Genomic DNA, 114684 nt, shown 5'->3' with positions numbered 1-114684 from the left:
GACATTCTCCATATTCTCCTCAGTTAGATCTTGTAGATGTACTTAAAGGTCTACCACCTTTCAGAAAGGTATGATCGCCCTTCTGATGCCCGAAATGCCACTTTTGGCAGTACCCTCTGTTTAAGCCTTTTTAGCATTTTGCGCAGAAGCCTGGCGCCGGGGTTTGCCCCAAAGTCTCTGTGTTGCATAAGTTGCTTTCGTCAATTGAAAAATACAAATTTGCCAGGGGGGTGGGGAGGGGGAGGAAATCTAAAAAAAAACTCGTGCAAAAAGTTTAAAAAGACAGAGTGCTTTGAGCTGTTAAGATCTGTTTTACCCGAGTATGAGGGCGTTTCCCTGGTTCTTTCTTAGGAGTAGGTTTTGTTAAGGGGAATAGAGCATGAGGTCTCTGGATTGGCTATGCCCCCTCATTCCCCCTCATTCCCATTCAGCAGGACCAGGCTCCCAGAGCAGCCCTGGAGAGCTGGGTAAACACGGGCATGACAGCAGGTTGGTTTTGTACCCACTAGGCAGTTTTCCAACCTGATTCCTTATCCCTGCAGAGCCGCCTCCAACCCCCCACCCCTACCCCATCCCATGTGAGTAGGATGTATCTTGCCTCCAAACAAGTCACCTCACTCAAGGATGTGGAGGACTCAGGAGAAGTCTTCATCCTAACCTTGGCCTTTGCCACCAGATCACAAGATTGCAGAATGTCACGATACAGAAAGAAATAGCTTCGTCATGGAGCTCGAGACCAGAGAGGGAAAGCTCATGGCCCGAGGTCATGACTCTGTTTTGCCAAAAGTTTTACTATCCTTTTAGGTTCAAAGTGTTCATTAATAAAAGAAACTACTTGTCACACACAATAAGTAATATCAATATTTTATAAAAGACTATTTGACTTAATTTCAGTATCCAGTCATTAAAAGAAATAGAAACAATAGAGCCACAGCTCGTTCATCACCAAATGGGGCCAACCAACATCCAGACTTGGTGCTGGCAGGTCCTTATTAATAGCAATCTGGAGTCCTAGCTGGAAAAAGGTCTTGGGTGGTGCGTCCACCCCCAGGAGAGACTTCAAACTGAAGTTTCAGGGGTTCCCCCTTATAATCCCAGGCTGCAAACTGATAGCATCATCCATTTGTGTAGAAAAATGCGACTCTGGTTTTATTTTAACCTTTTTTACAATGCCGTTTGTTTCACCTTGTGAGTCATAGGATTTTGTTAGACCCCAGGGTGATTGTCCAGACCTCCAGGGGCTCAATTGACAGACCCACTCCTTTTCTGATCTAAAGTCCCGCCTGACCTGCTCTGCTTGCAGGCAGGCATGGAATCCGAGCAGGGTCCAGGCAGGTCAGAAGCAGGTCAGAGGCCTGCTCTCTAACTTCTGAAGCCTGAACAAGACTTCCTCCATTTTAATTTTCCTAACAGACTCCTTGAAACAACGTATCAGAATTCTTCCATTGCAAACACAAAGAAACCAGTCTGGTTTTCTGACTACCAATCAAGAATTGTTCTCACCAGAACATGCAGTGTGTAGTTACCGCCTCAGCTTTGATGGGATGATTTCTAGAAGCAGTGATGGGGCTCTGGGTCAGGACATTCAAGTAGACTGTTGAGAAAAATGCTGAGGAGAGGAGCCAAGAGGAAAAGAAGAGGGAAAGCACTTTCCTTGTGCATCTGACTCAAGCCAGGCATTGCATGTGTGCTTTGCTGCATCACAGTACCTTAAAGAAGCTGGGGTTGCTCTAGTCTTCTTGTAGAGAGGAGGAAGCTGAAGCTCAGAGAGGGAAAGTGACTTGTCCGAGGTCATACAGCCTAGAGGATAGAACTGGCATATGGGTGCAGGTCTCTCTGATTCCAAAGCCCCAAGCAATTTAGGTACCATATGAGGTATGACAAAGCTATGACAAACCTAGACAGCGTATTTAAAAGCAGAGACATTACTTTGCCAACAAAGGTCCGTATAGTCAAAGTGATGGTTTTTCCAGTAGTCATGTATGGATGTGAGAGTTGGACCATAAAGAAGGCTGAGCACCGAAAAATTGATGCTTTTGAACTGTGGTGTTGGAAAAGACTTTGAGAGTCCATTGGACTGCAAGGATATCAAACCAGTCAATCCTAAAGGAAATCAACCCTGAATATCCACTGGAAGGACTGGATGCTGAAGCTGAAGCTCCAATACTTTGGTCACCTGATGAGAAGAACTGACTCATTGGAAAAGACCCTGATGCTGGGAAAGATTGAAGGCAGGAGGAGAAGGGGACGACAGAGGACGCGAGATGGTTGGATGGCATCACTGACTCAATGAGCATGAGTTTGAGCAAGCTCCAGGAGATGGTGAAGGACAGGGAGGCCTGGCATGCTGCAGTTCATGGAGTGTGAGAGAGTCAGACACGACTGAGCAACTGAACTGAACTGAACTGATGAAGTACAGCTTGAGAAACTCAGTGCCAGTGATTGTATTAAGTGCTTTACCTGTATGTATTTAATCATCACAACTACTCTATGAAGTAGTTGCCATCATTATTTCCATTTTAGATATGAGGACAATAGAGGAGTAGAAGTAAGGGTGGAACTGGGATTGAGAATCAGGCAATCTGGCTCTAACCTCTGTACTTTTTTTGGGCACCACTGCTTTTGGGGTCTAACCCAGGCACCCTACAGTGGAAGCATGCACTCCTAACCATTGGACCACCAGGGAATTTCCTACCTGGTTCTTAGACGATCCTTGAACTCTCTTTTCTTGAGCCAGGCAGTGTAGTTACTATTTTCCTGTTTTACAGAGGAAAAAACTGAAGCCCAGAGAGCAAATAACTTGCTCAGGATCAATCACACGGTACGTTTCCTGGTCTAATGGAGAGAGCTGGGATTCTAGGCCAGACCTCCTGCAGCAAATAACAATCATATTAGCAAATGTTTACTGAGCACGTACCAAATACCAAGTGCTTCATATGCATTTTAAACCTGTAATCATCACAACCAGAGATCCTCAGTACTCTCAGCTTTCCCAGGTTGCAGAGGAGGACACTGAGGCTTGGGAGCTGTCAGACGACTGGTCCAAGGTCATGCACTTGATGGTCAGTAGAGCTGGAGTTCAAAGCCTGGTCTCCTGACTCCCAGCCCAGTCCAGGGTTCCTGCCACTGTGCTGGGTGCCCCAGGAGGGCAGCACAGCTATGGGCAGGCAGCCAGCAGGGGAGTGCTCTGGGGCACCTCTCTACCTTCTCTCTCTGTGTCATTGCTGTCTATGGGTTTAGTGAAACCTGTTCTTGAAAGATCTGTTTATAGCTTAAAACTGTACCACCACTTGGGATAGTAAGTCCCTTAAGTTGACTCCCCATGGTGTAGATTAAGAATTCACTTTACTTGTCCTAAATCTTTCTCTGTCAGGATTAGAGGCGGGGAGGAGGAAGTGGGAAAAGGCCCCAGGCCCAGAACACTTAGAAAACAGGCTCTAGTCCAAATAGTGTTTACCTGAGCCTGGCAATTCCTGAGACCCAGGCAGCAGGTGCATTTATGCACACAGCTCATCTGATCAGTACAGAGACATGAGGGGTAGGCAGTGCCTGGGTTTTCATGTCTTTAAATCTGCCTTGTTTCCTGTGAGCTTCCCAACACTTAGCACAGTTTTGTAGTTACCAGGGATCTACTAGATACTCATTTGTGAAATGATCGAATGAACCTCCATTTTATGGACAAGGAGACAGAATATCAGAAGTCTGGCTAGGAAAACAAGACGGGAGCCAGACAATTCTAAAGAGGAAATCTGTGACTTCTTGGTGATCCAGTGGCTGGGACTTCACGCTCCCAATGCAGGGAGGCTAGGTTCAATCCATGACTGGGGAACTAAACTAGATCCCACGTGCCGCAACTAAGAGTTCACATATGACGACCAAAAAGAACCCAGTTAAGACCCGGTGCAGGCCTTCCCTGGTGGCTCAGTGGTAAAGAATCCGCCTGCCAATGCAGGAGACGTGGATTCGATCTCTGATCTGGGAAGGTCCTACATACTTGAGAGCAACTAAACCCATGAGCCACAACTATTGAGCCTGTGCTCTACAACCCGGGAGCCGAATCTCCTGAGCCCACGTAGCACGACTGCTGAAGCCTGTGTGCCCTAGAGCCCATGTTCTGCAGCGAGAGAAGCCACCACGATGAGAAGCCCGCACACTGCAGCTACAGAGGAGCCATTGCTTGCTGCAGCTAGAGGAAAGCCTGCACAGCAACAAAGACCCAGCACAGCCAGAGATAAAATTTTTAAAAAGAGACCTGGTGCAGTCAAATAAATACATTTTTAAAAGTAAATATTTTTTAAAAGAGGGACTCTAATTTGGAGGATTAGAAACAAAATTGTTAGAAGGGCTGAAGGAGTGACTAAGGGAAATTCAAAACCTGAGATTAGCAACAGAGGAAGGCCATGCCCTCCCCGAGGGCCGGCATTATAAAGACAGGAGCTGGCACCACCTGGACCAGGAACTGAGGGCCACCCAGAGAAGAGCTGGGACCACAGGGCTTTCTAGCAGGTTCTGCAAATGTGGAGGAGAGACTCTGGCTACTAAAGTCATCCCCTCCCTTCCCTCGAGGCTGAGAGAGATGGGGTTAGAAACTCTAGCTTTTCCCTTAATCTTGTGGCTCAGACGGTAAACATCTGCCTGCAATGCAAGAGACCCGGGTTCTATCGCTGGGGCAGGAAGATCCTCTGGAGAAGGAAATGGCAACCCACTCCAGTACTCTTGCCTGGAAAATCCCATGGACAGAAGAGCCTGGTAGGTTACGGTCCATGGGGTCGCAAAGAGTTGGACACGACTTCACTTTCACTTTCACTTTATTCTCTGATCTCTTGCCAAAGTTTCCCATTGGCTGAACGGAGCCAGAAGCTAATTAGCAAGGGAGACCAGGAAACATGGTTTGCCATATGAAGTGGAACAGGAGAAGGGCAGAAAATGAATTTGAAATAAACAGAAAAATTGGACTCAATAGTCCCATACCTAGGAGAAAGCCATGATGTATGTGTTGTCAGACAACCTCCCTCCCTCCCAACAACTCCAAATGATTCTCCTCCGTTCTTCATCTTTCCATTTCCAGCTTAAGTATCACCACCTCCAGGAAGCCTTCCAGGACTCCTCCTCTGTAGTTACTGTCACCCTAGAGTCAGTTCCCCTAGCACACTCCAAGTGTCACTGTCATAACATATACTGCAGTGCAAAGTGGTCAGTTACCCACTGGCTTCCTCAATAGATTGAGCCTCTCAAGGCTGACCTGAATCTGATTTCTTTATTGGGAAGAAAATGGTTATCAAATGAGTCAGCTGTCTGTAGGGGTGAAGTGGGATCTGGAGTCAGGCCAAACCTAGGCTCCAAATATCCTAGAACCTGCATTTATATGTTCTATGACCTTGGACAGCATTCATTCCCTCTGAGTCTCAGTTTCCTCATCTGTAAAATGGGAACAACATTAGAAACTTGGAGGAAGGAGTAAGAGGTAGACTCTATGGCAGCCCAGTGAAGCTCAGGCTCTGGGATCAGACTGTCTACAGTCAGCCCCGTCTCCTCTTTTTTTTTTTTATTAATTTATTTTTAATTGGGGGATAATTGCTTTACAATATTGTGTTGGTTTCTGCCATACATCAACATGGATCAGCCGTAGGTATACATATGTCCTCTCCCTCTTGAACCCCCTCCCACTTCCCAGCCCATCCCAGCCCTCTAGGTTGTCACAGAGCACCGAGTTGGGCTCCCTGTATCATACAGCCAATCCCACCGAGTATCTGTTTCACATATGGCAATGTATATCCCCTGCTCCTCTTTATATTACTTAACTTTCCACATCTCTGTTCCCTCATGTCTAAGTTAGAGATGACATTCATACTTCAGGTGGAATCTTTGAGGATTACATGAAGCCGTGAGTGCGAAAGAGTGCTCAGAAAGTGGGCATAGTGCATCAGGGTTGGCCCATGGCCCAGGGGCTGAACACTGACTAGGTAAGTTCTCAGTGATACACTTCAAACTGGGCTCTTGTGAACCACTGCTGCCCCATTCCCAAGAACAGTTTCTGGGAACCTTCCCTGGCAGTCCAGTGGTTAAGACTCTGTCTTAAAAAAAGAAAAAAAAAGACTCTGTCTTGCAATGCAGGGTACACAGGTTCAATCCCTGGTCAGGGAACTAAGATCCCACCTGCTGTGGGGCAAGCCCTTGCACCACAACGAAAGATCCTTGCATGAGGCAATGAAGATCCCATGTTCCTCAACTAAGACCCAATACAACCAAAGAAATCAATATAGTTGTGTGTGTTTTTTTTTTAAAGAACAGTTCCTGGCACATGTGCGTGTTAAGTTGCTTCAGTTATGTCCAACTCTGCGACTAGAGATGCCTCTGTCCATGGGATTCTCCAGGCAAGAGTACTGGAGTGGGCTGTCAGTATTCTCCAGGGGATCTTCCTGACCCAGGGATCGAACCCCGAACCCGAGTCTCTTAGGACTCCCGCATTGGCAGTGGGTTCTTCACCACTAGCACACCACATAGTAGGTGCTCAATCCATCTCTGATGGACCACTGAACAGTGGCTGAGTTACATATGGTGATGTTATTCTGTCTGTGAGCCAGCACCCCAGGAAACACAAAGGATGTGGCTTCTACACCAGCCCAACCCTGGCTCAGAGACATCTTGGAAAAGAAGGTGGGGACTTCTGGGACTGTGAGGTGGGGACATAAACAGCAGGGGACAAAGGTCTGGAGCAAAGGAATCTAATATTTCTTGAGCACCTACTGTGCACCAGATGCTGTACACACATTATTGCATTTCATCCTCACAGGAGCCTGCAAAGCACTGATCGTTACCCCATTTTAGAGGTGATGAAATAGGAATGCAGGGAGGTTATGAAACTCACCCAAGGTCACGCAGAAAGGAAGGGGCACAGCTGGATTAGAACCCTGGACTATCTGGCTCCAAACTCCTGTTCCTTCTACGGTACCAGCTGCTTCCCAGAAGCCAAGGAGATGGAATCTGACCCTCTAGCCCTACAGGAAGCCCCAGGAGCCAACACTGAGGCCAGGCTCAGGCTGAGTGACAGCTTAAGAGCACAACTTTGACAGCTGTGCTGAGGCTGGCCTGGAAGCAAGTGGTGCTAAACCCGGGTGCCTGGGAAGAAGAGCGGTGATTATAAAGACAAGAGCTGTTCAGGGGCTGCAGCAGGGAGCCACAGAGCTGCTGAGCCCCTAAATAGAATCCCCTTGAGTCCCAGCCCCCAACAGAAAAAGCTCCCTACTAACTGACTCTGTGACCTTGAGCGAGGCACTCGGCTGTCTTAGTTCAGCATCCTCATTTGGCACACAGGGTCACTACACCTGCTGGGGTGCCCCGGAGCCACATAAGACAATGCAAAGAGACAGGACCCGGGACGTCCAGGCCAGCTGTGTGATGTGCAGCAAGCCGCTTCACTCCCTGAGCCTCAGTGTCCCCAGCTGTATAATGGGCATACTACATGCCTCCCCAGATTGCCATGCATTCGTGCTAAGTCGCCTCAGTCATGTCCAACTCTTTGCAACCCCATCGGACTGTAACCCTTCAGGCTCCTTTGTCCATGGGACTCTCCAGGAAAGAATACTGGAGTGGGGTTACCATGTCCTCCTCCAGGGGAATCTTCCCAACCCAGGGATCGAACCTGCACCTCTTATGTCTCCTGCATTGTAGGTGGGTTCTTTACCACTAGCACCACCTGGGAAACTCGCCCCGCCCCCAGTTGTAGACTACAGCTGCCTGTGTTCCAATAACACTCCACCAACAGCAAGCTGTGAGCCTTCAGGCAAGTTGCTTGATTTCTCCATGCCTCAGTTTCCTCCCCCGTAAAGTGGAGGTGAATATAAGTGCACTCACCACATGGAGTTGTGATGATTAAAGGATATAATCAACGGAAAGAACACAGAGCAGCTGCTGATACAAGTAAGCTCTGTGTCTCCGTGAGAAACCATCAGCCTTGGGTCTGGCATCTAATAGTAAGGAGTCCTTGCTGCATGTCAGGCACCACTTTAATCCTCAAAGCAATCCTATGAGGTAGGTGACATTCCTGTCCCATTTTATTCATAGGGAATCTCAGAGCTTTTCAGAGGCCCAATGGCTTGACAGAGGTCACACAGAGATCAGAGGATAAACCAGGATTTGAGCCCAACAGATTCTCAAAGGTATTGCTTGATCGCTAATAAAGGCTCCACGAAAGGGAGCTATTAGAATGTCTGTTTTATGTGTGAACGTTTTTGGAAAGCAAAGAGATGGCTGTTATTTGTATCCCAGCGGCGCTGGCCTTAAATGAGCGCTAGAGGTTGGGGGGAAAGGCTGGGGAAGGGGCGAGGGGCGTGGAGGGATGGGGAACAGATTGTCTCAGCTTTCGTTTGTTTCCAGCAGGGGGCGCCCGCTACCTCCCTCACGGCTCCCAGCCCAAAACCAGGCCCTTGGGCTGGTGGCTTGTGCAGCAGCCGGTCCAGGCCGACCTTGGGGACCACAAGAAAGGGCAGCAGCAAGTGACAGTGTTAGCCTGTGCAAAGCCAGGGACATGCCAAGAGTGGCTTGCCTCCCCTTGGTCCCCAAACCGGACTGCCAAGCGGCGACGCCCAGAGCTTCTGAAAAATGCTTTAGCTTGTGAAGCAGCTCTCCTCCGTCAGAATCTTCTCCGTTAAGGGCCAGGGGACTGAAACTTTTAAAACTTCAAAGAAATACTGTGTGAGAGTGAAAATCAATAAGCTGGAGCTATACATATTAACACAGATAACGCTCATAAAACGTAATGTTGAGTGGCAAAGCAAGTTGCCAAAGGCACAGTTTCATGAGGGACGTGGGAGAGTCCAAGGCAAGAATACTAACCCCCACCTCACCTCCTCTTTCGTGTGTGGGCATGCTGGCTCCGGTTCAGCTCCATTTGCTCCCTACCCCATCCCTCACCAACAGCGGGTTCTTGGTCACTCTGGCCTAGGGGTACCAGCCTAGGTAGATGGCCCACCCTCAGGAGGCTGGACCTTGGAAAGAGTCCCGCAAGGGCGCTGGAGGCAGGCTCATTGCTGTGGGGCTGGAAGTTCTGGGGTCCCCAGTACCCTGAATGTGACCTCGAAGAGGCTCACAGGCCCCAGGTGTGCAAATTCCCTTGAACTCCTTACCCCATGGAAAGAAGCACAGACAGAGAAGGGTCAGAAGGAGACCCCTCCTCTAAAGCCTGGGGACCAAGACTGGACTTGCTGGGTCTAAGAGCCTTACTACATAAATTAACACTATTTTTATATAAAGGCAAAACATGCAAACCAAGATGTTGCTTATCCGTAGATGTGGAAGTTATAAAAGATTTTTTTTAATGGAATAAAAACATGTCTGATATCATCACATTTAGAATGGTGTTATCTCTAAGGGAGGGAGGAGGGAGTGGATCATAGAAAGGTACACGGAGGTCTTCAAATTGCATCCATCATGTTAAATTACTAAATCTAGGTGGTGGGCACCTGAGTTTGTTTCATTATTTTCTATAATCTGCCTATGCCTCAATGATTTCATAATTTAAAAATTAACCTTAAAAAAGTAATATATACAATAATTAATCTATGTTCATTGTTAAAAAAATTTGAGAAGTACAGAAAGATACGAAGTTTAGGTAGAACTCTCCCTCCATGTCAACCCATCTCAGTGTGACTACCTAGAGGTAACTGCTGTCTTCGGGTCCCTTTGTACCATCCAGAAATGTTTTAAAAATCTGCACAGGGACTTCCCTGGTGGTCCAGTGGTTAAGACTCCAAACTTCCACTGCGGGGAGCATGGGTTCTATGCTTGGTCAGGGAACTAAGATCCTGCATGCTGCATGGTGCAGAAATAAAAAAATTAAGAAAAAAAGGCTCTAGACACACTGTATATATAATACTCATTGCAGGCATTGCTCCCCCACCCCAACACACACAATAATTCTTGTCTTGGATAGTTTTCCATAAGCACATCTAGGCATATCGCATTCTTTTTTAATGACTGGGTAGGATTCCACTTTTTCAAAATACCATATATAATCAATTCCCTATTAATGGGCGCTTCTGAACTTTGCTATTATAAACAGTTTGGCAATAAACACTTTTGACCTATATTTGCTTGAGCTGCAAAATACAATGTATACATGTGTAAAGTACAATGAATACACGTGTAAGTACACTTGTAAGAAAAAAATCTTAGCAGTAAAATTGCTGAGTCAAAAGGTATGTGCATTTAAATTATTTCCAAATTACATTCTCAAAAGTTCCCATTCTACTTACATTCTTAGCATTGATATAGGAGAAGGAAATGGCAACCTACTCCAGTATTCCTGCCTAGAGAATCCCATGGACAGAGGAGCCTGGTGGGCTGCTGTCTGTGGGGTCGCACAGAGTCGGACACGAATGAAGCGACTTCGCAGCAGCAGCAGCAGCAGCAGCATTGATATAAGATGTTGTCTGTTGCTCCATGCCCCCATTGATTTGTAGATACTGTTTGTATATGAATTATTTGTCTCCTCTTTGTGTTGCAAATTTTTCCCATTCAAGGATTTGGTGGGTTTTTTTTAGTTGACTTTAAAAATTATATTCTTATTTATCTTTATGGAAGTAAAATTCACATAAAATGAATCATTTTAAAATTTACAATTCAGTAGCATTTCATACATTCATAACATTGTGCAACCACCATATCTACCTAGTTTAGAAACATTTTTTTATCACCTCAAAAGAAAAGCTCGTATTTATTGAGCAATCTGGCTCCATTCTCCCCGCCCATTAGGACCATTTTGAGTTTTGGCTATTTATTTTTCTGTATTAAAATCCATTATTTTTTTTTGTGTGTGTGACCATACCATATGGCTTGCAGGACCTTAGTTCCCTAAACAGGGATCAAATCCTTGCCCCCTGTAGTGGAAGGGCAGAGTCCTAACCACTGGACCACCAGGGAATTCCCAAAATTTATTAGTTTTTTTTCTGTAATAGCTTTGTGATTTTCTCTCACGCATAGAAATAAATGCTTTCCCCACTAGAAGATTATTAAACAGCAAATAATTTAAAATTTACTGTGAATGGTTAGTGAAATCTGAGGACCTGGAAACCACTGGTTTGAACCACCCTCTTTAGTGTGAGTTCCCTGAGATCGGGGGTCTCCCCGGTCCCCATCTCTAGCACCAAGCACAAAGTGAGAGAATAAGTATTCAGCAAATGTTTGTTAAAGGCAATTCCTACCTCAAGATTATAAAAAGAAAATGCCTCACATTCTCTTGTAGTCCTTTTAGAGTGTTTTTTTCTTAATTAAAATTTTTATCCATCTGGAATTTATTTTGGTGATTGGAAGGAGGTAGAGATACAGCTTTATTTTTTTTCCAAATGGCTAGCCAGTTGAACCAACACCATACTGAATAATCTGTCTTCCTCCACTAATTTGAAATATCACCTTTAGCAGGTACTACATTCCCACAAGTCTTCAGCTCTATTTCTGGCCTCCCTCTCCCATCCCGGTGACCTCTCTGTCTGGGATGCTGTCTTTCAAAGCTCCCTGGGTGTTTCGGGTCCAACCCATCCGCAGTTGGAGCTTATCTACCGTGAGATGTGTTTTCAGATTCCCAGTGAAATGAAGGGTCATTAAGTTAAATGTTATTTGATGGGCCCATCTTCTATTCTGAGATTGTCTTTATGAAACTGTTTCTTTAACATTTTTCAAACAAACGAATGCCAAGGGAATTCCCTGGCGGCCCAGTGGTTCGGCCTCCGCACTGCCACTGCAGGGGCACAGTAGAGAGTCATCCTGGTTTCTTTATTTTTAAGTGCCTTTTAAAGGAGTTTAATGTACATAGAGAAGCACACACAAATCTTAAGTGTGCAGCTGGATAAATCTTCTGTAAGTAAAACACACCTCTGTGTGTGTCTTAGGGCTACTGTAACAAATGACCCCAAACCTAGTGGCTTAAAACAACAGACATTTATTTTCTCAGTTCTGGAGGCTAGAAGTCTGAGATCAAGGTGTTCCCAGGTGGGCTTAGCTCTGAGGGCTCCAGGGGAGAATCCTTCCTTTTGCCTCTTCCAGCTTCTGGTGGTTCCGAGAGTTATCAGCTGTGGCAGCATTGCTCTGATCCCTCCGCCTCTAGCTTCACGTGGCCTTCTTACCTGGGTCTCTGGTTCCCAAATTTCCCTCTGCTTTTCTCTCACAAGGACAGCAGTCATTGGATTTAGTGCCCACTCTGATCCAGAATGATCTCATTTCTAACTCACTTAGTTAACCTGGAAAGACCTTTCCAAATAAGGTTGCATTTACAGATGCCAGAATACTGGAGTGGGTAGTCTATCCCTTCTCCAGGGGATCTTCCCAACCCAGGAATCGAACTGGGGTCTCCTGCATTGCAGGAGGATTCTTTACTGTCTGGGCTATCAGGGAAACCCCACAGGTGCCGGGAGGATGTATCTCTTTGGCAGGGGGTGGGGGTGATGGAAGGGGATGAGGAACAAGGCAACCCACTCTACCATCATGTTACCAACATCCCATATCAAGAACTAGAACATCAGCACAGCCCCCCAACACCCATTGTCTCTGCCTGGCAGGGGGGTAAACCGCCATCATGACTTATTTTCCCCTCAACTTTTTATTTTGAAAAATTCTCAAACTTTCAGAAAAGTTACAGGAATAGTACATCGAACAATCCTCTAAGCTTTAGCTAGAGTCACACATTCAACTGTTAACACATCAACACACTTGCTTTCCCTTTGTCTCTCTCTCACGCACGCTCTCTCTCTCTCTATCTCTCTCTCTATATATATATATACATATTTATATAATAACATTTTTTTCTGAGCCACAAGGAAGTTAGTTGCAGATGTCATCATAGTTTATCCTTAAATCCTCCACTCCCTAATCTCCAAAAAACAAGGACAGTCTCCTACCCGAAGTGAAGTGAAGTGTTAGTTGCTCAGTCATATCCGACTCTTTGGGACCCCGTGGACTGCAGCCCACCAAGCTCCTCTGTCCATGGAATTCTCCAGGCAAGAATACTGGAGTGAGTTGCTATCTCATTCTCCAGAGGTTCTTCCTGACCCAGGGATCAAACCTGTCTCCTGCATTGCAGGCAGATTCTTTACCATCTGAGACACCAGGGAAGCCCAGTCTCCTACATACAACTAGCCAATATGTAATCTATTTTCAAATTTTTCCAGTTGTCCCACGCATATCCCTTAATGTGGATTTTTAATTTTATTTTATTTTTCCTTTTGCTTATTTGGCTGCACTGGGTCTTCCATATTCATCGCAGTACACAGGATCTTCAGTTATGGCCTGCAAACTTAGTCACAGCATGCAGGATCTAGTTCCTCCAGCCAAAATCGAATCTGGGCCCCCTGCATTGGGAGCACAGAGCCCCAACCACTAGACTGCCAGGGAAGTCCATTTAATGTGGGCTTTTTTAAAACTGAGAATCCAATCAAGAATTTCACATCACTGTCAGCGTTCATGTTCTGTTTTTAAAATCATTGTTATTGCTTTTGTAATTTTCTGGCAAGACGGAGAGTTGGCAATCTTATGTCAATTCCCAAACACTTTGGGAAAAGTACTGGCCCTGGGAGTCCCTGCTCTTGGCCAGCAGCACAGTCCAGAGGACATTTGTGGTGATGATCCATGGTTTGTGCTGTTCAGTATGGTTGCAAACAGCCACATGTGGCTTTTGAGCATTAGAAATGTGGCTAATGAAACCAGGGAATGGATTTTCAAATTTTACTTAATTTTAGTTAAAACAGCCACACGAGCCCTACGGCCATCAGTTCGGATGGCTTGGGTCTAGACCAACTAGAGCACAAAGCTCAGGCAGGGTGTGGGTCTGAGTTCTCTTGTCCACCCCCACGGAGGTGCTGAATGATGGGAGGAGAGGAGAGGGAGGGGCCCTGAGGTCTAAGGTGGCTTTCCCATCTTGCTAGCCCAGCATCCTCATGTCATTCCTTCCTCAGTGCTCCATGCATATTTATTGAGGACCTACTATGTGCTAGGCCTGAGAATAAGGCTTGAACAGTCTCTGATGTGGTTTTGTCAGAAAGTGAAAGTGTTAGTCACTCAGTTGTGTCCAGCTCTTTGTGACCCCAGGGACTGTAACCCACCAGGCTCCTTTGTTCCTGGAATTCTCCAGGCAAGAATACTGGAGTGGGTTGCCATTTCCTTCTGCAGGGGATCTTCCCAACCCAGGGATTGAACCTGGGTCTCCCTCATGGCAGGCAGACTCTTTATCAGTTGAACCATCAGGGAAGAATTGGTTTTGTCAGAACGGATGATAAAAGTCTGGGGACATGTTTGTCTCACACACCCACTTGCCTCTTCCTGAGGTCAGGGGCCTGGCTTGGCTCAGTGACTAGTTAAATAGTTTTTGGAATGAATGAATGAATGGGATGAATGAAAGTGGGGGGTAGAGTTTGGGGTGGTAGAGGCTTCCAGATTTCATCTGAGAGACCAGAACAGGATGGACAGGAGAGATAATGTTGTTTATTGAGAAAGGGCTGGCTCAGCTCAGGAGACCATACTTCCTGTCCAGGTGCTGGCCCTGACTTGCTCTGTATTCTTGGCAAATCTCTCCAGGCCTCAGTTTTCTCAGCAGTAAAAAAGAGGTGGTTGGGCTAAGATGAGAGCTCAGGACTCCTCTCGGGGTCAAGGTCAGGATCAGCAAAGATGGGGAACTGCCCAGCACTTCCTCTCAACCTTTGGTTAGGCTGAGGTGCCTTTGAAATCAGTTCCTTGAAAGGGTTCAGGAGCTTTAAAAGTTGGGGAACCCCTGAGCCAGAAGAGGCTCCCAGAGTTTGTAAGGTCAGACTCAGGACAGCTTGAGTGGGGTTTTGGGGAAACTCTGCTTTGGCTCTCTGCTCTGGGGCTGCACCTGCCGGAAGGTGTGCTTGCCAGGACCTTTCCTCTGAGATGACGATAGTCTCTGCAAAGCATGAGGGTGTGGTTTGGGAAGTGAGCCTTGAATCTGGGGGTAAAAGGGGAGGGGTGTGTACATCTCACCCACACAGGGACTGAAGAACTGGAGCCTCAGGGTTTGTGCAACTTGCCTCGCCCACCCATGGTGACTCAGGCTGAAACTGGATGCCGTGTAAGGCACACACACCGTCTAAGCCTCCTTGGACAGTATCTAGAGAGTTCTTAATTGCCTTCCACTAATGCTGCCACTCTGACAGGTGGGCCCAAACTGGAGGTTGTCAAAGCTGCAAAACCCTGCTCCATTTTCACATGGCAAACTCCTATTCACTCCTCAAAACCCAGCTTGGGTGTTGTTCCCTCTGAAGACCTCCCTGACCTCTGTCCTCTCTCCCATACAGTTAATCACACCGTTTTCCAGTGTGCACACTCTGGACCCAGACTGCCTGGCTTTGAATCCCTACTCTGCCACCTAATAGCTGTGATATCTTAGAAAAGTTACTTAAGTTTTCTGTGTCTCTATTTCTTCCTCTGTGAAATGGGAAAAATAATAGTACTCACCATATTGTATAGTCATAGGATTAAATGAATTCATTCATAGACATATTTAGGACAGTACCTGAACTCAATAAAAAGCCGACCACTATTACTATTTTTTTTTTTTTAATGTTTAAGAAATACCTGTGAATATAGTGAACACAGCAGATAAGGGTCCTGCCCTCATAATGATCTCAGCCTGTGGGGGAGAGATAGATGAATAAACAGGAAATTCACTCTGAATTATGAAAAATGCCACAATAAGGGAAGTGGTGAGTTGAGAGGAATCATGGGAGCACGGAAGAGCCCCCCTTCCCGGGTCTGGGTGGTCAGCAGCATTTTTTTCTGGAAGAAATGACATCTCAGCTGAAATCTAAAGGATGAATAAGAGTTGGCCAGCATAGGGGGAGGGTAGAGACAGGAGACGTGGGAAGGGTTTGAGGTGGGGGGCGGGTGGAAAGCGCAAACGCCCAGAAGCCAGAGGATGAGTTTGGAGGGCTAGAGCAATACAGTGGTGGGCGAGTGCCCTTGGCATGTACTCTGGTTATTGAATTATTGAACGCAGGTCTTTGTGGCCTGTCTCCGTCCTTGTTCGTGAGCTCCTTCAGAGCAAAGCTCATGTCCTCTTTCATTCCATCTGCCCAACTCCCAGCACCCAGCCTGGCACTCAGCAGGGCCTCCATAAATGTTTGCCAAATGGAAATGAGAGATGAGAACCTTGCCTTTCCCATCAGGGAGCCATCTCTGGCAACCTTTTCCTTTGTTTATACTTGTGAGTTAGGCATTCTTAATAGCCTTGCAGCGTCAAGCTCATTTGTGTCTTCAGAATTGTCATCTGCTGTGCACCCCAGACTCCTGTGAGCAGGATGGTTCTGTCAGGACAAAGTCAAGTTTCTGACCCAACAAGGTGACCACAGCTCCCACTCCTATGAGGCCCTCTCCTACACGTTTGGTGTCTGTAAGCTATCAAGCTTCAGTGTGAATGCAGATGGCCTGGGGTCCACCCCGGTGGTGCAGGTTCTGACTCAGCAGGTCTGGGGCCCAGCCTGAGAGTCTGCATTTCTGACAAGCTCCCAGCTGATGTAGATGCTGTAGGTCCATGAATTATACTTTGAATAGCATGATGCTAGACAACAACTGGGGCTTCCAAGGTGGCTCAGTGGTAAAGAATCCGCCTGCCTAGCAGAAGAGATGGGTTCGATCCCTGAATCAGGAAGATCTCTTGAAGAAAGAAATGGCAACCCAGTCCAGTATTCTTGCCTGGGAAATCCCATGGACAGAGGAGTCTGGCGGGTCACTGTCCACGCGGTCACGGAGTTGGACAAGACGACAAGTGCTGTATTTTCCTGGCCTTGATGACTGTGAGAGCAGACTGGAGCCAGGTTCTGAAGGGGACTAGCTGCAGCCGGGTTCTGAAGGGGACTAGCTGCCAGGCTGAGTTCAGTCTTTATTCCTGAGACCCTAGGGAGCTATGGAAGCTTTCTGATCAAGGTCAGGGAAAGCTGATCCACCAGAAGAATCTGGAGTGTCGGCGCTGGTACAAGAGAGGCTGAGCTACTGTACTACCAGGTGGGGCGTGGCAGGGCTGCAGCTGGAGCAGCTGCAGTGAGAAGGCTGTCACCAGGTGAACTGTGCACCCTTCCCCCATTCACATCTTCAAGTTCTAACCCACAGCACCTCAACTGTAACTGTGTTTGGAGAGAGGGTCTTTAAAGAGGTGATTAAGTTAAATCAAGGTCATCAGGGCAGATACGAATCCAATATAACCGGTGCCCTTGTAAGAAGAAATTAGGACACACGGACGCACAGAGGGAAGACTATATGAAGACCCAAGGAGAAGGCCATCTACAAGCCAGAGGCCTCAGAAAAAAACAACCCTGTCGACACTTTGATCTTGAACTTCCAGCCTCTGGGACTGTGAGAAAATAAATCTCTGTTATTTAAGCCCCCCAGTCTGTGATACTTTGTTTTGGCAGCCCCCGCAGACTGATACAGAGGGAATGGATTTAAGAGGATTACACAGGTTGTCAACTGTTTGGATGGCATGGGCGTGGGAGAGCACCCTAGGATTACACGCAGATGGTTTAGAAACTGGGAGGCTCAGGGAGGAGAGAGTGCTGCGGACAGAAGCAGGAAGGGGAGCCCACAGGGAGGAGCAGGGCTGCAGAGAATTGGATTTGTACCACGTTGCACTAGAAGAGGCTCCTGGAAATGAGGCGGGTGGTGCTTGCTGCTGAAGACGCTCAGGAGGTTGAAGCGAAGGAAGACAACAGTCCTTGTGTCAATTGGGGCCCTTGGTTGTGAACAATCGAACCTGGTTCAGGCTAACATAAGCAAAAACAAAAGGCATCGAAAAGGTTTCTGGAGCCTCCCAGCGGTAATGGGAGGCCAGACTAGGAGAGTGAGCTGGAGGTAAGGGGAGCTGGTCCGCTGTGGGCAGGGATAGCCATGGAGAATTCTCAGGGCTGCTGGGCTAGCAATGGCACTTGCAGTCAGCAGATTCCATCTCAGCCTCAGATGGGGCCTAAGAAAGACTGTCCATCACTGGAAAATCAAATAAAGACGTGACTCCCATCATCACGTAATGAACTCGTTGTTTAGTCGCCAAGTCATCCTGACTCTCTTAGACCCCGTGGACTGTAGCCCACCAGGCTCTTCTGTCCATGGGATTCTCCAGGCAAGAACACTGGAGTGAGTAGCCATTCCCTTCTCCAGGGGATCTTCCCAACCTAATGATCCAACTTGCTTCTCCTGCATTGGAAGGCAGATTCTTTTTTTCTAATCCCTGAGTCTCCTGTCTCCATAGAAGAATGCTAGAGAAGGATACTGGATTAGGTTTGCTGGAAGGCAGATTCTTTACTACTGAGCCACCAGGGAAGCCCCCGATGAGCTTACTACTCCCATTCTAAAGATGTGGAAACTGAAGCTCAGGGAGGGAAAGGTCGTTTAAACCCAATTCAAGTCCAGAGCTGTCAGATTCCAGCCCCTTCCACTGCACCAGTTGTCACATGGCAGGCTTTTCATGGAGCGTGTGGTTGGAGCTGGAAGGGCCTTGGTGGTGGTCTCCAAGCCAGGTCCCTTCTGAAGCCAGGAAGGAGTCTCACCAACCCTCTGAAAAGCGGAGCTCTCTCGCCCGGTCTACTGGGCTCCCCGTCTTTTCCCGCTGGAGATATGCGGCATCGCCTCTCCTCAGGGGCTAGGCTGTGGTTCCAGATCTCAGGAGGCTTCCAACGCTTGCTCTCCGCCGGCCTTCCCGCTGCATCCGCGCCGAGCCAGGGCCATCCCAGCGCCCGGGCTTCAGGCGTAACCAAGTCCCAGCGCTGCGTGAGGCTCGAACACATCTCAGCGGGCTTTGTGAATACATTAGTTTTATTTTACCCTAACATGCCACGGGAGGGTGGGGCAGGGGGCAGGGGGTGCAGCACTGGAGCTCAATATGCAAATATATGCAGATCGCATCTAAATGAGGGTGTTTCTAAATCCCGGGATTAATGGGATTGGAAGGCACTCAGCTGGCCCAGGGCACTGCAGCGGAGCAGCCAGAAAACGGCTCTCCCGGGAGGGCGTCTCGGGCTCCGTTTCAGAGCGTGTGCTTTGAAGCAACGTCTCTGCAGCACAGGGGAAGGAAGAGCTGCGGAAATCGGTTCTGGATACTTCCTGGCAAAATGTTCTCCATTGCTTCAACGATGTTGGGGGTGGGCCAGGGGTGGGGAGGGGTGGAATCTCTGAGCCTCTCTCAGTTACCACAGCCTGCGGGGGTCACTGGTTTAGAAACCTGGGGAGCTTGCTAACATCCAATTCCGGGCCCCACTGATTACTGAATCAGAGTCTCTTGAGAATCTGTTTTTTGTTTTTGTTTTTTTCTTAAGTCCTCAGCCTTGGGAAATACTGATGCAAATTACAGGCTCTTAATCTGGAGTCTCTTACAGGTTTCAGGGGCTCTGTAGGGGTTGCTCTAATTCCTAGCTGCATATGAGAATCGTGGGGGGCTTAAAAAAAAATTCCAGTGCCCAGGCCGCATCCCAGACCAATTAAATCAGAATCTCTGGAGGTAAAACCCAAGCATCGCTGTTCAAAAGAAAATCCCGAGAGACTCCAATATGCAGCCAAATTTAAGAAGCACTGCTGAATGGATATTCTCAGGAGACATTAGTTATACCTGTGTTCTCTTCCGGGCTAAATTTAGCTCTAGGCCCTCTGCCCTGGTGGTAAAGAAGGAGCCTCTCCTTCTAGGAAGGGAACTGTAGTTAGGGCTGAGGTTCAGCAGGTAAGCACCTGTTGTTAAAATATTGAAATATTTCCCTACTCGTTGGTAACAGATGTTACATGGACTCCTTTAAGTGCCCCAGAGCCCTTAGCCCTCTCCTCCAGACCCCAAGGCCTACAGATCCAGGAATGAAAAGGTTCAGAATGGTCACACATGCATACCCACTCTCTGTGGGGCCTCCTGGAGTTCCTTGGCTGGAGTCACTTCTGACTGGTGCGGGGTGGTAGTGGTAGTGGTTGTTAAACATTTGAACATTGATCCTAGCTGTCATACTGGGGTGAGGATTATCAGTTTTGCAGTCATAAAGGGCTAGATTCCTACCTAATTTGGGTGTGACCTTGGGCAAGCAGCTTCATCTCTCTGAGCCTCAGTTTCCTCATCTGCAAATAGGGTCAAAAGCTCTCCCTCTCACCCTTGATACACTTGGCTGTGCTGGGTCTTCCCTGCTGTGTGGGTTTTCTCTAGTTGTGGCCAATGGGTCTACTCTAGCTGGGGTGCAAGCGCTTCTCATTGAGGAGGCTTCTCTGGTTGCTGAGCACTCAGGCTTCAGTGGTTGCAGTTCCTGGGCTCTAGAGCGTAGGCTCAATAATTGTGGATCACGGGCTTAGTTGCTCCAAAGTGTGTGGGATCTTCCCAGATCAGGGATTGAACTCACGTCTCCTGCGTTGGCAGACAGATCCTTTACCACTGAGCCTCCAGGGAAGCCCGTCCCCTTCCCACTTCGGGTGAAGCTCAAGTAAAGCCGGGGTCTCAAACTTGAGCACACCTTGGAATCGCTTGGCAGATTTGTTAAAACAGAAATTGCTGGGCCCCGCCCAGAGGTGCTGATTCAATAGTCCTGGGGGTGGGGGGTAGCAGGTGAGGGTCTGCATTTCTAACCAGTTCCCAGATTGTGCTGATGCTGCTGGTCCCATGACTACTTTGAGAACCAGGGAACTAAAAGACACATGAGAAAGTGTGCCCAGCTAAGAGGGGCCAAAGAGGCTGCCAGTTGCCCTCTGTGCTGTCTGGGTTTTTCTCTCCTGCTCTGTTCCCCAGCGTTCTGCATGTATCTGGCCAGGACAGCTTAGTGACCCCTGAATGTTTAACCAGGGGTTTCCTGAGAGCTAGCCGCGCCCCCGCCGCCCCACAACACATAAACACATTGTGAACAGCACCAGATTTAGACCTTTCGAGGCTGTGAACACTAAGAGTATGGCTCCCCTCCTCCATGTCATCCAAAGAAAAACAACACTAAAGCCTAAAATGACTATATAAGGAAGTCCACCAAAGATCTGCCTTTTCCCATGCTGGCTACTTTAAGGGTTTTTTTTCCTTCAAATATCAAAAACAATCTTTGTGGCAGGAAGGGATGAATAAGTGGAGCGCAAAGGATTTTTAGGGTAGTGAAACCACTCTGTCTGATAGCATAATGATGGATGCATGTCATTGCATCTTTGACCAGACCCATAGAATGAGCACCACCAAGAGTGAGCCGGAAGCTATGGACTTTGGGTGACAGTGATGTGTCAATGAAGTTTCATTGATTGTAACAAAGATACCCCTCCAGTAGTGGATGTTGACAACAGGGGAGGCTGTAAGGGTAGGGGTATACAGTAAAATGTCTGTACTGCCCCTTCAAGGTTCCTGTGAACCTGAAGTTGCTTGTGCCCGGTCACTCAGTCGTGTCCACTCTTTGTGACTCTATGGACGATAGCCTGCCAGGCTCCTCAGTCCATGGGATTCTCCAGGCAAGAATACTGGAATGGGTTGCCATGCCCTCCTCCAGGGGAATCTTCTCGACCCAGGGATTGAACCCCAGTCTGCTCTAAAAAAAATTAGTCTTAATTAAACAAATACAAAAAAATTTTTTAAAAAAGCAACCTTTTAAATGGGTATTTAGGGGCTGCACCTGCTCTGCTGGGACCCCAAGCAAAGTGTTACTTGCCAGTGGGTAATCCCATGCCAGAGGAACTGGTCCCAGGTGTGTCCTATTTCCCCCTCAATTAGCACACCGCTCTCTCCATAGTATCATCACTTCTCAAGGTCATGAACTCACCTTAAAGGAACTCCACTTGACTCTTCCTCTGCCTCCTCTGGCTACCTTGATTTTTTCTTTACCCTCTTTTATTCACCCCACCCCACTCCATTTTGTTTTTTCCTACAGAGCCCAAATAACCCACACTTGTCCTCTCTGTTGGTTCCTAGGCTTTAAGCCCCTTCAGCCTGACTCCTGGGCATCTTCCACCCCCCCAGGTTGCTTCCCCCATTGACTTCCTTCTTGCCAGATCCAGTGACCGGTTCTTAGCACGAGATGTGGAGTCAGAAGGCCTAGGCAGGATCTCCGCCACTCATCAGCTTTGTGACGGTGAGCAACATGAAGCCCTTCTCTGAGCCTTGGGTCCATCACCTTAAAAATGGCTTCCAATCTGTGCCTCCCACGAATACCAAGGGGTTCTGCAAGCCCAAACTCAAATAGGATGTTAAGAAGGTCAGCCATGAGGCACTTGGATAAGCTTTCAAGTGTCCCCACTCCAGCGTCGACAGAACCATGGGGCTGAGGTGGCTGGGGGGTGCATGCACAGCAAGGTGGAAAGAAAAGGGTGCTGGTGTCAGATGTGGGTTGAGTCCCAGGCCAGCTCCTTGCTAACTGTGCAGGCAACTAACTCCTTGAGTCTCACAGATTCTTTGCCTGTAAAATGGGCTCGTGAATCCTAATTTGTGAAGTTAACTGGGATCATGACTCCTCATTGTACAGGGGAGAGCACTGGAGTGACAGAATCCTAAGAGCTAATATTCTTCCCACCTCCATACCCACCATGTGCTGAAAACTTACAGTGTCTAATCTTGCTTAATCCCTCCACAACACTTTGAAGTAAGGACTGTTCTCTTTCCCATTTTACAGATGAGGAAATGGAAGCAGAGAGAGACAAAGTAACTTGCTTAAGGCTGCACAGCCTGAAGGAGTAGAAGCTGGAACTTGAGTCCAGGAGGGCTGATCGCAAAGTCTATACTCTGTGACTTCCTATGTTGTTGTTGCTCAGTTGCTCAGTCCTGTCCGACTCGTTTCGATCCCATGAACTGCAGCACACCAGGCTTCCCTGTCCTTCACTATCTCCCTGAGCTTGCTCAAACTCATGTCCATTGAGTGGGTGACGCCATCCAACCATCCCATACTCTATCGCCCCTTTCTCCTCCTGCCCTCAATCTTTCCTAGAATCAGGATCTTTTTCAATGAGCTGGCTCTTCACATCAGGTGGCCAAAGTATTGGAGCTTCAGCTCTAGCATCCAGGACTAGCTAGCATCAGTCTAGCTTCAGGACTAGCATCTAGTCCTTCCAATGAATACTCAGGGTTGATTTCCTTTAGAATTGACTGGTTTGATCTCCTTGCAGTACAAAGGACTCTCAGCGTCTTCTCTGGCACCACAGTTTGAAAGCATCTATTCTTCGGCACTCAGCCTTCTTTATGGTCCAACTTTCACATCCATACGTGACTACTGGAAAAACCATAGCCTTGACTAGATGGACCTTTGTCGGCAAAGGGATGTCTCTGCTTTTTTAACATGCTGTCTAGGTTTGACTTCCTATAGAAGGAGCTCAATACGGATACGTGGTAAGCACAATGGTATTGTAATTATTATTAGCATCTCTGCCAGTCAGCATGGGAATTGCCAACACCCTGGAGCTAGAATGGTGGGTGTGTTTGTTGTGGGGGCGGGGCGGGCACGGGAATGATGCTGTCCCCTCGGGCAGGTGGCGTCTTGCAGTCCACACACCTTCCCGCTTGGTCCCAGACACCAATGTCTTCCTCACATCCTGCCAGGGCCTCTCAGGGCTGCCCCTCCCCTCTTGGGCATGTTTGGGAGAAACAGGCTTGGAGTTCCCCCTGCCTGGAAGTGGGGAGCGAAGCCTCATCTCGTGAGGCTGACCTCGGTCTGGGGGCCTGGAGTTATTAATAGCAGTCTGCAGGGCTGTGTCATCTAGCTGGTGACTCAGGGCTCCAGGATCAGCCCCCTCCCCAGCCTGATGGGGCCTCCTCCTGGGTGAGGGGCTTTGAGTCCAAGTTCTGACTCCAGACAGGGTTGGGGGGCTGCTCACCTGGGGGTGGATCCTGCTCTCCCAGGGCCTTGGCTAAATTCTGTTGTGGTGTTGGGGAAGGAGGGGCTGGGGGAAGTGGGGAAGGGATGTGGTGACAGAACCGCTTCCTGCCATTGCTGTGTTGAAGGCCAAGCTCCCCCAAGTTCCCCTTGGTGGGGGTTGGGGAGCCCAGAGGTAGAGGAGGAAGTTGGGAGGAGTGAGGAAAGGAGGGTTGGATTGACTCCAGGAATCAAGTTCTGGGGTTCCTGGCGGGGTTCCCTCTGTCTGTTCCCCAGTTGGTAAAAACAGCCAGCTGGCCCGGAGGGAATCATAATTAGAACAGCAGCAAGCACTTGTTACCATGGGTTAGGCACTTTATCTCTGTGAACTCATTAGATTCTCACAGCCCCACGAGGTAAGCGCTGTTATTGCCCTCATTTTACAGACTGGAAAACCGAGGCACTAGCAGCTTATGTCAATGACTTACAGTAAATTGGTGCTAGAGCAGAGACTTGAACTTCTCAGCTGATTTCCAGAGCAAGCCTCTTAGCTACCAGTCGTTTTTGCTCCCTCCCCACTCTGTCTATGGGGTCACACAGTCGGACACGACTGAAGCGACTTAGCAGCAGCAGCAGCTCTCTGTCCCTGGCTTGCTCTGTGACCTAAGCGAGGTGAAGTCCCCACTCTGGGCCTCAGTTTCCTCGTCTGTATGATATTGGAGTCGATAAATATGCCTCCTTCTTGGGATATATGTCTCTCCAGTACTAATTACTCATTCAGTTTTTCCCCTACTGGACTTTCAGCTCCATGAGCTTGGGGACAAAGCCTATTTTGGCCACTGCTATATTCCCCAATCTTAGCACGATGCCTGGCCCATAAAAACTCAACAAATATTTCTTGAGTAAATGGTCCTTAAAGGTTTGAGGATCATCATCAATGGCTTGAGTATGTGATAAAAGTTCTGGACCCTTTACATTAAAAAAAATCAACATATATCAGTAGTTCTCAGCTGGGGTTGTTTGTGCCCCTCCCAGCCATCCAGAGGGCATTTGGTAATGTTTGACAACATTTCTGGTTGTCACAACTGGCAGGGGGAGGTGCTACCAGCATGGCGTAGAAGCAGGGGGTGCTACTCAACATCTTCCACTGCATCGCAGAGATTCTCCAAACAAAGAATGATCTAACCTCAAACATCAATACCATCAAATCTGAGAATATAACATATATTCTCATATATAAATCTGAGTATGTGATATATATGCACAGATCTGGCATTTTGTACAACTGATGGCAAGTTGGGAGTGGCTCATGGATTCTCTTAAAGTCTGTCTCTGCTACCAGCTGAAGATCCCCTCGAATGGAGGGTCTCGATGTTTCCGTCTCTAAAGCCAGTCATTCTGCTGAACTTCCCTGGTGACCAGTGGTTAAGATTCTACCTGCCAATGCAGGGGATACAGCTTTGATCCCTGGTCTGGAAGATCCCACAAGCTGTGGAGCCACTAAACCCATGTGTCGTAACTACCGAGCCCACGTGCTGCCACTACTGAAGCCGGTGTCCCTAGAGACTGTGCTGCATAACAAGAGGAGCCACTGCAATGGGAAGCCTGCTCGTTGTAACTGGAGAAAGCCCGCGAGCAGACACAAAGACCCAGCGCAGCCAAAAATAAATTAATTAATAAAAATAAAATCAAACTATAGTGCTGGACGATTCCATACTCTCAAGTCTGGAATATAGTTCCCCTGAGCCCTCTGTTGCAACCTCTGATCCCCAAAGACCTGAGCCTCCTCTCTGATCTTCATTGGGCAGCAAGGATTAGGGAAGAAGGGTCCTGGTTTTGTCTCCCATCTCCCACAATTCCCCTCTAACCCCTGGTCATCTCAGTTCCTGTAAATGGTAATAAAGATGAAAAGCTTCAGAACCAAATAGCCCCTAGGCTTGAGTCCCAATTTTGTGTATTAACTCACTGTGTAGTCATAGCCAAGTTCCTTAACTACTCTGAACCTCAGTGTCCTCCTCTAGAAATGGGAGGGGTACTCATTAAACCTACCTCATAGAGTGGTAGGGATGAAACAAGATGCTTATGGGGAACTTAACAGAGTACTCAACACGGTAAATCTCTAAAAACTGCATTATTATTATAGTTCGGAAGTGAAATGACTTGCCCAAGGTCACGCAGCCTGGAGATGGCAGAGCCGGGACTGAAAACCAGAACAGTGTGACTCCCAAGCAGCTGCTCATTCATTGTGAACTCCAGGGCTTCCAGTTTCCTATAGAGGAAGTTAACTGTCTCCATCTCAGAGGCTGATTTTTGAGATAAGCATGTAAAATGCCTAGCACATAGTAAGTCCTTTAAATACAGCTTGTCAGATTGTGGCTGTCGTCCTTCCCAAATAATGCTTTGAAGAAGGCAAATATAGATCTCGCCGCACACTGGCTGGCTGGGAAGCAGGGAGGGAAGGAGTTTGCTGGTTATTGGCATAAGGGGTGATAACTGGGGCTGGAGTTTGTGCCAACTTCCCTCTACTGACAAAAAACTTTTACAGGCTGAGGGAGGGGGCTACATGCAGAAACAGCACAGTCAACTCTGACAGTCATCTTGACGTTGGTCACTGGTGGTCTGACCGGCATCACCTTGACTGTTTTGAGGTACAGTTAATCTCCAGTTACAGGGTCGATTTGCTTCCATTTCTTGAGGCCAGTTTTCGGAACTGTGGCAGCTGAGGTCATGGCTACGTCATGTAGTTAACTCTTCACCTGGTGGAGGTTTCAGTACCTATAAGACAGCTCATAGGATATGGCTCAGAATATTATCTATAGCCCTTGAGAAGAAACTAGAAGTCCTCGACATGTTTAATAACTAAACTACGATCATTTGGTCTCCTTGGGCTGCTTTCCTTTGTTTCTGCATATTCTCACTTTTCTGATTAAACTTATTCTTTGGCTAAAGTTTTTCCACAGACAAAAGGCAGGCTGAAGATATGGGGGCAGGGGGCGGGCAGCAGCAAGGATCATAGGGTCCTGCTCTGTTTCAAGATCACACAGCAGATTAGAGTCCAAGACCCCTCTTCTTCCGATTCCCAGATTCCTGGTTTTGGCCCAAATCATGAAAAGCGATCACAGCCATTTCTTGAATATTTGCAACATACACAGTCCAAGGTATTTTATGTGTTTGATCTCATCCTCACATCAATGTAGGGACAAAGAACCCTTTTAAATGTATTTTTATTTATTTTTCGAACTTCACATACATTTATTCAGTTGACACTGATGGGCAGTGTGGGGATGCAGATTTTTCTTTTCTTTCACACAAACCATCAGACAATTTCACACCATCTCCCCAAGTGGAGAAGTCTATATCAGTGCATACCCAGTGGGCAGAGAGTGTAGTCAGCAGCCTGCTGTACAGATATTTACACATAATTACAGGGCCCCTGGGCTTCTTTGGTGGCTTAGTGGTAAAGAATCCGCCTGCCAGTGTAGGAGATGCAGGTTCGATCCCTGGGCAGGGAAGATCCCCTGGAGAAGGAAATGGCAACCCACTCCAGTACTCTTGCCTGGCAAATCTCACGGACAGAGGAGCCTGGTGGGCTGCAGTCCATGGGGTTGCAAAAGAGTTGGACATGACTGAGCGACTAAACAACAGGACCCCTGCCACAGGATGTGCCAGGCTTGGCCCACCTCACCCCACCTCTCCAGTCTCTGCCCAAACCCTCCTCTCCCATCCCAACCTCACTGCCTTTAGCTACAATAAGTATCCCGGGGTCTGGGACAGCAGACCACTGAGAGGGCTGCCAGCCCTGAATGGTAGGACCCAGCCGGCTATGGGAAAGGGGTAAAGTTCAAAAGGGCCCCTTTTTACAGCTGAAGAAACAGACTCACAGTGGTGAAGACATTTGCCCAAGGCACTGAAGGAATGAGGCCATGTCTGCTGGCTTCCAGACACCGCAACACTCCCACTGTCTCCACCTGCCCCTCCCCCCAACCGCTGTGCAATTCTCAAGGATCCAGCCTGTTGAAGACCAGGAATTGTCTCCATGGAATTCCCCGATTTCCACCAAGCGGAGCTCACTCCTTCTGCCCCCAGGTGGAGCAGGGAGAGGAAGCTGAGTCAAAGCAGACTTCAGGGAGAAGAGGGAAGAGCCTGGGAGTGTGAGGAGGGTCCACGGAGGGCGTCTGATCAGGAAGTGGGATCGTCTGGCTCAGAGAGAAGTCTCGGGAACTTTCCATCCTTCTTCCTTAGGTTGATCTCTCAGGGGTCTTCCGATGAGGGCTCAGGGAGTCCTCCAACCAGCCCTGCCTCCTCCCTCCCTCTCACGCAGTTCTCACAAGCTCTGCAGTTTGCAAAACCCAATCCTTCCCTTGTGGGCCTGTGGTTTCCTGTTGGGTCTGGGGTCCTGCCTGACTCGGCAATGGGGGCTGTGGGCAGGAGGGAGAGGGGGGAGGTGGTGTAAGCCCTTTCCTTGCCTTCTCATGCTGGGACTGCCCAACACACACACACACACACACACACACACACACACACAGACACGCCATGCCCTGAGTCAGCTCTTGCCAGTGGCCTGTCAGAGAGGGGCGGGGTCACTGATTCAGTTGACAGCCTCTTTAAAGCCCCCAGGAGGGCAGCTGCAGCCAGACCAAGTGCTATCCTCACCATGAACCCCCGGCAGCCCTTGGTCCTGGCACTCCTGGTGCTAGCCTGCTGCTCTGCCGCCCCCAGCCCACGCCAGCCCACTGTTGTGGTCTTCCCAGGAGAACGACGAACCAGCCTCACCAACAGGCAGCTGGCAGAGGTAGGCACACTCCCCCATCTAGAGCTGAGAAGGGCTGGCCTGGAGTCCCAGGAAGGGCGCGGGGTCTCAGACGAGATACTCTGGGGCTTGTTGTGTGTGTATCGGGGGCTGGTGATGGGCACCTCTGGAGAACAGAGCACTCAGAATGGGCTCTGGGAGATTCTGGACAGGGACTGGTGGAAACAGGCTAATGAGGGTCTCCTAGATGGCCATGGGCACTGGGAAATGGTGAAGGGGCACTGGGGGGTTCTGGAGCGGCAATGGGCTGAGGGCGAACAGGGGGAAACCCTAGGGGGCCCTGAGGTAGGCACTGCACGGGGGCATCCTGGAGTGGAATGGAGCTGAGGATGTCCACATGGAGGGGAGATTCTTGGGGTGGGCACAAGCCCTGGTATCCAGGGTACCAAGTACTGGATATAGTGTCTCGTTGCTAGTCCCCGAGAGTGGAGAGGGATGGAGTCCTGGCTCAGTAGGGCAGAGAAAGAGCATCGGGGCTCTGCCACATCTCTGCCCTTCCTTCCTCAGGAATACCTGTACCGCTATGGCTACACTCCTGCGGCAGAGCTGAGCGAGGACGGCCAGTCCCTGCGGCGAGCTCTGCTGAGCTTCCAGCGGCGCCTGTCCCTGCCCGAGACTGGCGAGCTGGACAGCACCACCCTGGACGCCATGCGAGCCCCGCGCTGCGGCGTCCCAGACCTGGGCGGATTCCAGACCTTTGAGGGCGAACTCAAGTGGCACCATCACAACATCACCTACTGGTGCGCGGCTGGGCCCCGCGGGGGCGAGCGGGGCGCAGAGGGTGGCGAGAGGCGGGTTCCCCAGCGCCGCCCGTTGGCAAACATCCCGTCTTAGGCCAGTCCATGGCTTTCACTGAATGTGCCCGCCTTGAGGCAAGTGGCACCCCCTCGGAGCCTCCGTCTCCCCTGTCGGGGGAAATGGACCTCGCCAACTGACTCCATAGAGAAAAATGCGTCTGAAAGTGCTTTCGAGCTGAAAGCGTGGAGCGCAGGCAGCGCTGTGTATCTGAAGTCGCGGAGACACCGGGTGGCGCTGCTGGCCCGGCTCCCGCCTCTCACTTCGGCCCTTTATCCTCCTGCCCTTTCCCTCCAGGATCCAAAATTACTCGGAAGACCTGCCGCGCGACGTGATCGACGACGCCTTTGCCCGCGCTTTCGCGCTCTGGAGCGCGGTGACGCCGCTCACCTTCACTCGAGTGTACGGCCGCGAAGCCGACATCGTCATCCAGTTTGGTGTTAGAGGTGAGAACACGAAGAAAGGGGAAACCGGGAGAATCTGAGATGGAGACAGAGGTGGGAGGATCAAAGAGAGACGAGAGGAGGGCCTGGACCTGGATTTCTCTTACCTGTCCCCGACGCCCTGGCGGCCGCTCGCCCTTATGTCGCCCCCTCCTGACCGACACCTCACTGCACTGGGACAGCAAATGTTGGACAGCGGCTCTCAGACCGGATTTTAGCTCGCAGTTAGGCCAGCGTCCTTGGGCAGTGCACAACCTGCGCAACCGTACGCGGCTCACTCTCTTCTCCACCCGCTTCTTCAGAGCACGGAGATGGGTATCCCTTCGATGGAAAGAACGGGCTCCTGGCACACGCCTTTCCTCCTGGCTCAGGCATTCAGGGAGATGCCCACTTCGACGATGAAGAGTTATGGTCTCTGGGCAAAGGCGTCGGTGAGATCCCGAGCTGCCCCGGCCCCCACTCCCTTCTCCTCTCACGCGCATCACCAGTCCCCCTGACTCCAGTCCCCCTTTCCCGCAGTGATCCCGACCTACTTCGGAAACGCGAAGGGCGCCGCCTGCCACTTCCCCTTCACCTTCGAGGGCCGCTCCTACTCCGCCTGCACCACGGACGGCCGTTCCGACGACATGCTCTGGTGCAGCACCACCGCCGACTACGACGCCGACCGCCAGTTCGGCTTCTGCCCCAGCGAGAGTGAGTCCCCACCCTCCCGAGGGTCCAGAGCGCTGGCTCTTAATCCCAGCTCTGCCACTGATGCCGAGGGTGGCCTGCGAACCCCTCTCCTGTTCTCTGGGCCCAGTTCCCTCATCTGTGAGACGAGGCGAGAAAGGGGAGGAGGAAACAGGTGGCTCGTGGGTCAGTAAACTGGCGGCACCTTCAGTTAATCGTGTGGGCCTCCCAGGACTCTACACCCAGGACGGCAATGCGGACGGCAAGCCCTGCGTCTTCCCGTTCACCTTCGAGGGCCGCACCTACTCCGCCTGTACCTCCGATGGTCGCTCCGACGGCTACCGCTGGTGTGCCACCACCGCCAACTACGACCAGGACAAGCTCTACGGCTTCTGCCCGACCCGAGGTACCTCTGACCCACCTACCTGATTCAGCCTCGCGTCCTCATTCCGCATTGGTTCCCGAGCGTGGCCCTTCCACCCGCCCTTTGTCTTCCCGCTCCTGTCGGTGCTCAGGACGGCCTTGACTCGGCCTGCAGTCGTCGCAGCTCCTCCCCCAGCCTTCCAGATGCCGCCGCTGCATCTGCGGAGGCTTGGCCTTTCAGCCAGGCTTGCAGCCTCCTCCTAGGTCTGCGATCCCCAGGCCCCGCCCATTATTCTAGCCAGATGTCGGCGGTGCCCCACAACTCCCCCTGGGCTTTTAAAATAAGCCTCCCAGTTTTTCTAGCTCCTCGATTGGCCCGCGCCTGGCTCTTCATTGCCCCCCACACCCCGCCTCCACTTGGCTCACCCGAGGCTCTGGTCTCTCCAGTCGATGCGACGGTGACCGGGGGCAACGCGGCGGGAGAGCTGTGCGTCTTCCCCTTCACCTTCCTGGGCAAGGAATACTCGGCCTGCACCAGAGAGGGTCGCAATGATGGGCACCTCTGGTGCGCCACCACCTCCAACTTCGACAAAGACAAGAAGTGGGGCTTCTGCCCGGATCAAGGTGGGCGGGGTGCCGAGGTTCCGTGGCTGGGGCCTCAGCCAGGGCAGTGGTGACCGGAAGGGATGCCCGGGGCTGGGAGCTCGGCCCAGGGCTCCGAGCTCAGGCTCCCTTCTTTCGTCCAGGATACAGCCTGTTCCTTGTGGCCGCACACGAGTTTGGCCACGCGCTGGGCTTAGATCACTCCTCCGTGCCAGAGGCGCTCATGTACCCCATGTACAGATTCACCGAGGAGCACCCCCTGCACAGGGACGATGTTCAGGGCATCCAGCATCTGTATGGTGAGGGCATGGGGCAGGGATAGAGGGAGGAGAGGGAAGGGCTAGGTTCTGCCGGCTCGGAACACCCCGAGAATAGGGAGGAGGGGAGAGTTAGGACTCTGATATCTATCTTTGAGAGCCCTTGAGGCTGGTGGGTACAACTGCTGCCAGGTCAGTGCTTGGAGATGATAATAAAGAGCCCGGACTCTAGAGTGAGACCGACATAGGTTCAAAAGCCGGTCCAGCCACCATCCGGCTAGATGGCGTTGGATAGGTTACTTCACACCTCAACTTCCTCATCTGTTAAGTGGGGCTAACACCTGCCTCATGGGGTTGTTAGGAGGCTTAAGTGAGTTAGAATAATGCCTGGAATATAGCAAGCACTATATAAATGTTTGAAAGTTTTATTATTATCACCACTTATCATTAGTATGTTTCCACATCAAAAAAATGAAAATATTAAAGAATCTGCTCCATAGTTTTTTTTTTTCCCCTTCTGAAGATCAAAGGAGCTAATGTGCATTTATAAAGCTCCCAGCACTGTTTGGCACCCAGTTTGAGAGCTCAAAAAAGGCTTCTCTCCCACCAGCCTGGGGGTAGGGGTGGGTATGTGAAAGGAAGCTGCCAGGCCGGGGTTGGGGGAAGGCAGGATCCAACATCTGAAGTGGGGAGAGCGCCAGGGACCTCCAGGTAGGCACCAGGGAGCAGATACCCAAAGGCACAGAGATGCAAGAACAGCGATTGTCTTAACGCGGTATCTCTTTTCAGGTCCTCCTCGCCCTAAGCCTGAACCACGGCCTCCGGCCACCACCACCGCTGAACCCCAGCCCACCGCTCCCCCCACGGTCTGCGTCACGGGGCCTCCCACCGCCCGCCCCTCAGAGGGCCCCACTACTGGCCCCACAGGGCCCCCGGCAGCTGGCCCCACGGGTCCTCCCACGGCTGGCCCTTCTGCGGCCCCGACAGAGTCCCCGGATCCAGCGGAGGACGTCTGCAACGTGGACATCTTCGACGCCATCGCGGAGATTGGGAACCGCCTGCATTTCTTCAAGGCTGGGTGAGGGGCGGGGCTGCGCTGTCGTGGGCGGGGGCTTGGAGGCGGGACCTGCCTGTGTCTCCCTGCCCACTGGCCGTCGGTTCCAGGCTCAGTGCCCCCACCCCCTCTTTTCGCGTCCCCAGGAAGTACTGGAAACTCTCCGAGGGAGGGGGCCGCCGGGTGCAGGGTCCTTTTCTTGTCAAGAGCACGTGGCCTGCGCTGCCCGGCAAGCTGGACTCCGCCTTCGAGGATCCGCTCACCAAGAAGATTTTTTTCTTCTCTGGTTAGTTTCCGTCTTTCTCCCTCCCCTGTGCTGTGCTTGGTCGCTCAGTCGTGTCCGACTCTTTGCGACCCTGTGGACTGTAGCCCAACAGGTTCCTCTGTCCATGGGGATTCTCCAGGCAAGAAGACTGGGGTGGGTTGCCATTTCTTTCTCCAGGGGATCTTCCCCACCCAGGGATCGAACCTGGGTATCCCGCATTGCAGGCAGATTCTTTACCGTCTGAGCCACCAGGGAAGCCCTAAACAAATTTAGCAGGGCTGAATTTCAGCCCTCCTCACAGCACCCTGGCACAGTCCTACCGAGGGGCTCTGCTCCTTAGGCACAGAGACTGCGGGCACGCCTGGAGCGGAAAGGCCGGCCTCCCTGCGTTTTTCCTCTTGACATTCAAGGGGGGTGTGTACCCCACTCCCTGCCCCCAGACCGATGTGAGCCTCTCTCCGGCAGGGCGCCAAGTGTGGGTGTACACCGGCGCGTCGGTGCTAGGCCCGAGGCGTCTGGACAAGTTGGGCCTGGGCCCGGAAGTGGCCCAGGTCACAGGGGCCCTCCCGCGCCCTGGGGGTAAGGTGCTGCTGTTCAGCGGGCAGAGCTTCTGGAGGTGAGATTCCCGGGGACGGCCAGCAGGGGGAGCCCGGGCGCCATCCGCCTGCCTGTTGGCTCAGCGCCTGTCTCCTCGGTGCCGTCCTGCAGGTTCGACGTGAAGACACAGAAGGTGGATCCCCAGAGCGTCACCCCCGTGGACCAGATGTTCCCCGGGGTGCCCATTAATACGCACGACATCTTTCAGTACCAAGGTGAGGGCTGAGAGCCAGGGTCAGGGGGGAGGATCCCTCCCAGAGATACCTCCCACGGTAGGTTCCCCTACCCTGTGTTGTTAGTCGCTCAGTCGTGTCTGACTCTTTGTGACCCCATAGATTGTAGCCCGCCAGGCTCCTCTGTCCATGGAATTCTCCAGGCAAGAATACTGGAGTGGGTAGCCATTCTCTTCTCCAGGGGATCTTCCCCATCCAGGGATCAAACCCGGGTCTTCCACATTGCAGGCAGATTCTTTACCATCTGAGCCACCAGGAAAGCCCCTGCCTTAGGGATTGTTCAAGTTCCCAGCCAGAAAGAAAAAGCCGGTGGAGACTGAGGCAAATGCCCCGCATTGATGAGTTCCCTGCAGAGTCAGGGATCTTCCCAGACCATTTGAGGACACAGGGCCACAGCCAGAACTAGAACCCAGATTTCCTGCCTCTCAGCTGGAAGCTCTTTTCCCTATAGCACAGGACACCTGGTTTGCATGGAGGTTTTATTAGACCATATTTATCAAGTGTCTGTAATATGCTAGGCACCATGCTGCCAGTGGGAATACAGTGATAAATAAGACATTTCATAGATGTGTATGTGTGTGACTTTGGGCAAGTCACTGCTATTCAGAGCCTCAGTTTCCCCATCTGTAAAATGGGGATGGTAGCTGGAGTTAACCCTTTTCTTCTCTTTCCCACTGCTCACCCCCGGTCAGCGGACAACTGCTGTTGGCTCAGCCTCCGAAATATTTACAACCTCCTTTGCAGACACCCTAGTCCAAGCCATGCTGGTTGTCCAATACCTTCAAACATATTTTCTGAGAGTAGGGAGGGGCTAGGAGGGGGAGGGCATGCAAGGTCGAAGGCAAACTGATCTGACCCCTCCCCACCCCCTCCCACTACTCCTGTCATCCCCTTTGCTCTGCTCCAGTCACACCAGCCTCTGGCTGTTCTTTGAACACACCAAGGTCATTCCCAGCTTAGGGCCTTTGTGCCAGTTGTTCCCTCTGCCTGGAAGGTTTTTTTCCCGATTGTCACTGGGATGCCTCCCTCTCAGCCTTCAGGTCTCAGCACTCAGGCCACCTCTTCAGAGAGGCCTTCTCTGGCCCTCATTATCTGTTCACTCGACTGCTCACTTACATTTCCTTCATCGCTTTCCCTGTTGTCAAAACCAACCTTTACTTATGCATTTGCTTGTTAATCATATGTCTTACCCCACCAGCATGTAAGCACCCAAAGAACTGAGATCATGCCTGCATTTTCCCTCTGCTGTATCCCCAGTGTCTCTAACAGTGCTTGGCATGACAAATGTTGGATGGATGAATGGGACTTGTTGAATGAATTGTTCTGAGTATCAACTGTGTGCCAGGCCCTGTGCCAGTGCTGGACCTGGAGGTCTGTGCCCTCCAGCATCTCCGGGGTGGGGTGGGGAACACACATGTCCTATGGAAACCTTGGAAAGATTTTGAAAGGGCAGGAAGCATGATTGTAAAGACCATACTCCTGTTTGTGTCTGTGTGTGGGGAGAACTGGAATCACCGCTCTTGGTCCACTTTCTCCCTTGCAGAGAAAGCTTACTTCTGCCAGGATCACTTCTTCTGGCGCGTGAGTTCCCGGAATGAGGTGAATCAGGTGGACTATGTGGGCTACGTGACCTTCGACCTCCTGAAGTGCCCTGAGGACTAGGGGTCCCGAGCCTGCTTCAGCACTGCAGTGGGGGCCCTCTCGGGGACCCTGCCAATAGGGAATGAGCCAGTCTGCCGGATCCCAACTAGTGGATCTGTTCTGAAGGACGAGGAAGAGGGGAGGTGGGCTGGGCCCTCTCTTCCCACCTTCCTTTCTTGTTAGAATGTTTTTAATAAATGTGGATTCTTTAACCTTGAGGAGCAGATTTATGTATGGTATGCATGCCTGCATGTATGTATGTAACCAGCAGAGAGCTTACTATGCGCCAGGCGGTGTTCTAAAACACTTCATAAATATTAACGTTCAATCCTTCCTATTAGGAAGGTATAATGTAATTATTCCTATTTTATAGCTGAGGAAATGGCCAGCCTAATATTCATTCATCAAACATTTATTGAGCTCTGACATGGAGCCGGGCCTTGTGCTGGGCCCTGGGGATAGAGAAATGAGCTGAACGACGTTTCTCTTCTCAAGGACCGCTCAGTGGCCCTCAGATTCTCAGGTGCACGAGAGCCCTCAAAACTTGCTTAAAATGCAGGCTCCAAACTCCATCTCCATTCTCAGAAAGTCCACCTTAGTTACAAGGGTGATGATGTGGGGAATCACACTTGCAGGTGTGACCCTTTATTCTAGAATAATGGCGTGTGTGTGTGAGTCTGCATGTTGTGGTTGAAGTCAGGAAACATTTCTCAGCCAAGAGGACATCTGAGCTTGATCTGAATCTGGAAGGGTGAGCAAGAGTTCCTTCCTGTGCCAGGAGGACTGTCCTAACCATTAAGCCTAAATATGTTCCTACTCTCTAGCCCTCACCCATGTGTGCACAAAGCAACACCTAGATGAATGTAAACTGCAGCACTGTTCAGAGACTGAGAAACTGGCAACAACCTAAGTAAGCAGATGTAAGGCAGTGGATAAGGAAAATCTGGGTGACATACATGATGATAGGAATTACTCCTAGGACAGCACTGACTATATGCCAGGCACTGTTTCACATGCTTTAGTGCATTAACACGGCCAGTCCTTAAAACAGCCCTATGAGAGAATGGCTACACATATATGTATGGTTGAGTCTCTTTGCTGTTCACCTGAAACTATCACAACATTGTTAACCAGCTATACTCCAATATAAAATAAAAAGTTTAAAAAAACCCCACAACTCTATGAGACAGGCACTGCTCTTAACCTTACAGGTATTATTACCATTGCCATCACTCCCTCCCCCGCTTTATAAATGGGGTAACTGCTGGCACAGAGCTACATAGCTCACCTACACTCTCTGAGCTGGTAAGTGATGACCCTGGGATTGGAATGTGAGCTCTAGGGGCAAAAGCTGGGAGGACAGAAAAAGCAAGATGGCATTTCAGTTCAGTTCATTTCAGTTGCTCAGTCGTGTCCGACTCTTTGCGACCCCATGGACTGCAGCACGCCAGGCTTCCCTGTCCATCACCAACTCCTGGAGCTTGCTCAAACTCATGTCCATTGAGTCGGTGATGCTATCCAACCATCTCACTCTTTGTCATCACCTTCTCCCTCCGCCTTCAAGCTTTCCCAGAATCTGGGTCTTTTCCAATGAGTCAGTTCTTCGCATCAGGTGGCTAAAGTATTGGAGTTTCAGCTTCAGCATGAGTCCTTCCAATGAAGGGGGCATTTGGGGCAACTAGAAATAGCTCCGAACTCTAACGTGTGGTTTGAGCAGAGAGGGTTCTGGAATGGGGTTCTGGAATGGTTGAAATAGGGATGGGTGGTCTGGGCTAGATGAGAGAAGGTCTAAGTGGCAGGCTGAGGAGGATGGATTTGATCTTCCAGGAAAGCTGAGGAACTTGACTGAAGGGTTGTCGCAGGTGAGTGGAGGTGATGGCCTTGGTCAGCTTTGATCATCATCCACACCCGGGGTCAAGTGGGAGTTTAAAGAGAGCTTTAGAGAACTCTCTCCTAAGATTCCTGTGGGTGGGGCCCTCTCTCCTAACTCACCCATTTCTCACTCAGGAATGATCCACTCCCACTGGAATACAAATGTTCCTTAATATCACTTGTTTAAAATCTCTCTGGGCCTCTCTCTCTCTCAGTTCTGTTCCATTTCTCTAGTCCCCACCCCCAACTACAGGAAAGCTTCCCCAAAGTACAGTCTAGACTCACCGTCTCCCATTCTCGCCTCAGTTGTTTGCAGCCTAGTTCCCACTCCACTCCTCCACTGAAATCACTCTCTTTAACACCTGTGATCTTCCTTAGCCAGATCCAGTGGGTACTTCTCTGGGCTCATTTCATACTATCTCTTGACTTATTTGACTCAGTGGATAATGCCTTTTCTTCCTGAAATTTTTCTTCACTTGGTCTCCTGGTCAACCCTTTCTCTGGGTTCTCTTCCTCTCTCATTGGCTAGATCTTCTGCTTTCCAATCTCTAAATGATGGCATGCCCTTGTGTTCAATCCCATGACGTCTTCTCTGTGTATGCTCATTCCTTGTGATCTCGTCTAGTCCCACAGCTTTAAATAGCATCTCTCTGCTAAAGACTCTGTAACGCACACCCTCAGCGTTGTCCTCTCCCCTGAACTTGACTCAGATGTTTCTTGGGAGCCAAAGAAGCACCTCAACCTACCTGTTCCAACTGAGTTCTTGGGCTCCACCTTCCAAACATACTCATCCATGGGTAGTCACCATGTTAATAAAAGACAACATCATCTGCCCTCAGTCAGATGTAACTAGGGACCTGTTCAGCTTCTAATCCGGTCACACAGCTTCTCACCCTTGGCACTATTGACAATTTGAACTGAATTATTCTTTGTTGTGAGGGATGGTACATACATTCCGGGAGGCTTGATGTCTTCCTCCAGGAGGTAGTGCGATCCATGGACAGATGCTAGGCCCATTCAGGGTCAGTCTCCCTCCCTCCCTCTGTCTTGGGCTGTAACATACAGGTGAGTGAACGGACATGATGGTGAATCTGTGGCTCAAGGCCACGCAGTCTCTACCCACTGGATGCCAGTACCACCCTCCTCCAGTTGTGACAACCAAAAATGTCTCTGGATATTGCCAACTGTTCCTTGGTGGGCAACAATGCCCCAAGTTGAGAACTATTGTTCTAACGTAACAAACATACAGACAGGTAGACCCTTCATAAGTGTACATTTCAATACATTTTCATAAACTGAACATGACTGTCTCATTAACATCCAAATCAAGAAATAAAATATTCTGAGCACCCTAAAAGCTTCCTTATGCCCCTTTTTAATCACTACCCCCTTAACCCTTTTGAATTGTGGTGTTGGAGAAGACTCTTGAGAGGAAATTCTGGGAGATGGTGAAGGACAGGGAAGCCTGGCGTGCTGTAGTCCATGGGGTCGCAAAGAGTTGAACATGACCTAGTGAAAGAACAACAAATACACTCTTTTGTGTTTGGCTTTTGTTCCATATGATATTTGTCAGCTTTATCCATATTGTTTGTGAATTATAAGACTGTTCATTCCCACTGTGGTACTCACTCTATGAACGTACCACTACTTATTTGTCCATTTTACTGCTGATGGGCACTTGGGTAACTTTCAGTTTGAGGCTCTCATGAATAATGCTGCTATGAACAATCCTGTCAATGTCTTTTGGTCAACAGGAGCTGTCACTTCTTTGGGGCACAAACCTTGGAGTGGAATTGCTGAGCAGACAAGCATGTCTAATTAGGCTCAGCTTTAGCTGACTGAACAATTATCCAAAGTGATTTTGCCCAACTATACTCCCACCAGCAGTGCATGAGAGTCCAGGAGCCCTCCTTGACTCCTCTTTCCTTTACATGCAATGTACCATCCAGCAGCGGGTCGTGTAGGTTTCTACTTCCAAAATATATCCGAAATTGGACTGCCACCACCCCAGCCTGGCGATCATCGCCTCTAACCTGGTTGTTGCAGGAGCCTCCTAATTAGACTCTCAGCTTCCACTCCTGCCCTTAGCTGAGTCCTCACCCAGCAGCCAGAGTGATCCTGTTAACATGTAAGTCACAGCACATTGCTCCCCTACTCAGAAACTTCCCATGGCTTCTCTTGTAGATAAGAATCCAGACTCTTTGACAAAGCCTTCAAGTCACAGTATGATCTGCTCTCCTCTCCCCCACCTCATCTCTGCCCCATCACTCACCTCTCCACTCATTCTGCTCCAGACACACTGGCCCTCTTGTTGCTCCCTGAACTGTTCTAGATCCCTTGCACTTGCTATTTTCTCAGCTAGAGGGCTCTTCCCTCAGATCTTTGCTTAGCTGGCTCCTTCTCATCTGTGAGGGCTCAAGTCAAATACCACATCTTCTGAGAGGTCCTCTTACTCCATCCCTTAAAGTAGTCCTTTCCCTTAGTCATTATTCCTTGACCCCACCTTTTCTTCTTAACATATACTACAATCTCAAATTGTCCTGTCGATGCATTTGCTCACTTGTAATCTTTCTCCTCTCACTCATTAGAATGTAAGCCCCACGAGGACAGGAAGCCAGTCCATCTCATCCTGCTATATCCCCAGTGCCCCAACCAGTGCCGCAAACGCAGGGGCGCTATCAAGATGTGTTGAGTGAATGCAATCCAGTTTAGGAGACCTGAAAGTGAAGTCGCTCAGTCCTGTCGGACTCTTTGCAACCTCATGGACTGTAGCCTACCAGGCTCCTCCGTCCATGGGATTTTCCAGGCAAGAGTACTGGAGTGGGTAGCGCCATTCCCTTCTCTAGGAGATCTTCCTGACCCAGGGATTGAACCCGAGTCTCTTGCATTGCAGGTAGATGCTTTACTGTCTGAGCCAGCAGGGAAGCCCTGACCTAGACGAGAACCCGAGCTCCAGGAGCCACACACGGGGACACCTGGTGCCGGGGTGTCTCTTACCAGCGGGTTGGACCCTCAAGAGCTTCCAGCGGAATTGAGAGCCCAAGGCCCCAGAGCCACGTGGCCAGACACGGAGGCACACAGCCCGGCGGGCACTAGGACCCTGCGCGGCGCCTCGGCCGGCGGGGGGCGGCCGGCGGGGAGGGGGAATCCGCTCCATCTGTCTCCCGGAGCCGGGTTGCGGCCACTTGTGCGATCCGGGCCGGTTCCGCAGCCCCCGGCGCCTCTCCGCACCATGAGCCGCAGGTTCACCGTCACGTCGCTTCCCCCGGCGGGGCCCGCCGGGCCTTCTGACCCGGGGCCCCACGGGCCTTCAGCCTCAGACCGCGGCCGCCGCCTCTCTGGGGGAGACGCCAAAGGTAGAGGCCTCGGGGGGCGGGGCTTGTATGGTGGGCGGGGCGATGAAGGAGGCGTGGTCACGGCGAGCGGGCCTTTGGTTGGGAGGGGAGGGACCGGGACCGGTGGGGAGAGGGTCCGTCCCCTCGGAAGGCCGGAGAAGGGAGAGGAGCTGGGCGCTAGGGGACCGGGGAGGGCTGCAGGGGCAATGGTGAGGGGAGGGGCCAGATTCGAGGTGGGCGGGGACACACGGAAGAAGGTGGAGCTAGAGGCGAGGGGGCGGGTCTTATGATACGAAGGCTAGGGCCTCGGAAGCTGGGCTGGGGCGCAGTCAGGGGGCGGGATCATCTCGGTAGGGGCGGGGCTAGAGGCGAGGGGCGTGTCTTATGATACGGAGGCTAGGACCTCGGGGGCTGGGCCATCTCGGGTAGGGGGCGGGGCTATAGCGAGGGAGAAGGCGGGGCTAGAGGGAGGGAGAGGGCGGGCCGTGTGGGTCCAGAGCCAATAGGAGGAGGCAAGACCATCCTGGTTGGCTGACAGAAAAGGGCGGGACCAGAGACGAAAGGGTTCGGGCCAGTAGTGTACGGGAGGAGTCGACGGAGGGAAGAAACAAGGGCCTGGGTCGCTAGGTCTCCAGTCCTTAGTGCCTCCAGAGGCGTCGCGGACAGCGCCTTGGGGATCCCGCGAAGAAGACAGGAGAGAGAAGTTTGGGACCCCGGGCAGCTAAGATCCTGGGCGCAATCCGTGGGGACACTAGACCTGTCCCTGCGGGGATTCACTTAGCTCCCTCTTCTCCAGTTCCACAAACGGTGGGTGGAGCCAGCTCTGGCGGGAGCAGGGGCATCTTCCTGGAGGACCCATCGCGGTGGTCTTATAATGGAAGTTACATGCAGGGTACAGACGAGAGAGGAGGGGAGGGATCCTTCTAGGCTTCGGTGAAGAATTAGCATCCTGGATGCACACGCAGTCTTCTCCGCAGGGGGCCCCTTATGCCCCTCGGGTCTGGAAGGAAGGTGGAGAATTCGCTTGAGGTGGCCCCAAGTGGGGAGGAGGAGCCTCCTCTGGCCACCAGGGGTCGCTGCTGAGCCGCAGGTGAGCTCACCCTGACCCCAGCAAACTTAAGCACCAAAAACCCTTTTAGAGGTTTTATCTGGCGAACCTATACATTGAATAAATGACCAAACTGAGGCCTAAATTTCCTCAGGGCTCCAGTCTCGTGAACCAACCGCATACTGAACGTGATCACTCGGATTATAGGGGGCTCTTTCCTGTCTTCATCTTTCCCATAATGTCTGTCCCTTTTCTCGTTTTCAGTGATGGTCTTACCATTCTTACAGATTTAAAAGTCAGAACTCTAGGAGCCATCAACGCCTCCTTTTCTTTTCCCACCAGATCCGAGTGGTCGTCATGTCTTGGTCACTTCCTTCAAAACTTACCCTGAATCTGGCCACATCTCTCCTTCTGACATCATCACCTTGCTCCAAACATCCATCATCTCTCATGTGACCATGACCCCTGCCTCCTCACTGGTCTGCCTGCTTCCTGTTCATAAGCATCCGCATCATTTATAAGATAAACGGCAAACCCTTTAGTCAGTCATTCAAAATCTGCCCTCATCTGCTCCTGGTATACCTGTCCCTGTTTTCCCCACCTCCATTAGTCAGGGAAACTCCTACTCACTCTGTAAGTTATAGCTCATTTAACCTTTTCTGAAACTCTTTTTCACTTTCTCTCACTTCCAGGCAGAGGCAGACATTCCTCTTCTGCCCACCCAGTGCGCCATTATAGCACATGTCCAGTGAATGGAAGTTACTCACTTGTGGGTCTCCCACATCTCCAGGGCAGGGACCTCATCCTTTTACCTTTGTGTTCTGACTGCCAAGTGCTCAGCTGGGCACTTAGTACGCGCTTACTGCTCACTCATCAGGTGAGGGGGGAGGGGCTGTAGGCTCCTAATTCCCCTACCTTTGCCTTCTCTCCTGCCATTCCCCATCCACTGGCCTGAAAATAAGATGGCTCTGTCTCTTATCTCAAGGCGACTGTTCAATCTTCCTGTTCCTATTTCCAAGCTCCTGCATACTGAAGTAAAATACAGCTCCCAGTGTTGGGTGTGCAGGTATGTGTGCAAATTGGATGTGAATCTGGAATGCCGTGGGCTTATGGCAGAGGCGGTGTGTGTGTATCTTTGCATGTCTTGAGGGAGAAGCATCCCACGTTAGCTCTGTTGACCCGTGGGACAGTCGGTGAGTCAGTGCTTATGTGTGTTACTGTGTGCCAGTGTGCTGATTGGCATGCTGATGTGTGTATTTCTGTGTCTGCCTGTGGGGTGGGTACCTGTGTGCTTGAGCTTGCACATGCACATGCTTCCATCTTGAGAGTAATTTGGGGATTTTTCCCCCCCAAACTTTAAACTTGTTATTTTGTATTGGGGTATAGCCGATTAACAATGTTGTGGTAGTTTTAGGTGAACAGGGAAGGAACTCAGCCATACATATACATGTATCCATTCTCCCCCAAACTCCCTCCCATCGAGGCTGGCACATAACACTGAGCAAAGTTAAGTTCCCTTAATTCTAAAATGATTATCCATTGTAAACATAACAGTGTGTACATGACCTTGCCAAATTCCCTAACTATTCCTTCCCCTACTTTGTGGATTTTTAACCTCTTAGGCCCTGAGACAGCCTCCAGCATCTCTCCTTGGTAGGCCAGTACGTGGGGAAGTAGATAAGAGCTCACTAGGAGAACTTAAAATCTGGTGGTATCTTTCCCCCAGCTGTTCTTGAGCCAGTGCTCTGGCCCCAGCAGGATGCTCTCCCCACCAGCTGTCCTCACCCAGATCCTAGGGGAGAAATGGCAGCATGTGGAAGGTGGGGGAAGGTTGGGGGAGGTTTTGTAGCTCATTTACATACAAACATTGTCTTTCCTTCTGGACCCAGGGAGTGGAGTTTGTTGTCCCTGAGGGTGCTTCCTGCAGCCAGAGGATAGGAGGGGATATGACTTATGGGGGAGGAATGAAGCAATTCAAAAGCTGATCCTTGAATCTACCATTAATCCTGGGCTGCAGCCCACATGCCTCAGTTGCCTCATCTGTACCATGGGAAGATCGATGATTACTTGGCTGGACCTGGGATCAATTGTTACAACTCTGAGCTACTCCTCCATCCTTTGTATTGCTCCTTGCTATGTCTGTTTCTCATGGAGAAAGACAGAGGCTTGGGAAGAGTGATGGGCCTGGTTAAGACTAACAGGAGTTGAGATGTGTCCCCACGGAGTGAGAGGGAGCCAACTTGTGCTAGGGGGATGGAGCAAGACCGCAGTGTAGCCCATCCACACTCTAGCCCAGGCTCTGTGGTGTGGCCTTGGGCACATTGCTTCCCCTCTCTGGGCCTCAATTTCCCCAGCTGTATATAAAGAAGTTGAACAGGAAGCTATCTGAGGGTCCTTCTAGTCATAAAAATGCTTAGATTCTTTGATGATCTAGAAAGGTGATGTTCTCTACCTCCTCCATACCCAAACCTCATGTCTCAGTCTCAATCTGTAAACTGGGAAGAACAACACTGAATTATTGGTATAAATATCTGATCTGGAGATCTCCAGCCTAACCAAGGAGTTCTCCAGTCACTCACTCCTCAAGCCAGGACTCTGAACCTCACTGCCCACTACCTCAGCCCAAGGTGAGCCTTGGGAATTACCATGGCAACAAACTGGTTATGAACAGGGCTGTAGTTGCCATGGTGATGGGCTGCTCTCTCTCTCTCTCTCTCTCTCATCCCCCTCACCTCCCCTCCCCTCTTCTCAATGAACCAGAGTGATCTGTGGGCTCCAGCTTCTCCAGGTGGGGTGGGGATGGGGGTGGGTACAGTGAGAAGGGGGTCCTGATTGAGAAAGAGGGAAGATAGACTGAATCTATAGAGGAATGGGGGGCTGTCGGGGTGCCATTGCCATGGTGACAGGGCTGCAGCCTGTTAATTAAGCCCCCGGTTACCACGGAGATGATGGTGGTTGACGTGTCTGCAGCAGGCCCTGTGTGTGTGTGTGGGGGGGGTTGTGTGCTCTGCCCCAGACTCATCAATTCATGGCGAGGGCTTGGGTTCTAGAGGAGGGGCCTTCCCAGTGGGGGAGAGAAGAGTGAAGAACGGAGTTCAGGGCCTTAGCTCCATGAGGCCAGAGCTGGGGGTGGGTGGGTTAGGCCCTGGGGATAATGATACAGAGACAGGGTGGATAGGGACTGAGCCAGAAAGAGGAACACTACGCCTACCTTCCATAGAAAGAGGACCCTGTCAAGCGGCTCCAGTTTCTTCCAAACAGCTCCTTGTCCTGATTCAGTGGCTGGGACCCTGTGTTGGAGTTCAGGGAGCCAGATTCTAGTCCCTAGTCTGCCACAGGTTCATCCCATGAAGCAAATTCATAGCTTTCCATTTCTATTTTCTTTCCATTTCTTCCAATTTCCCTAGATAGGAGGACTGGTTAAAAAATAACTTACAAAATTCCTTCCAGTGTCCAAATCCTGATATTAGGAGGCAGTTTCCCTAACCTTTTTTTTTTTTTCCCCTCTCTCTCTGAGAAGCATAAGTGGAAGGGGAGATGAATTTTAGAGACTCAGAGTTGAGAAATAAGACCTGTGCCAGGCTCTGCACCTCGTGATAATGTAATGAGAGGAAGCCCCTGGCCCTAGATCCTCCGAGGGCTCTCGGCGGGGATGGGGCACTGAGCCTGCAGCCATGTTCCTGGGGCTCAGAGCTAAGGGTCACCCTTACTGGCTAAGGCCAGGCTGCCAGTGGAGGAGGGCCTGTGATATGTTTTCTGAAAGCCTCACAGCAGAGGCTTGGCCTGAGACCAGAATGGGGATCAGTCTTCTTGAGAGGTGGGGGCGGTGAACCAAGGGACTGGGGTCTCCCCTTGTGGCTGTCTCCTCAGTTGGTCTTGGCTCCTCGTGAAGTGCTCCATGGATTTGGTCTGAGATAAATGGACAATTTTCAGGGTGGGAAGAAGGCCCAGGGATTATGCAGCCTCACTCTTTCATTCTATAGATGGAGATACTCAGGGCCTGAGAGGAACCCAGCTTTGCCCAAGGGAATGCAGAGTTTCGGGGCAGAGGACAGGACAGCACCACTATCCCCTGAATCCTGGATGCCTTGTGAGATAGGAGGTCTGGTGAGGGTGCCCAGATGGGACACCCAGGGGAAGAGGATCATGCCTGCCTTCATCTACTCCCTTGCGATCTGGATTTTCTCTGTGGGTGGGCTCAGTCCCTCCCTGAGTGGCCAGGGCTCTGGACCACAAATGGGAAATACCCACAGGGGAACATCCCAGACCCAGGATTGCTGAAAAACCTCAGCATTTATTTCTCAGCACTTCTCAAACATACTACACATTTTACTGTATTACTTGTCTCTACAGAGTAGTAGAAAAGCATAATGGTGGTGGTGGTGGTTTGTGAAATGCAGTGCTTAAAAATTCTTGAACACTGGCCTACCCACCTGCAATCCCTTTAACCCCTGTCACCAATTTAAACTCATTGCAATTTTTGTGTGTGGGTGGGTGGTTTTCTCTCTGGGAAAGCCAAGAAGGCCAATTCTCACACCTTGTCTGAATAGCTAGCTCTCCACCCTAAAGGGTCCTTCCAGTGTCCATAAAATCCAGTGAAGGGGTTATCTTACTGGAGGATGCCTCAGAGTCCCACTTCAGTTAGCTGCTGAAGACTCGGTGGTTGATCCAATCTGAAGTCAGCGACATGTGTGACAACAGAATCTGAGCGCGGGCCCTGTCCATGGTCCTGAAAAACTCATGTCCTAGAACCGGATCGCTAGTGGTGAAGATTTATTTTTTTCTAGGACCCTTGAAGATCTCTGGGCCTACCTCCAATTGCAAGCTGAGAGGCCACTCTGGCCCTGCACTTCTAAAGCCTGAGCACAAGAAAAGGGAGAGAGTTCATCTCCAACCCAGTCCCTGTTCGTTTGTTAGTAGCCAAGGATGAGAGGCACTGAGCAGTTTGGATATGACTGCATTTTTGCCTCTTCTATTGGAGGCAGGACCCATTTCAAAAGAGGTTATGTTGAGGAAAAGAGTCCTAAACTGGAATAAAGGAAACTGGATTCTAGGCCAAGTTCTGCCATTCACTGGTATTGTGTTCATAGGCAGTGATTTCCCCCGATCCCCATCAACAGTGAGTCTTAGCTTTTTCACCTGTAAAATGAAAGCTATGCATTAGCTAAGATGATTGAAGCCATCCTCTCCAGGCCTGGAACTCCCCTGAAACTTAGAGGGCTACTGCTGGGAGCTTGAGTGAGTCTCAAAGTCATTTGCCCCAACTCTGCTCTCCTCATTGGATGTTTCCATCTTGCTGGGGCTCAAAGGGTCCACAGTGCTGATGCTGCTTCCTGAGATCTTTCCCCATGAGATCGTGTCCGGAGTCGGGGTGCTGAGAGGGTCCCAGGACAATCAAAGGGAGGAGGGGGAACGCAGAAAGCATGTCAGCTCTGGAATCCTCAGAAAGCAATCCTGGATTAGGGGATTAGACACTCCCGCCCCAGGACAAAATCTGGTCCCAAACCGACAGGCGGCCTCATTCTCCCCTCCCCCACTCCACTCCTGGCTAGCCTGCGACCGGCCTGCCCTCCCCAGAGGCTGCACCATCCCCAGTGGGGAATCAGCTCTCCAGAACCTCACTGCCACCTTCTCTCCTCCTCACCACCTCTCCTTCCCAGGTTCCTTTCATGGGGGTAGGGGTGGGGTCCCTTGTTTTGGGACTCCAGTAATTTGCCTTTGAGGTGAGACGCTGAGACCTCTATCGGTCTAAACAGAAAGAAAGGGTTCGCTGCAACTCCTCAGACTCATGCCTCCCATTTTAAGCCAGGATGAGCCAGACAGTTCAGCCCCTGACCCTGACCCCCCGGGGGCCAGCACGGTGCTTGAGTTAAAGGCTCTGGCCTTCACACATCCCTAGCTCCGGCCTCTTGAGCAGCGACTGTGGGCGAGGGCACGATTCCACAGCGTTCTTCAGGGCCGGCCTCCCCAGCTTTGCAGGCAAGCTCTCCAGGGACCCATATTCCACGGCGCGCTCCCCCTGCCGCCTCAGATCCCCGCATCTTCCCTGTAGGGGTCAGCCCAGACCCCTGGCCAGGCAGCCGCTGCGGGGCCGCCTCCCCGCGGCCGCGACCTAGTTCCCTGCCGTTATTTTTAGGGCGCGGGATGGCACCTGCCCACGTGCCGGCCCCGCCTGCGCCGGAGAGTGGGGGGCGGGCGGAGCTGCGTCTGCTCCCGGGAGGCGAGGCCCCCGTCCCCCGCAGCACCCTCTCCATCCCACTGGTGCAAGCCCCCAGGTTCCGTGAGAGGGGGCCTCCGGGAGCGCACTGCCCGCCCCTCGTCCCCTCTTCTTCCTCCCTCCCTCGCTCCCCCCCTCCCAAAACCCCGCCAGTGGCTCACGCCTCCTGCATACGGGATGAGGTGAGCCGCGCCGCCGCTGAGAGGGGGCGCGCGCGGGTGTGAGCGTGTGTCCGTGTGCGAGTGTGTGTGCGCCGGGCGGGCGGGCACTGCAGCTTCTTCCTCCGTGGAGCGGAGAGCGAGAGAGCTAGAGCGAGCGAGAGAGCGGCGAAGGCAGGCAGAGGGACGCGGGCAAGGCGGCGCAGCCATCCCCGGCCCGGCGCCGCGCCGCCACCATGCTAAACAACCTGACGGACTGCGAGGACGGCGATGGGGGCGCCAACCCTGGTAAGCGATCGGGGGCGGCAAGGAGAGGAAGCAGCTCTGGGGTTAGAGACAGAGAGGGGGGCCGCCTCCTTCGGAGGCGAGGCTGGGATTGACCCGGGCGGTGGGCGCCCAAGTCGGCCTGGAGCCTAGCTCCATTGGAATGCGCCAGGCGCCGTGAGAGGTGCTGGAATGTGCCGCGCCCGGGGCCAGGACCGGGGGCCGAGGGCTTGCCACTGCCCACGGCCCGGGTACAGCCGTGGGCTAGCAAAGCGGGGGAGTCGGTGGGAAGGGGTTGGAAGAGCTAGAATGGGCTGACGTGGAGCTCGACGGGCGGGAGGAGGGCTTCTTTTCCCGAGAAGGGACCCTGGCGTCCTGGCGCAGAGCGCGGGGGTTGGGGGGGCGCAGTCTGCTGCAGTCCCTCGCTTTGAGACTTCCAGCTGAAAGGTGGGGGGAAGGTGCCTATGGGGGGGTTGGAGCCATATGACAGCCCCTGTCCGGCTGCGGTGTCTCCTTAAGGGGTCACTTGATGCAGTCCGGGCCCCCTCCCCCAAAGCTGCCCAAGATCCGACCTCCGACTAAAGCGAGCCTCCTCCGGGGATTTTCAGCTCTACTTTGCGGAATCTCTTTCTCCCTCTCGCGTTCCCATGGGTTCCTTTTCAGGACGGGAAGCAAGATCACCCTCTTTTCTTTCCCCTTTCCCTTTCCTCTGGGTACTCTGGGATAGCTGTGAGATTTCCAGGGTGGGGCAGAGGGGAGTCTCTCTAGCCAGCTCTGCTAGCTTCCCCAGTGAGGCCTCAGGAATGGGGTCCCAGCGGCCGAATCCCCGGCTCCGTGGCGCGGACACTGCGGACGCGCTGCGGTGGGTGCGGAGACTCGCCAGGAGCAGAGGGGCTTGGAGCGAGTCCGTTGGCGGCTCCCGCTCTCCCCCGCCCTCCTCCGCGGTTTCTCTGCTCCGAGGTCTTCGAGGCCAGCCACCCCCTCGGGCTCCCAGGCCCCCCGCCGCCCCCCAGCGGTCTCAGCCATCCATCACGGCTGTCAGCCGCCCCCACCCCCCACCCTCCACCGGCGCTGCGTCCCTTGCGCACTAGCGCACCTCCTGCTCTGGCTGTCTGCGCTCAGCGCCTTCAAACGCTCCCCTGGGCATTGCTTGACCCTCTGGGCCAAGACTCCTGCAGACCTCCCCCCAGGGAAGGCCCAAGGTCCTAAAGACTCAAAGCGCAGGGTCTTTCAGGGACGGGCAGCCTGGACTTGAAGTCCTCCGGATCCTGGGTCCAAGTCAGAGCCAAGTGGTCGATTGGAAGGCTGTGGACACCAGGGTCCCTCATCCTCTGACACCCCTTCTTCCTCCCTGAAGCTGAGCAGGGGCAGGAACTACTGACTGGCTAACTCATCCATCTCCCCAGTGACCCTGGGGTCAATCCGCAGGCGCCCTCCTCCATAGCAGTTTCAGGCTTCGGGAGGCGGGTGGTTTGGCAAAGTCGAGTCTGCAGCAGAGCCGGGCATCCCGTCGCTGCTCCTAGGGAACGAAGGTGGGGGCAGTCATTCCCACATGGGAACCCCTTCAGATGTCTCCACTCTGAGGAGGGGGCTCTGCTCCCCCAGACACAGGGTTTGGTCCAGTCCCCCAGGCCCTGCTTGTCCTACCCCTGACGATGGCGCCTTCCTGGGCCACGGGATTTCTGCAGGGTCTCAGGTGGCCTAGAAAAGAGTGTGCAGCAGGACTCCAACTAGGAACTCCCTTCAGTTCTACCCTCTCCCCACAAGTTTTCCAGACTCTGAGTGTAGCAGACTCATCTGCAGACTTTCTATCTCTCTCTCTCTCTCTCTGAGTGGCCAGGACCTGGGTCAGGCCCTTTTGGCCCCAGAGTGAGAAAGAAGGCCTCCCAGTGCTGCCTGGAGACAGTGATGGGATGGGGGGGAGGGGGCGGTGGCTTGAGGGAAGACCATCAAACCGAGAAAATCCGGCATCTCTGAACTTGGGTTCTTGGAAATGTAGGAGACCTGGGTCCTGACCTCGGGAAGGTGGGAATGACCAAAGAAGGCTCCTCTGGACTAAGGAACACAAGGATATTGTCTCTGCACCCCAGGTCTCCTTTCCTCTTGGGGTCTGACGCCGTCCCCTACTCCCCTAGTCTAGCTTGGGGATTCCCCGAGGCCTGGCCCCAGGCCCCCAGGGGAGGCTCCTAAGCCGCGCCGCTAGCCTGTTTCCTCCCTGGGAGCTCTGGCGGCCGCAGCTTAATTGAAAGCCGATTCGGGCTGAGAGCTCCCAGGAGGCGGGGGCGAGGGCGGGGGCGGAGAGGGCTCAGCCTCCGTCTGGCCCGGCCTCTCGCGCGCGCGCCGCACGGCGCTATCCCAGCCTTCTGACTCCCGGCTACGGGAATGGGGGCAAGATCCCCCCTCGCGGTCCTGCCCAACTGAGGGCTCATGAAGCTCACCCCTCCCCCTCAACCGGGGTTCCAGGGAGGGGTCGAAATCAGCCCTGGCAGACCAGGCTGGGGGCCTGGCGTCCCGTCCAGACGGCGGGTGGAAAAGCGCGACTCAGGGCAAGCCTACGAGCTGCCCCCTCCTCTGCCCTCATCTCCTGGCTGGGCTCCGGCCCGGAGTCTGGCTCCGCGCTGCGCGCCGCGTTACATAAGCCGCTGCGGGCGCGTGGCCGGCTCTGCTCCGCGCTGCGCTCTCTGCCCGCGCGGTCGCCATGGAGACCGGCGCGGGGCTGCTTCGATGCCGGGTCTCCGGCCAGGACGCCCTCTTTCTTGCCCTGCATGTTCCCCGCGCCCCCACAAAGGAGGAGGGGAGGGGTGTGAAAGGAATGGGGGGCTCTCGTGCCTGACAGTCCTAACCCCGAAGAGCCGCGGGGAGGAGAACCCACAGGAGACGAGGCCCCTAAATCTTGCCGTTGGGGAAGGGATGTGGGACAGGGCGCCCAGGGTGGGTGGGGTACCCCGTATATTAGTAATAATCGTGATTGTAATAGTAACAGTAGTAAGTACACTTATGCGCCCAATACACACATGCCCAACAGGCATTATTTTACTTAATCCCCACCACAGCCTGAGTTAAACACGATTATTATCCCTTTGCAAAGTAGAAAACCGAGGCGTAGTTTAAATGACTTGCCCAAGGGGTGGACACAGCCAACGAATTTGGGACTGGAACCTAAATCTTCTTGACTCCAGCCTGTTTTCCTAACCATTAAGAAATTTCTTCTCATCTCATCCCCAACCCCCTAGTTCCCACTATAATGTGGTGAAAACACAAGGCCTCTTGTCAGCATCTTAAAAATGAAGAGGGACCCACCTCACTTTTACTTCTCCTGTTCTCTAGCCCCAAAGAGCTCTTCCGAGACCTTGAGGGTCAGGAAGGGAGCCCGGGGGAATTCACCTCAACAGACTTTTTGCTGAGCACCTAGTATGTGCCAGGCTCCCACTGGCAGTACCAGTCTGCTAGTCCCAGGAACTCCTGGACATGAGGAGAAGAGTGAGCTGGTGGAGGCCCTATCTCGGGGTCAGGAGTTCTCCGCCTGATGAGTGAAGTGGAAGTGGAGGCAGGAGACAGCAGGTGGTGGGTTTCCCTTGAGGATGTGAGGCATCACTTCCACAGTTTAGAGTCAGGATGAGACTGGATTTATAGCAGGTCATGCTTTGGGGATGGACCCTGGCTGAGAGACTAAGGGAGGTTTCCAGGAGGAGAGGATGGGGAGGATTTGGGCAGAATGGAGATGGAGAGAGAGAGAGGTCAGGAGATGAGGGGATAGGAAATTCAGAATATGTAGGGCCTCCACTTCACTTCTGTTTTGGTCATTGGAGAGTTTCCCCGGAGTCCAAAGAGATATCTACCACTGGGATTCAGCCCTGAAAACTGAGAAAGTGTGATGGCTGGAACCAAGGGAGTGTGCCTGTGTGCAGGGGTGGGGGTGGGGGAGTGGGGGGTGCTTATGTCTCTTTGAAAGAACCCTCTCCTTAATGCCCTGGAGACTTCCTCCTTGCATGATCTCATCCAGGCACATGGTTTCACACACTTGCTACACAACTTTTCGTGGGCTACCACTGATTCTCATGCCCAGCGTCTCTCCTGGGTCCTGGGCTGATCCGTATATCCAAGAGCTTCTGGACAAGTTCTCTTGAGTGTCCTACAGCGCCTCACCGTCAGTCAAATTCAGCCTCTTCCCCACCCCCAGTCTCCCTCTTTTCCCTCCGTTTATTAAATAGCACCATCATCCACCCATTTACCTCTGCTAGAAACCCAGGCATTATCCTAGATCCCTCCTTCCCACATCCACACACATCTGGCATAGAAATGTGTGCCAATAATTCTGGAGTCTGTTCACTTTTCCACACTGCTCTGGTCTGGAGTATCACCAGTCGTTGCCCAGATTTCTGAAAGTCCTTAGCTTCTGCGTTTTTTCTTTTTCTGGTTTTTGGCCACACGTGGCATGCGGGATCTTAGTTCCCCAATCAGGGATTGAACCCACCACCCCCTGCAGTGGAAGCATGGTGTCGTAACCACTGGACCATCAGGAAAGTCCCCGCTAACTAACTTCTTTATTCTTTGTCAAAAGGCCAGAGTGATTTCTCTAAAACACAGATTTGTCCATGATACTTTTTCGCCTGAAACTCTTCAGTGATTTCCCATTGTCCTCTGGATGAAGTCCAAAATCCTTAATGTGGTTGGCTAGTCATGTAAGGACCCGGCCCACACCTACCTTCCTAGCCTCATTTTCTTCATATGCTTCTCCTCTATCCTCCAGCACCCCTCCCCCCATTCCCCTTCCTTAGACTCCTCCAGATCAAACTTCTTTCAGGCCCTCTGACCCAGTCTAGCTCCCTCTCACCTCTGGGCCATCGAACACGCTGTTCTGCTCTTCCATCTGCCTGGAACACCCTCCCGGCTCCCTCCCAGTCTGGCTGTTACTCATCCTTCGGTTCTCAGCAACATGTCACTTCCTCTGGGAAGCCTTCCGTGACCTCCCGGGCTGGGCTGGGTGCTTCTCCCGCATTCCCACAGTCCTTCGTTCATATTCTGCCACACAACTTACCACTCTGGGTTGGAAACTTCTGGCTATGGGTTTATCGCCTCTGCCTTTGTGTTCCCCGAGGGCAGGGCTGGCCTTAGGCTGTGTTTTATTCCCTCACCCCCATACCCACAGCGGCATGCAGGAGACATCTAGTAACTACTCACTGACTGAAGATGAACCAGGGACACAGGACATGCCAAAGGGGTCACTTTTCCAAGAGGTGGAGTATCCTGGGGGCCTCTGGCTGAAGTGGTCTCTGCCTCCCCTCTAGGAAAGAGCGTGCTTCCACCTCCCAAACACCAGGATGGGCCAGTTATGGTCAAGGAGGGAACTCTGGAGAGTCTAGGGTGCCCTGATGAATGAAGTAGGACCACCACCCCCCCGACCAGAGCGAGGAAGCACTTCCACATTCATTAAATATCCTGCACATGCCAGGGAGTGCGTTAGGTTTGTTATACAGAACTAAAATTCTGCAGGGGAGGTAGCATTAGCTCCTTTTCTCAATGTGTGGACTGAGGTTCAGTGAGTTAAAGTAGCCACACAGCTGGGTGCCCAGGCAGATTGATGCCAAGTTTCTCACTCCTCTGCCTTCTCAGGTGATGGCAACCCCAAGGAGAGCAGCCCTTTCATCAACAGCACCGACACAGAGAAGGGGAAGGAGTATGATGGCAAGAACATGGCCCTGTTTGAGGTGGGTTGCTTGGGGTCCTGGGACTCCCCTCAGGATTCATCTCCACCTTCATCAGCTGTTCCCTCCCTCCTTCCCTGGGGCACTGTCCCCTCCTCTCCATTGCTCCCTCAGGTCCGCCTTCTTCCTTTCCACCTGCTCCTCCACTTCTTATCCTGACCCCCTCTCTCCCTGCCCATCTCATCCCAGTCTCAATGGCTTGCCTCCTGGTCCCCATCTATCTCTGCCTCCTGGCTCACCCTCCTCTAGACCCTGGTGCCCCAACACTGACAAATTCCCTCCACAGGAGGAGATGGACACCAGCCCCATGGTGTCCTCCCTGCTTAGTGGCCTGGCCAACTACACCAACCTGCCCCAGGGAAGCAGGGAGCACGAGGAGGCAGAAAACAATGAGGGTGGAAAAAAGAAGCCTGTGCAGGTGAGGTCCTTGGGGAAGAAGGGCTAGAGGGGAGAGCAGGCGGGGGAGGAAAAGGGATTCAGGTGAAGGGATAGATGATGGAGATGGAAGGATAGGAGGTGGAGGCGGAGGGAGGGGAAGGAATGGGAGATGAGGGGTCGAGATGGGGGGGCCGAGAGGGGGATGAAAGTTTGGGGAAGAGGAGAGGGCCTGGGGTGCTGGTAGGGATGGGGGGGCTGCAGAAACTGATGCCAGCCTCCCTGGCAGGCCCCCCGCATGGGCACCTTCATGGGCGTGTACCTGCCGTGCCTGCAGAACATCTTTGGGGTCATCCTCTTCCTGCGGCTCACGTGGGTGGTGGGCATCGCGGGCATCATAGAGGCCTTCTGCATGGTCTTCATCTGCTGCTCCTGTGTGAGTGACTCCCTCCCCTCGCCCGTTCCCTGACAGCTGGGGCTTGAGCAGGGACCTGCGGGTGGGAGGGGAAGGGAAGGGGGGCATGAGACTTGAGCTTTTTATAGGAACCACTGTGTATAATCTTGGAGAGGAAATTAGGTCTGACTGGGCTTTCCAGCCTCTCCCAGGCTCATCCCTGATGGCCATCAACCAGGTGTCACCTGGATCTTTGTGTGGGGGTGGGTGCTGCAGACTCATTGATAAAAAAGATAGGTGTACATTAATAAATCAGACCCACCTACAGCCCTACGACAGTTAACAATTTGGTAGGTCTTGACTCACAAGAAAACGGGATGATGGGTCCCAAATGGGTCTGGCTGAATTCTTCCCATCTTCTCAAAAAACCCACATGTTCACTAAACACCTACTTCCCATGACATTTGTGCTTCCTCGCATGTGACCTGTGATTCCCCCCTCAACATGTGTGGTAGCCAGTGCCGAAGCTGGTCCACCTGCCTATTGAATAAACGAAGAAACGGAGGCTTAGAGAACTGAAGTGACGGGTCTCCTCCGGTCAGACAGCTGGCCAGAGGCCAAGCTGGGGTTTCCAGAGCTCTCTGATGTGAGAGCTCGAGTTCCTTCCGTGTGCTGGGTGAAGAAGAGGGTTTTCTGGACAAGAAGGGCTTGGCAGGAGTAGGACCTGGACCTGTGCCGAGGAGCAGCTCAGTGGAAGAGGCCGCGGGTTTGACGGCTGTTTACGGGGTGGCCGCCACACTGATGGTGGTCTCTGTTCTCACAGACGATGCTCACGGCCATTTCCATGAGTGCAATCGCAACCAACGGTGTGGTGCCTGGTGCGTGACTGGGGCCGCTTGGAGGGGGCGGGGGCGGGGGCCTGGCGGGGTGGGAGGGAGACCTGGACGGTTGGAAGGAAGGAAGGGCAGTGCCCAGAGCTTTGGGCGCCCTCAGGAACTCTGAAAGGCAATACTGCAGGTCTGAGGCTGGGCTGTGATGTTTGTGGAGTTGGTGAGGGCAGCCCTCTTAAGGGGAGGGGAAGGAGGCTGTTGATGGTGTTGAACGGGGCAATGAAAGATCTCTTCCTTTTGCCTGAGACCCTCTTTGCCATCATCCTATTTTCTGAGCCATGACCTCCTTAGAGGGGTAATTAGCAACATGGTAATTAGTGCTGTAAAAGCCACTCAGAGTGTTTGGCTGGGTCTCCCACTACAGCCTGTAAGGCTTGTGAGGCTCTGCCCACCACTGTCTCTGATCCCTCCTCACCCCTATAGCAGCCCAGGGTCCCTCGAACCTCTTGCCAATACTGGATTCTTTCTGCAGCTGGCGGCTCCTACTACATGATTTCCAGGTCTCTGGGTCCAGAGTTTGGGGGCGCTGTGGGCCTCTGCTTCTACCTGGGCACAACTTTTGCTGGGGCCATGTATATCCTGGGCACCATCGAAATCCTGCTGGTAAGAGGGGCCAGGAAGGAGGTGTGGGTCCTGGGCTGTCAGTCAGTTAACAGATGCTCCCTGGACACCTCTTGTAGGCTGGGTCACTCAGTAAGGCCAGAGGGATATCAGATGTGGTTCTGTTTTTAAAGAGTTCACAGTCTAGTTGGGGAGACAGGATACACTAATTATGTAACATGAACAGCTGTCGTTTATCAGGCACCCACTGTGCTCTCAGCAGAGTTCCAAGTGCTTTACAGTCATTAGCCTCACGAGGTTTAAGTATTATTATGCCCATTTTACAAATGAGAAGCTCAGAGAGGTGAAACGACTTGCTCAAGGTCACTCAGCAACTGACTGTCAGAGGTGGGTTGGGAAGAGTACAGTCATGGTAGAAATGATAACAGTCATGTCCCTCAGTGATTGCCTACTACGTGCCAGGGGGCAGTGTGCTAGGCACTCTGGATGTTAATGGTAGAGGGCAGATGGCTGGCGGGTTGCAGAGAAGAAGGAGCTGAGAAAGAGATCCGTCAGAAGCAGTGACTGATGAGCAGTCAGGGCCCTGGGCAGTGTCTGAAGTGGACAGCTGCTGACTTGGGTCTCAGTTCTTCCTGCCCCTGCAGGAGGAAGTGGGAGCTGAAGGTTCTTTGGTATACAGAGAGCTGGGCTGACATTTCCCAAACACTGATTCTACCCAGGCCCCGTGGCTGGCCATGTATCATTTTATTTTATTCTCACGACTCTTGCATGAGTTAGATATCTTTATTTTACAGATGAGGAAGGCAAGGCTCAGAGAGTTAAAGGGACATGAAACTGTGTCTTTCTGACTCTGAAGCCTGTGCACGTCCCCCCAACTGCACTCCTTTAGAGAACTAGAACTAACAGATGTTTCAGCTTCTGGCTTGGGGGCAGATTGGAGAGGTCCAGGGTCAGGAAGGATAGATGGGGAATAAAAGACCCAAGAAGCCAAATTTTGAGAGAATAATAATAGACCTCTATGGCTTTTACAAAATTAAAAAATTATTATAAAAGCAATTCTACCCATTGAATTGTAAAAAAAAAATAATAAATTGGAAAAAATTAAAGAATGTAAAAAGGGAAATAACAATCTCCTGAAGAGTCATCATTAACATTTTGGTGTATCCTTCTAGTTTTTGTTTTTCTTTATGATATTGTATTTTGTCTTTATAAAACTCTATAGATTTCTCTAATAGTTCAAAACTCTCTTTGCAAATATCACTTACAACTGAAAATAACTTTTGTAACAATATAAATATATTAATATTTCATATAGAAATTATAGAAAATACAGATGTGCAAAAAGAATAAAGATTATTCACATTTTTACCATTCAGGGGAAACGACTGTTAACATTTTGATGTATCTACACACAGACAGACATATATACACACGTATGTGTGTATATATTCACATGTAAGTACACATATATATATTTACAAAAATGAGATGACACATTTTCTTTAAAAATAGATTGTTTTTACCCAGTCTAACAGGGATAGCTTTTTTAAGTTGGTTCATATAAATCTTTGTTGTCCTTTTTAGTAGCTACATAATCTATTTGAAAATACCATGATTAATTTACCTAATCCTCTAGGGATGAATGTCTAATTTATATCAGCCTTCTAATTAAATAATAAAGACAATAAATAATCATTAATACTTATACTTGATAACAAAAATGATAGAAATTAATCATTGCTCCTAACATTTTTGCAGTATCATCTTTTAATGACTGTATAATGACTAGTCTTTGTAGGACAGACCCTATCGTTGGATGTCCTTCCCAGTCTCGGATTACTGTAAATATGCTGTGAAGAGTTATCTTTTTCTCCAAAGCCCTGTCTGCGCCTCAGGTTATTTCCTTGGGGTGGTTCTTTGTTGGTCCCCACTGGGTTACCTGCTTGACCGCCTCCCCCCTTTCCCACAGGCTTATCTCTTCCCAGCCATGGCCATTTTTAAGGCAGAAGACGCCAGCGGGGAGGCGGCAGCCATGCTGAACAATATGCGTGTGTACGGCACCTGTGTGCTCACCTGCATGGCCACCGTGGTGTTTGTGGGCGTCAAGTACGTCAACAAGTTTGCCCTTGTCTTCCTGGGTTGTGTCATCCTCTCCATCCTGGCCATCTATGCTGGGGTCATCAAGTCTGCCTTCGACCCACCCAACTTCCCGTAAGTGCTGCTGCCCTGCGCCTCGGGCACCCTCCCCCTCCTCCCTGGCTGGTTTCAGGGTCTTCACTCTAGTCTCTGCCACCCCCCGCCCGCCCCTATCTCTCAGAATTGGAGTTGTTGTGGATTCAGAGTAAACTCTCTTGGGAGGGAAAACCTCTCCTGGTTTCAGGTAAATCTCTTTAGGGTGGGATAAGTTTTTTTGGAGGTGGGCACAGTGTCCTTTGTAAGGGTCAACTGCTTGCTAGTGAACTGGGCTTCCTCTGGGTGGCTCAGAGGTAAAAAATTCACCTGCCAAGCAGAAGACATGGGTTCAACCCCTGGGTTGGGAAGATCTCCTGGAGTAGGAAATGGCAACCCACTCTGGTATTCTTGCCTGGGAAGTCCCATGGGCTGAGCAGCCTGGTAGGCTACAGTCCATGGGGTCACAGAGTTGGACATGGCTGAGCACGCTCACTCAGGTGGAGTTAGGAAGAGTCAAGTGGAAAGATTTCTGAAGGGATGACCAGTCTGTGTGAGGGAAAGCTTTCTTGGGTGGGGAACAACCTTCTGGAATGAGACAACCTCTTAGTATTAAACACCTTCTCTATCGTAGGACAGGGCACAGAAGAGAGGGTCTAGGGGCTCAGGTCCCTCTTGGTTCAGCCTCTCTCCCTAGGATACATTCCCCTACATACATAACACAGCTCAGAAGGATGGCACATTGGGACTGCTGTCCATGGTGCTGAAATAGCATCGCGGGAAAGCAGTAGTTCTCTGCCCTGGCTCATACTAGAGTAACTTGGGAGGGAGGAGATTCCCCAGCGGGCCAGTGGTTAGGAGCTTTGAAAAAATGCTGATCCTGGGCTCCATCCCAATTAAATAGAAATCTCTGGATATGGGGCCCTGGCATCTGTGTTTCTTCGTGCTCCCCTGCTGGTTCTACCATAAAACCAGGGCAAGGTTACATCCCTCCCCACCTTCCTCCCTTGTTTCTCTCCCTAGGATCTGCCTCCTGGGGAACCGCACACTGTCTCGCCATGGCTTTGATGTCTGTGCCAAGCTGGCATGGGAAGGAAATGAGACAGTGACCACACGGCTCTGGGGCCTTTTCTGTTCCTCCCGATTCCTCAACGCCACCTGTGATGAGTACTTCATGCGAAACAATGTCACGGAGATCCAGGGCATTCCTGGCGCTGCCAGTGGCCTCATCAAAGGTCTGAGGGAGGGAAGAGGTCTGGTGTCCAGCGAACACTGCAGGGATTGTGGACTAGTCAGTTAGGATTAAGGGACTCTCTTTGGGATTTAGTTAAATTTGATCCGTTTTAATTGAGCACCTACTCTGGGCCACGTTCTATCCTTGGAATCACAGTGGGGTAGAGATGAAAGGGAACCTTTGCATGTCTTCCCATCTAGTGGGAAAGAAAGCCATCAGTTTGGCAAGTATTCACTAAGCACCTGCTAAATGCCTAGCGCTGTGCTGAGCACCAGGAACACAGCATAAATAAGTCACAGTTCTTGGCCTCAAGGAGTCTAATAGCAGAGACAGATGTAATAGCAAATAAATTATGACATGTGTAGATGTGCATTCAATGAACAGAGTTCTCCCAAGGGAGGGAGTGGTCATGTGTATAAGGTGGTAAGACTAGGCTTCTTGGATTCATCTGAGAATAGTTTTGAAGAACAAATAAGAGACTTTCAGCTATACAAGGGGAATAAGGGAATTACAGGCAGAAGAACAGCTTGCCTAAAAGCATGCAGACACAGAAGAGGATATTGTGCCCTTCCAACGACAAGTAATTTGGTATGACTGGGGCATAAAGTGCAAGAGAAGGAGGGGCAAGAGACGATGTTGGAGAGACTGACATGAGCCAGACTGTGGTCAGCCCTGAAAGCCATGTTGAAGAGTTTGGACAGTGCTCTGAGGGTGATGAGGAGCCGCCAAAGGGTTCTGAGTAAGGGGCGGACATGCTCAGTTTGTGGTTTCTGAAGGCTCACTCCAGCTGCTAATGTGGATGGGTTCATAGCAGGGAGGGGACTGAGTCAGGAAGTCTAGGAGGCGGCTGATGCTGAGTCCTGGTGAGATATGATGGTTTTCTTACTGAGAGTGGTGGATGCCCGCAAACTGGTTCTCCATCAGGCCTGTTTTGCACCCCCACCCCACCCCAGGAGACAGGTGGCAACGTCTAGAGACAATTTTGGTTGTCACAACTGAAGGGTTATTACTGGTGTCTGGTGTGTAGAGGCTGGGATGTGGCTAAATACCCTACAATGTGAGGGGACGGATCCCCCTCCACACACACACACAAAGAATTGCCTGTTCTTATCATAGTTATCACTACAAGTTAATAGCGCCAGAGAGGAGAAACACTAGAAAGATGAGAAGGGGTGTATTTGAGAAATATTTAGGAGGAATAATGGATAGTAGTTGGAGATGGTTTTGAAACAGAGACGAGTATAGGGAATGGTTGTGAGCAATGTCAAGCTGATCTGTATTGATGGCGGTGCCTTTTACCAAGGTAAGGGGCAAAGGAAAGGAGCCGTTTGCCGTGAGTGGGTGGCGAGACCAGTTTGGGACATACTGAATCAGTCTGAGATAGGTCTTTGTTGTATATGTCCTTCAGTAGATTGGGCCATTTTAGGTCAAGGACTTGATCTGATTCATGTGCAAAGTCCCTGGTCCAAAGCAGGGGCTTAGGAAATGTTGGTGGAAATAAGAGCTGGTTGATTTTGACCCTTCTTTTTGTCCACCCTGCCTCCTGGCCCCAGAACTCTGGCACCCTGATATCTGAGAGTCATGTCTCCCCCACAGAGAATCTATGGAGCTCCTACCTGACCAAGGGGGTGATTGTGGAAAGGCGTGGGATGCCCTCAGCGGGCCTGGCAGATGGTACCCCTATCGACATGGACCATCCCTATGTCTTCAGCGATATGACCTCCTACTTCACCCTGCTGGTTGGCATCTACTTCCCCTCAGTCACAGGTGAAGGGGAGCTCAGAAAGGGAAGACTCTGCCTGGGAGTGGATGGGTAGGGAGAAAGTCAGTCATGATGTGGGGAATTTCTTAGTCCAATAGCCCCATCACATAAGCAGGATCCAATTCACCTCCCACTGGACAGGTGAGGGAATTAAAGCCTGGAGTAGCCAGGTAACACGCCCAAGCTTTCACATGAGTCAGTAGGCCCGGACTAGACTCCTGGGTTCATGACTCGGAGGCTGGTGTCCTATCTCCATCTGCTCTCCCACGGCTCCTGTCCTAGCTGCTCCTCTGTTCACAGGGATCATGGCTGGTTCTAACCGCTCTGGGGACCTGCGGGATGCCCAGAAGTCGATCCCCACTGGCACCATCCTGGCCATTGCCACCACGTCTGCTGTCTGTATCCTGCACGGCTGGCGGGGATCACTGTGGGTGGGGAGGGCTACACGGAGGGTCTCTGAAGCTGCTGTCTCATCTGGCCGGCTCAGGAGGGGTTGGGAGGATGGGGAATGCCGCCCTGGGGATTCTCCTTCATCCTTTGCTGCAGACATCAGCTCCGTTGTCCTGTTCGGGGCCTGCATCGAGGGGGTCGTCCTTCGGGACAAGTAAGTAAGGGGCTCAGAGAGGAGCCTGTTCTGGGGAGGGTGGGGTGGGCATCAGGCACACCTCTGCTCACACACTCAAGGGCCAGGACTCCCTCCACCTACTGTGGCAGCACCTTCTGTTTTAAGACAGTGCCAAATGGCCAGTTTGTGGTCTCTGAAGGCTCACTCGGGCTGCTAGTGTGGATGGGTTCATAGCAGGGAGGGAACTGAGTCAGGGCGTCTAGGAGGAGGCCAAATGGCCCTGTCTTAAAAATAGAAAATGCTTAGAAAATGCTCTTCTCGATTCTCACACCACATCATGTTACCACGTGATGAGGCCAGAATCCCCATTTTTCAGATGGAGATGCAGTTTAAGATATCTGCCCAGGATGACACAGTCTTATTCAACTGACCATGTTCTAGAATCATTATTAGCGGGGAGGGGCAAGATAAGGGTAGGGTGTTAAAAGGTACAAACTACTCTGTGTAAAAGAAAAAAGCTGCAAGGATATATTGTTCAGCACAAGGGATACAGCCAATATTTTATAATAACTATAAATGAGGTATGACTTTTAAAAATTGTGGATCACTATGCTGTAAACCTGAAACTTATATAATCTTATGTACATCAACTATACCTCAATTAAAAAAAAAATTGAGTTGCCACTAAGTTCCAGGCACTGTGCTAAGCATTTTACATATGTTAACTCCTTATTCCTCCCACCAATCATATAAGATATGCTTATATTGATCTTCACTTTATGATCACTTATATTTACTTATATTGATCTTCACTCAGCTGGAGAAACTGAGGCACAGAGAGGTTGAATGTCTTGCCCAAGGCCCCACAGACAGCCCACGTCATCAGGGACTTTGTCTGTCCCTTCACCCCTTCACAGCCAAGCCCCATGGTGGATGTATGGCTGGCCCCGCAGTTGGCATGGGAGCCCTTTGGAAATCCAGGTGGCATTGCTCACCCAGCATCTCGTATCTTCTACTGCTTCCTTCCAGATTTGGTGAAGCTGTGAACGGCAACCTGGTGGTGGGCACCCTGGCCTGGCCGTCCCCCTGGGTTATCGTCATCGGATCCTTCTTCTCTACCTGCGGGGCTGGGCTGCAGAGCCTCACGGGGGCCCCTCGCCTGCTGCAGGCCATCTCCCGCGATGGTATAGTGCCCTTCCTCCAGGTCAGTGGTGGGCAAGACGTGGGCCGATAGTCCACCCCCTATACCAGCCAGCCAGGCCCCTGCCCAGCGAGGCCACCCGGTGAGCAGAGGCCACAGCAAGCCTCGAACTGCCTTCTGGTCTCTGCCTCTCTGTGATGCCACTATGAAAAATGGGTGTGCTTTAGTTGGGACTTGGCCTGTGCTCAGGGCCATCTCTTTGGGCAGGGTTGTTTGCTCTTAGGGAGAAAAATAAATGGTCCTCCTTGGGCCTTGTGACTGGGCAGGGACTCAGGGAGACAGCCAAAGGGGAGTGAGAGGAGAGTGCTCTCTGTGGTGCTTTAAAAAATATATATATATGATGAACTCCATCACGGCTGCTTGCTGGCCGCCTGGAGCTCCTCTTCCATCTGTCCCCTCCTGTTCCCCTTCAGGGATCATCTGAACTTCCCTGCATTCAGGTACCATTGTCAGGGTGGGCAAGATACAGCAAAAACCTGGTATCCCCTCGGCTACCTTTAAAGGATGAGAAACGCAGCCTCCCTCTCTCTCTGCCTCTCCTGTACTGGTCCCCAAGATGGGAGGAGAGAGACAAGAAGTCCTTAGGGTCTCAGGCCCCTGTGACGGTTGCTGTGTCCTTAGGTTTTTGGCCACGGCAAAGCCAACGGAGAGCCAACGTGGGCCCTGCTCCTCACCGCCTGCATCTGCGAGATTGGCATCCTCATCGCGTCCCTGGACGAGGTCGCCCCCATCCTCTCTATGTGCGTGCTGGCCTCCTGCCCTCCCCATCAGCCCTGGGGGTCTCTCTACCTGGATACTCCAGCTGTGACCCTGGACGGCCCACCTGAACCACTTTAACAAGCCCACTGTCGTAGAAACCTGTCCTCTGTTGTACAGAGTCATCCCCACATGCACCGGGGCGTGCAGTAAGGGGATCTGGCCTTTGAACCCCTTCCTACACATCAGAACGTGACTTGGCCGCCTCCCCGGGTCGCCCCTCCCTTTCCCCCTTCTCCCCCGTGTACGGCTGCCTCTGCCTCTCCTGCATCTCTGTCTCCTGGGGGCCTTTCTGTGCTCTAGGTTCTTCCTCATGTGCTACATGTTTGTGAACCTGGCCTGCGCGGTACAGACGCTGCTGAGGACGCCCAACTGGCGGCCACGCTTTCGGTATTACCACTGGTGGGTGCCTTCCCCACCCCCACCCCCCTCGGCCCACAGGACCATCCTCTCCCCAGCCCCTCGCCCCAGCCCATCCCCTCCAGGTCTCAGGATCCTCAGCTCCAGCTTTTGTAGCCCAAGTAGCCTGAGAAAAGTCCTGGTGAGGGTCTCCTTATAATGACAAGTAATAACAGAAGACAGTATCAGCAGTCCCCGCTAGAATCCCTCTCGTGTCCTTAGTGCTCAACACCTGCCAGGCTTGATGAGGAAGCCTCAGTTTCCCCAGCTGTGAAATGGGACAATAACCGTACCTACCTCATAGGCCCCTCTGAGCCTTACAGTGCTTGGGGCACAGAAGGTGCTCCTCGTGTGGAGCCGGACTTCTGATTGTTCTGCTTGATGGTTCTTGACCCTCACAACAGGCCGGTGGGACAGACAGGGCGGGCATGATCATGCTTATTCTACTGAAAGGAAATGGAGGCTCTGGCGGGGAAAGGGATAGGCCTAAGGTCACCCCCCACCCAAGGCTATGGCACACCTTGACCAGAACCCAGGCTGCCTGCCTGTCCCACCTCGGCCCTCCTGCTGCACCAGTCACCTCGTCCCATGTTCCTCCTGGGAGATCTTGCCTCCAACTCTCCCCAGAGACTCCTGCCCTCAGAACCCCTCTGGCAGGGTGGTCTGCCGGGGTGGTCTGCCAGGGCCTGAGGCACTGGGCTGGGGCAGTGTGGTGACCGAGGAGCTGAGCAGGGCCCTGTCTGCGGCTGCTCATCCACCCAGAGTCCCCAGGTTCCAGTGGTGCTCCTGGAGATGATGGTGTGGGCTCCCCTAGCCCTGGCTGTAGCTTCCCAGGTCTGGCCCAGGCCCTCCCTGCCCCTTCTAACTCTTGCCGTCTGAGCCCCGGGCACCAGTGAGAACCCTGCCAGGGGCTCAGAGGCTGGGTCTCCCTCTCACTGTCCAGGACACTCTCCTTCCTGGGCATGAGCCTCTGCCTGGCCCTCATGTTCATCTGCTCCTGGTACTACGCCCTGGTGGCCATGCTCATTGCTGGGCTCATCTACAAGTATATCGAGTACCGCGGGTAAGGCGGGGCGAGGAGGGGAAAGCGGTGATGGGTACTTGAGGGGGAGGGGTGGGGTTGAGGCCGAGAAGCTGGGGAGAATGGAGAGGAAAATTGAAGGGGTGGGACAGGAGCAGAAGCAGGCACTGAGGCTTTGAGAAACGGAGGTGGCCAGGAGTGACCGCCCTTCTGAGCCCGAGATGGACAGCTCTGGCTCCGCACTGGGGGGTGGGTGCTTCTCCCTGGCACTCCTGGCTTTCTGCCTCTCATGATCCCCCCTTCCCGGCCCCCAGGGCAGAGAAGGAATGGGGCGATGGGATCCGAGGCTTGTCTCTCAGCGCTGCTCGCTACGCCCTGCTGCGCCTGGAAGAAGGGCCCCCACACACCAAGAACTGGAGGTGAGTGATGGTGACCGAAGAGGAAGGGAGCAGGCCCGACCCACCCTGCCTGCTCTGTGCTGCTCTTGCTGAGTGGGGTTCGGCCTCATCTGAACCCTTCCCTCCTGTAACGCTGAGGCTGAGCTGAGGTTCCACACATTCGTTCTCCAAAACCCTACCTGCCATGCCAGTTTCTAACCATCTATCCATCCCTCCATTCATCCCATCATTTGTTTAAAAAAACACCTATGAACACATGGTCTGTGTGCTGACCCCTTCTGGTTTCCGGGGAACGTACTGAGTTCCCTGGAGAAGGCACGTGCCCAGACAGGTAAGTGGAGTATCACAGAGCATTCGCCCTGGGAGAGGTGGGATCATCCAAAGAGTTACAGGGCCTCTTAGAAATCTCCAGATTACTAACAATCTACTGGCTTCCCTGGTGGCTCAGACGGTAAAGCGTCTGCCTGCAATGTGGGAGACCTGGGTTCACTCCCTGGGTCGGGAAGATCCCCTGGAGAAGGAAATGGCAACCCACTCCAGTACTCTTGCCTGGACAATCCTATGGACAGAGGAGCCTGGTAGGCTACAGCCCATGGGGTCGCAAAGAGTCAGACACGAACTGAGCGACTATCACTACTACTACTACTGTTTGATTCACCTGAAAATCAGGGCTTAGGGAAGGTCTCAGGGGTCGTGGAAGGCAAAACTGGAGCCAGAATCTTCCCCTCCCACCTCTCAGCCCAGCTGCTTTCTAACTGCTTGCTCTGCAAACCCTCCTTCTCCTTCAGGTTCATTTTGCTAAGAGTAAGGTCTGGAACTCTGGAATGATGACATTGTGGACTTGTCCTCACCCATGTCTACTAAATTGGCCTTTTAGAGTTTGGAGCTTTGCATAAATAGTCTGTGAATCCTTAAATGCTTAGCACAGGATCTAGCCCAGAGTAGGTGCTTAGAGGATGCTATCAAACTGATGGTTGGCTGCGGAGGCTAAATTAATAAGGAAACGAACAGATAAATAGATGGGTAGATAGCTGAGTGTATATATGTATGGGAGTGTGGTTGGGTGAATAGATGAATTTGTGGATAGGTATTGGTAGGTGGATGTGAGGGTAATTGAGTGAATAATGCATGTGTTGGTAAGTTAACATGGGCATGAATGGATAACTGAAGGATAAAATAGATGGATGGGTAAGTGGATGGATGGATGGGTGGGTGGGTGAGGTAGATGGGTGGGTGGGTAGATGGATGACTGCATGGGTGAGAGAGATAGATGCAGAGATGGATGGGTGGGTGGATGGAGAGATGTGTGGGAGATGACTGGATTGGTTGATAACCCAAGGTCACGGGTGGATGGATGTCTAGGTGGATGGGAGACGGAGGACAGGTGGTTAGTGTGTGGAGTATGGGTGTATGAGTTATGGTGCTTGGGGAGGCAGCGGATGGATCACGTGATCTTGCACCCACCTCAGGCCACAGCTGCTGGTGCTGGTACGTGTGGACCAAGACCAGAACGTGGTCCATCCACAGCTGCTCTCGTTGACCTCCCAGCTCAAGGCAGGGAAGGGCCTGACCATTGTGGGCTCTGTCCTTGAGGGCACCTTTCTGGATAATCACCCCCAGGCCCAGCGGGCAGAGGAGGTGAGTACAGGCCTTGGTGGGGGGCACGTGGCAGTTGGGAGGACAGCCCCTTGCTCCTTTTCAGTTTCTCCCTACCACCTGTGCCAACAGCTGGGACTCAGGCTTCTCTGTCCTCCTCCTCAGAAGTGGAGTCCAAGGGCTCGGTGACTAAGTTCCTTAGAATCCAACCTGCAGAACCCAAGAGGATCAGGGCCAGAAGGGCCTATTTTATGGATAAGGAAACTGCGGCTTAGAGAAGTCAGGTCATTTGTTTAAGGACAGAAAGCGGAGACTCAGAACCTAGACTCCTATTCCAACTTTCTTCTGCCAAAGCATAAATCTTTTAAAGCGTTTTCACATTGGTGAATTCTTCCAGTTCCCACACTGCATGGGGTTGACAGGATAAGTATCCAATTTAGCAAAGGAAGAGACTGAGGCCCAGAGAGGGAAAGCGGCTTGCTGAAAGTCACAAAGCTGGCTGGAAGCATAGCAGGATTTAAACCCAGGTCCCGGGGGCTGGATTACTTGCTCTCGTTCCTATCTACTGGTCATTGCTCATGGAGCAGTGGGCAGAGCCAGCGTGAGGTGGGGCAGCAGGGGTCTGCAGTAAGTGGCACTAACAGGTGTCTGGTGGGTGGCAGAGGAAGCGGGTTCTGTCTGTGATTCAGGCCTCTCTCCCCTTGGGGCCATGGTTAGAAGTAGAGGGGGAAAGCGGGCCTCAGGGAGGTGAGTTGAGATGGGGTGGGGCACCCCTAATGGCTTGTGACAGCCGCTGTTTCTGCCTCACTGGGCCGTTCACACCGATCTGTCAGGGCCCAGGGCTGGAGGCCTCCACTGGTCACTTTAATTCAACATGCAGTGTCTGCACATGTCCTGGGTACCAGACACTGGGGTAGGCCCTGGGGGACACGGAGAGGTGGAAGACCAAACCCCACCCCTCAAGGTGGTCACAGGCTGGTGGGGGAGGGAACATATACAGAAGGCTCTCCAACCCATCTGAGGTTGACAGGGGCTACCTTAGAGTTAGTAAGCACAAAGTAATAGAATGTATTGAGTGTTTATGATCTCTCAGGCTGTATACTAAGCTCTACACATCATGTTATGTCATTCTCCCTCTTCCTAAATGAGGTAGCTGTCACAATGCCCATTTGACAGATGAGAAAACTGAGGCTCACAGAGGGAGGTGATTTGCCCAAGGTTACTCTGCTCGTATTTTCAGCCACTGCATGCTGAATTAACAGATTAGGGCAGAGGCAGAAATTGGAGCACTTGCTGTTTCACATTAGGGGATTGGTTAAGAGTGTGAAGGATGGGGTCAGACCCTTGGATTTGAACCTCTACAATAATATCCATTTATCCATATGGCCTGAAGCACGTCTTAATTTCTCTGAGCCTCAATTTCCTTAGCTATAAACTGAGTCATAAAACACTTCCTTCATCACGCAGATTGAATGTATGTTTTAAATGCCTAGTATTATGCTAACTTTTAAAAATCATTAAAACCAAATTGTCCGGCTAAGCAGAGGAGCCTAGTTTCATTTCTGGTCTGGGTGGAGGGGTGGCGTTTGAAGAAGGTGATGGTTGAATTGGGCCAGGCAGCGTGTCATGGACAACATGGGGGAGGGGGAGTCTGGGTGGTGGGAGAGATCTTCCCTGGGGAATCTGTGAGCCATGGCAGGGTGATGGGAAGCACGGGGTCTGATCATGAAGAGCTTTGCTTGAGTAGTGGGGAATAGGGGCCATAGGTGATGGGGTGCCGGGGGCTGACATGATTGGAGCTGAGCTTCAGGAAGATTGGGATGATGGAGAGGAGAGATGGGAGGTAGGGAGGCTGCAAGGGGCTGAGCAGGGCCAGGCAGGCCTGGGCCTGAGGCTGGCCCTTTTCTGCCACCCCAGTCCATCCGGCGCCTGATGGAGGCAGAGAAAGTGAAAGGCTTCTGCCAGGTAGTGATTTCTTCCAACCTGCGAGATGGCGTGTCCCACCTGATTCAGTCCGGGGGCCTCGGGGGGCTTCAGCACAACACTGTACTCGTTGGCTGGCCCCGCAACTGGCGACAGAAGGAAGATCATCAGACATGGAGGAACTTCATTGGTAAAGCTGGCTGGGCTGGGAGTGGTGGAGGGCTGCGTGGGGGTGGGTTCTCCTTTGGGCCTGCGGACGGCTTCCCAGGCATAGCAAGTATGGATTCAGCATATACAGGTGATGGCGTTCAAAGCTGGCCAGGTGCCAGACACTGTGCTGGGAGCCCAGGGACTCAGGTGTGAAGGAGACAGATTTGGCTCTTGCAGGGCTCACAACCCTGGAGGGAAGACAGTGCAGGCCAGTGGGAAGACCTACAGCTTTGAAGGCACCACTGAGGCCCCGGGTCTAAATCTAACCTCTGGCCCTTCCTTGCTGTGTGACTGTTCACAAGTGCCTCACCCTCTCTGAGCATCGGATTCCTCGGTAGTAGCGGATAGTAAGTCACACAGTAACTAACACTTATGGACTGTGTTCTGTGCGCCAGACAAGTGGTGGCTTTCTCTAAGTCTCGAATTCTCTCAGCAGGCCTGTAAGGGCTAAGATGGCTGTCTCTATTTTAGTGCCATGAAGCTGATGCATGGAGAGATGAAGGTCACGGCAGCTGGTAAACCCTGAGGTTGCTTTATCAGTCGTGAAGTTGTGAAGTTGCTCAGTCGTGACTGACTCTTTGCGATCCCATAGACTGTAGCCTACCAGGCTCCTCTGTCCATGGGATTTTCCAGGCAATAGTACTGGAGTGGATTGCCATTTCCTTCTCCAGGGGATCTTCCCAACCCAGGGCTTGAACCCGGGTCTCTCGCGTTGTAGACAGACGCTTTACCGTCTGAGCCACCAGGGAAGTCACCGCTTTACCAGTAGATCCCAGTTAGAAGGTAGTTGGGAGGATTAAGTGAGTGCTGCAGGGTCGCCTTCTTAATCAGAAAGGGCAGGTGTCCCTATTACCACTTGACCAGTGGGGAAACTGAGGCCCAGAGAGGTTGTTGTTTTTTTTTTTTCCCCAAGTTCAAACGAGGCCCAGGCAGATGGGGCTTTTTTGACTCCTCAGCCCAAGGCCGAGGCGGGAGGCGGGATGGGGAGGGGTGCTGGGTGCCAAGGAGGGGACCAGAGTCACTGTTTTACCGTCTGCCATCTCCTTGGTCTCCCGCAGAGCTGGTCCGGGAAACCACGGCTGGCCACCTGGCCCTGCTGGTCACCAAGAATGTCTCCATGTTTCCCGGGAACCCCGAGCGCTTCTCCGAAGGCAGCATCGACGTCTGGTGGATTGTGCACGACGGCGGCATGCTCATGCTACTGCCCTTCCTGCTGCGTCACCACAAGGTGCGTGTGCGTGAGCGCTCCCGCGTGCACGTGCTCGTGGCCGCGCGCGTGCTCCCGTGTGCACGTGCTCGTGGCCACGCGCGCGGAGGGGCTCCCGGGCTCCCGGGCTCCCGGGCTCCCGGGCTCCCGCCCGGCTCCTGATAGAGGGCTCCAGTCACCTCCTTTATTCCGAGGTGCTGGGAACTGACTGTGTCTCCCCTGGCAGATGTACTTGAATTATAGAGGAGAGCTGTGTTTAACTCAAGCGAGTGATGCTTCAATGGGGGCGGGGAGACCCTCACCTAAGCAGGGGCATTTTTGTGGGAAGTGGCCACCGAGATAGAGCATTGGTGGGCTACCTGGATGTGTGGGAAGGTGGGTGGGAAGGGCGAAGGACGAGGTCTGGCCCCGGGCCTCCACGCGGCATCTGGACTGGACCTTTCTGGGCCCCCTTCCTCTCTCAGGTTTGGCGGAAGTGCAAGATGCGAATCTTCACGGTGGCCCAGATGGACGACAATAGCATCCAGATGAAGAAGGACTTGACCACATTTCTGTACCATTTACGTATCACCGCAGAGGTCGAGGTGGTGGAGATGGTGAGCCCCTAGGAGCTGCCTCTGAAGTTTTGGAGTCCCACTGGCCTCTTTGCCCTTGGGCCCAGAACCAAATAGGGGAACCCCAGTTACCCATCAGCTTGTGATGCTAAGGTCCTCCCCCCACCCTCCAATCCACTTTTGGCTGCACTGGGTCCCAGTTGTGGTATTGAGGTCGATTTTTGTGGTGGGTGGCATCTTCAGTTACAGCCTGTGAACTCTTGGTTGTGGCTTGGGGGAATCTAGTTCCCTGACCAAGGATGGAATCTGGGCACACCCATCCACTTTTAAGCCTCTCACATGTTCACCCAAGAGCCCTTCCACCCATCCATCCACCCACCCACTCACCCACCCTGCCTCATCTCCTTTAGACGAATAGACATGTCTAGTAATGTTGACTACATGGGAGGCACTGTTCTATGCACTTTATTTATACATTACTTCTCACAGCAACCAATGAAATAGATAGTTATCCAATTATCAGTATTTCCATTTTACAGATTAGGAAGTTGAGGCACAGAAACGTTAAGTAATTTGCCCCAAACGTACACCAAGTGGCAGAGCCGGGATTCAAACTCAGACAGACTGGCTCTAGAGTCCATGCATCTAGCAGTCACACTCTAAAGCCTCTTGTCGTCCATTCCACTCAGCACCATTTACCCATCCCTCTAATGGTATATTCATTAATCTGCCCATATATTCATTAATGTATTTATTCACTCACTCACCCATTCATTCATATGTGTATGTATTCATTCATCTCTGTGTTCCTTTTTTAACTTCTTCCCTCTCTCCATTCACCCAGGTAATTAATTAATCAACTCATTCATTAATTCACCCATTCATTCACCCAGTCCCAGGCTTGGCTGAGGAGGGAATGAGCTGCCTTGCCTTCAAAGAGCATCGCCCTCTGCTTTGTCCTTCCTCCCACAACTGTTGATTAAACTAGGTCATTGGACAGGGAAGCCCTAGGCTGGCAGCAGGAAGGGGGCCTGCCTCCCTTTTCTTGGCCTTGCACCTGAGCTCGGAGCTCATACTTTCCTCCCTTGCCCCTCTCCCCCATCCCACCCCTGCCTGCCCACAGCATGAGAGCGACATCTCCGCTTACACCTACGAGAAGACCTTGGTGATGGAGCAGCGTTCCCAGATCCTCAAACAAATGCATTTAACCAAGAATGAGCGGGAGCGGGAGGTGAGGTTGCCCTGGCTGGGCTCGGAGTGTCTCAAGCTGCTGCCAGCTCTGGGGCTGCACAGGTTTGGGATGGCCCACTCCTGGTCACTGGCATTGCTGCCTCCTGGCACTGGTTCCCCAGCAGCAAGGGTGCACGCTGCAGCTGCCTGTCTCCAGCCTCCCAGCCGAGACACAGAGGGGCTTTGGCAAGGGTGACAGATCTGCTTTCGACGTGACTTCTGGGGCCCAAGGGAGAAGAGTGGAAGCTAAATGTGCATGGATGATGGCTCCTCAGGGGTGTGGGCTGCAGCGTGGGGGATAAGGTATCATGTGATAGACCCTTAGAGAGTGAGTAATGAGTGGATATTTCAGGATGCAGCTGATGATGAGAGCTGGGGGCAAACCTCCTAGGGTGTGGATGGTGGGTTCTCAGGGGTAACAGAGATGAATTCTCATGGGGTAAAGCTGTAAGGTCTCTCCCGTGCGGGTAACATGGGCCCACCAGCCCTCTGGCATTTGGATGAAAGCCCCACCCCAGTGAGTGGGGTCCTTGGGGCTGGGGACAGAAGAGCTCTCAGAGGTGGGTGACAGGACAATTGTAAGAAGTGGCATGTGCACTGACCAGTCAGAACTGGCCCTGAGGTAGAGCTCAGGTGGGCCAGGTGTCAAGCCTTTGGTCGCTGGAGGGTGGGAAGGCTAGGGGTACTGGAGAGGAGTCGGAGTGGCCATATCACTGGGGCAATAGCTATTTGGTGCGGAAGCATTGCAGTATTTTAACATCTGGCACAGGTCCCGAAAGCTGGCTGAACATCAGCTTTGGGGTTAGCTCTTTGCAGGGCATGGGTAGTGATTACCATGGCACCCACTTGTGTCCCTCCCTAGATCCAGAGTATCACAGATGAGTCTCGTGGCTCAATCCGGAGAAAGAATCCAGCCAACACCCGGCTCCGTCTCAACGTCCCAGAAGAGACGGCTGGTGACAGTGAGGAGAAGCCGGAAGAGGAGGTATGCAGCTCGGGTAGTTTGGCTGCAGCCGGTGGGAGCAGAATCTTTGGTCTCCAAATGAATCAGGCGCCATCCCTTCTTTCATCTCTTAGGTGCAGCTGATCCATGACCAAAGTGCTCCCAGCTGCCCTAGCAGCTCACCGTCTCCGGGAGAGGAGCCTGAGGTGGAGGGCGAGGCAGATCCAGAAAAAGTGCATCTCACCTGGACCAAGGACAAGTCGGTGGCAGAGAAGAACAAGGGCCCCAGTCCTGTCTCCTCTGAGGGCATCAAGGACTTCTTCAGCATGAAGCCGTACGGGCCTGGGGGCTAAGGGCTGGGGTCTGGGGTGAGCCTACAGGGTCTTTGCTCCCCATGGAGAGTAAATGAGTGGAAGGGGTCCTGGCCTGGTAGTTGGAAGGCCCAGCCCAGACCTCCCCTTGGTTGCTCTGTCTGAGGACTCAGATTGGGCTTGATTGCTAAGGGTCAGAACGCGCAGGTGCAGGCAGTGGAAAGGTGAAGGCTGGGGGTCTGGGAGAACAGGAGTCGTCTGCACGCAGGGTGTTGATGGTGGCTCAAGTCCTCAGCTTCTCCTGCTTTTTCTGACCCCTCTCCTTTTTCTTCCTCTTTGCTTCTCTTATGTTTCCTGAAGGGAGTGGGAGAACTTGTAAGTGCTTCAGAATTTTTAAATTCTCTCCTAGGTTGGCCAGGTTCCCTACTTTTCTCACTTTACCATGAACCCTCAACTTGTGCCCCTGACCTCTGGGGTCTCTGAGTAGCCCAGATTGGAGTGGTCTAGGGTTGGTGGTCCCTGGCTTGCAAGGAGCAGATCCCAGCAGCCCAGTGCTGGGGGCGGGGAGGTGCCGGAAGGGGCGACTGGATCCAGGAACCCCCTCTCTCCTAGCCTTACGTGCCCTCCTCCTCCCTGGCTTCCTCCCGCAGGAACCAATCCAACGTGCGGCGCATGCACACTGCCGTGCGGCTGAACGAGGTCATCGTCAAGAAATCCCAGGATGCCAAGCTTGTTTTGCTCAACATGCCTGGGCCTCCCCGCAACCGCAACGGTGACGAAAACTGTATCCTGGGCTTAAAATCGGGAGGAGGGAGGGAGGAGGACATCAGGGGACTTAGGTCCTAGCCCTGGGAAGGAATGGCTGAGCCGGGTCGACTTCAGAATCAGCACCTCGGACAGGGTCGCGAGCCCCGCGTTCCGCTGGGGCCAACGGGAGCCTGATTCCATGGGGGAGGAAAGGGGACGGTCTTTCTCCTTGACGGACGCTCAGACATGGAATTCCTCGAGGTTCTCACCGAGCGCCTGGACCGGGTGATGCTGGTCCGCGGCGGCGGCCGCGAGGTCATCACCATCTACTCCTGAGAGCCAGCACCAAACACCCGGGCCCGAGCGCATCCGGCCCGCGGCCCCGGAGCCCTCGCCGCGCCCCCCGCCGCTGTCACCGTTTACATACAGACCCTGTGCCCGCGCCCTGGTCCCCTTTCCCCGCTGCCTGAAGCCCGGAGGCCACGTCGGCTGGGGCGGACCCGAAGACCTCCCCTCCCGGAGACCAGAGTCCCGTTGGCGCGTCGGCCCCGGCCGCCCTTTTTCTAAGCCCGGCCTCGCCCCGCCGGAGGAGACGCTGCAATAAAGATCGGAGGAGGCTGCGGAGAGGAGCAGACCTGGGGCTTTGAGGACCCCCCCCCGGTCGTCCGCCCGGCCCCTTCCCTCTCTTCCCGCGCCCCGCCCCGCCCGCACTCTGCGCCCCTCCCCCGGCGGCCCGGAGCGCGCGGGGTGGCGAGGATGCGCCCCGCCGTCTGCGTTCTACTTCGCGCGGCCGCGGCCGAGAGCCGGCCGAGCGTATACATAGTGTACAGGAGACATCGCGTGTATTTTTAACGTCCCCATATTTCTGTGACTTAGAAGCGCAACGGACTTCTCTTCTCGCCGCAGTCGCGCTCTCCCGCTGGGGGCGCGCCCAGGGAAGGCGGAGGCCTCGGGAGGCTGGGTTTTCCTTGACGTCCGAGCGTTTGAGAGCAAAAGTGCTTTTAGGCCCAGGCGGAACTCGTGGTCCCTCGACCACCCACCCCCTCGACGCCTCCTCACCCTTTCCGCGCCCCCTTGGCTTCCGACCATTCTTCCCTCTAGATCTTTTCGGAGACGAAGTGAGACAAGTGTCCCAACTTTTCCTGGATTCGCCTCCCAGCGAATGTGAGCTTCCACTGTGGCTGCAGAGACGCGCGCAGCCTCTTCTCATCGGCTCTTTATGCAAGCTGGGGCCAGGAGAGGGGAGGGGCGTTCCTTAAGCCAGAGGAACTGAGAGAGGCCCTCGCCCCCGCCCCCAGGAAGCCCCGTCCCGGTGCCTTCGCTGGGGGAGCAGGCGTCTCTCCTCCACCGGCTTGTCGCCTACTCCCCTATCCCGTGGCTCTTCGCCAAAGACTGAAATCGGGGGGTGGGGGTTGGAGGGCGGCCCCTCCCCCGGAGTTTCCTCCCTGGGACAGGTGAGGGAGGAGGGGGCGGTTCTGGGTTAGGGGCCGGACCCGCCGGGGTGGCCCCAGCGCTGCCCCTGACGTTTCCTACCCTGTTCCTATCCGGCAACTCCGGCCTCGGGGACCCAGCCGCCTTCTCCGCGTCTGGGGGCCGGGCCTCGCTGCCTAGCAGCGGCCTCTAGCTGCGTCTCCCGGGCACCTGGGCCTGGGGGAGAGCTGGAGTCGCCACTTGCTTAGTTCTTAAGCGCCTCTCTGCCCTCCTCCAACTAGGGCCCAAGGCCTTTGGCTTCTCCAACACCAGTCTTTGGCGCTTCTGCTCCGCCAGCCCGGCCAGAGGTGTCCTCTTCCCTTAGAGAAACCCCGTTGGCCGGGTTCCCTTCCCCCAGGGCACGTTACTAAGGGGGGCCATGCACTGCATGCTCGTTCCAGCGCCCTCTGGGGCTGGGTACAGTAACTCCAGCCCCAGGACCCTGACTGCACCTAGTTAGACATCCCGTCCACCTCCCAGAGCTGAGGCTTCTGGGGACTCCTGACCTCACCACCTCCTTTTCTTTGAGCCCAAGGCAGAGCTGGCGCTGGTGCCATCTAGACTGGGTCAGGTGTGGCTGGAGGAGGTTTGGACGCCTGCGGTTAGACCAAGGCCTCTCTGAAATTTGATCAGGGGTCTGATAGATTTTTCCCGGTAGTAATCAGAAGTTGGAGGTATTAGACACCAGCACTTCCCACCCCCATCCTCCAAGACCTCCCTCTGAGAACCACAGCTGGGTCTAGCCTTCTGGGGGCCTAGCACTCTCAGGATGAAGTGGTGGGCTAGGCAGAACCGAAAGGGGGCTGTATTAACATCACTTAGGGAACCAAAGTTGCACTATCTGGGCCCAGGCTGTCTGGCAAGAGCAAAGTTTCCATTGATGAAAACAGACATCCCACAACAAAACCCCAAGTTTTCTGTGCTACATGTGCAATATTTGTTATGAATGTTATCACCCGTCACTCATCAACTTATCTTTATAATCATGTAGCTAGATGTTTCATGTCCATTCAAGTGACTTTTATTCTGAGTGCAATATTTCAATAGCCTTGTAGTGATAACTAGTGTTGCTTTTGTTTTAGACGATCTATGTGCAGGGCAATGCAATGAAGTTGAAAACCCTTGTAAATAGGAGAGGTTGCAAACCAAATCAAGAGTATTTATTACTATTATTAGGCCTGCCTTTAATTTTCAGTGTTTCAGTTATCTCGCATTCTGCCTCAGTATTGATCTTGTGTTCTTTGTGCCAAGATGAAAAGGAGAGGGTTGGTTCTTTCCTTTATTGTTGAATGCTCCCATTTAATGCTTTATAGCTTTTACTGTATTAATTTTTTAGACTCCTGTCTGCACAAAATGCAATAAAAATAATTTTATTATACCCTTCACAGCCTGAGGTGTGCTGTTTGGACACTCCAGGGGGAAGAACTAGTAGGTGGGAAGAGGGGTATTCAAAGTGGGCCCCCCGTGAGGACTGGACTCTTAATCAGAAACACTGACCACCACTGACAGAAGAGTTGGTTGGCTGATCCTTCAGGTCTAGCTGCCTAGTTTGTGTACTGATAGTTCTGGAGCCCTGCCAAACACCTGAGACTGCACCTCCAGGGCAGGCTGGGCGCTGATGGCGTCTTCATCCCTGATCTACTGGCAGCCTTGTGCCGGTCACTTCACCACACCCACCCCGAGTTTCCCAGTGGGGAGCTCTGTGACATGCTCCCCAGTGTGCCCACCTGGGACACTGGTTCTGCCAACTCCTTGCATAATGAGCTGGCAACAGACAAAATCAAAACAGAAGAGCACCCCTCTCTCCACGGCCTTTTGGTCAGAAATGGCCTCCTCGCCATTCTGTTTTTGTTAGAATAAGCGGACAAGCCTCTGACACACTGAAAGTCTGCCACGAACAAGTATGTTTACACACCATTACAATTACCCAGCAGGCTTTTACTCCAAACTGTTGTTAAAGCTTCTAAATAGGTGAGCTGTATGAGAGAAACTAGGGTTCAAAGAGGTTTTGAGGCGCAACTGCAGGCTGAGGACAAAGGGGACAGACCTCATGACAGACTGAAGCCAGTCAGCATGGTCAGGGGCCCTCACCTACGCGCTCGGGAAGGATTGCCCACAAAGAGGCCCTACCAACAGTCACACCCAAAAAAAGACAACAGGGCTTTCACTTTTACATTTTAATTAAAAAGTAATCATTTCATCTTATTGACAACACAGGAGTTCCAAAGAGGAAAAAAAAAAAACAACACTATATATAACACAAACAGGTCAGAACAGAACACTGCCATCTGGGGACCTTGAGTTTTGGAAACCAATGTTTACTCAGCTACTGGCAAGGACTCAGCTGAAGTCACTGCTCTCCCGTGTCTCCGCCAGGGGTCTCTTGAGACTGATCCACAAGGCGCTAAGGAGCACCATCCCTAGGAAGAAGGCAGCTTCCTTTGGCTCCACTTAGAGCAGCAGGCAGAGGTCCTCCCTCTAGTAACTTCACTCTGGCTCAGAAGTTATGAACAGCCGCCTGCACCAAGAACATGTCCAGCTACCAAAAGTCTGACATCAAAATGGTCCCTACCTCCTGCTGCTCAGAAAACAGGACAAGCGCCTGATTTCTGGGCCAAAAGCTCAGAGCAATCACTGAAAAAATGGGTGTTCACCGCCAGAGTCTAGGGTGGTCTTCTCAGAGCCAACTCCATGAAACTACCACTGGTGAGGAAGAGGCTGACAAATGTTAAAGGGTTCAGAGTGGTTGGGGCCCAGGTTCACAGTTTGGGTTAAACTGCTGGTGACCGGTGTTGCTCAGTCCACGGAAAATCTTCCATTGCAATGAAAGCCACAAAGAAAAAAAAAAAGAGAAAAACCAAGAACTACTCTGGGTCAGGCAGAAAAGTGACTGCCATGGCCCCTCTTCAACAACTCCAGAGCAGCCTGCTTACCACCATGCAGGCAGCCCCCACACTCGTGGGACAGGGCGCACTGGCACCGTGCCTACCAAGCCCAGCCTGCGGCTCTACAACCCTGCACAGGGACGCAAGCAGGAGCTCATGCTCTGGTGGGCCTGTGTGAGGCCAGAAAGCCTTGGGGAGGTTCAAAACGAACAAAGGCAGTGGCTCTCGCCATGAAAGGACTACCCCAAACACAGCCAGTTGGGACTTGGCTGCTTTTTCCTTCCCCGCCCCCACATTGAGCTGACAGAGACAAATGAAATACAAACGGAGTCCAGACACCTATACTGCCCATGACCCCAGAGATATTTATTTTCTATCAAAAAATAATAAAAAATAAAAAAAATAAAAATAACCCCAACAACAAAAAATACACCTCCAAGGCAGTACAAACTCTGACTCTGGAAGGAATAAGTAACAACAGCCTTGGGCAGAAGAGAGCAGGTGGTAGAAACTTATGCCATTCGATGTGGACCTGGATATGCGCAGAGAACATCCTCCAAGTAACTACTTAGAACGCAACAGGTAGGAGGCCAGGGGAAGAGGGGCCTAGGGGAAGTTGAGATTTAGCCTCAGTAATGCCTCTGGTATGATCCCATGGGGGCCTGGGGCTGCCCCACCTGTGCTGTGGTCTGGCTAACCAGGTGGGAGAGAGCAGGGCCACTCTGGATCAGGGTGTCCAGAGCTTTCTGTACACTTGGATTGTCAAAGTTGATACTTGTGGAAGACACGGGCCTCTGGCTAGCCAAGTTGCTGGCAGGTGCCAGGAGGGTGGAAGGCTGGCCAAAGAGCCCTTGGGAAGGAGCCCCAGGCCTGGGGCCCATGTTCCGAGCAGATCCTGCCTGTCCCAAAATGCTTGGAGGCTGATTGCCAGAGGCCTGTGATCTTTGCTGAGGCTGGCTGTTCGCTGCTGTGGAAAAATTCTGGTTCTGGGTGTTTCCGGCAGCAACTGAGGGGGATGCAGAGCTGCTATTGGCCGCAACCGTGCCACTATTGAAGAGGCTGAGGATTTTGGCCTGAAGCTCTTGCTGGGAGGTGGGGGGTGCAGCTGGAGTGGGGGTAGCAGACGGGAGCACTTGGCCACTCTGGAGCGGTTGAGAGCTTGGCTGTGTCTTCAGTGAGGCACCCGAGGTCGCCCCGAGTGGTTGACGGGAAATCGGGCCTAGAAGACAGGAAGAAGAGGTATCTGGTTGAAAAATACCCTCCATGGGCAGGAGGCTTAGCAGCCCAGGGAAGAACAACAATCACTGATTACATCAATCACACAGTATACAGACTATAACATCAATTTCCCAAAGGGGCCACTTCATAGTATGTGCTGTTTTCAGTAAACAGCTTAGTTTCCCCAGAGAACTACTTTTAAAAAAAAGGGCATCCATCTTGGTTCCCAGGGAGCCAGCCATACTAGCCCACCCACCACCACATTAACTACAGGGATCAGAATTCAGTATCCAAATCTTAAGTTACCATTATTACACCAGCACAGATGGCCCATGCGGGAAAACCCATGGGATGTGCTCATTTCCCTTACCCACCCCAAAGAGCCCTGGGCCTGCCACCCTCCCAACAGAGGCTGGGGATTAGAGAAATGCAGAGTCAGAACTTCACCTCGGCCCTGCCACGTAGCTCACCAGGCAGAGAGTCGGTGCTGCTCCTCATAAGCCGCTCCTTCCTCTCTCGCAGGTAGTTGATGATCTTGTCAGTCTCTTCAGCAGTGAGGTACCTGTTGTCGGCCAGCAGGTTGAGGAGGCTCTGGATGGCTGGGGGGTGCCCCCCGCGCATTCCTTCCTCGGGGCCTCCTCGCTCTCTTTCCTGGAGGATGGCTTCATCAGCCATCTTGGCCGCCTGTCTGGCAATCTCCTCGCGCTCCTTCTCCCGGCACTCATTCTTATAGCGCTCGTAATTTCTGGCCACCAGCACCATGGCGTCTGCCTGGGGCATGTTGCGATGTTCTGTAGGAGGGAATGACACGAGCTATTTTCTCCCAGGACAGATCTGAGTGCCCACCTGCTAAACTCTACCAAGCCTTTCCCGACCTCAAACAAGCAAGAAAGCCATTTCACTGACAAAAAGCCTTGGAATGGGGATGGGGAGAGGTGGGGCGGGAGGGGATGCAGCTTGGAAGACAGAGAATGGCTTTCTTCAGTGGGAAGCAGACACTCTTGTAGAAAGCTAGTTCTGTGGGGAATTCTTAGATCACAGACATGTAGTGAAAACCAGAGAAACATGACATCTCACAGATTCAAAAAGACCACATGGAGAATGACCACAGGAGGCAGGCCATGGGGGTCCACACAGCCCTTCTGGAAAGCTTGGCTTTCCACCACACTCCTCAGGATAGAGCTGTTTTTTAATGTATCAAAAAGGTTCAAAGGTTATGGATTAAGATCAAATTATGACCCTCAATAACCTTCTCCCCTCACCCTTGGGCAACAAGATTTATCAGGTGATGAGAAGACTTCTTGGCACTTGATACAAATGTCTACACACATCTTGAGGACTGTTCCTCAGAGAGGCGAATGACCTGCTGGAGAGGCTTCTACACTCTATGCTTATGGGTAAAACTGGTCAGGCAAATAGAGGGCCCAGGGTAGCGGGAGAAGGGAAAAGTCTGTGCTGTGAGAGCAATCAGCAAGGCATCAGTTGACTGAGTCTCAATGATCTGGGAGCAAAGGACTAAAAGTTACTTCAGGCAAGGACTTCAGGGAACCGACCCTGGGCCTCCAGGAGGTCAAGGCCGCCTCCCTCGTCTCAAAGTCCCTCCACTGACTTCTCCAGCACACTAACAGTCTCCTGCCTGCCTGCCATACGCTGTGTCCCTCATTGCAAAGTCTGGTGAAGCAGGGGCTCCACCAGCCTCAGTGCAGAGTGTGCCAGGGCTGGGCTGGCTCTCACTGGTACGAGCAGACTGTGTGCCTCTCTTCCCAACTTGCCCTGAAGTGACTTCATGTTGGTGGCTTGAAATAGAAGACGGTGGGAGTATTTACACCATGGAAGTCAGGAAATTCTATAAACCACGCCATCCCCACCCCAGAACTGGCTGTTAAACATTTACTAACACATCACTGCACATACCTAAGGGCTGAATATAATGTCATACACAGCAGGCCCAGAACTGTATGCAATGAAAGAAGATCAAACAAATAAATGACTGTGCAAGCTTCTGTCCTGCACTTATAAAAGGGCTCTACCACATCTGAGCTGAAATACCTTTACCTAAAACCTGCTGCTTCTGAGTAAGCCATAAAAAAATTAATGGACTAGTATCTGGAAGTTTCTGGAACTGTAACCCACTGGGGCCTCCATACCTTGAGGGGTTCCAAACATGATGTTGACTGTACAGGAGCGGTGAATCTGGTGTTGCTGTGTGATGACAATAGCAAAGGGAGACCCTCCCCTGCTAACATCCTCCAAGGCTTGTGACAGTGATACTTCCGTGTTGAGGAAGATTAAATCTACTACCATGCCTAGGTCTCGGACCTTCCGCCCCACAGATTCAGCATAATCTCTGTAGAAACAAACAGGATCCAGTTGAGTACTCCCTGATAGACTCCCAATCTGTACAGTGGCACCTCAGCCAGAAGACTTCAAATCCTAGATCTACCAGTGTCTCCCTAGCACCCTCTTCAGGCTCCAAGAATCTAAACCAATTCCTTCTCTTTATATTGGCGGAGAAGTTCCCAAAGGAAAAGGACTTAGTATCCCAGGTCCTTCTCTTGATTCTCTAGTCTGATGGTCATTCCTAAACACCATCCTGTTGCCTAAGATTTGTAGCATATTTCTGTCTTGGCAGAGGCTGTACAACACAGTGAAAAAAGCATGGGTTTTAAATGCTAGAGATAGGTTTGGATCATAGCCCTAACATTTACTTGCGAAGTTGAAGCTTTAAACAAATCCCTTTACCTCTTACAAACCTCAGTTTCTTTACCAATCAGACAGGAATAATATGGCTCAGCTCATATGTCATTTCCTTAACTTTCTCTCCAATCTAAATCAGATCCTTGATATATTTCTTCTCATAAGACTCATCACCAATACATTTATTTTTGTCATCTGTCCAACTAGGGTATAAGCTCCACAAGAGGAAGGGGCCATGTGTGTTTTGCTCATTAGCATTACAGCTTCAGGACCTAGCACCTGCCACACACAGAAAAAATTTGATGAATGAATACATGTGAAACATGATTACTATGAAGATTAGAAAAATAATTTAAAGCGCTTAGCATGGAGTAGTACAGAGTAGGTGCTCAGAAAATGACAGCTATTATCATGCATTTAAAAATAAAAAGGCAAAAAAGTTATCTGCAAGTTAAAGCAGCATCTATTTCTAAACAAGGCAGCCCAGAGCCTGTGAACTCTGCCTGCTATTTGGTGTCTTAACACCTATTTCCCTAGCTTCTGCCTTGAAAATTAGCTCTTTAACCCCAAACTGCTAGAAAAGACATGAAGTTCTTTACTAACCACTTGGGGAAAGGGAACATAGCTGCTGCCAAACTTGCAAGCTGCTACACTCCCTTCTGTACCTCTGAGCTGCTTCTTCAAGGAAAGAATGTGAAACAGAGGTAGAAAGAACAGTGCCATGAGCTCTGCCTTGGCTGGCACAGCCACCTAACAGCTCTGCAAGGCCATGGCACTTCCCAAAGGAAGCCGGTCTCTTGGCTGGCGAATACAGACATGCCTGCCTTCCCACGTATTAGGGGCTCGGGGTCCTCGCACAAAGGGGGCATCTACTGCTTCGCCTGACCAACATCTACTCCCTTGGATTTTCCTTTGGGAAGGCACCCCTTTCCCACTCAGTCTGCCCCGGCTCCACAGGGTTAGTGCCACTTTCAGCACTATGGGTGGGCACATGACTTAGCCCTGGCCAATCAGGGCATCCCAGCACTGCTGGCCAAAGGGACAGTCCAGGGATGGGAAACAATTCCAGGCCTTCAGGTGGAAGCAACAGGAAAAAGCAGCTCTTTCCACGGGTTTGCCAAGCTAAGGAGATACATGTCAAGGGCTAGCGCTGTTCTGTCTTTTCAAGTAGAAAGCTTGTCTGAGAGTGAAGACAACACAAAAGACCAAGTCTTTATGAGAGGCTAACCCTGAATGCAGCCATGCTTGAACGTCCCAGTCAAGCAAACTAAAAACTTCCCTTTGGGCCCAAGCCAGTTTGCGGTGGGTTATCTGTCATCTACAACTGAAAGAACTCTGGTTAACACAGTACAGCAATGTCAGCGTACACAGCCTGGCAGTGTGTACAGCTGCCAAGAAGACTAAATTTCTAATTTCTCTTCTGCTTCCTCTCCTCACTCGGGAAAAATCCAAAGGGTTCTTACTTAGTCTGCTTGTTGACCACAATCACAGAACAATCAACAGGCCTCTCAGCATCAAAGCGTCTCTGGATTTCCTCAAAATACTGACGATAGAGCTCTTCTCTACGACGTTCCTCACGTTTCAGACGCTCTGCAGGATGACACAGGGAAAACTGAAACATGGACGGTGCCTTTCTATAAAAATAAGTCACAGGCCTTATTTTCAATTTTGGACTACTTGTAGACAAAGGTCATAATCCTCTAGACTACCTCTGAAAAAAAATTACTATTTTTTTACTATTATAAATTCATTAAAATGGAATGAAGGGATTACAGGGCATGGTTGCTTTAATCTGATACATGCTACCAGAATGTCCTTTAGGAAAGGCTGTTACTAATTCATCCTTTCTTTGGGGTGGATCACCTAGTGCTATTTCTCCATATCTTAATCAACACTGTTTTGTCATTAAAAAAAAAAAAAAAAAAAACCTCCTGCCAATTGATAGGCAAAAGACAGTGTATCATTATCATCCTAATTTTCATTTTTGGGACAACCATTTAAGACTCTTATTGACAGGTAATTGTAATTTGCTAAAAAAAAAAAAAAATCAACAAAAAAATCCTAAACAAAACCAGGCAGTAAAGTTCTGTAGCAAACTACACATGAGGTTATTAATTTGACCAGGAATAAAACAATTAAAAAAATCTTAAAGATGTATTAAATATATTGAGAAAATCAAGGCTTTAAAAAACGTCTTTACCTAAAAAATAGATGCTCTTAGGTAAAAATTATAAATAAAACAACTCTCCCCACATACTACATAGGTAATAAAGATAGTTATATTTATTTGGTCAATGAGCAAAAAACATTTAACCTCTTCAGCTCCAATCTTTAGTTCATTTCTTTTCTTACTGACAGTATTTCATATTTATTTCTTCTTGTTGGGTGACTAAACCAGATGACAGTACTACTTTGCATTTTAAAAATGATTTTCAAGCTGAATACTCTCTACAAATGAACAGGCCATTTGTATTTCTTCTTTTTGTGAACTGCTTAGCCAAGTCATTAGCTCCTTTCCAGCTGGTTATTAGTTTTCTCTTTCTTTTATAAAGTGTTCTATTTGTGGTAAGAATAAACTGGTTTTTCTACTTTACCTTTTGCACGAGACTGACTTTCTGGGCCTGGTGGGCCTCGTCCATCAAAGCTATCTCTGTAACGGTCAAAGTAAGCATCATCTTTCCTCCTGCAGTAGTCATCCATTCGCAGATATCGGTCATAAGAGCCTTCTCTCCTGAAAAGGTAAAGAAACACGCACAAAGTTAAAGGTTTTATCCTGCAAACATCAAATACAGAGAACTCTTCAAGACCCAGCCATCTGTGAGGAAGACATAGTAAGGCACAGAACTTTGGGATTAGGCAAACAAAATTAGTATCTGGGACTCACTGCTTATCAGCTCTGTGGCTGGGACTGAGTTAACCCACCTTCCAAAAGGACTGGGAGGACGTACAGAACGCTCTCTGGTAGTAATTATTGATATTTGAGGAACCATTTTAGGCCCTACCCCAAGGCTCCTTCCTTGTGCTTTTTAAAAATTGTGGTTAAAAAATAGAATAAAAAAATACACATAAATAATTTTCATCATCCTGAACAGTCTGAACAGAAACTCACCCCCGATCTCTGTAACTTCTATGAATTTGCCTTTTCTAAATATCTCATGTAAGTGAAAACATGTATTTGTCTTTTGTGACAACGTAGCTTAATATTTATTTCATGTAGCATATTTTTTAAGGTCTATCAAGGCTTAGCAAGTATAAAAATGACCTTTCTTTTTATGGCTGAATAATATACTGAATGGATATATCATACTTTTTAATCCATCTATTGATGGTGTCTACATTTGAGTGGTGTCTACCTTTTGGCTACTGTGAATTGTGTTGCTATGTACAGCCAGTGGTGTCTACCTTTTGGCTACTGTGAATTGTGTTGCTATGTACAGTCACACCCATCTATGTAAGTTCTTCTTTTCAATTCTTTTGGATATATATTCAAGAGTGGAGCTGGTGGATCATTAATTCTACTACATTTAACTTTCTGAGGGACTGCCAAACTTTTTCACAGCAGTCATCAGTTCAGTTCAGTCACTCAGTCGTGTCCGACTCTTTGCGACCCCATGAATCGCAGCACGCCAGGCCTCCCTGTCCATCACCAGCTCCCGGAGTTCACTCAGACTCAAGTCCATTGAGTCAGGGATGCCATCCAGCCATCTCATCCTCGGTCGTCCCCTTCTCCTCCTGCCCCCAATCTCTCCCCAAATCAGAGTCTTTTCCAATGAGTCAACTCTTCGTATGAGGTGGCCAAAGTACCAGAGTTTCAGCTTTAGCATCATTCCTTCCAAAGAAATCCCAGGGTTGACCTACTTCAGAATGGACTGGTTGGATCTCCTTGTAGTCCAAGGGACTCTCAAGAGTCTTCTCCAACACCACAGTTCAAAAGCATCAATTCTTTGGTGCTCAGCCTTCTTCACAGTCCAACTCTCACATCCATACATGACCACAGGAAAAACCATAGCCTTGATGAGACGGACCTTAGTTGACAAAGTAATGTCTCTGCTTTTGAATATACTATCTAGGTTGGTCATAACTTTTCTTCCAAGGAGTAAGCGTCTTTTAATTTCATGGCTGCAGTCACCATCTGCAGTGATTTTGGAACCCAAAAAGATAAAGTCTGACACTGTTTCCACTGTTTCCCCATCTATTTCCCATGAAGTGATGGGACTGGATGCCATGATCTTCGTTTTCTGAATGTTGAGCTTTAAGCCAACTTTTTCACTCTCCTCTTTCACTTTCATCAAGAGGCTTTTGAGCTCCTCTTCACTTTCTGCCATAAGGGTGGTGTCATCTGCATATCTGAGGTGATTGATATTTCTCCCAGCAATCTTGATTCCAGCTTGCGTTTCTTCCAGTCCAGCGTTTCTCATGATGTACTCTGCATGTAAGTTAAATAAGCAGGGTGACAATATACAGCCTTGACGTACTCCTTTTCCTATTTGGAACCAGTCTGTTGTTCCATGTCCAGTTCTAACTGTTGCTTCCTGACCTGCATACAGATTTCTCAAGAGGCAGGTTAGGTGGTCTGGTATTCCCATCTCTTTCAGAATTTTCCACAGTTTCTTGTGATCCACACAGTCAAAGGCTCTGGCATAGTCAATAAAGCAGAAATAGATGTTTTTCTGGAACTCTCTTGCTTTTTCCATGATCCAGCGGATGCTGGCAATTTGATCTTTGGTTCCTCTGCCTCTTCTAAAACCAGCTTGAACATCAGGGAGTTCATGGTTCACATATTGCTGAAGCCTGGCTTGGAGAATTTTGAGCATTACTTTACTAGCGTGTGAGATGAGTGCAATTGTGAGGTAGTTTGAGCATTCTTTGGCATTGTCTTTCTTTGGAATTGGAATGAAAACTGACCTTTTCCAGTCCTGTGGCCACTGCTGAGTTTTCCAAATTTCCTGGCATATTGAGTGCAGCACTTTCACAGCATCATCTTTCAGGATTTGAAACAGCTCAACAGGAATTCCATCACCTCCACTAGCTTTGTGTATGGCACAATCTCATACAAATTCCATCACTTCCACATCATCATGATTATCTGGGTCGTGAACATCTTTTTTGTACAGTTCTTCCGTGTATTCTCGCCACCTCTTCTTAATATCTTCTGCTTCTGTCTTCTTCACAGCAGTCATATTACTTTGCATTCCTACCAGCAATGTATGAGGGTTGCAGTTCCTCTACACTTCAACAACACTTAAAAAAAAACCAAACTATTAAAGCCATCCTAGTAGGTATGAAGTGCTATCTCATTGTGGTTCTGATTTGCATTTCTCTGCTAACTAAGGATGTCAAGTATCTTTTCACATATTTATTGGCCATTTGTACATCTACCCTGTGGTCCCACATGGCCAAAACAATTTACACTCCCATCTTTTTTTCCATTTGCACAACGGTGCCTTTCACAGCCCACAAGAAGAGACCCAGATTCATTCATTAAGCAAAATCCGTCTTCAATCACACATTCAGCAAATATTTATTAAGCAGCACATCTCTCATGGTGATAGACACCGGACACACAGGCCTGGGAAAGGCACTGCTATACAGAGTTTTCAATTAGTTCAGCAGAACAAACAAAAAAGACTGCTACCAAAAACAAACAAAGACCAACAAGCAGAACGACTGTAGAGGTTACCTGTACATGGGATCTCGGGAGTCTCTCATCTCTCTGTATCTGTCGTACATGGGATCTCGGTGATCTCGAAAATTCCTAGTCTCTCTTAGGTCACGGAAGTCTCTAAGATCCCTCATGTCCCGAGCATCACGCATACTTCTGCTGTCTCGGTGATCCCGAATGTCTCTGCTATCTCTGTGGTCCCGCAAATCTCGGGGGTCTCGCATGTCTCTGCCATCTCGAGCATCCCGGCCATTTCTGCCATCCCTGGGCTCTCTTCTTGGACTTCCTCGAATGGGCGATCGATCACGTCTTGTATCACGACTATCTCCAAAGCCATATGGATCTCTGTGGGAGGGGCAAGAAGATGCTAAGACAAAGGAACCGAAGGAGTCTACCCTTGAGCTCTTTACTGGAGAGAGCCCCCACCCTCCAAGCATTTTTCTCTAACACACAGCAGTCAGTGAGAAATAAGATTAAAATTGTAAGGACAGTCACCCATCTGGTCAGCAAATAAAGACTAGCAGGTTTTAGAATCTCCAAAGATTAGGATATTCAAGGAAGAATGTATGATCCAGAGCCAAGGGTTTTGACTGGGGTCACAGCGTTTATCAGACTTTGGGGGGTAATTCAATATTCTGTATATATGTTAAACTATCATCTCCATCTCAACAGGTTTTCAAAGTGAAAGGGTCTTCCCTCATTCATTTCCTCCCACCAAACTTGTCTGAAAGAGATTTTAAAAGGGGAGAATAGTTGCAGGAGGTGGGGTGTGTGTGTGTGTGTGTCATAATAAGGGGCAAGACTCATGAAGAAAAAATGAGCAAATGACACAATCTCGTACAAGGTTGGCACAATCTCATACAAAGTAACGGTGATCCAAGGAGTTATCCTTAAAAGTACAGAAAACGTTACTTAAAAAAACATCGAGCAGGATCAATCAAATAGAAAAAAGAAAGAGAAGTACAATACGAGACACACAGTCAAGTACAGGAACACTCTATCTTCTTAACATATGAGTAGTGGTCTCTCTCAGTCTAAAGTTTATGTAGAACCTGGCTCCTTCTGGTCAAGGTGTTCTTTGTTTAAAAATAAAACAGTTTGAAGTCACAGGTGTTCAGCCTGATCTGATTCAATATTCTTCATGAGACTACCCCACTAGGAACTCTCATTCTCAACATGTTTAAAATTAAACTTCTGATTCAACCCACTCAGGCGCAGTCAGACCTTTCACTTTTACTAAAAATCATCTTTCCAATTACTAAGGTTTAAGTTCTTGAGAGTTAACTTTGATTTTTTCTTCCCTATCAAGTTACCTGAATACTCTTTGCTTTTCTTGTTCATTCCCATTGGACTTTAAGTTCAATCCAAACCCTTATTCTATGCTGGCACCACCAAGAATTTTTAAAATACAAAACCAAAATCCAATCTTCCAGATTTCAATTCTTTCAGCAAATACCAGATAAACCATCGATTTCTACCTGTTACCAACTGCAGCTTGGCTATCACGCTTCTGGGCACTCTTCCCTAACAAACCTGGCCCCTTTCCACTTATTATTTCTCCCTCATTTCCTGATCCAACTTCCTTAGTTCTAAAGCTGGTCTTATGATTTAACTCACATGACTTATTTCAGTACTTCTGTTCATATGGCTTTTCAACGTGGAATGATTTTCCTGCACTAACTCAAGTATCACCCAATGCGCAAAGGCAAGTTCATGTCCCATGTCTTCCAAAAAATATTCTCTAATCTCTTGAGTAACTGCTGATCTCTCCTGCTAAACTCTTAGAGCACTTACTATTACTCACCTAGATCTGATTTACCTTTTTACAATGTCTCCTTGTAAGAACTGCCTTAAGGATTACCTCCTCCGTAAAGCCTGCCCTGAACTCTTGATCTTTTCCAGCAAATAGGCCCCTCCTCCAGTCATTTCCATCTCAATAAATGGCACATCTACCTACTCAGTTGCTCAAGCCAGGAAACTGGATGTCATCCTTTCTTTAAAGCCCTATCCATTCTTCCAGTGACATTTCCAAAATGTGTTCACTCTTTCTATGAAATTGATATCCATTCTGTCCATGTTTATCTCCATTGGTACCGCTGAAGGCCAACCCCAAGCCACCTTTCCCCAAAACCACAGCAGAGCCTTCTAAAGTAGCCTCCCCATTTCTGCTCTTGCCTGTTTCTTAATCTTCTAGATTACTCTAGAACCATCTTTTAAATATGTAAAACCCTTCACTGGTTTCCCATAGTATTTAGAATTCAGTCCAAAATCTCCACTGAGGCTAATAAGATTCTGCCCTGCCTCAGCTTGTCTTCTCCAACCTTATTCTGCCCCCTCCCTAGTCTGCGTCTCTTACCATATTGACTTTGCAGCTATAACTAGTCAAGGTTTTTCCCAATGCCTCTTGTTGTGCAGCAGGAACTACTCCACAGTCATTTTTCCAGGTCTCAGGCTTAAGCATCCCTTACTCCATGATTCTGTTAGTTTAAAACTTTATTTTTGGCCCCTAAATTCTGGCCACCTTCTCTCATAGCACTGTTTTCACTCATGTTATTTATCACAATTTGATGTCACATATCAATTTACTTAACGCCTGTCTGCCCTACTAGACTGCAAGTCCATGAAGACAAGGACTGCCAGTTTGACTTCATGATAAAGCCACTGCATAGGCTTATATTGTCTGGCATAGAGTAGGTGCTCCATGAACCTGTTAAACAAGTCTTGCTCTGCATACATATTTCTATTGCTGCACTTATCACACTGTTCTGTAGTTATTTGTTTGCAATGGCTTCCCTACCAAACAGTAAGCTCACTTGAATGCTTTGTATCCACAGGACACAGCACAGAGTTCAGAAAATGTTTAACAAAATGAATTATTCAACTAAACTGTAAACCTCTCAAGAGTAGCATCATGTCTTCCTCATATTTTTGTCACCTACCATGATTACACATATAGACATTTATCATGATGCCCTCAGCTTGGAAGAAAACTTCATTTTCACTTCATCCACATGGTCACAGCAAAAACAATTTAAATGCCAACTTTGTTTCTATGAAAAGTCCTTGTCATATGTTTTAAGGCTCATAAGTACTCTTGATTGGTGGGAGCAAACATATGGGAAATCAGAGAATTTAAACAAGGATGGCTAAAGATTTTTCCTACTAGAATAAAGTGCAAAGTAACTGAGATTCTCACTTCAACTTTTATTATGTCATATAATCCCTCTAACATATGTAACATCTGATATAGTGTATATTGTGGGCAAACACCTAGGATCCAATGGGAAGGGACAACTGTAAAGTATTTCTGGATTAATGATTGGCAGATAAACCTGCCTTGGGGAGCAGTCAGGAAAAAGTCATTAGAGGTGGAATCATATTTCAAGTGCTCTTTGGCAATCAAGGCTGAAAGAGATCATGAACCTGACAGGCCACAGACCACACACAAAGCCTGGAGAAAACGGGGTGGGGGTGGGACAGGGCTACCACCACCACAGCACAGCACTTTTCACAGTCTTAGGATGATTACAAATGCCACATCTGATTCTCATTCTTTTGAGCCCACTGAAATACCTTACTCACCTGGCAAGAGTTTATTCCTGGAGGTTGACCACAATACCCTAGATTCCCAAAGTCTAGGTTCATGTTTCTAGTTTGAGAAGGTAAGCAGTCAATCTAAAGTCTGTGTGCAACAAAACTGTAAATTCCCCCTTAATTACCTTCGGGGTAAAAATGTAGAAGAGATGATATTCACAAAGGAAAGAAGAACCAAAGGAGTAGCAGAAGCAGGGACAGAGAGGACAGCAAGGCTCTAAAACGAAAAGGGAAAGCTTCCCTTTCTCCAAGAGACAAGCAGTATGGCAGACTGCTTTTCTTCTGGAGACAAAAACAAAATAACCCTTTAGGTGCCAAACAAGACCTCCCCAGAACAAAACGGATCCTGGTGTTGGCCCCAACATCTTTCTCAAAATGAGAACCAGATAACAAAAAGATGGTACAGGGTGCAGGATTCAGAGTGCCGCAAGGATGAAGCCTGCTGAACAAGATGCTTGGCCTCAAACAACAAGTGGGTTAGAGGCAAGTTTCTGGAGAATGAAGTTCACTATATCATCCCATGGTACCAAAGTTGTTTAACTGGAGACCAATGCACTGTACCCTCAAGTACTAGGTCACCAGAAGCTAAAAAGAAACTGAACAACAGTTAAAACTTCAGAACCAGAGTCCACAAACTGAAAGCAGTTGATAAACATCACTAAAATTCTGTTGCAAATTCCTCATTTATTCATCAGCAGGGGGCAAAGCCAAATGCTCTTTTGCCTTTAGAGAAATGGTAGTCAAACACCATTTGCAAACGTCTGAGAGGTAAGGAGGGATGGATGAAGGAAAAGACCATGGCTCAGATGGCAAGTGATACGCTCCTGGTAGAAGTGCTTCTCTTCCTGAGGAGCACCAGGCATTTGAGAGCTCTTGGACAACTGATGGGCTCTGAGCTTCTCTTTGGCTAGACAGCCTCAAGCCCAGGATGGTGCCTCAAGCCCAGGGTGGTGCTTCAAGCCCAGGATGGTGCTCTTTGGCCTTGACTGTTCAGAAGGTCAGGGAGGAAGGCCTCCGTCCTTTTCTTGTCAGCATCTCCTTTTTTCTTTCTGTTCACTGGAATATTTTCCTTCTAAAGCCAGCCTTTTTTCTCCTGAAAAAAAAAAATCCATCAGCTCTTTGTATTTCTGTTCTGTCACAGATACTGCCCACAAATACCATTCTCTAAATGGCTGGCTGCTGTGTGATGCTGACCCCCCACCAGGAGCTCCATGCTACCGTCAGCAACAGAGACAACAGGCTTGTACAGAGTTTCGCCACTGGGTGCAGGAAGGATAACGAGGGGCAGCAAGCAACCGCACCTTACAGATCCAAACTCTGTAAGTGCCCATGCTTCTCCCGGAAGCGAACTGATAATTTTCTCGAACACAAATGCGACTCTTCTGTTGGTAGAGAGGTGGCACTTGCTGAGAACTGACGGTTCTTCTTTAAGTGTTAGTGCGCACGTAATCACAGCGTGGAGTCTTTAATTGTGAAGCCCACCTAGAGCTAGGGCAGTCTCACACCCAAGAAGCAAGCAGTTATTAAAGGAATTAACACTGTGGATACACAGAAATCACCTCAGGCCACGTAAGAAACTTGTCTGCAGTTAGGCTTTTTCTTTTCTTTTTTAAAAAACTGAAATATAGCTGACAACGGCCAGGTTATTTCTGATGAACCAATCTTTGACGACTTTCACCAACGAGGCACCAGGCCTAACATTCGTCATGAATACATAGAGAAATTCTCTGCAGAGGTCTTGAGGTAGACAAGTAACTCTATTTGCTTTTCCTCAGGTCATGCAGGAAGGTTTAGGAAGCAGAGTATCACTTAGAGGCCATGTCTGCAGAAGGATGTTCCAAAACCTAGACTGCTCAAGTGTTGAGCTGAAGATGGAAACTGAGAACTGAGGTACGACTAGAATCATGATCCAGTCTCCGAGGATGGTTAAGACTGATGCCTAGCACCAATGCTAGACAACTTGCATGGTAACTATGCAGTGCTCTCAATGTGCACAGCAGAGTTCAATGAAGCGGTCCAAGGGTTAAATGATGAGAATTCAGGCTGAAATGTGATCCAGAGCAGGGATCCCTGATGCAGAATTCTGTGCTTGGCTGGGCTAGTACCATCAGAACCACATTCCAACAGCTGGAGTCATTAGGGAGGCATATTACTGAATGGTGAGCAATACCAGCAGAACTGTGGCTTACAGAGACATTTGAAGAGGTGATAATCCTGTGAAAATTCCCAAAGATACTGAGGTGTTTCGACACTCAAGGTTAAAGTCCAGCAAAATAAGGTGTTACAAAGGTCTTGCCAGCATGCTTAGAAACAATTTTCTTAAAAAGTAGCAACATTGAAGACACAGAGTTTCAACTTAAGGGAAATGCTTGCTATAGGTACTTTTTTTTTTTTTTTCTTCCTGTGAACAATGCATTCCTCCATGGCTGGGGGCACATAAAATGTTTAGGGTTGCTAAATGAAGGCAGCTGGATTGCTGTCAACATACTGGTACACTGGAGTTTTGACTGGAAGCACGCACCTGAAGAGAGTGCGCACTAGCCAGTGTTCACCCTCAGAGAAATGATTAGCCCCTTCCAGACTAGTATCTTAAGAGAGAATATATGATAAACACAATGATAAAAACGTTAGTGTTCTATTTTGAATACAACATTCAATTTATCTGACTTTACGGTTTGAAAATTTTTATTTTTTAAATGGAACAAAACTGAGACTCTGCTTAGACTTTTAGATGGGGCTCAGAATAGATTTTTTTTTGCTAAATGTGAATATTCCTCTTCCCCAAACCTTACTGAGTATGACTATATGAAACTTAATCATGCTAAACAACACTTTGAGGAACCCAGTTAGGGACGGATCACCAAGAAGACTGATTTTTAATGGACCTTTAATTAGCCTAGCTGTCCCTCCTATTTATTATAAATAAAGCGGGAAGCCACAGCCCAATCCACATCACAAATGACCTCATCTTAGAATTTATTTTTGAGGAAGACGATATATTAAAATGAAAATATAAGTGACATATGTTTATAAATCTGGTAAGGAGAACATTTTAAAAGGCCCCCTCCAATGTTGTTTGTATGTTTATCTTTGGGGGGGGATATAAAAAAGAAAGAAAGCATTCTTCCATTACAGATGAAATTATAGAGTTGCATTTTAGGCTGGGATGAAATTAATCTTTTAAATTTAATGCTCTGGCAATGGCAATATTGGATTTCAAGTAGGGGAGTAAGCTATTTCTCCAACATTGCCAATGCTTAGTGAATAGCTACAATAATGGGAAATGTTAAAAGCATCTGGTTAGGTATACTTTTAGTGGAATTAAAATATTCTTATCATAGCACAAATGAGAACTACTTTTTATTCTGTGATGTGCAGTCCCACCTCCTTTTTGCCTGCAGAAACATTACCCAGACATCACAGACATCATGAGGATACAGAGAGCAGGAGGATTTTACCAGGGGAGTGTCTTCATAGTGACCAATTTTACACTCCTATAAGCTACCTACTTCAGAAACACACACATTTGAGCTCCTTGGAAACTGGATATACACCGCATCTCCTTTCAAGTCATTTAGCAACCACAGCTTCCCGGGGAGCCCCATAGGTCTGACCATTCGATGCGAACTCTCAGTCACTTGTTTCCATGTTTACTGGGGCAACGAGGAGCAACGCTGAAGGGACTGCCCAGCATCTGCAGCGTGGTTAGACGCAGCGCAATGGAACCACACTTGGATGGATCTGAAGTGCCAGAGCATTCGGTTATGTTCTTTAGGGCACTCACACATACACACAAAATCAATCAATATACTATTTACCTGCGAGCTGCAGGCATTCCTTATGGTGTCAGAGAAAACAAACAGAATACCAATGTATATGCTCACTTCTGCAGTGAAACCAATGGATGACCAGGGCATCCAGCTAACAGCTGTGGTGCAGCTATAATTGTGGTGTTAGATTCAACTTCCAGGCAGAGTGCTCAAAGAACCTAACTGAAATCAGCAGCATTACTTTGTCCCTAAGGTCGGCTTGAACTCTGCAGAACATACCCGTGTAATTTCATCCTGGTAGCTTAGAAAATACCATCAGGTCCAAGTGGGCGCATATACAAACACAGAGCAGCCAATCCTTCCTATAAGTAGGTAACAAACTATAGGTGTTTTTGTTTCAAAGCAGGACAGCTATATGTTATGTGTAAGTGCCCAGTTAGTTGGGTATACCCCCAAGTGACCTGTGGAGCTACCAGTACAGACTAGGATTTCTTGTACTCAGCATGTTCAGTCATCATATGAAATGTAGTTTCCTGTGGTATATAGTTTAGGTACACAATTTACTGTGAAAAACTGGCATTTTACTTAGGGGCAAAGGCAAAATCCATACTGAGTATCCACTTGGGCCATGAGGAGACACCAGATATGAGATATGTATGTCTGCATTCCACACAAATCTGCACACACTGCATCCACTTGTGTGCTATTTATGAGGTCAGACAGTTTGAATACAATATACTCATCTTTGGTGTAATGGCAACATTAATAAGGCTCTTCTTTGGGACGAATTTAATGCATATCTTGAGGGTACACATCAGGACTATATCTTGTAAATAGTGGAAGACTATTTGGGGAGATGCCTTTTACTTCCAGGAAAACTAAGAAAAAGGGAGACTTCTAGAAGTAGGGTGTTTTTGCCCTTTTTATTTCCCCTCAATAGGTAACCCAAGCATGCGAGCGCACAGGGGATCTGCAGCACAGGCACAGTAGCAATCTCTCAAGCAGCACTTTCTGTAAACCTGGGTGAACATCTGGACCGGCAGCCATGTGGAATGAAGAGTCGAGCCTGCTGCAGGGCAGCGTAGCACACACCAACGACCCTCGGGCACTCCTGCTGTGGAGGCTCCCACTGACACGTGAGCGGGGGACACACAGAGGTTTATCCTCTTCCAATCGCCTGCAACTCACGGTGCAAGCTGAACTTGCTGGGTTTGCCACGGAAAACAAAGCTTCCTCTGTATCTCCTGATGTATGTTCTAAAAAAGCAGCAAGGCCCTTCACACAGGTTCACGTTCTTATTGTTTGCTTGTGCGTTTCTGATTTCTTTGGGGGGAAGAAAAGACCCTTGATGTACGAAGTTGGGCTTAACTCCCCAGAGCCCAACTCTCCCAAGGTAACTCACTGCTTCAGGGTACTTTACCTTCGTGTGGGGCTGGGTCTTGATGGAGCCGTATTCATATTTCTTCTTTCCGCTGCCTTATTAATATCTGAAAAGAATAATCAACCCATCTGTTCAATGCTACGGAATAAAAACAAGATCATCAGCACATTTCAAATGAAAGCAACAATAAAAAAACTACAATGACAACCAGATGGTGTAAGAAAATCCATTCAGCAGACGCATAGTCACTTGGGCAATTTTTATTAAGTTACAGCAGTACGTTGTCATGGCTTGGTAGAGAATGTCCCTCAGTTTTCTAGCTGACACATAATTTGTGTAAAACTGATCATGTCAAGGCTTTAACACTGCCAAGCCTAAACCTAAAAACTGCCCCCTCCAAAAGGGGAAAAGTGTCTTCTAAACTCTTGGAGAGCCAGATGTGTGATTCTTTTTTGAGGGGAGGAGAAAGAAAGAAAGAGAATTTTAAAAAGAGAGAGAGCAAGGGCAAGTAGTTTCATTTTATATTACAAGGAAGTAATGGCTGGAATCCAGTTTTAAAACGTCTAATATTCCATGAAGCAGGGGCTCCTTTTAGTTTGCCTTGTGGCATTCTATTGGTTAGAATCTTCCAAAATGAGATATAGGAAAGAAATTAGTTTTTTAAAAACAAAGCATATGACATGTTAATATTTATAACCCTCATACGTAAGTACCTAAGAATAAGAACTGTCATTTGGTATAGTAAGGTTAAGTAATAAAACACTCACTGTAAGTTTTCACTACAGAAGCCTGGCATATACAACTAGATAAAGAACAGTGGAAACATAAACTCACAGAAGCCAATCTGTGCAGTTAAAGCCTCTCGGTTAAAAACAAAACAAACCTACTCTGCAAAAGCTGAAGCAAGTAATAAAAACACCACATGTAAGTAAGAAATAAAAGAAATATCTAAAGAAATGTACCAATCTATGCTCAAAGATAACACCTGATAATTTTTATATGCCTTAAAAAATAAGCACATTAAAAATTTCATACTTTAGTATATGGAGAAATAAAACTGCTTTCTGCTGCAGTGTAATTTTATTCCCCTTGTTCCATATTAAGCAATTAACAGTGTATCTAATAATGACATTAAATGGTATTAAACAATCATACAATTAGGATTTAAAACAGTGATTTTAAATAGCTTTGAAAATAGTAATTATGTGTGTGAAAAATTCTAACCAGAGTTGTATCACATGAAAGACCACAGTAATGATAAACCTTAAATAGGTCTTGTATGTCTTTCCCCTGCTATGTTGTCAACTATTGAGTTCCTGTTCAAGTGAGAATGATCTTCAGTTCCATTTTAAGTCAGAAGCCCCTTATCTTTAGGAGAATGGCTTTTGACCAAACTGAAGGTAACATAGCTAAACAGTCAGAGAAGTATATTCTATATAAACTGCTTCTTAAGTTTCTAACTGAGCAGACCCAATCCCTCTACCTTTATAAAGAATCAGGAAATATGTTTTACACAGAAATTGGCCAGTAATACCTGACCATGGCTTCGGTATTGCATGTTACAAGTTACAACCCTTAAAGTTCACTAAGGCCTGACTTTTTTTTTTTAATATTTATTTATTGGCTGCACTGGGGTCTAGTTGCAGCACGCAGGATCTAGTTCCCTGACTGGGATCGAACCTAGGCCCCCTGCATTGGGAGTGCAGAATCTTAGCCACTGGACCACCAGGGAAGTCTCAAGTCCTGAAATATTAACATGTTATATAATGACAGATCATACAGGGAGTATCTAGTTTCTTCTATATGTAATTGTGAAGAGTATCAGGTTCAGGCTTAGAAGGGCCTACTGACCTAGTCCGCCCACTTACTTTGTACTGCTTTCTAATACAGGGTGACTATGATTCAGAGAGAAATGTAAAGTCTTTGATTATTTAAGCAGTTTTCAAAGTATCTCTGGAATACATGGGGAGTGGTGTTAGTGGCGTGCACATTTCTTTTAAATAAGGACCATATTTCCCAGCAGGATTCCATGTATTATTAAATAGTCATGTAAATAAAACTCATCTAAACACTGACTTGACTCAGCAAACATTTAGGTGAGAATATGGAACACAAGGTACTACTATAACTGGTGTCTATAAATACTATATAATTTTGCCCTCATTATATGAAAAGGACTGCTGCATTGTATAATTATATCCAATTCTGCAAGGGCCGCTAAATATAGGACTGGGGAGACCAAAATCCTCATGGTACTATATAACTTTGGGGCAAAACTGGTTGCAGTCAGAATGAAGGAGGGAAATATTTTCCTTTGAAGTTCGTGAAATTCTTTGCCATCACTTGAAAGATTATTTAAAAAATTCAAGATTATATCTTTAAACCATTCTGACTGTAATTTGCCTCCTAGTATCCATTTTCATGGAGGAGTCCAAAGTAATTGTTTTTGGATGGTGTGGCTTAAGTTTCTTTTGCAGAAGAGAGAACTCTTAGACCATTTTCTTAATTTTAGGAGTTAGCAAACTTTTGGTATGGTATAGCAACTGTTTGTTTATTCATTCCTATTAAAGAGATCCTGAAATCTCCACCTTGAGTAAGATATGGACAAAATGAAATTTGAAACATTTTGCTAGTCTCACTGCCATGTAAGAGGACTGCTCAGGTTAGGCTAGAGGTGGAGGTGTTTTCATTAAGAGTTATGAAAAACTATCATCACCGCCAATTCACATACACAAACAATTCTAACATATGTGCACACAGAACTTTTGGAAAACCTAAGAATTCGGAAATACAGAAAGAACAGAGACGCTACCAAAAGTACAGATAACTTCAGAGAGCTGATCATGGTACAACAAAGATTTAAAGCAGCAGAAAAAAACAAACCAACAAACCAAAGCCTTGCCCCATTCCAATTTTCTGTCACACAATTTGAAAACCCATCAACTGGAGGTTCATCTGAACAAGTTTCCATCTGAAAATGCAAATACTGGGAGTAGTAAAGGGGGTTTTTGTATTAATTGAATCAGATTATTTTCTTTCTAAATCCCTACTGAGATATAAAATTTACACCAAAGAAATAGAAATGATATCAATGTAAAGGGAAAACAGAAAGACAATTTGGGAATCTTTCTGGACATTAGAGGGGAATCAAAATTGGAGGGAATTTAATCAACAGGAGGGCAGTGGTAACTTAAAAGAATCTCCAAGGAGACGTGGAATGCCTCTTCTGCCTAAAAAAGGGAAGAAACTGTGCTTCTTTTTCTTCCTGCTTTATTTTATCTGGGGCAGCTCAGTCTCAGTGTCTCTGCCACCTCAGCCTGGTTGGTAGTTCTACACTTTGTCAATTTATTAGCAATGTGAATACCATTCAAAGTCACAAGGTGCTTAACCTTCACCTGAATAGCTATAACTTCTAAGGGGTAAAAATAGTTAAAAGCACTTCTCTGGTAAGAATTTTTAGACAAGAAAAACAGCACCAACTGAAGGGATTCACATAAAAGAGAAAAAAAATGAAAAAATGGAAAATAATCTGGAAAATGTTATACAGGAAGCAGCAGAGCTGTTTTAAATCACAAAAGAGTGGGGGTAAAGAACTCCCAAAGGAAGGTACAATGCCTAATCTACAATTTTATTTTAGACTAATATGCCAGACAGAGTTCACACAATGGTACTCAGATATGCTATAAATAAAAATGCATGTTTCATTCATAGTATCAGGAACTGGTTTGCTCTATTTTTTAATTGTACCACCACAAAACAATTCTTTTCACCTTAAAGCCAGTTTTTATACTTCAAAGACTGTCACAATGGAAAACAGAACTATTCTAAACAAGTGCAGTATGAACTGTAACATTTGATAGTACCACCATTGGTTGCTGAAATAAGTCCTAACCACTGGACTGCCAGGGAATTCCCCACAATTTCAAGAAATGATTACAAATGAAATAAAGCTTGCCAATAGGTCTAACTGAAAAGCAACCAACAATCAGGAATTATTAAATTGGAAATACTTGATGACAAAGATAATGCTACTTGAGAAACCATACTGACAAGACAGTGAATATGAGACAGTAACTCCCAAAATTGGGAAGGGAAAGGACAGGACTTCTCACTTACACCATATTTATGAAGACGACTTTGACGATATATTGTACCATTAGGGATATTATGAGTTATACTGTAAAGAGTTAGGGATAAGAGAATACTTGGCTTGCTGCTTCTAAATCAATGCTTTAAGCTCACTCTGAAAACTACACAAGCCCTCATATTTGGTTATCCCCTTCAATTTCTAATTAATTATTGTATCCTTAATGGTATTAGGATGTTATTCCAAGGAACAGGAATGGTGGAAACAATATAACTTATATTTACAAAATACTTGCTCTGTCCCAGAGCCTGTACTGAGAATGTTATGTGCAGTATCTCCAGCAAGCCTTTCTACAACCCTTGGAGTTGTATTATGATCTCTATTTTGAGAATTAGGAAATTTGAAGTTTAGAGAAATTAGGTGACTTATCTGAGGTCACAAGATGATCAAAAGGCAGAGCTACGGCAGAGCTAGAACTCAAAACCAGGTGTGCCTGACACTAACATGCTTAAACATGTTATGCTGCCTTCAACAGGGAGTAGAAAGACCTGACTTCCATTCTGAACACTGGTGAGGGCTCCCTGATCAGATGCTGATGGAATCTGGAAAAGGCAGTCTATGCTGGGCACACCAGTGTTTAAGTGCCCCAGACACTCAACAGGGTAGGACATGCTTATTCAGTTACAACTTTGATTTCTATCACCTCAAACAACAATGTTTCTGGCTTTTACTACTGACATTCTATTCACTATAACACCTCAGACAAAAATTCGCTACCAATATTTAATTTCTGGCCCTTTTTACTTCTTTTGAGGAAAGAACCTTGGTTGGAATCATCAAATCTGAGTTCTAGTCCTACTTTTCTGGGATGTGGGGGAAGGGATTTAGTCAAGTCACTTGATTTCTCTAACCCTGATAAAATGGATATTCTACCTTATTTGTTATACTGATTCAAGGAGAATATCAACTAAGAGAAAAAGCTCCCTAATTTGGACCAACAAAGGTTGAGCTAATCTAAACTACTAAAAAAGCTGGAGCAACAAAAAATTCAAAATATAGGTTCATTTAAAAAAGGTAAAATTTCAACTGAACTGTACAAGTAGAGATCCTTGTGCTGTGCTTAGTCTCTCAGTCGTGTCCAACTCTTTGCGACCCCATGGACTGTAGCCTGCCAGGCTCCTCAGTCCATGGGGATTCTCCAGGCAAGAAATACCAGAGTGGGTTGCCATGCCCTCCTCCAGAGGATCTTCCCAACCCAGGGATTGAACCCAGGTCTCCCGCACTGCAGGTGGATTCTTGACCTTCTGAACCACCAGGGAAGCCCAGAGATCCTTAGAAAACTAAATTAATGAACTTAAAAAGTACTGTTTATAATCAGGACATTAAATGCTTCTATACATAACCACGCATCACACTCTGTATTAGGTCTTAAGACATATGGAAATAACAAGGCTTAAGTCTCTGCCTTAAAGGAGTTCACTGTTTAATAAAGAAGAGAGGCACATGTATACAGATAATCACAACATAATTTAAAATGGGATTACGGCAGAGATAAAGAAGGCCTACCTATGCATATGTGTGTGGCAGGGCAGAGAGAACACTGGGAGGAATAGGGGACGAGGGATGGGTGGAAGAGGTTGGAAGGCCTAAAAATAACATTTAAACTGAGTCTTGAAGAATGAGTTTACCGGAAAATAGAGAAGTCACTGCAGCACATGCAAAGGGAAAGGAACAGTCTGAAGGGCACAGTAAGAAATACTGCAGGAAGTCTAATGTAGGAAATAGGAGGATAGGAGCAGGAAAAGAGAGGAATTACAGATGCAAGCCAGAGCAGACTAAAAAAAAAGTCTGCTATGGAAAAGGAAGAAACTGGTGGCGGGAGGGCATGTTAGGAGGTTACCAACTGAACTACCATAAACAGAGTTTCAGTGAAGTCAAATTAATGAAGGTTTACTGTATGTTTATTATTCAAAATAACAGGGGATCATTTAAATCTATGACATTCCAAATATTGCCCATTAAAATAATGTTCCTCGAAGATCACTGGTTTGACACTGAAGGGACTAGAGGGGAGAAAAATATCTAAAAGTTATGATTTTACCTTCAATAAAGGGATATAAAATGAACTGATGGCTAGAGGAATCATTATTTAATTAGCCAACCATCCACTGATCAGGAACAAATAGACAACAAACCTTATTTTTTCTAAAATCTTACATTTATCATCTGTAAGTGTACAGTTCAGTAGTGTCATGTATAATCACAAATATAAACAGCTGGGCAATAGGTTTCCAAAACTTTTTCATCTTGCAAAATTAACTCTCTTCTACCCATTAAACAACTACCCATCCTCTCCCCACCCATATATACTTTTTCTTTTCATTCTCAACATCACATTTCTTTAATGAAGATACATAAGTGCCACCTGAGAAGATGTTTAAAAATGGGATTTCCAGACCCCTTCTCAAACTTTCAGTATCTGAGGATAGAGCCTAGGAATCCAATCCACACTTAAGCAAGTTTCTTGGCAGGTATTTGCGAACTACAGTGCTACTCTCGGAGAAGGCAATGGCACCCCACTCCAGTACTCTGCCTGGAAAATCCTATGGATGGAGGAGCCTGGTAGGCTGCAGTCCATGGGGTCGCTAAGAGTTAGACACGACTGAGCGACTTCACTGTCACTTTTCACTTTCACGCACTGGAGAAGGAAATGGCAACCCACTCCAGTGTTCTTGCCTGGAGAATCCCAGGGACAGGGGAGCCTGGTGGGCTGCTGTCTATGGGGTCGCACAGAGTCGGACACGACTGAAGTGACTTAGCAGCAGCAGCAGCAGCAGTGCTACTCTATTATCTATTTATTCCTGTAGTTTATACAGAACGTATACTTAAGTCCTCCATTTAAAAACCTCTCCAAACTCCTGTGTTCAAGGGGGAATAGTTTATAAACTGTTACAAAGAACATGTCACAACAATGGCTAAAATCTGCAGACTGGTCAACTGGGAGTAGGGGTGGGAAGCTGCACCCAAGAACATGTATTTCCAACGAGCTATTTCTAGTGACTCTGATGCTGTCCTAACGTAATCTTTCCAAAGGCTGAAAAAAAGTTCAACTATATATTTATAACTCTAAGTTTTAAAATTGAATGAAAATCATCTTTTTCCTATTTTTTCTTTTGGATATCAAAAATCATTTCTGAAGAGAGATTAAAAACAAACTTCTTGTATCATCTCTATCTCAGTCTCCAACTGCATAATTAAGTATGCAACCTAAAAGCCAAACGATTTGTAATTCAAAGTTCTTCACAGCTTGTTCACTAGCTGCAGAATCAACCTAACTTTCAGTAATGCTATCATTCCAGATCCAAACCAGGAGATGACTCAAAATATTTTTTAGAGCTAAAGTTGTAAGCCATTCTGCTTTATAACTGTTCATTAATGCAATTTAAGTTTTCCTGGTCTTTGCCTAAAGTTGTTGGTCTTTGCATAGGTCAACAATAATGTTTTGAACACGAAATAAAAGGAAAAAGAGTCTTATGGTTTGGAAAAGTTCTGATTCTTTGAGTGGAATTATTTTCTTAACATTAATGCAATTAGTCCAGCTGACCTATTATCTTTCATTTTTTAGTGATAAGATAAAGAATGAAAATGACCATCCCTATAAATATTCATATTTGGTGGTAATAAAACCACCATTTAAAAAGCAGCAGGCATGCTGGTATCACACATTTAGCTGTCAGTATAGTTCATATTTCCCTCATGTGCTGCTGCCTCAGACAGTGCCCTAATACTGATCCTTTCCTTAATGCCTCTCATTAATGAGAATTACAGAGGGTAATTTTCTGTCGCTTACTGCCCTTTTAACTTCTCAGTAGTTTACTTCAAGTTACTGAACAGAATAGACAAATGTTTATGCTGTTCACAGGACAAATCTTTAGGCACAAAAAGGCTGATGGAGCTTTTAAAGTGTTTGTCTTAAAGACATATGGTAAGTATTAGTTAACAGCAAGGTACAGAGAGCAAATCTAGAGTAGCAGAAAGAGTAGTTGGTTTGGGGGAACACTACAACCACAAGCTGTCCGTGGGAGGAGAGCAAGAGAAAGGCATCATGATACCTTCCTCTCTGAACATCCACACTGCATATGTTTAATATGTTAAAGCCTCTGAGAAGTTCTGGAGTAAGGACACTGCTTTTTTCCTTAACATTCCCCAGTTTTACTTGACCACAACATCTTTTATCTACTGGGCCACAGAATCCTTTATTTTCAATATGTTCTACTAATATGTTATTTGGGCAAGGAATATGACCTCTCTGAGCCATTGTTTCCTCATATGCAAAAAAGATATAAGACTGGTCTACCTATCTCACAAGAGGACAGGAGGGAGAAAATGAATTGTATTTGTAAACCTGCTTTGTGAACCATAAGCACTGCCTGTTGTACTTTATCATTACTACCAAGAGTAACAGTGAGTGTAGGAAGAGATGTTTAATTTCTCCTGTGGAGAGTCAAAAACAAAGAAACAATGTAAATGGAACACAAGAGAATGTTAAATATAGTTCCTCCAAAGGTTTTCCATTCTTTTTTAAAATAAATTAATTTATTTTAATTGGAGGCTAATTACTTTACAATATTGTAGTGGTTTATGCCATACATTGACATGAATCAGCCATGGGTGTACATGTGTTCCCCATCCTGAACCCCCCTCCCACCTCCCTCCCCACCCCATCCCTCAGGGTCATCCCAGTGCACCAGCCTTCAGCACCCTGTCTCATGCATCGAACCTGGACTGGTGATCTATTTCACATATGATAATATACATGTTTCAATGCTAGTCTCTCAAATCATCCCACCCTAAGGTTTTCCATTCTTAAAAGCACAACTGAATTCCAATAATTTGCTCAACAGCAATAAGCTGTACAAAGGCACTGCCATCTGCAGGCGATGGAGAATGAATGCTTGCAATGGATACTTGAAGTTTCAAACCGTCAGGTGCTCTTTCTCATCAGACTTCTAAAGCCTTTCCAAAAAATGTTTATTCTTAGCTTTTGAACACTGGTAGATGACGTTCCATTTACTGAAGTTCTGAAATTGACTGGAGTAAAATAAAATTCTCATTTCTTCTCCACACAGGACTGCTGCTTTGAAATGTGAAAAAATTACCTTAGCCTTTCAAAAATTCTACATTGTGCCTGCACAAAGTATTCCCAAGGAATAAGGATTTTTTACACAGCCTTTTGAGGAAAAAGCCCTTGAAAGGCCTATGCTGACTTTTCTGAGTTCTCGCTCGGTGAGTTAAGTAAATCTGCTCTCTCAGGCAACGGCACCCTACTCCAGTACTCTTGCCTGGAAACTCCCATGGACGAAGGAGCCTGGTAGGCTGCAAGTCCATGGGGTCGCTGAGAGTTGGACACAACTCAGTGACTTCACTTTAACTTTTCACTTTCATGCATTGGAGAAGGAAATGGCAACCCACTCCAGTGTTCTTGCCTGGAGAATCCCAGGGACGGGGGAGCCTGTTGGGCTGCCGTCTATGGGGTCACACAGAGTCGGACACGACTGAAGCGACTTAGCAGCAGCAGCAGTAGCAGTAGCAGCATACACAAAAACAGAGCTTATGAACAGACTACAAATAGAACACAATGTTAACTAAGGAGTAAGTTAATTTGTCAATACCTCCTTCAACGTGTGGTGTTCAGAGGCCTGGGCCATTCAACAACCTGCACCTAGAAAAATTCCTTCCTCTGGGCCTTCTCCAGCACAGTCTACAAGGAAAATCACTGTTTCTATGTTTTACGCTAAGACTGTCGGAGGTTTCAAAAACATATCTGGAGGGTGATAGACAAGTTAAAGGAAAGGCAAAGAAACCAGAATGGAGGAAGAAACTGATGTCGACATACTGCTAAGTGATTTCCAATATTCACAAAGCAAAGTTTGGGCTTTACTGTTTTGGAAGTCAACGACCAGTTAGTTTTCACACCCAGACTGACTCATACGCAAAACATGAAATCTAGAGCTGTCAAAAAGCAGATCCACCGGCGTCTGCAAAACATTTTTGTTGAACTATCTGGTAGGTACCACACCACAATGCCACAAGAAAACCGAGGAGACACACCGGGTGCTCTTGAGTGCAGTTTCTCTGAGACTATCCCGCGTAAGTTAATGATGAGAACGGTTTAAAACGAGAAAGCTTTTAACGTTAATTATTACCCCCGAAGACCCTAGGGCGTTTCATGGAGTCCGCTAAGTCTCAGGGGGAAATTCTGTGCACAGCGCTAAAAGGCAGAAGGACCACAATTAACCCCACATTCCTAGGGCAGCGTTTCCCAAAGCGTGGAACGCAGAATAATTTCAGGAGGAATCAGGACGCACTGTTTATTTTAATACGTAAGTATTTATTTCTTTATGAGCATTAAAGAATTGGCTTTCCATTAAACGGTCGGTGATTTACCCTTCCACCTTAAACAAATGTATTTTAAAAAGAGGGGGGAAAAGTCAGTTTAAAGAAGAAAAAGTAACATTTGGTAAATAAGTAGCTGTTCAGATGGGTACATGGATGTAAAAGTGCAACGCGAAAGACTGAAACTGGGGAAACGGCGTCCTAAAAACAAGCCCTCCCGGCGAGCCGTCGGGGTGCATAAGGTGATCAGGTTCCATAGACGGAGAACCAGCCGGTTGGGACGCTGGCTTGATCGCTAGTTGCCAGGGTAACCGCGGGCTCGGTCGCTTTCCCCGTTTTCTGGGCCCGGATCCGCGCTACTAAAACGGGTGTATGTAGGGGGAATGTCACATAACAACGAGACGCCTCATGCTGTCAAGAGGCCGCGAGGCGGCGGCGACGCGGGACAGCGCGTTCGGTTCGCCACCCAGTGCCGCGCGCCGCGCAGAGAGCCCGGTGAGGCCGGCCGCCTCGGTCCGGGTTCGAATCCCGACTGCGCCACCGATTAGCTGAGGACCCGAAGGCGAGCGACTTCACGTTTCGAGGAGACGTGGGATGTGCGGCCCGAGCCTACAGAGGAGCCCCACAAGGGCTATTATCGGCGGGTCGTGCTCAGACCGCAGGCGGCGGGGCGGCGCCGTCGGCCCCGAGCCCACCTCCTGCCGCCCCGACTGACCGGGCCTGCGCTCGACGGTAGTCAAGAGAAGGCCGCGCCCCGCACCGGGCATGCGCAGCCCCGCGCGCACCCGCAGGGGGGCCGCGGTCGCGGCCGCGCGTCGAGCGGGCCCTCCCGCCTCAGCCTTCCCATCCGGCCCTGGGCCCCCTCAACCGTCAGCCCCACACCTCGGCGGACGGCCACCGCTTCCCGGCACTCACCGCTACCAGCACGGCGGGCTGCTGGCCGCTTCTCCGCCTCAGGCCCGCCGCTGCCGCCTCCGCCTCAGCCCACCTGCCCGCCGTAGGACAAAGGCGCCACCAACCGACCGGCGCGGGCACGAGGCAATGGCGGCCGGGGCGGGGAGTAGGGGCAGAGGGCGCGCACGCAGCGGCAGGCGCGGCAATGTCGCAAGAGCGCGCGTGTTTGCGGCAGGACTGAGTTGGAGCGTCGATCTCCTTAGCGATGAGGGCGGGGAAGTGGCTCGCACGGCGGTTGAGAACGTAAGGGGTTGCCTAGCAACGGCGTCTCCGGGTGAGGATGGGTCCCAGGCCTGGTCGCCACCATCCTAAAGGGCTTCGCCTTTCTTCAGATTTTCAGAGTGCCTTCTTTCCTCTGTAACTGTGGAAAGAGATCATTTAAACCCTGGAATACTTTGATTTCGCCCTGTATAAAACTCAACACCTGTAGATGTGTGTACTGGAGACTAATATTCATGTAACCTCCAGATCACAAGGAACAAAGCAGAGAGGTAGAGAAAGTGTTTTGTTTACGTTTAAAGAGGCTGTGTGGAGGAGGACATGGCAACCCACTCCAGTATTCTTGCCTAGAGAATCCTGTGGACAGAGGAGCCTGGTGGGCTACCGTTGGGGTCGCACAGAATCGGACACTACTGAAGCGACTTAGGAGCACCAGCAAAGTGGCTGTGTATCTTGTTTAGTTTCACTGACAAGAGGCAAAAGGATTCTGGTGATAACAGTCACAGATTCATCTTGAGTTCTTTCTTTCTTTCTGGAATATTCACTCAGTGTCAAAAATAAATTTCCCAGAAAGTAATTGTTGATCATGAAGCATGTAAAATATTGTATTGCTCATTTAATCTGCAGAATATATTTGTCACAGTAAATGGAATTTGCTCACACAATTGTAAATGCACTGTTAATCACAGTGATTGCTATGTGAATCGGGTAGGCTTTTTGTGAGTTAGGAAGTGCTGCAAACTCCATGGGTCAAGTTTTTGTCCTTGTGAATGTGTGTGTTAGTTGCTCAGTCGTGTCCAACTATTTGTGACTGCGTGGATTGTAGCCCACCAGGCTTCTCTGTCCATGGAATTCTCTGGAGTTGGGTAGCCATTCTCTTCTCCAGGGGATCTTCCAAATCCAGGGATCGAACCCAAATCTCCCACATTGCAGGCAGATTCTTTACCATCTGAACCACCAGGGAAGTTCTTGTGAATAGTGCATGCAAAATAAAAATGGTGAAAGTGGGATTTGAATACTATGAGAAATCAGATTTCTTTGACACCAGTTCATAAGGTCCCTCCACTAATTTATTCACTGAATGTTTATTATACACCTACAAGGTGGCCTTATGATTTATTATACACCTACTTGCTATCCTGAGCAAATGCAGACCCATCCCTGCTGTCTTGGAGATTCAGTGCAGTGGAGAGAGAGAATTAGGCGAACAATCACACTTGTGCACAAACAAAAATAACTGAAGGAAAGAAATAGGGATGCACACTATTGTCCAGTTATTCTCCTTATGAATAGTACAGAATGTGTCTGACGCCGATCAGCAGGTATGCTTGGCCTGCAGATCCGTCCCATGATTCATCATGGCACCTGGGAAAATGGAAGCTGTATGGTTTTTTCCTGCCTTGTCTGAGAGGTTCTGAAGGCAGATAGGGACTTCTACTCCCAGGAATTTCCCCTTAACTTTATCCCAGGTTGTTCACCTACTCTTGATGAGAAGTCTCAGGGTTTTGTGGATTCACCTGCTTTCCTGATGTCCTTTTCTGTGTCAGATGAAAAACGACACTTGACTCAGTTCAGAATCTTCTGTTTCTTTCCTTGATTCCTGCTTTTTGTGCTTATGCCATAAAATGGGTACTCTTTTCATTGTTTGGTTGAATACTCTTAATTCAGGCTGATATCCTTTAACTTTTTATTATTACTTTTTAGTTAGATATACAGGGACAGAGATACTGTGACTCAACTTCATCTTGTTACTTTACCCACCCAGTTTTACATTATCTCTTACTCTTCGAAACAACTCTATGTGATACTATATGCTTAAAAATTTTTATTTTTGTTCCTGGCTCTCTGTTCTGATGCTATATAATTTAAACTTTAAAAATTCCTTAATATCTCAAACATACATTAAACTACATAAAATAATATGATGCATACCTTTCTACTCACTACTAAGATTCTCCTTCCATTTCCTTCCTCTCTCCTATAAATAATCACTCTCCATACATTTTCAGGTATATTTTGTACTAAGTTGCTTCAGTTGTGTCTGACTGTTTGTGACCCCATGGACTGTAGCCTGCCAGGCTCCTCTGTCATGGGATTCTCCAGGCAAGAATACTGGAGTGGGTTGCCATGCCCTTCTCCAAGGGCATCTTTCCGACCCAGGAATTGAACCTGAGACTCCTGCATTGGCATTCTTTACCACTGAGCCAATGGTAGTCAGGAAAGCCCATACATGTCAGAGTTTTCTAGAATACACACCTTAGGAGTGGAATTGATGACTTTGTAGTATACCACATCTTGAACTTTAGGTTTATAGCCAGATTGCTCTCCAAAGAAGTACTAGTATATATTTGTGCAAACAATGTATAATACCATTTTTTAGATATACTTGCCAACTTTTGATATTTTCTAACTTTATTCATTTTTGCTTATGATGATATGTGTGAAATGATATGTTTTTTCAGTTTTAATTGTCCTGAATTTAGTGATATTGAGCATCTTTTCTTACAGGCTCTCCAGGTTTCTGTCTGTTGATATTTCTGGACCATTTTTCTACTGGGTTTATTTATGTTTTTCTTATTGATCCATAGGAGTTATTTACATATGCTCAATACTGATCTTGTGTTAGGTCTTCTTTCTGTGGTTTGTCGATTTACTTTGTTGATGGTATCTCATCATTGAGAAGTTTAAATTTTTAATGTAGACGTATGTTTCGATCTTTCCCATCATGGTTTGTAGTGTGCGGTGTCTTGTTTAAGGATTCCTTCCCTCTCATGATGTCATGTAGATATTTTCCTTGGTAAATACTATTAGTACATCAATTTTACAGGTAAATCAGTTGGTACACGGAGAGCTTATATGACTTGCCTAAGGTCATAGAGCATCAGAGGTGAGTGGCTTGGGTTTTTGACTCCCAGGTTGCACTGTACTCCACAACTGATGAATCTCTTGCCACCCTGTCCTGCTAATTGTCTCATGAGAGCACTTTGCAGCCTTTTGTAGACAAAGAGGATGTGCAGAGCTCAGACAAGCTGCAGATTAAGTGCGGTCCTAATTTACTGCATCATGAAACCCTCTGGCTCTAGACTTCACAATACTTAGAAATATTTTGAAAAATCTTCAAATAACTTTGGCTACACATTAGAGTTGCAAAAATAGTACAAAGAATTCCTGAATGTTCTTCACCCAGATCCCCCAAATGTTGAGCATTTTATCTTGTTCAATTTGTAACTGTTTCTCTGTATTATTGAATCTACTATGCTAGATTAAATTATTAGTATCTCTATGTTATCTTTGCATTATCAAACCTATTATTTGAATTTCACTAGCTGTCCCACTAATGCCAGTTAGAGCAAAAGAAACAAAAAAGATTTTTTTTCTGGTCCAGAAACCAGTCTAGGGTTTTATGTTACCTTTTAGTTTTCAAATCTCTTCCATGTCCTTTAATCTGCAACATTTCTTCAGTCTTTCTTTGTCTTTCCTGACCTTGACATTTTTTTAAGAGTTCAGGCCGGACCATCCCTCATCCAGGCTTTCTGATGTTTCTTCATTGTTAGACTCAGGTCAAACATTTTTGGCAGGAATATGCAGAAGTGACACTGTGTCCTTCTCGGCCAGTAATTTTCTTTTGACTAGAACCTCTACAATATTATGTGAATAAATGCATTTTTCCAGGCAAAAGAATTAATATCTCTTATTTCCAGATCTCAAAGGATCCACATGAACTAATAAAGGCCCAGAAGTTCTTCACTCCTCGGTGCTGGTCTTGGTGGGAATCCTTGCAAAGTAAGATGCTCTGAGGGAGGCAGGGAGGCATTGAGAGTTGGGCCATGCCCTCTCCCAGGCCATTTCCTACACCTTCATCCCCCTGTCCCCCGCCCTACTCCCTTCTCTGCCACCTCTTTAACTGCTACTCATCCTAAGGGCTTTAATTTAAATCTCACTCCCCTATTTTGTGGGGGGGCTCCAAAATCACCGCAGATGGTGACTGCAACCATGAAATTGAAATTTACTCCTTGGAAGTAAAGCTACGACCAACTGAGACAGCATATTAAAAAGCAGAGACATTACTTTGCCAACAAGGGTCCATCTAGTCAAGCTATGGTTTTTCCAGTAGTCATGTACGGTTGTGAGAGCTGGACTGTAAAGAAAGCTGAGCACCAAAGAATTGATGCTTTTGAACTGTGGTGTTGGAGGAGACTCTTCAGAGTCCCTTGGACTTCATGGAGATCCAGCCAGTCAACCCTAAAGGAAATCAGTCCTGAATATTCATTGGAAGGACTGATGCTGAAGCTGAAACTCCAATACTTCGGCCACCTGATGTGAAGAACTGACTCACTGGAAAAGATCTTGATGCTGGGAAAGATTAAAGGCGGGAGGAGAAAGGAACGATGGAGGATGAGATGGTTGGATGGCATCACTGACTCAAAGGACATGAATTTGAGTAAGCTCCAGGAGTTGGTGATGGACAGGGAAGCCTGGCATGCTGCAGTCCATGGGGTTGCAAAGAGCCAGACACAACTGAGCTCGTGAACTGAACTGATAGGAGAACAGACTATGGATTCAGACTACTTGGCTCCAAATCCTGGCTCTGCCATTTACTAGCTGTGTGACCTTGGACATGATACCTAACCTCTCTGTGCCTCAGTTTCCTCCTTTGTAAAACAGAGATAGTAAAAAGACCTGTCTCAAAAGATTATTGTGAATGTTGCTGAGTTAAAATATCTAAAACACCTAGAACAATGCCTGCCAATAAGCATTAATTAGCTGGTAGTAGCTTGCCAGCCTATGGCACACTCTTAAAAATTTTTTTTTAAAATTTATTTATTTGACTACAGTGGGTCTTAGTTGTCGCACACAGGATCTTTTAGTTGTGGCTTGTGGAATCTGGTTCCCTGACCAAGGATGGAACCTGGGCCCCCTGCTTTGGGAGCATGGAGTCTTAGCCACTGTACCGCCAGGGAGGTCCCTGCACTCTTATAGAACTGTGCTTTTCTGTCTTAAAATTACCTTTCCAATCAGAGGCTGTGCAATGGAATATGAGGGAAAATTTGGGAGTTACCGCCTAATCTCACAGCTGAGGATAAAGGGGGTACTAAATATAAAGCAGGGGCCCTTGACCTGAGGTTCACAAACTGGGAAAAACCTACTTCCTTATTTTCATTTACCTCTTACTGAAATTAAACTTTTCTTTCAATTAGGAATGTAGTCAACAAACGATAATGTTAGCAGATCTTGCTATGTTGTCTCCAACAGAGAGCACAGATATTTCGGGTCACATTACAGTTGTGAGGGAGGTCTTGAATTATTGTTTATGCTCATCATTATTTTGAAATTAATGTAAATTTTAGGCTCACCACAAGATCTTATTATTTAAACCATTAATTAAGAAGTATATTCAGTGCTATATCACAACTTTGTATTTCTAATATTTTGATGACTGTGTTTCAATATAATTAGTTTTCTTTGTAACCTTATCTATCATATTTTATGCATTTTAAAACATTTCCTGAGAAGGGTCCATAGTCTTCTCCAGATGGTCAGATAAGTCCATAATGTTATACACACACAAAAAAACTTAAGAATCCTGTTCTAAAAACAGTATTCAATCACTCTATGACATAAATAGTAGTAGTGTTTGATATATCTCCTAAAGCAAAGGGAATAAAAGCAAAAATAAATGAGGCCTAATTAAACTAGAAAGTTTTTGCACAGCAAAGGAACTCATCAATAAAATGAAAAGACAGCCTACTGAATGTGAGAAAATATTTACAAATGATATGACCAATAAGGGGTTAATATCCAAAATATATAAACAGC

At 49.0% G+C, this 114684-nt stretch overlaps 3 protein-coding genes across 8 annotated transcripts; 2 read left to right on the top strand and 1 right to left on the bottom strand.

Annotated features, from left to right (window-relative positions):
- Positions 1-28397: 28397 nt before the first annotated feature.
- On the top strand, positions 28398-35707 carry MMP9 (matrix metallopeptidase 9). The gene is made up of 13 exons (XM_040248218.1): positions 28398-28551; positions 29077-29309; positions 29662-29810; positions 30110-30238; positions 30327-30500; positions 30709-30882; positions 31287-31463; positions 31586-31742; positions 32493-32777; positions 32900-33039; positions 33484-33634; positions 33727-33830; positions 35392-35707. The coding sequence occupies exons 1-13, from the start codon at positions 28414-28416 to the stop codon at positions 35508-35510; spliced, it is 2130 nt and encodes a 709-aa protein (XP_040104152.1). The 5' UTR covers positions 28398-28413; the 3' UTR covers positions 35511-35707.
- A 12616-nt stretch (positions 35708-48323) lies between these two features.
- Positions 48324-77389, top strand: SLC12A5 (solute carrier family 12 member 5). Of its 2 annotated transcripts, XM_040248215.1 has the most exons (26): positions 48324-48407; positions 53997-54091; positions 54375-54506; positions 54753-54899; positions 55681-55735; positions 56220-56350; positions 58278-58519; positions 59501-59712; positions 61308-61478; positions 61774-61872; positions 62020-62077; positions 63068-63242; positions 63861-63979; positions 64299-64397; positions 65338-65457; positions 65730-65834; positions 67283-67451; positions 69327-69522; positions 70601-70770; positions 71214-71345; positions 72427-72534; positions 73396-73518; positions 73611-73810; positions 74148-74162; positions 74438-74571; positions 74779-77389. In XM_040248215.1, the coding sequence occupies exons 1-26, from the start codon at positions 48356-48358 to the stop codon at positions 74868-74870; spliced, it is 3351 nt and encodes a 1116-aa protein (XP_040104149.1). In that variant the 5' UTR covers positions 48324-48355; the 3' UTR covers positions 74871-77389. The 2 variants fall into 2 exon arrangements, with proteins under 2 accessions (XP_040104149.1, XP_040104151.1); XM_040248217.1 differs by lacking the exon at positions 74148-74162.
- Positions 77390-78166: 777 nt separating this feature from the next.
- On the bottom strand, positions 78167-108821 carry NCOA5 (nuclear receptor coactivator 5). 5 transcript variants are annotated; one of them, XM_040248214.1, is made up of 8 exons: positions 108610-108751; positions 97251-97317; positions 88485-88811; positions 85399-85535; positions 84268-84394; positions 82255-82454; positions 80555-80898; positions 78172-80108 (listed from the first exon to the last, which is right to left on the bottom strand). In XM_040248214.1, exons 2-8 carry the CDS (start codon positions 97286-97288, stop codon positions 80061-80063), a joined length of 1221 nt encoding a protein of 406 aa, XP_040104148.1. In that variant the 5' UTR covers positions 97289-97317; positions 108610-108751; the 3' UTR covers positions 78172-80060. The 5 variants fall into 5 exon arrangements, with proteins under 5 accessions (XP_040104146.1, XP_040104147.1, XP_040104144.1 ...); XM_040248211.1 differs by having other exon boundaries at positions 79232-80108; positions 80578-80898; positions 108610-108821; XM_040248212.1 differs by lacking the exon at positions 97251-97317 and having other exon boundaries at positions 78167-80108; positions 80578-80898; positions 108610-108733.
- Positions 108822-114684: the final 5863 nt, after the last annotated feature.

This window comes from Oryx dammah, unplaced genomic scaffold (assembly GCF_014754425.2).
Source record: "Oryx dammah isolate SB20612 unplaced genomic scaffold, SCBI_Odam_1.1 HiC_scaffold_10, whole genome shotgun sequence".
In the NCBI taxonomy this organism is placed as follows: domain Eukaryota; kingdom Metazoa; phylum Chordata; class Mammalia; order Artiodactyla; family Bovidae; genus Oryx; species Oryx dammah.
The sequence above is the reverse complement of the archived record's forward strand: the minus strand, read 5'-3'. Positions and strand labels throughout refer to the sequence as shown.

Bases quoted from the DNA above. Each gene is read 5' to 3' on its own strand.
- MMP9 (XM_040248218.1), top strand. From the start codon at position 28,414: ATGAACCCCCGGCAGCCCTTGGTCCTGGCACTCCTGGTGCTAGCCTGC. The intron at 28,552-29,076 runs GTAGGCACACTC...TTCCTTCCTCAG, and splicing joins CCAACAGGCAGCTGGCAGAG to GAATACCTGTACCGCTATGG. The intron at 31,743-32,492 runs TGAGGGCATGGG...CTTTTCAGGTCC, and splicing joins GGCATCCAGCATCTGTATGG to TCCTCGCCCTAAGCCTGAAC.
- NCOA5 (XM_040248210.1), bottom strand. From the start codon at position 88,903: ATGCTTGGAGGGTGGGGGCTCTCTCCAGTAAAGAGCTCAAGGGTAGAC. The intron at 80,899-82,254 runs GTATGGAGGCCC...TCCCTCCTACAG, and splicing joins CATGTTTGGAACCCCTCAAG to AACATCGCAACATGCCCCAG. The intron at 80,109-80,577 runs GTGAGCTACGTG...CCTGTCTTCTAG, and splicing joins CAGCACCGACTCTCTGCCTG to GCCCGATTTCCCGTCAACCA.
- SLC12A5 (XM_040248215.1), top strand. From the start codon at position 48,356: ATGCTAAACAACCTGACGGACTGCGAGGACGGCGATGGGGGCGCCAAC. The intron at 54,900-55,680 runs GTGAGTGACTCC...CTGTTCTCACAG, and splicing joins TCTTCATCTGCTGCTCCTGT to ACGATGCTCACGGCCATTTC. The intron at 59,713-61,307 runs GTCTGAGGGAGG...TCTCCCCCACAG, and splicing joins TGCCAGTGGCCTCATCAAAG to AGAATCTATGGAGCTCCTAC.